The sequence below is a fragment of the Thermobia domestica genome, chromosome 1, assembly GCF_964235325.1.
Source record: "Thermobia domestica chromosome 1, izTheDome1.hap1.1, whole genome shotgun sequence".
Classification (NCBI taxonomy): Eukaryota; Metazoa; Arthropoda; class Insecta; order Zygentoma; family Lepismatidae; genus Thermobia; species Thermobia domestica.
The window spans coordinates 390,558,383-390,702,561 of NC_137454.1; the positions used below are offsets into that span (position 1 = coordinate 390,558,383).

The 144,179-nt window shown below is 35.8% G+C and overlaps 3 protein-coding genes across 5 annotated transcripts; 2 read left to right on the forward strand and 1 right to left on the reverse strand.

The window, feature by feature from the left end:
* The first annotated feature begins 22,349 nt into the window (after positions 1-22,349).
* On the forward strand, positions 22,350-43,946 carry LOC145665218 (uncharacterized). Of its 3 annotated transcripts, none has more exons than XM_081732510.1 (3): positions 22,350-22,446; positions 27,984-28,570; positions 40,859-43,946. In XM_081732510.1, the coding sequence occupies exons 2-3, from the start codon at positions 28,134-28,136 to the stop codon at positions 41,865-41,867; spliced, it is 1,446 nt and encodes a 481-aa protein (XP_081588636.1). In that variant the 5' UTR covers positions 22,350-22,446; positions 27,984-28,133; the 3' UTR covers positions 41,868-43,946. The 3 variants fall into 3 exon arrangements, with proteins under 3 accessions (XP_081588636.1, XP_081588630.1, XP_081588633.1); XM_081732504.1 differs by having other exon boundaries at positions 22,396-22,498; XM_081732507.1 differs by having other exon boundaries at positions 22,416-22,550.
* Positions 43,947-65,805: 21,859 nt separating this feature from the next.
* LOC145682915 (uncharacterized) lies at positions 65,806-108,183 on the forward strand. Its single transcript, XM_081754278.1, has 9 exons — positions 65,806-66,014; positions 71,498-71,588; positions 81,314-81,432; positions 82,544-82,680; positions 83,472-83,538; positions 86,697-86,862; positions 87,377-87,567; positions 89,212-89,377; positions 108,167-108,183. Exons 1-9 carry the CDS (start codon positions 65,895-65,897, stop codon positions 108,181-108,183), a joined length of 1,074 nt encoding a protein of 357 aa, XP_081610404.1. The 5' UTR covers positions 65,806-65,894.
* Positions 108,184-121,580: 13,397 nt separating this feature from the next.
* Positions 121,581-122,051, reverse strand: LOC145682919 (uncharacterized). The gene has a single exon (XM_081754280.1). The coding sequence runs from the start codon at positions 122,049-122,051 to the stop codon at positions 121,581-121,583; it is 471 nt and encodes a 156-aa protein (XP_081610406.1).
* Positions 122,052-144,179: the final 22,128 nt, after the last annotated feature.

The following is a 144,179-nucleotide window of genomic DNA, read 5'->3' on the forward strand; positions in this document are numbered from 1 at the left end:
ATATTTTCATTCTCTAATCATCATTCCCACTTGTTATTTTAGTTAATTTTTCGTTAGAAAATACTTAAGAGTTAGCTGATTACGGAAAACACTTTTTTTTTTCACTCATAGCTTGATTCTAACTAGTCCAAATTTGCGAATGAATTTCCATATGTTACTCTGCGCCGAAAAGAATGACATCATACGTATGACAAGGTAGGTTACCGGGGTGTAACATACCTATTGTGATACGTTTGCACAAACGTACAGAACATCGAAAAAGAAGCGACCCTTATTATTTTATCGGCCAATGCGCATGGAAAGTGTCAAATAGGAACATTAAAATGGGGTAAAAATGAGATTATGTGGAATATACGGAGAACGAGAAGAGACATGGGAAAAGATTAAATGAACGACATAGTCGACACAAGGCAATGAGGTAGAACACACCCATGCAAATCAAGCATTACATCCGGAAATGGACCAATCACGTGTACAACATTGTCGTAATGTGTTACGGAAATGACCGAAGAGGGTGGCAAGGTGCAGGAAGAGAGAAGAAACGAAAACATGAAATATGTGTTTTGCTTTGGGTGCATACGTCGCCCGTATGCGAAAGGGACGAAGATTCATATCAACGCACGAAGATGGGTGAACACGCAGAAAGGATGCAAAAGTCCTTCGTATAGGCAGCTCGCGAGGCAGTGCTGTACATTGGGTTGCGTATATCTCGTAATGAAAAAAAATGAGTACCACAATTGAATGTAATAACAGTGGTCCACGTATGTAAGATAAACAGGAACAATAATATCAGTACCACGCATGATTACCAACATTACATTACTGCGAAAATGCACATACAATATAACAGTGATGGCTACATTTTTCTTTATGTGTTACTACTGCATACACAGATTTTCATTTCCAACATACATCTCTTCGTTGTTCCCATTACGCGATGTATGAAACCCACTGCGCAAGACTGTCTTGCTGGCTGTCTATATGAACGGCGTGTGCATCATTCCTGCTTGTCTCCCCATCTTCGTGCATTGAAATTAATCTGCGTCTCTTTCGCATACGGGAGTCGTATGCACCCAAAGAAAAACATATTTTATGTTCCCGTTTCTTCTTTCTTCCTGAACCTTGCCATCTTCTTTGGTCATTTCCATAACAAATTTCATTCCAAAACAAGTTTTAGTTCTGAGAACCATATAGTTGATTTTTTTAAAGTTTTTAAACATTGCGAATTTTCGAAAAAGTTTTATTTTCAACATCAAATATCTGAAGAAGGATTAAAGTGAAAAATCCGAAATTTGCACAAAATAAACAATAGTTGTGCAGTAATACGTGGGTAAAATTACATTACTGAGACTTAAGTAGTTATCAGTTATAAGTTGTTGCAATTACGTGAAATTTGCCATTTTAACAGCAGAAGAGATGTTCAGGTTTTGTGTTAATAGTGCCTGAGACATACAATTTTTTAACGTTTCATCAGCGGAAGTGCAGTCAAACAGCAAGAAATTCGAGATTTGATATTTGTAAAATAATTATCAGTAACATAACATATCATAGATTTGTACTTCTAACACAAACAAAACTCAGATGTTATGAATACTCACAACCAGATGAATTTACTGATTGCAGTACTTAAGTACTTCCAGAACATAGCATGTAGTGATTTGCACCTAATGGTACCGTAGCCTGTATTTACACCAAGAAATGATGGATTCGGAGAATTGAAGACATCAGTCAGGAAAATAACGATCGTTTTATTCACTTTTTCCATCTCCATGTAAAAAAAAAACGCTTTTAAACTACCTACGAATGACAAGGTGTGAGTGCCTATTACTAAGGTTCTCCGGAAACTCTCACCCACAGAGTTCACAATTCTTACAGGTCGTAATCTCAATATCAGTGCCAAAATATGTACACAAATTAGTAAACTGTTTACCTCATTGATGTCTTAACAGCAGCGCTATAGGCAAAAAATAAAGGACAGACGCGTTTCGTTTTTTATTATATGTTTATTTTTGTATAAGATATGATTCATAAATTGTGCACACTTTGCCCATTTAACATTACTGTCGTGATATTTTGACTTTCGCTACAAAGTTTACATCCAAGTCTTATGACGCATCATGATATTAAGTCACAGAGAAGAAAAAAACCAGAAAGTACACAAGTCTCAGTGATGCAATTTTACTCGCTTGTTACTGCAAAACTATAGTCTATTTTATGAAAATTTGAGATTTTTCACTTGCGTCCTTCCTGAGATATTTGATAGTGAAAATACACAATTTTTGAAAATTAGAAATGTTTAAAAATTCCTGAGAAGTCAACTATATGGTTCTGAGATCTGAAACTTGTTTGGGACGTTGTCTATTATCGAAAATTTACATTCCAAAATGGCAATTTTTAGGTTTCCAATCTCAATGTTCAGAGCTCTTTCTTCTACGTTCTAAAGTACGTCTCAATGTCCACAGAACACAGAATGTTGGCCATGTCATTATATTTCATATGGTTTTGGTTTGAACACATTATCTTTAAAACGTAAAAAATTACAGAGTTTAATGGAATCCTGTGAAAAGTTCAAAATACAAAGGAACATATACAAAGTGGCCGTTACGACAAAACCTACTCTGTTAAAAAATAAATGACTAACCGTTTTCAACTTTCTGAACATGGAAAGAAATTAGATAAAAAATTAATCAGAAACTAAATTTTGTCAGCAACCATCATTGGCCGATTTCATTTTGATTACAACCCCCACCCCTTTCAATGCGCTTGTTGGCCGATATATTTAAATTATGTGTCGCTCTTTTTCGATGTTCTCTATGTCTGTGCAATCTTATCTCAATTGGCGTGTTACACCGTGGTGCCCTGCCTTGTGAGTAAATTTATCCATGAGAAAACATTTTCACAAGTAAAAACAATATAAATTTCGTAATGAATGTAATAGTACTCGTAGCACGCACAAACTTAAAATAACAACAGGTGCTCACCCAGAAATTTTGGTTGGAAGGTGTCCAACGTTCCGGCGGAAGGGGGGGGGGGGTCAAATACAACATCTATGTAGTATTAAACCGTTGATATGATGTACCCAAAAAGACAATAAATAATGTAAATGCTGCCACTGTATTCTACTGTTCTATTATTTTCTGTGTTTCGGATTCCACGTTAATCAGTAGGTCGACGTATCATATAGCCTCGCTGCTGAACGGGACGTTAAACTGAAACTCAACTAAACTCTATGTACGTGTATTGTTTTATAAGAAAAGAATGAAAACAGATAAAGTGACATTATATATATGTTAATATGATAAAGACAGTAATTCGTGTGAGGTTGTTGAAAAATCTGCTAATATTCATCCCCTTTAGCCTTGAAGAATCCTGGGCGTCAGGTAATTATGGTCAAGGGTGCGGATCCTGAGGAGGCCCTTCCATGGCTGGCATTGGGGTCAGCTTTCATGAGAAAATATTTTTATTGTTATTTGTATTTTTTATGAATAGCTCCCCTCCCCCAAATTACGGAGTAACCGGCGCGGAGTTGATTATGGTGAGCGAAAATACAAGTCTTGCGCCTACACAATATAAATCCACAATATCAATTGTACTTGAGAACTGGGGTCTAATTCGAGCACGGTTCTTATTCATGATGCTCTTTCAGCTATCTAACCATCTGTACTAGTAGTAAGCCTCTATTTGCTTTTTTTTTTTTTTTTTTTTTTGAATGCATTTTCTATATGGAAATGTAGTAAAACAGTAAAGACGCTATATAATCCATTTCCAATGGGATAAAACCCTATAGCGCGCCATAGACGCACGCACTTGCATTACCAACATGTATGAAAGGTTTCTTTCATCATGCATCGTGAAAGAATTTTTTGACCACACACGTACCAACGTGCTGTCCAACATACTGAAAGTAGTTTGAGAAATGTGGAGGACGAGGAAAGGCGTGCTTTTTCTTTCTGCAACTGCACGACCTTGGCATGCGACGGAGGAGAGACTCACGTGATTTCTTCCGCTGTCGTGATTGGCGGACCAAAATATAAAACAGCCACCTTGCATGAACGAGCCCATACACGGTAAACATGCATGCAGAACGGCAAAAACATCAAACATGTTTTCAGATTTTGAAAACTTTCAACATGAATGAACGAGGCCATACACGATCAACTTGCCTGTGGTTTTATCATTTTTCAAGGAGTGAAATTATGCAACAAGACAAAATCAATTTCAAAAATGAAATTTATGAGTTTTATGAAACCTGCATTGAATATCTAAGGAAATCGTTGTCTACGTTTTCAATATTGAAATGGATGCTGTTGAAGGACACTCCTAATTCGGGACAGCTTGAAGGTAGTGTTGCTAACTTCAAGGAGAAAGGTATTGAAATAAATGATTCTTTGCTTTTCGATCAAATGGCTTCGTTGCAGGATTTTGGTAGTAATGATATAAAAGAGTGAAGTGAGGAAGATAAAAGAACACTAATGTCACGAGAAGTGGGTTTGTTTTTTGAAAACCCATACTAGGTCTGAACAGCACTCTGAATTTTTAAAGATATGCCAATATGTGTTTGCGATCTCTGCTCATAATGGTAAAACTAAAAGAATATTTTCGCTCATGAACATTCAATGAACAGACTAAAGAAACAGAATGGGAGTGGTGACCCTTTCTGCAATTCTTCAAGTACTATACAATTTTAAAATGAACTGTGGTAACTATTATAACTTCGTATATATAAAAAAAAGAAGAAGTTTCAAAGTGGAACAACAGCTAAGTATTCTCATGAATCGACCTCATGAAATGAGCTCATGTGTTGCATTACATTATTCTCATGAATATACCTCATGTTTTTTATTATTATTTTAATAATTGATAAATGTTTCATATATTTTTAGTAATGTTTTCAAATATTTCATTATTTTTCTTTTTCATTTTTTGTTAGCTGCTGATAGTTACTTCTTATTTAATTAATTCCACAATCTTTTCAAAAGGTTTTAAAATGCAAAAATGTAAATTTGCCCTTTTTTGTGAAAGATACAAAGAGAGAGAGAGAGAGAGAACAGAGAGGCTAAAAAATATATTTATGGGAGCAACCTATCCAAAAATAAAAGGTGTCCCGTTTTTTCTAGTTGACGATTTGGTCACCCTATGCTAGACCCATACCAGTGTGCGAATTGAAAAATTTTCCCAGGGGGGGATGAATTTCACCCATATGCGCACCCAGTCCTCACACACACACACACGCACACACACACACACACACACATATATATATATATATATATATATATATATATATATATATATATATATATATATATGCTAACAAGTACAAAACAGTTGAGATGTGAGATCTTTCATAAATTTTCACTCAAGTAATATTTAGGTTAGCTACGCAAAGTAAGAATTGTTCCCTTTTTCTATCTTATCTTTATGTCCATTTAAAAATACTCCAGAGGGGGAAAAAGTTATCCCTGCCAGGGATAAAATTTTTCTTCTCCAGGGTGGGAAAGATTTTTGTCAGGGGGGGAAATCCCTGGCATCCCCCCCGCCAATTCGCACCCTGACCCATACACTAATTTAATATAAACTAACCTAACAAAAACGAACCGGACCTAACCCAAACTAACCTAACCTACCCTAAACTAACGTAATGTGAACAGAAATTAGCAGAATTGTAACATTTTTTAGAGAAAAGAGCTGTAGCCCTTCTGCTAAGCATAGGCCGAAAAAAAATTTCAAACATGGGAAATTAACTTTTTTTTTTTTTTTTTTTTTGAAGACTTTACTTCGAAAACGTGGTAACATATCGCGTATGATCATGTAGATGCTTCCAAAAGACTGAAATGATCATAATACCATTTACGTATAACAATTGTTATTTCAAACCGTTTTAGAGCTACAAACTACAAGGGTAGTGATTGTTATATTGCTTAAAATGACGTAGTTGTATTAAATTTTTATAATGATTGTTGCTTTCCTTTGCATCTAGCATTACAAGAATAGTTTTTTAGTGGTTTTAAATTACAACAAATCGCAGTTTTACATTATTGTAAGCAGTGTTCCCCACTTAAATAAATTGCTACATATTATTCTAAATATAGAAAAATAGTACAAATAACGTAGGTAAACTGCAAAATATTTTAAAATTACTCGTAAATTGTTTTAGGATGCAAAAATGTTTTGACGTCAAAAATCCTTACACCGCGATATTCCTCAACATGGCAACACTAATATTGTCCATCGTGTTATGCACACATCGTGTTGTGCACACATATGATACCGCACATCTTGTTATATGAAACGAATTTTTTAGTTACATAGTGTCATTATTATCAATGATACAAATAATAATAATAATAATAATAACAATAATAATAATAATAATAATAATAATAATAATAATAATAATAGAACAACATGTATAAAAATATCTGAATACTAAAAATTATATAATTTGTTTATTGATTCACTGTCGACCTCGGTCGTCTAGAAGTCTTCAAGAGGTAAGGACATCGTTCACGAGGTTATGGTTTGAGTTCCGGACGAGCAAGTATTCAGGATCGAGCCAAAAATTGTTAGTCATAGGTCGCGGGCTAAATATGTTCAAAACTGCTCGGCCGGGGTTTAGGGTTGTCAACGGCTCAGCTCACAGCTCATTCACTATCGAGCCGAACAGACAAGTGAGCTGAGCCAACAGCTCACTCATCCGACCCGACTAGAGCCCTCAAAATTTCTCTCAAAAGCTTTTAATGTGCGTTCATACATTAACGTAAAAGACAAAAGACAGGCAAAATAATTGTTTTATAATTCTAGTCGTTAAATTCTTAGAGTGTCTTGATTTGTTAATACTTTAAGTATACATAAGGTATTCCAATGACAATTAACACAAATTTTCTTTATAAGCAGTTAACGTACGCGCATTTGGCGTAGGAAAACTGGGTTCGATGTCGGCGGAGGCTGCTGTGGTTCGGATTCCACGTTAATCAGTAGATCCACGTCTCATATAGTCTCGCTGCTGAACGGGACGTTAAAATCAACTCAACTCAACTCACATTTTCTTTATTGTTATTGGATTTGACTGTTGGAAATATCAGTAAAAGTGTTTAATCATTATCAATTTGGACACCAGCGACATGCTGAGTTTCTCTCAGCTTTCAAAGTGTACGCGCGAAGATGCATAAATTAGCAGAAATGAATTTTATTAAAACGTAGGCCAATCTTTTGACTATAAAAATGGGGTAAGTTTGAATAATATGGGCACATTAAAAGCAAAATGAAAAAAAATATTTTATTGATATCAAAAGATAATTTGACAGAAACATGAAATGTCTTGTCTAAAGTGATTTCAATATTGATTAAGTTACTTTTAAATTCCAAAGCATTACCTTGCATCAAGTTTGTCTATTCTCAGCAAGTTTGTTGCCTCGGTTCCAACAAACGGTATGCGCAGAAAGAGATCATTTAGAACACTAATGTCATACCCAAAGGAGGCGCAAGGGACCCATGATCCCACCCACCTAAACCAATGGAAGCTACTAAACACAGCTTCAATCCATAAATTCATCAAGATAGATATACAGGAAATTTATCAAGTTGGAAATTTATACCTGACTGTACAAGAACTTAGATTCGTAATAGTCTTCTTCACAGCCGAATCAAGGATTTCTTTAAACTAGACCCCAGATACAAGAAGACCCATTGAGCCGAATATACAGTCACTTCCATAAAAGCCACATCTGACCTGTAGCGAACCAACTCGAACATTTGATCAGGTTAAATGACTTAAGCCTACTTTACCTACTCTAATGGTGCAATTGGTTTAAATGGGTCGACTCACGGCTTGTTCACCACAGAGCCAAGCTCAGAAGGACCGCTCACATGTCACGTCTACCGAGTTGGCCGGATCGAGCCGATGGCTCACTTGAGCAGAACCGAACCGAGCTAATGACTCATCCCAACAGAGCCGGCTCGAGCCATTGGCTGCTGAGTTGAGCCAGGTCGAACCAGGGGCGGATCTAGGGGGGGGATCGCCCCCCAGAAGAGGAAACTTTATTATTTTATATATATAAACAAAGCCCATCTCAAAGTTTGGAGCCTTTAAAAGTAGCAGTATGACAACCCATCGTCCCCCCAGAAGTAGGTCCTGGATCCGCCCCTGGGTCGAACAGAGCCGATTGACTCGCTCCTACCGAGCCAGTGCTAATCCTAACCAAACCGGCTCAAGCTGTTCACTCACTTGCACCGAGCCGAGCCGGTTGACATCACTATCCGGGTTCTTCTTCTAATTGGGCTAAAAAATTCAACCAGAGCTCCTTCGTGGCTAAGCGGGTTCGATTCTCGACGGGAACTCTTGTGGTTAGGACTCCACGCTAATCAGTAGGTCCCGTCTCATATAGCCTCGCTGCTGAAAGGGACGTTAAAATCAAAATACACTCAATTCAAAAATTCGACCGTGCAAGTCTCAGCCTAGATGTTAAGAACTACAGTAATTATATATTTATTCGAGTCGAGTTTTAGCTCGACTCGTGCCCGTCCCTAGTTTTCATATTAGTGGTACTTGAAGTTTTATCTGATACAGGCACCATGTCTTGGCGGCCATTTTGAAAACGGTGACTGATATGAAAAATCTTTTGCAACAGTGCTCTTTAGTTTTTAAAAAACTAACGAACGAGATATTACTGGATATATATTTACATTTAAATTTTTAAAGTTGGGCCCTGAGCCCCCATGAAGAGCGACCCTGGGCGGTACAGCGACAATACCATTCGACGTACGGTACCTTATGGGATTTCCAATTTTAGTTGGACCCCATATATAGGCCTATATATATATATATATATATATATATATATATATATATATATATATATATATATATAACTCTTTTAAAGTAAAATTTGTAACTAACAAATAAAATAACGTCTACATACGAAATATTCGATTCCCGGTGGAAAATATTGACATTTGAACCCACTACAGTGGTTCGAATTCCAAGTTAAATGGTCTCTCTGTATTTTATATAGCTTCGGTGATGAGAAAGGCCTATCTAACCTACCTACTTGAAGATATGTTAGTGAACTTAGATTTAACCGATTACACCAGCCTATCAGCATTCGAAAAATGTTTCCAATAAAATTTACGTATCGAATCATCAATTAAAATGACGGGGTTTGTAAACAGTTTTTCAGTTTCGCCGTACACCTCTAAGGCGGAAGGGAATTTTAGAATAGAGAAATTTCTGCCTGCAAAATATAAATTTTATTTCGTACATTTTTTCGTCTGATGCTTTTTTTTTCGAGATATTTTGCAGTATGGAATAACAAAATTCACCCTATGTGTACATTTTCATCCCTCATTTTAATGAACCTACTCCATATTTTAAGTCCTTTAAAAACAAGGTCAGTGGTAGAGCGTTTATCTCTGGTGCAAGGAGTAAATGGTTCGATCACAGATTGCGCCATGTGAGCTTATTTAGTGATGGGCAGTGGGAATATTCCCGGTGGGAAGGAATTTAAAAAATGGGAATATTCCCAGGTTTTTCCCTGGCCTATAAATTCCCGGGAAGGAATATATTTCCATTTCTTTACTTCATCTTCCAAATTATAAGAACCGTACGACTAATTACATTATTTTAATATTTTATGATTTACTTCTAGGTTTTAAAGAATTTGAAGGTTAAAAAATTTAAAATTCTTTGACAGTACTTTATATAAGTAATAATATGGTTTTTTAAGTTCAATTTCCATTTGCACTAAAAAGTAAAGTAATTGTTTAGTATTGGGGGGCAAAAAATAGCCGAAAGTAGGATGATTTACTGAAGAAATGAGTTGAAAGTAGTGTTCAAGTAGTCAAGAAAGTATCGAACACATTTTTTTTTTTTTTAGGGCAATAGGGGATTTGTACAAACCGTAAAGGTAAGTCGAAGTGAATATAGAAAACAACGTGCCCTGCGGGGCTATAATCCGCCTTCACTCGCTATCGCTTGCTCGGCAATGCTCTCTAAATTTAATGTTGGTAACGTAATTTAACGTATGAAACCATAAAACAACATCGGAATAGAATATCGCACAAAACTAGGAGCAAAATTTAGGCAGCCAGAATTTAGGGGGGGCTAGACCCCCTGAATACGGGCCTGGAGACAACTGTAATAATATAGCTACTGTGATTTAAAAAAAAAAAACGAACTTTGAAACCATAATATAGTAATAGTAAAACTTAAAGATTTCATTTCATTTTCATTTACAGAATTATTAATATATTAAAATAAGTTTGCTGATTATTTGAAATCAGACGCTTTTCTAAAATGAACATTATGACTATCTATTCCGTGTCAATACTATAAATTATTAAGCTTTATAAAAGTAAAGGGAAAAAGGAAACCAATCTAGCATATTTTACAGCTAACTTTTTATTTATTTATTTATTTTTTAATCGAAGTCTGTGCAAACCATTGAAACATTTCCAAATTACAAATGAAATTATTATTTATATACAGACAAGGTGACAAGAATTTTCACTTGCGAAAACGGGACGCATACGAATCGGCTACGGGGGGGGGGGGAATCTGACTTCCAGATTGTATTTTGGGACTCAGCAGTGTTCTCAATTTACAAAATACACAAGTAAGAGTGATAACACACCGTTTCTAACTTTACGTATACCACACAACAAATAATAGTGTTCCCGATTGCAAATTCTGCCCAACAATTCTTTTAATTAGTTGAACACTCAGAATTCCCACTTGAGCCACGAACACACAACTCCCATTTGAAAATTCAGAAGTTCTAGACACGGCTGAACCTTGGCAACGAGAGTTGGTACGGAAGAGAGTAGAATTTGCATTGACGATTTGTTACGGTTCTGGGTTCAAGCAGCATAATGCTGCATAGTGCACACCGTCCTCAACCGGCCTCCGCGGAGAACTCCCTACTCCTTGCCCTCAAATAATACAGCTTTGTACCGTTTTATTTGTGGGTTTGGAAAGTTTATTCCCGCGACGATCGCTTGAGAAAGGCGCAATACTCTTCACCGTTACGGTCCAAGTTCGGACGAACCATCTGAGCGATGACCTAAGGCGTATTACGAAAATAGACGAGAGTATCCCCTACTTTCATAAGTTTAACACAAGTTATCCAACAGTCACGTTCTCATCATGTCATGCAATCTGTGAAGGAAAAAACTAATAAAGTTATATATTACAGCGCCATTTATTAATATGAACTAACACTGAAACTGAAATATATAAACTCTCTTTACATTAGTAGCCCCATTCGTGTAGCGAATTCGTAAGTATACTTTTTATTACTCACTTCAACGTTTCTGTCCGCCATGGCTCAATGATGAATATGATCACATTTTTAAGTTAAACACTGAACATCCGTCGAATCCATTCACAAATATCGTCCTTTCTTCCAATTCGAGGGATTTAGTAGACAGTCATTCCAGGCGAATCCAAAGGCAGCGTTATTTTGTGGTTACTAATGAAATATTGACTTGTTTTGATAAAATTTAGTATTAGTTGCTGATTACATGTCCGTTGACTTCAAGAACAACCTGCCAAGTCCTTTTGTTTTTTACTTAATCTCTATACCACCACCTTGTTGCTATCCAATATTACTTAGGATCAATTAACTTTAATAATGTCTTATTTCAAAACTATCAAAACGTCAACATCAACAGCACTATTTTTGATGGATGATTATGCGAATTCACGAATATCAGAGTTTTCTTAATAAAGAATATTACTATTCGTATATTTCAAAACGTTTTGGGTTCAGGATTTAGTATTATTCTAGAAATTTTTGCTGAATCATGTATAACGCCCACACACTCCAACACACACACCAAGAAAACTAAAAGTTGCTTCTCTTTACTTTCCTCTTCTTCTTCTTCTATACTGTCTTTTAGCACCACTAGGCGGCAGCACGATCAACAAGAAGCATACGCCGCACAAAGTGCACAAATTCAGACGAACGTCACATGACGCACCAACGCAGAATTTGCGTTTATATGGAAAGTATTTTAAGCAAAATTTTGGTACAGTTACATTGGCGGTCGAAAGGAATGTACGTGCACCATTGAATAATGGTAAACGTTCAAGAACCCTGACTGTAGTTTCACTTCAACAATCACCACTGTTCCAAAGTGAAGACGAGCACTAGTTCACAAGGAAGTTTATAAGAACTTTCGTCGAGTTACACCTCATCAGATGAAAAAGTTTCATTAAGTTTCGTTTAACGTAGAGAAACGACAAACGCGTGGGGCATTTATACACTTACATAAAAGTTCTATGGGGCTATTATATATATAAAGTTTTTAAAGTCTCTTTTTTTTTATATATATATATATATTCGGCACTGTTACTAAGTTAAACATTTATAAGTGCATGACTCACAATTGATATACAAATAATTCTCATGATATACTTTTGATATTTGTATTACAATGTTGCTATATTCGCTCTTACCATTAAAATTAACACAAACATTATATGAAATCATGGCATTATTTAGAAGTAAAATATTCACATTACTTACTTTACGATATTATGCAAAAACTATAGAACATGAACAAATAATTATCATGAACAACTCAACTTTTCAACAAATAGATAAAACAAATATTATTTGAATAATATATTTCAATATTCCACAAGAGGAAATAAACAAACTTATTCTACACACATTATACTTAAATTGCATAAATGACAAAGCATACTTGCATTTCTCATGCTATTCTGACAAAGAAGTTACGAAAACAAAATTGTTGTTCACAAATACAAGAATTATACATTATTTAAACATAGTAGTTACATGAAATAAATTTATTACCACTCTTTCGTACTGTAACAAAAAGAGTGAGGCCGGATAGAAGTAAGTCTGCCACACTTTTACGCTTATAAGCGCCTATCCACTTACATTTTAAGTCTCCCTTCCCCATTACGTTTATCTTATCATCCCACCCCTTTGGAATGGCAACAAGACCTTCTAGTGAGGTAGGAATATAAAACAATATAGAAAAATGAACCCAAAGGTTAAAAATAAATGAGGGGGGGGGTTGCCATTCATAATTCAACACTCGTGTCACAGTGTTCCACTGACACATAAAAACTTACTCTCACTCTGACTACATCAGAGCATATCATCGTTTACATTCTTAATAGCACATGAATGCTATACAATTCACTTCGTACATTTGGTGGTTTAAGATCTTACAGTTAGTCTTGATAACTTATCGCAAAGCATCAACAAGACAATACAATTATTCATGTAAACGAGTTTTTTATCTAATGTTTCCTTTACATATGATTACTAATGAACAAGATTCTCATACATATTAGCATTTAAGAAATAATCATATCAGTGCCTTTTTTTTTTTTACACGTCACGTCGGTTTAGCTTAGGATTCAGCAAATGATTTAAGGCTAACATAAGAGTACGATACCGACAATCTAATTTGTCGTTTAAATATTGCAAATATGTATCACATTTCAATAACTCTTTCAATAACAACTGAACATTGAACTTATTACTTTCGCTCTGGTTGAATACAGACAAACTAACTTTCGTTATACTCAAAGAATTTACATTTACTGAAGTTTCTGGTTCACAAGAATCAGTTTTTTCACTATTTTCTCTCACAAAATCAAATTCTCTTTCATGTATATATTTCTTAGCTAATTCTAACCAGATGTTCCTAGTTTTTTGAGTGGGTCTCTACACTCTCATACGATCAATAGAATGTACACCACAAGATTCTCCAGTTAAAGGGTCTACAAGTTCAAAAACTTTGTCTGAAATTTTATTTTTACAAAATAGCGGACCTTTGTAAAGCATGAAAAATTTGCGGATCTTTTTGTCTACAGCCGAACTCAAATGTGATTGCAACAAAAATACCAAATCATTTTCTTTTATTTTATATTTTCTTTCTTGGGACGCATTATATTTCTCGTTTCTTTTCCTAACTTTTTCACTTCTGCGGTAGTCAGCCATTATGAGTTTATTTTCCCAATTTACAGGTTCACTTTCATCATAGCTTTCGTTCGTTACAATGCCAAAATGCTTCAGAACAGAATAATTCGCTTTTACATTCAAATGAAGACTAGCAGGGCTGACACCTAAACTACTACACACAGAATAGTTCAACAAAATGACAATCTGAGGTATGTACCTTTCCCAAGAAGTATGTTCTTCGTTACACAACAATTTGAACAACCTATTCGTCTCCCTATGAATACGTTCTACAATCGAGCTCTTTGGATGGTAGGGAGTTACATAATGAATTTTAATACCATACTCTTCCATTTTAGATTTAAATTTTGCCGATACAAAACATCCACCATTGTCCACTAGTATGGATTTTGGAATTCCCATGGTTACAAAATAGTAATATTCTAAACATCTCAAAACACATTTGGTCGTTGCATTTCTGATTGGGAACATCGTGTAATATCTACTGAATACATCCAAAATTGACAATGCAAATTTATTTCCAGTATGAGAAGGTGGATAAGGTGCTAACAAATCGATCGAAACCATGTCTCTTACATTCTTTACAGCCACAGTTTGTAAAGGTCTAGCTGGTGGCGAAGTTTCAACTTTCGTACGTTTACAGACAACACAGTCACGCAAATAACTGCTGATATCTCTACGCATGGACTTCCAATAACAACAATCACTTACAAAACCTAAAACCTTTTCAAAACCAAAATGACCTTGTTCATGATAATTTTGAATTACATCGTTCACAAGTGAAGGAGGAATACAAATTTTCCACTGATTAGGAAAATGGTAACTACGATTCAACAAAATTCCATTTTCGATTTTGTAAAATTCACCGATATTTCGATTCTTAACTTTGACATAAGGATCGTTGGGATTCTCTAAGTACTTCATGATATTTTCATACTCCGGATGTTCTCTTTGCTTGCTAATTAAATCTTGTACAGTCAAATTTTTAAAACAAGATGGCAACACTTCGTACTTATTAACTTCATACTTTCCAACTTCAGGAAACAAAATGATACGTGACAATGCATCGCTAGCTTGATTATCTTGACCTTTAATATATACAATTTGTACATTAAATCCCTGAATTTGTAAGCTCCAACGAGCAAGTCTAGAATTCCACTGTCTCATTTTATGCAAGTATACCAATGAGTTATGATCTGTGTAAATTTTTACATGTCTTCCATACAACAATTGAGACCAACGTTTGAGCGCGACTACAATTGAAAGACACTCACGTTCAGTCACAGTGTAATGCTTCTCAGCAGGTTTTAGCGTTCTACTATAAAACCCTAAAATATGTTTCTTACCATCTACTTCTTGAAAAAGAATGTTTCCTAAAGCAACCGAACTACAGTCTGTAATTAAACAAAAATCATGATTTAACAAAGGATGTGCAAGCATTACCTCTTGAACTAAATCACTTTTCAATTGGTTAAAACTATCTTCACAAGATTGATCCCAGATCCAATTTTTATTTTTCTTTAACAAACCAAATAAAGGTTCAGATTTTTGAGCGAAATTTTCAACAAATTTGGCACACCACTGGAACAAACCTAAAACTCTTTGTAATTCTTTCAAATTTCTAGGCCTTGGTAGGTCTTTGATACACTGTACGTAAGAAGGATTTTTTGTTATGCCTTGCGGACTGATGTCAAACCCGAAAAAACTAAATTTCGTGTTACAAAAAGTACACTTCTGTAGATTTAATGTCATGCCAGCCTCGTAAACTTTCTGAAATATTTGATCCAAAAATTGTAACTGTTCTTCAAAAGTCATAGAAATTACAGAAACATCATCGATGTACGAGACTACTTTTTCATATAAACCTGCCCCAAGGACAGCTTGCAAACACAACATAAAAGCAGCTCCTCCATTTATGTAACCGAACAGAACTCGAGTATACTGATACATTTTACCATTCCAACAAAAGGCTGTGTATTGTTTACTTTCTTTACTTAAACATACTTGTAAATAACTTCCCACAAAATCTAAACAAGACACGAATTGGATTCCTTGAAATTTGATAAGAAGGTCATCGATCTTATTGACTTTTAACTGCTTTAATTTCACAAATTTGTTCAATTGAGTTAAATCTACGACAGTACGAAGTTTACTAGTGTTTTTCTTAGCTACACACAACAAAGGATGACAATGCACAGAAACACATTCTTCCACTACGTTACATTCTAGCCATTCAGCTATTTGCTGTTCAATATTTTCTTTGTACTTAAAAGGCAATGGGTACTGACGTTTTACAATCGGTTGGTCTGTTTCAACTTCGATGGTGTATTCAAATTTATTACATTTACCTGGCAAATCGCTAAAAACCAATCTATGTTTCAACAATAAATCATACAGTTGCTGTTTTTGAACATTAGACAAATTTTCAATTTCAAGGACTTTTGTTCTAATTTCAGTAACAGAAGGAAAGTGACTTTGGGAATTACGAGTAATTTTGCTTACATTACAAACATCCTGATTTGTTTTTACATTATTATGAGACTTTTGAATTTCCTCATCCAATTTATAAATTTGTTCCCCATAAAAATGATACAAAAAATTTACTTCAGCAGCTTCGTTCAAACGTGCTTGTTTTATTTGCTCTATGTTTAAATTATTATTGATATTACACCTTTCTACATGTTCAAATGCTTTACTGTTTTCTATCAAACTATCTATCCATTCCTGTGTCAGCTGTTTCTTATGAATTTCTAACTTCTGAACTACCGGACACTCTAGCACAGGTTCGACTACATCTTCGTTTTCGCTTTCAATAGCAGAATTAGTGTCAACACTAATCACATTATTTAAATGAAAACCAACCTTATTAACACTCTCTCTCTTAAGTATTGTTACTTTACCTTTACTTTCATTACTCAGAAGGGGGTCACTACCAAATCCGTGCTCATACTCTTTCATTGGTACCTTACAAGTGTTAGGGTCGTAACCTACAGTAACGGATTTCTCGCCAAAGTCTAATTTCGCATTAGCCAGCGATAAGAAATCTCTGCCTAGCAGACAATTACAATTAAGGTCACTGACAACAATAAATCTAACATCACAAGTTACAGGTCCAATTTCTACACAGAGGGTAACCTCGCCCTTAACTGATTTTGTTCTTTTTCCACTATAGTCTACTAGAACAATTTGAGGAGCGGGTTGTAATACAGCGTTCGACACAATATTAGATATTTTCTTCCACGCATTGTAGCTTAACAAACTAGCCGAAGAACCTGAATCGCACAGAGCGTACAAATTTTCATTCATGATTTTGACAAGAATTTCAGCAGTTGCACATAAATTTACCTTAGTTTTACAAAAATCTTTAGTTTCCTCTTCGTCAGATGAGAAAACATCATCCCACTGTACTAAGTTTATTAAATTTTTATCTAGCTTTACAAAAACAGTCTGACTATTTGGAAGGAGTGCATTATTTAACTCACTACTACACGTTTGAATTAATTCCCTGCTATGAGCACTCTTCAGGCAGGGTGCTTCTAGTTTGGGGGAGGAAATCTATTTTGAAATCCAAAATTACCTGTAGCAACGTTCGTAAAATTCGGTCTTGGTGGCCTAAAGCCAGTAGGATTACCAAAATTTGAAGGATTTACAAAATTTCCATTGCTGTAACCATTCTGAGGTGAATTTCTCGTTTGGGAATTACCATTCGCCGACCTATTAGTCACATCACTAGTGGCTTCATTCTGATTTACATTACCATTGCCATTACTTACATTTGGACCATGATTACAATAACATACACTTTCTTCATGCCTATCGGAACTACTATTATTATTCCATTTTTTCTTTTTGTTTCTACGAAAGGAGTTTTTTTCTTTTTCGATTACCTCTGTTGTTTGAATTTTCGTTCGATTGTACCTGATCTGATTCATCACAATCATTAACGTTATTCTGATTACTTTCACGCTTACCATTCTTATTAACGGACACTTGGTTGACTTTCAGAAACCTATGATTGTTGCTGTTGTTACGATTATCAGACCTAGGAATGGCTTCTAATCTTTGTATAACGGACAATACAGAAGACAAATTCATAGTAGACAAAGTTGTTAACTGACGCCGGTAGTAAGGTGGAATCAAATTAAGAATCATACTGATAGCTAACGATTCTTTTATGTCGGGATTGATTTCTTGAATCTTATTACATCTATATGACACGAAATTGTACACACTTCCGTCAACTTTTGCATCATATGGTTTGTATTGCAATACCATTAACTTGTTAGCGCGAACCTGTTCATTCTCAAACTCTAATTTGAACAATTCGGCAAAACGATCGTAAGAAGTGAAAAACCCACAATTGTTTATGTACCAATTTTGTGCAGAACCAGTCAACAAAAATTTGATAATTTCTAAATATTGACTACGAGAAATTGACATAAGCGAAGCTTGATCTTCAAACTTACGTAAAAATGCAGTAGCAGTCAATTCATTTTCGTGACCAGAGAATTTCTCAAAAGATTCTAAATCTCGTAATTTTAAAGCTACTTTTCTTTCTCGCCTTTTTCTCCGTTTGATTGTTTTTACCCCAACAAAGCTATTCTCACTGTAAGAATCCGAAGAATCATTTTCACTTAACACCGGACTAACATCATAGTCAAGAAAAGGGTTGGTATTTTTACGTACACTGGTATCAACTTTTTCTTCTTTAATTTCTACCTCGGGCTTTACATTTTCCACGTGCGTTGATGACCTAATTTGACTTTCAATCATACTCACGCGCAGATTTCTGACCTCTCGATTCACTATCTCGAATTTACTTTCTACTTCACCCTTAACATCATCTATTATCGTTTGAGTATGGTGAGCTATTTCTCGTGTTGCAATACTTACGTCATAAATCTCACGAACACTTTGATCTAATTTCATGATTCTACTTTCGTGTTCTCCCACTTTTTCCTGCGCTCGCTCAGCTTTTTCATTCACTAAATCAACATCGGAACTTAAATCCTTAACTTTATTCCCAATCATTATAATACGTTCCTCAGTGTCTCTGACTTGATCTCCTAACTGATTAGCTTTAGCATTGACAAAACGTATTTTGTCTTCGTTATTTTTCACGTCAAGTTTAACTTCATCAACTTTTGTTTCTTGTACATTTAATTTCTCTTGAAACTGTGCTGACAGTTTTTCAAAGTTATCCGCACAAGTACGACTAACCCTGTCTATTTCATTTCTCATTTGCACTAACTCAGTCGACAGTGTCTGAATTTGCCCATCCATCCTACATTCTAACATTTCTAATTTACCTGTAAGATCGTTAGAAAACTTTTCTATCTGAGCTTGGGTTTCATTCACAGCACCATTAAGTGATTGCTTAGTGTCATTTACACTGTCATTAATTTTATTAATAGCTTCAAGCAAAGTTTGCAAACTCAAATTTTCACTTTCTGCCATGATTGCAAATTACAAATATACAAACACAACAAACACCAATAATATCTTCAAGTTAGCGCATATAGCATACCATGAGAAATAAAACCTGTCAAATATTACGCTTAGATCCTCTCCCAGATGCCACATTCGTTACGAATCAATTAATAAAAACGTGAATTATTATTAATTGACACGTCCCTGGAGGGAAACGCCATTCTGTTACGGTTCTGGGTTCAAGCAGCATAATGCTGCATAGTGCACACCGTCCTCAACCGGCCTCCGCGGAGAACTCCCTACTCCTTGCCCTCAAATAATACAGCTTTGTACCGTTTTATTTGTGGGTTTGGAAAGTTTATTCCCGCGACGATCGCTTGAGAAAGGCGCAATACTCTTCACCGTTACGGTCCAAGTTCGGACGAACCATCTGAGCGATGACCTAAGGCGTATTACGAAAATAGACGAGAGTATCCCCTACTTTCATAAGTTTAACACAAGTTATCCAACAGTCACGATCTCACCATGTCATGCAATCTGTGAAGGAAAAAACTAATAAAGTTATATATTACAGCGCCATTTATTAATATGAACTAACACTGAAACTGAAATATATAAACTCTCTTTACATTAGTAGCCCCATTCGTGTAGCGAATTCGTAAGTATACTTTTTATTACTCACTTCAACGTTTCTGTCCGCCATGGCTCAATGATGAATATGATCACATTTTTAAGTTAAACACTGAACATCCGTCGAATCCATTCACAAATATCGTCCTTTCTTCCAATTCGAGGGATTTAGTAGACAGTCATTCCAGGCGAATCCAAAGGCAGCGTTATTTTGTGGTTACTAATGAAATATTGACTTGTTTTGATAAAATTTAGTATTAGTTGCTGATTACATGTCCGTTGACTTCAAGAACAACCTGCCAAGTCCTTTTGTTTTTTACTTAATCTCTATACCACCACCTTGTTGCTATCCAATATTACTTAGGATCAATTAACTTTAATAATGCCTTATTTCAAAACTATCAAAACGTCAACATCAACAGCACTATTTTTGATGGATGATTATGCGAATTCACGAATATCAGAGTTTTTTTAATAAAGAATATTACTATTCGTATATTTCAAAACGTTTTGGGTTCAGGATTTAGTATTATTCTAGAAATTTTTGCTGAATCATGTATAACGCCCACACACTCCAACACACACACCAAGAAAACTAAAAGTTGCTTCTCTTTACTTTCCTCTTCTTCTTCTTCTATACTGTCTTTTAGCACCACTAGGCGGCAGCACGATCAACAAGAAGCATACGCCGCACAAAGTGCACAAATTCAGACGAACGTCACATGACGCACCAACGCAGAATTTGCGTTTATATGGAAAGTATTTTAAGCAAAATTTTGGTACAGTTACAGATTTATATTTTGAATAATAATTACGGGACACCTAGACCATTTTTATTTAAAAATGGGACATTTAGGCGTCCCGTTCGATAATCAGAAAAAAACGGGACAACTGTTGGGAAAAAGGGACTGTCCCGGCTAAAACGGGACATCTGGTCACCTTGTATACAGAATAAATTAAACAAACGATGGGGCAACTTATGGTTTAATCGAATATGATGGTGGTTGCTACGATTTAGAAGAAAGCAATTTTCTGTTGGCACTGGCATCGAAACTATTTGTGTACAAACAAGAATTTCGCATAAGCATTTACTTGACTTGTTATTATAGTTTACTAATAATTAAACAATTATATATTCGTGTAGAAGGAGTTCCGGTCGACCTTTGGAAAAAAATCACCTCACATATCTATCTAGTTCAATTGCACATACGCGTATGCTGATGAACTAAATAACTGAACGTGTTTCAAACACTGAAGTAGCAACACTGAAGGCAAAAATTATGGAATAGAGGCCATGGCGACATCTCATGAGAAGTAGGTAAACTAGAACTGGGACTGTGTAAGTCTAGCTGAGTCGCGTTATATGTGGATGGTAGCGACATCCAACGTACATACATTCCCTTGTTTTTATACTCTTTTTTCATTTTATACTTCCTACTTACCCTTAACTTTTTGCCCTGTTCACCTTGGCTTTCAGTCCTCTTTCATTGCCTGAACTTCTTTCCCAATTTTGACCTTTTCCTGACTGACTATTTTCCCGACTTGTGTCTTTTCTTTCCGATTTTGTCCTGTATTTTATTCTATTTTGATTTTGAATCATAAATCCTCTGTTTGAGGTACACATGTGACCGTTTTGCAATTGTAGCACATCTGCATAGTGAGCTGGTGCACTGATAATAGTCATTAGACAAGACAAGACAAACAGTGTTGTCAGATGGCGGGAAATTTCCCGCAAAATGGGAAATTCTTAGCATTGGCGGGAATGCGGGAAATTCTGGTTGAAAATGGGAAATTCTGCCAACTTTTATTCCTTTCCATGTCGTCTCTTTCTGACTCCTTATCTTCATCTCTTTGTATGTACATGGAATAAAACAAGGATTAGAAGCGTTTTTGAAGGTCAAAATAACCAGAACAGCAAGAGAGGTTTACAAACCGAACCTTATGGAACTGATTGTTAATCGTGTTAATATCCATTTTGTGCGAGAAGAAAGAAGGGAGGGAAGGTTTATGGCCCTTTGCTTACTATATTTTTTTTACGGTCAATCATTCACGGAATTTCAGGGTAAAGTGAAGAGGAGAATATAATATTTGGAAGTAGCATACACACACCCAAGGACACAAATATGTATATTTATCTCTATACCAAATAAATACAGATAGAAAATAGAAGGATTGTCCTATACTAGATTTCTCCTTCTGCAGGAAAAGATATACTGTTGATTGATTGTTCATAGCTATTTGATTTTAATTTGAAGTTATTAATATAATGATTAATTAATTAATTAATTAGTGATATTCTTTCTTGACGGGAAATTTTGCAACCGATCGGGAAATTTCAGGGCTTAGAGCGGGAAGTCTGTTATTCTGAATCTGACAACACTGAGACAAGACGACAAAAGAGTTTGTACTAGTGAACTCTGAATAGGTACTCAAACTTTTCTTACAAGAGAATTAACGCATGAAATTTCGAGAAACGGGTAGGAAGAAAGGTCGTTTGTATCAATGTTACGTGGAAAATTATAAAAATAAGTTAGTATCTAGCAATTATTGTGGACATAAATATTCCTGCAATTTTACTAGAACGATCCAAGTACAAGTAATTGTAGAATTAGAAGGAGGAGTAAGGGAAGCAGTAGGGGTAGAAACGGGTTAAAAGCCCCGCAGGGGTCGTTAAGTTCTACCCTCGACATAAAATGGGCAAATTAAAGATTTCCGTAAAGTTTTCAGAACCTTGTACAAAATGTGGATCCGTATAGTAAAACTGCACCTAAATATGTATGCGTAAATATTGCCAAAATGGTGAGACGTGTTTTTTCTAGCAGTTCCCCAAACTGCTAGAAAACATGTCTCACCGTTTTGGCAACATTTGCGCATACATATTTAGGTGCAGTTTTACTATACGGATTCAAATTTTGTACAAGGCCCTGAATACTAATGCTTTAACTTCATTTTTGTAGGTTGGAAACTGGAGGGGCAACTCTAAACTTAAGGCGTTAACCAGACTAACTTGTTTATAACATTCTAAAAAAAAAAAAAAAAAAAAAAAAAATAGTGTGTTTCTAATATCAGTAGTACGGTCGAGTTTAGAATATCTATTAACATGTAAATTTAAACTGTTTAGCGATGTAACAGTATCCGGACTCCCTATACCAAATGTCTTTTTCGAACATAGGCCTATTTATTGTAATAAAACATATTGTAAGAAAATATACATTTTTGCGTACTCTCTAAATATAACAAAATATTATTAAAATGACATAATGTTGTTCAGAATTAATATTTTAAAGAATCATCTAGAGACAACGGTAATAAATATACTGTAATAGGAAAACGAATTTAACCTTGAAATTATACTATAGTAATATAATGCAGTTTTATTTGTATTTGTACATAAATTGCAAGAATATTCCCATTTTTGAGAATGCCCGGGTATATTCCCGAAAAATATCTTTCCGGGAATTTGCCCATCACTATGTGTCATGCAGATTTCGTACTCCTAACGGTCCTAATTGTCCTCCAGAATATTTATCGCTAACTTAATAATATGCTATTTAGCATAGATGGAATTCACGGGATCTACCAGAAATATTCTTTTAACTAAATTTGTCATGAATGGGTGTTAATACCTAAAAAAAAAAAGGGCTACAATGAGAAATACAAACGAACTTGTGGAACGTAGATACAGAACTTCTGCAGAAAAGAGCACGAATGCTGTGTAACTAAATTTAAGCAGCGCGAATAAGGTGGAGGAGGAGCGTTGAGTATGCGTCTGTAGAAACAGAGGCATCAGTGGCTGTATTTACGCATAAATGGCAATAGTGTAAACTCGAAGGAGGTACTCCTAAGGTTTTTTTTTTTTTCTTAGGTTGATGTTTAGTTAATGGAGACCAAGTATCGAAAAAAATTATAATATCGATATTTTTTGTTAATATTAATTTAGGTTAGATTCTAAACATTTGTCCCCTTTACATAAACTCATAACTTATTCTATATTAAAATTCTCTGCATTATAACAGACGTCGAAATCTAGAAATTGAAAAAAGTACCGTATATCGCTGGGAAGTTAAACGTTTCCCTTTCATTTTCGTTTGCGAAATTTGCAATTGAAGAGTATGGCAATTTTCGTGAGTGCATTACATATTGGATAAAATATACCAACAACGAAAGGTTATGGAGGCATACATGAGAGAAGGAAGCACCGTGCACTAGATATTTTTTAATTTATTTATATTATTGTGACTTTCACTCCACTACGTTGTATTGATTGATAATGTGAACTCTTTATACAAGTAAAGGAAACCGATACTAGCTTTTTTTAATTAGTATTTACAGAGTGCAACTTTTGTGCTTGAAATTTTGTGTAAAATGTGTTTCTGTGAGATCACTCTAGTAATTTCATATTTCTCAAAGATTCCTACATGTGTGCCTTCCTTTTTACAATCAACCACTTCCAAATAATTTTCATAAATTCAAAGGCGATAATTTCCTGCTGGTATTTTTGTTGTGTAAATGCAATTCTTTCTTCAAGAACATTGAGTCTTATGAAATGCCTCTGCAACAAAAAGATGACCGTGACTTTCACTAAATTCCTTTTCCAAATTTAGGGTACAATATAATCAGATAAATTTTCTCGCTATTTTTGTCGTAACACAACATGAATATCGCCATCATTTAAGAATACCAACAGTACAGAATGAACCATTTGCGCATCATCTAGTAACTAAGTTACAATTTATGAAATCCAGGATATAATTCAATATTGTTAACTTCGTACAAGTATAAAGGAAAACAAAACAACTTTTTATTTGAAACTAGTTTTTATACGTGCATGCAGTTCCTGTATACTCCGCTACTCCGAATATAGCGGGTGTAATAATAGTAGTATATCAAAATTACAATATCTCCTATATAAACTCTTGTGATCTAAATTTTATATGTGTCTTGCTCTCCAGCATTCACTGAAGATGTTAATTTGTGGAGTACACATTCAATCTGATTCTACTGTAACAACATATGATTCTTTTTATGAATTTGCTGAGAGTAATGTTCCAATAGAAAGCACCGTTCTTTTCATACCTGACTTAATATAAATCAAATAACATGTTCTAATTTCTAAGTCCAACTTTCAACAAATTAATGTAAAGACTTAGATAACTTCGTGTCACTGTATGACTTAATGTTCCATAATGACATTGAAAATACCAATGGCCGAACCCTAGATGTAGTACTCTCAAATCTTAATGACATTTCTGCAATAAAAGAGCCTTCTCTTATTACTAATGAAAGTAGGCATCTCCCAGCTTTACTTATTTCTTTCCTATATAAACTCCTGTGGAAACATAAGAAAAAACAAATTTTGCATTAACAATCTTCTATCAAATGATTAGCAACATAATTTCTGCATATGTTCCATTTAAAGGACATATCAGCGCAAGTTAAGCACCTTGGTTTATTTATAATATAATTTTAAAAAATAAACCCAAGACATACCACCATAACAAGCGCAAAAAGGGATAAAAAAAAATGTACTTTATCATCGCGTTTAAATTGAGAGACTGACATAAAATTATACTACAGAACCTTTAAACAGAATGCTCTGTCGAAAAACACCCAAGCCAGATCTAGAGCTTTATTAAACGTAAAACATAGCATTTGTCATCAAGCACTCTTACATACAATGGCTATGATATCCAACATGCGAACGAAATAGCACAGGATTTTGCACATTATTTGCGTTCAGTTTATAACAATGTACCCGACACATACAACTTTTAGTCTCTGCTTGCCAAACGGACCGAAAGTAATATATAAGACAACTTTCAATTAGATGAAATAAAACTCGAAGAAATAGAAAATGCTATACGAGCGTTAAACCTAAAGCATGTTATGGTTTTGATAATATTCCTCCTTGTGTTTGAAAGGTTGCCAGATAACACTTGCCAAGATAAAGGGAAGAAATTTTTTGTTCGTTACCAAAATCTAGAAACAAGAATAAAATACAAAGTTTCAGGCCAATAGCTATTCTGTCGCCATTTGCAATAATTCTTAAAAATAAATTATATGCACGAATATTAAAGCTTGTAAAACTTTTTCTTTTTGTACTTATCAACAAAGCCTCTTACGTAATAAGTATATTTCGACAAATTTATCAACTTTAAAGAACTAAATAGCTATAGAAGTAGAAATAGGCGGTCGAGTAGATGTCGTAGGTAATGATTTTAGCAAGGCATTTGACGACGTTGATCATGATGTCTTGCTACTATAAGTATAATCTTTGAATTTTTCGAAGCAAGCAATGGAGTATCTTGTATCATACTTGCGTTACCGAAAACGATACCCTTCATACAAAGAGTTCTTTACAGAAAGGTTCAATATCGGCAGTCTCTCAAGGGTCTAGTCTAGGTGCCTTGTGGTTACTTCTTGTTATTAATGAGGTTCATTTATGTATTAAAACTTCCCAAGTTGTTCTTTTCGGCGGCGATCTCGAATTATGATCCAAAGTAAAGTCTACTGATGACTATCTGAAACGTCAACACGATCTAGAGAGAGGATAAATGGTGTGATAAGAATAAATTAGTCCTGAATATATCAACATATAAAACTTATCTTTCTCGAGGAAAGAAAAATCCAATTAACTTTACCTGTACAATAAGTGGTATTTCATGGTCTACTCCAAATACAACCATAAAATTAGCAGTTATATTTGGTAGCAAATTAAACTTTGCTTAACAAATGGACACGAGAACGAGTATTGCATATGGAAACATAGACATAATTTACAAGATAGAACAAGATTCCTTCAAAGATTAAAAATTTTTAAGGTTATATGTTTCATACGTGAGTTTGAAATTAAAATCCTTCTGTACTGTTTCGACATTAAATGTCACTAAATAGTCTGATGCAATAGAAAATATTCAGTTTAATTTGTTAAAAATCCTTGCATACAAGAAAACCGTTTTCTACCCAAAATATATCCCCTTAAAAACTTAGTAACCAATTTTATTTTTCAAAGATTACAAGACAGGAGGTGAATTTTTGATTGTTGTTCTTACATAAGTTATCAAACGGTAAAATTGATTGTCCAGAATTAATTAAAGAAGTATTTCTACATGTCCCAACAATTAAGACTAAAACAGCAAACATTGGGACATTCTATTTTAAAAGAGCAAGAAGTTAAATGTTACATAAGTCTCCTCTGTGGAGAATGTATGCTTCATATTACGAAATGATTAATTTCATGCAGTAGATGTGTTTAGTATGTCCAAAAGCAACTTCAAAACAATTGTAAGGCAATAACTTCTGGATAACTAAACAATGTATATTTGTGTATGTATAATACTGTATGTTAAATAATTACATACCCGACACAATAACTGGGCATTAAGCCAGTTCTGTTGTCCTTATGAAATAAGTAAATTAATTAATATAGCATTGCTGTCATGATTTATTTAACAAGAGTAAGCTAGTAATATAGTAGAAGATATTTCAGTTTTGGCGTTTTAAGTACTTTTGCAACACTGATGGTACGTTGAGTCTTGGTAGATTTATTTCAAAAGAAATGACAAAACGCAAGCTTCATATTTCGATAAAATGTACTTATGTGTGATTAAAGCATAATAAAATAGAAGAAAGATAATATGGGCCAATAATATATTCTTATGTAAAAAAGAAGAAAAATATGTTTGTTTTTCTTTAAGAAAGGAGAAAAGAAAGAAGAAGGCAGATATTTATCAGTATTTCGATATTTCAGCTTCGTTTTACATTTTTTGTATTTAAGTATATCGATATGTTTGTGTTAATTGTAGCAAACTTTCGAATATTTAAAATTACTTGTACTACTTTTCACATCCCTACTTTTATCCAAACCATTCCACTCAATTTCACCTGAAGTGGGACTCACCGTTGTCCATTTCCGGCCCGCTCTTAATTTTGTTAAAACAACTTTTGTTTTTTTGCTTTCAGATCTGTTTGTTTTTCCTGAACATTAAATACTGAAGGTTTCAAGTCTCCAACTTCAACAGTTTTTGTGTGAGTAAAGTGCTTTTCCATAATTTCAGTTTTGCCTGTAACAAGATTGAATTGGAAACAGAAAACGTTCATATTAGAGTTGAAATGAAAACAGAAAACGTTCCTATTAAAGTTGAAGTGAAAACTGAAAATGGGTCATCTGAAGAATGTAATTATGAACTGTGTAGTAGTAATATTAATGATCATAAAGATCCTCTTGCAACACGTTGTGATTGTAAGGAACAAACAAGTGCAGCGGAAGGAGAAAATATCCCTTCAGAAGTGATTGAGCTTGATAGAATATCAGATTGGAAACTAACTTCGAAAGCGATATGTTTGGTCGAGCGTTTACCAACTGATAATGTATTTGTTAATGCCGAATGTTTCAAGAGTAACATCAGGGGAAGATCCTCCGATTTTACGCATATCACGGAAGAGAGGAGCATTCACATATCTGCTACTATTGGAGACAAAAGCGACCAGGAAGAGGATGTTCAGGAAAAAGATAATCGAGGAATTGGTAGCATTGCTCAGACCCGAAGGTACGTTTAAACGTGTTTATTTCATCAGAAGTACGTTTTGCATAAATATTTTTTTAACATTTGCGATACTTCGTTAAATATTCATTTTTTTCCTTTACCTTAAACTAAGTTAATGGAATCAGAAACATTTCGACAAAAAAAATAAATAAATAAAAATAAAAATAAATAAATAAAATAAAGTAAATAAATAAATAAAATAAAAATGAAACTTACTGCGTAGCTTTGTAAGAGATGAAATAGTTTGGCACTGAAATAAGTATGTAAAGATAACGGTAAAATGTTATAAGCACCGCCTTCCACCAAGCTTTAAGTATGAGGATTCTCAGTAATGTCAATATTCGCTTTATGATTTCTCTTAGAGGGAGCAGTCCTCACTGGATTATCCCTGTATATCTCTTCCATCTCACTCAAAATATGTTCATGAGAAGAAAGCTCTCATTTTTGTATTCTTTTCTTTCTCGGTTCTGAAATTGTAACACAACTTTATATGCTGAACACCTCAGTAAAAAAGAATGCCAAATACGGATCTTACGAAGGAATTATCGAATTTCCAAAAGAAAAGTTGATAACGTTACATATCCCTTTCACATATTGTGATTGCTCTAAATTTAATGTATGTTATATCACCAATTAATCCTTACTTGATCAACCAAAAATTTAACTTTTCGTCATTTGTAAGTAGTTTACTTTAATATATGGCTTCTCAAACTTCACTAGTAAAAGTTTCTGTCTCAGAAGATTATATGTTGAATGTCTTGTCATATGAACTTGTACCGTGAGCAATGTTTATAGATAAAAGGGCTTGGTACTTCTGTTTGACAATTGCGGCAAAATAATATTTTCTCTAAACGAACGCTTTCGTTTCTCTTACTATACTGACCTTGCTATGCTGTCTTGTTTTCTAACTTGTACAGTGATGAGGCCCTTCATAGAAACCAGTGGTTCTGTCCCAAATCACGACAGTTTGCTTGGGTTTCTTGAAATTCTGACTTGCCACAAACTTTTTGCATTCCATCATTGCCATTCGTATCATTCTCTCCCTTAACCATGGAATGTTATGCTTAAAGATGGCCATTTTACAATTAAATATTGGCAAGTAATGTGCTCAAAGAAAGAGAATCTAAAATAATTAAAATTCGGTTAAAATGGACAAGATTCGATAGCATTAGATAGAAAAGGAAGTTATTAATAACTAACTATTCTCTTTCGATTTTTTCAAACGAATGCACTGTTTCCATTCTTCATCTTACTTAAGCAGAGATAGCAATACTTGGTCTGTAACAAGATATTGTCAAGTTATAACTGGGGATTTTTCTTTCTGTTTAATAATATTTAGTTGCATAACCGTTTAATGATAAATTTTGGAAACGGTTATTCGTAATTGTTTATTGAAATGGCAGACAAACATTCTATTAAAATAGTGTGTTTTTTGGTCCGCTTATTAAATAATTAGGCATTAAATTCTTTTAATGATTAGTAGTAATAGATTGATTAACTCAAAATTTTGAGGTGATCAACTAAGGAATTCAATTGTATTTTAAAAATGTTTGTTCAATACCTGTACCTTGGGAGTAATTTATATCGTTATTTATTAGAAATAGATTAATGCATAATTAAATAACGGAATGATTGTATTCCTTTTCACACTAGTAGAATTTCAGTTCTCTGTGGGTCAAAATCATAAGAGAAGAATGGAGATTATAAGCAGACATTTTTCGTGGCAAAGCTTACAACTAAGAAAAATATTTGAGACCTATGTCTAGAATGGGCATAAAATAGAAGTATTTTGATATAAATTGCAACATACAAAAAGAGAACGAAGAAGAATTAAAATATCTAAGACTATGATCTACAGTGACTGACTTGTGTATAAATTGAATTCTTCATTTAACATCACTAGAACTTTGCTTCAGGCAGATTTGTCTCTCTTGCGTTTAAGCGAGCTATTACCAACATTCAACCCTGCTTATATCATAATGGTGTGATCTGCTGATAATGTGGATCAAGGGGGCGTCTTAGTAATTAACCATACAGATTGAAACCCTGATTAGTAACGAAATGACGTCTTCCCTCTCACCACGTAAAATTTACAGCTCAATCTTATATTAATGTAAATAAATGAAACACAAGTAATTTTAATATATAATCCTCTTTTTCATCAACTGTTGCCTAGAAATCAAACATAGTAGGTTACGGTTGATCAGAGTGGTTGCGAAGAGTGGTATGTGATAATACTTCATTGAGCGTTGATGTAAATAGTGAAGATAGTGGATCGTGGTGTCAACTGGTGAGTGTTACTCGGTTGAAGGTTTTATTGTTAAACGATTATCGCATACACACGTCACCTTTATAAATATGGATTATGTTTGTCAATTTTCTAATATTTTCTTTATGTCCGATTAAAGTATTCAACAGAAATACAATACTAACCTTACTTGTTCTAGTCGTGATGTGTAATGTCTAATTTTAATTTTCTCACCGACATTTCAGGTGGAAATCTCTAACTTGTTACGTTGAGATATTTTAAGCTCTTTAAAGGTGTTGGTTATTGGCATTTTATAGATGGCGCTTCGGTGGATTCATTTGTGGCTGATTCTACTTGTCATCTACCTTAACTTAACACAGTACTAACCCTATTCGTTCCAGCCCTGATGACTCATCATTGATAAGAGTAGATAGTAAACTTAACGAGTGAAATTCCTACGGTTGGATATTATATATTCCGCCTTTTCAGCAGTCCTACAGCGAATGAGGTTTTTATTTTTTTTTCTTCTACTCTTCTCGATTTTTAGCTTTCTCTTATAACTCTCAATGTTATAATTTTAAATAAACAAACAGTTATATTCTTGTTCTTTCTATTCCTCGCTTTTCTTCCATCTTTCCTTGTATGGTAGTATGAAAAGGAAAATTTCTGTTCAACATGTGCCCAATTCAATTGGCTTTCCGGGGGCGCGGGGGCTCAGTGGTAGAGCGTTCACCTCCGGTGCTTGGGGTCCCTGGTTCGATCCCAGCTCGCGCCGTGTGGACTTTGTGGTGGACAAACACCGTGCTCGTGGGTTTCCTCGGGGTTCTCCCGTTTCCTCCCACTTTCTTCATTCCACCATTTCACTCATGTCTCATCTTCACCGTCTCCTTTAGCCTAACCGGCATAACCGTGGGACGTAAAACTTAAAGATTTCACTTCATTTTTTTTCAATTGGCCTTCCTACGTGGGATGCCGGCTAATTATGCTAAATTTAGAATATGTTTTCTCCATTCATTTGGTGTTGATTTTATTCATAGCAGAAATTGTTTAGAATTGAAAATTTTACTTGTTCTGCAATTTTATATACAAGACTCGCACTTTAGACAGGAATGCTACAAATTGTTGTGTAGTGTCTATTTCCTGGACTATCAATTCTAATAAAATACGTATTACATAAGAATTATGAGTTTTCAAATGTTTCATTTCTACAATATTAATTTTTACTATAAAAACTCCTGTAAATATTACTACGCGCATTTTTCTCCATTGGTCAAACTCTTCTTTTTCATTTCATTTATTCTAGTCGTGTGTCAAAGATTTTATCTTACTCAACTCCCCTATATTATTATTATCACTAAAAGTAATAATAATATTATTGAAATCGACATTTATGATGATACTGGTCTGAAGTCGTTACCATTTACTTATTGTACACGTCTGTTATGACATCTCTACTTAACAACAGAAAAAAGTATCTGACTTTTTTGAGACACTTTTACACCTGGTGGTAGCACGTGGTCATAAGTACAAAAAATTCTTTGTTATTGATCAGTAAACGGAGAAACGAAAGTTAGTAAACACAGCTTTTTCTTATTGGTAAGATAGGGAACGAAAGGCAAATACACGATGGCTTTGATCTCCAGTTGAGCAAAAGAAATGTGCTATAAGATATATGACTGAGTTTGTGGCATTTTTTCCTGAACTTGTTATTGATGTCTACAACAAGAGAGTCAGAATAATTTGAAGCGTCTCTGAGTAAGACACACACTATCTGCTCCCTATTCTGACCAAAATTTCCCTCACAAATGCTTGAACTATCTAGCTCTGAAGTACATAACAGTTGTTGTATAATTGTTCACCAGTAGTTTGCCTACGGACAACAATATAGATAAAGTGTGAATGTGTGTTGGAATACTGGCTAATAGACAACTGGTGATGAATTTTTCTTCCATTGTTTTTTTTATTTGTAATTCTCCACCTGAATTCCACACTTGTGCTGGGAGTAATTGCACAGCATCCTTCGCACGAAACGGAGTAGTACATAATTTTAAACTGTTTGAAAAGGACGCTAACCTTTCAAAAGTATTTTCATTTCTAAAGAATTCTTCATTTGTTTTCGAGGAGGTCAAAATTGCTTTGCAGATATTCGTGTTTAATATATGAAAAACAAATATGATAATTTTAGCCAAACAAATTTGACCATCTATTACGTATATACACCTGGAAATAAATAAAAACCATTCGAAAACATAAAAGCAGCTCAAGTACTGTTATTTCTTTAATACGGATCAAATTCTGGAACATTACTTTCTGGTTTAATTATTTTGTACATATGTCGAAAAATGCAATGAATCCGGATCCAGTAAACCACTTTCTCTTTGAGTGCTGTTGTATTAAGCTTAATGAAACAGTCCAACATATATTGTCAACTGAACAAAACTGTCCAAATGCCATAGACGCACATTGGGCGTAACGAGGATTTGATTTGATTAATTTGAGTTAGAGTTCGGTTGAGCACAAGGTATATACGACGTTGATGTACAACTTAACCTGGTACACGAACCTCATAACATACCGCCGGGAATCAAACCTGGGTCTTCCACGACAATGTCGCTTACACTTTTTAAGTGTTAGCTGGTAAAGCAAAACCAGAATGAATTCGTTCGGTATAACTCTTCTTCAAATGTAACAAAAATATAATAAAGTAATCTGTTTCTGTGGTTCGAAACCAATGACGTGTGTTTAAATTTTTCTATCAGTTTTACGAACTGCCTTCGGGTATAATTTTCGTCTATGCTAAACAGTGCTATGGAACATTATTATAGTCGTCTTAGATAAATGCATTCGTTAAGTACTAGTATTCTTTCACGTCGTCTGGTCTTGTTTCGTATAGTTTTAATCAGTTTTTTTATATCCTTTCCCGATATTAAACAAAAATACAACAGTGGCGTATTTTGTGGGCGACCGAGGCTACCGTCTGTAGCCAGCTACATTAATAAAGAAAGTTAATATAATGCGTATAAAATAATTCAAAATAATTCGTTTACAAATTATTATCTTCTTTTCGTGGTACTGGTTTCTCAATATTTTCGCAAACGTGAATATGTAGAAACTTATAAGGCAGCCGTTAACGCTTAGAATGCAACGCAATTCCTCTTGCTTTCGTAGACACTGATGATTTGGCAACCTCGGGGATACCGTTCTTATACTACTGCCAGCAGAGAGGAACGTGTAACTGCTTGTGCGCCCACGTATGTTACACCACAGCAGTGAGGTAGCCAGTCGCGGCTGGCAACCGAGCAGGTAATCTCTCTGTGGATCGGTTTCTGTAGGCAGAGTGAGTAAATTGAAGTTAGGAACGGCATAGCAGACATTTTAGGGCTATCGGAGAATTTCGGGGCATCATTTAGTAGCGACTTGTATTAACGCAATGGAATGTTTGTGTTTTACTTTGCGATTCTTGCTGTAGATATAATTGCTCATTACGTTATTTGCACTGAGTTGAATCCGTTGATTTTGCACCAACCGTTACGAACTGAGGCCCGGAAACAGTATTGTAGATTGGAGGATAGGTTAACTTCCATTACTGTGGTGAGCATTGTGAATAAAAATTCAAACAAAACACACCAACCGTGTTTTGTTCTTGTCGTGCAAATTTTGTATATGATTATTATTATTATTATTTTTATTAGAACGTTACTGGTAGCCCATACATTCAAACCAGTATACGTCGCTGAAGTACAAACATCACATGTACTCGTAGAGAAATAAATGGGTACTAAAACAGTTATTAAAAGTTCTATAGGACTATTAGTTTGGGTTGGATATGATTCATATCAACAAGAAATGATTCTGTGAAAAGTATGCTACAAGATAGAATTTTCTGTTTTCTTGTTTTTCGAAACCACGAATATTTTTAAGGAGGGTTGTATATGTCTGGTAAACATCAATTTTCCTTTCATTTCGTTGTAACAACTATATTAAAATATTAGTAAAGTTAGTTTTTTATATCAAGTTCCAATGCCTATAATTATCTAATAATTTCAATGCATGACTAATGAATATTTTCTCTGGTGAGATTGGTTACGGATGAATTCTTGTATGTGTTTAAGAATAACTTTATTTTAGTATTTCTGGCATACATCAGAAAAACGATTTAAATATACGTACGTACCAGGTTTAATGTTGCTTATTTTGTGTTAACTGTATACCGAAACGAAACATATTCATAACATTTTTAGTGGAATAGATTCCTCATATATTCTTGTATGTTAATGCCCATTTTTGTAGTAATTCATTTTGAAATGCACTTATTGAACAATCTTCCGTTATTTTCTGTTCTTTAATAGCACTGCTCACGCACTTTCTTTTAAAAAAAACATTTATGGTATGTGCGGACGAATTGTCGTAAGTTATATTTGACTCGTTGCGTAAATTCGCGTTTCTTCCTATTCTTTTCATTTTAATTGTAATTTATAACTACAATTAGTACAGCATTTAATCTTTAGGATGGTGCACACATCCTTGTAAATTTTGGTCAAATGCAGGTTACAAAGACGCGTCTTATTCAGATATGCCTCTAGTTATTTTGTATTACTTGTTACTGTAATGATTAACAATAATTTGCACATCTACACTGATGCTTAAAAATTAAGGGTAATTGGAGATTGTGGCACTACACAAAACTGGCGCTAATAGCATAGGCACATTGTGAAGACAACATACGAACAAACGAAACAAATCGGTACCACGGTATTGATGATGTCCACGGTATCCACGGTATTGGTGATAAGTTGAGAAACACATGTGCTACACAACGCCACTGTTCTCTGCGCATGTACCCCGACATCAATATGGGATATGATCACCATGCACACGTACACAGGCCGCACAACGAGTTGGCATACTCTGGATCAGGTGGTCGAGCAGCTGCTGGGGTATAGCCTCCCATTCTTGCACCAGTGCATGTCGTGGTTCCTGAAGTGTCCTAGGGATTTGAAGACCTGCAGCGATACGTCGACCGAGAGCATCCCAGACATGCTCGATGGGGTTTAGGTCTGGAGAACAGGCAGGCCACTCCATTCGCCTGATATCTTCTGTTTCATGGTACTCCTCCACGATGGCAACTCGGTAGGGCCGTGCGTTATCATCCATCAGGAGGAAGGTGGAACCCACTCACCCCTGAAAAGGCGAACATACTGATGCAAAATGACGTTCCGATTACATCTGACCTGTGACAGTTCCTCTGTCAAAGACATGCAGGGGTGTACGTGAACCAATCATAATCCCACCCACACCATCAAACCACTACTTCCATACTGGTCCCTTTCAAGGACATTATGGAGTTGCTATCTGGTTCCTGGTTCACACCAAATGATAGCCCGGCGAGAGTCACTGTTCTGACTATACCTGGACTCGTCCGTGAACATAACCTGGGACCACTTTTCCATTGACCATGTACTGTGTTCTTGACACCAAGCTTTACGGGCTCTCCTGTGAACAGGGGTCAGTAGAATGCACCTTGCAGGTCTCCGTTCAAATAAAACATGTCTGTTCAGTCGTGTATAAACTGTGGGTCGGGAGACAACTGTTCCAGTGGCTGTTGCAAGGTCCCGAGCAAGGCTACCTGCTGTACTCCTTGGCCGTCTCCGGGCACTGATGATGATATATCGGTCTTCTTGTGGTGTTCTATACTGTGGACGCCCCGTACTGTAGCGCCTGGACACGTTTCCTGTCTGCTGGAATCGTTGCCATAATCTTGAGATCACACTTTGTGGTAGACGGAGGGCCCGTGCTACGACCTGCTGTGTTTGACCAGCCTCCAGTCACCCTATTATTCTACCCCTCATAACGTCACCAATATGTGTTCTATGAGCCATTTTCAACACACAGTCACCATTAGCACGTCTGACAACATCTGCACACTTACGCGCTTCACCGTACTCTGACATGTACCAACACACCTCTGCGTATTTGTACTGCTGCTAGCGCCACCGTGCGACGACCGCACCGCATGCAGCGCACCGAATGGTCAAATTCACTGTATGGTCATACCTCGAGGTGATTTCCAACCGAAAACCGCCCACCAGAGCGTTGTTTCACCATGTATCCGCATTATCCTTAATTTATGAGCACGAATGTAGTTACTTATGCCTAGTCATATACCTTGTGATATGACTTTTTGCTGAGTTCGGAATCAAAAATCGCCATTTCACTCGTTAAAGCTTTCTACTGATCAATAACACATTTTTTTCATATTTTCGTTTATCCGCTTACTGCTGGATATCGGATTTTTATTGGGGCCGCGGTGGCTCAGTGGTAGAGCATTCACTTCTCGTGCTTGGTGTCCCGGGTTCGATCCCAACCCCCGCCAAGTGAACTTTGTGGTGAACAAACACCGTGCGCGTATGTTTTCTCGGGATTGTCCCGTTTCCTCCCACTTTCTTCATTCCACCATTTCATTCATTACTCATCATCACCGTCTCCCTTAGCCTAACCGGCATAACCGTGGGACGTAAAACTCAAAGCTTTCATTTCATTTTTTCGGATTTTTATTATACGTAGACGATAGAACTTTCGAATTTCTGTTTTATATATCATCCATTAGGGAATTAGATCATTTCTGTTTTATCATTTAATGGATTGATTACTTTTGTTTATACAACAACGAGGTTTTAAGGACGATACAATCGGCTGTTTTCGTGGGCTCCGAACCACACTGCAATTACAGACTTGTGAACGATTATTGAGAAACTGCTATTCACTTTACTGAACATGTGACGGACGGTGTATAATAATTTATGTAGGTGATATTCCTTGCTGTAATCATGCCAGTAAAAATGGTTATTATGATAGGCCTATAACGCATCCGCATTTGTATTTTTTAACGCAAGAGCTATCAGTAATCCTTGCCATCGAGTAGGAAGGAGAAACTCCTTTGACTAAATTCTCAAGATATTCAAATTCAAGACCACGTTGAAAAAAGCATAACTTTTTCATCTATGTGGTCTTCAGTTAAGTCAGATTACAGTACATAGTGATACCATCAGTCTATTTTATTACGTAATTGGTTATTAACACACACGGGGGGATATAGGCACATTTTGAAAACAAAGTTTTCGGTAAGTTATTTAGCGTGACGTGAATTGAAAGAAAATTTAAATTTCTAATAAGCATAGTTGATGTTCAGAACAAGAAGAGTTCATATATTGTTACACAAATAATGAAATTGAAATATGTATGATATGTGGGTCACATCGCTTAAGTCAGTAATACGCATGAGCATTGCAAAAATTCTTTTTAAAGAAAAAGCTATATAGGTATTTGTATAAATTGATAAACGAGAAGATGTTATACAAGATCTCATGAAAGCGGGTAATATGACTACAGAATGATTTTTTTTTTCGGGATGATATACATTAGAAAAGTTATATTTCTGAGGCTCATAAAAATTCCGTTTCAATGAATTATACAGTGAATGGTTTTCGTAAATTACCGAATGTGTACTAAAGTTTAACGGTCTTCTTGGTTTTGCACTTGGTGCTAAAGTTGCCTAATGTAAATTATTGTCAGGCCTTCAAATGAAGGTCAGGGCTGTTGCAAATACTTAACTCTTTTCGGTCTTCGTTCATACTTTCGCGAACATACGAACTACGAATAATTTATCCGCTCTTAGCCACGAAAACGCACACCTCGTTACGAAGGTGCATCTTGTACAATAAGAATATCAAGAAAAGCAAAACATATCTTCAGATTTTCAATTTCACAAATCATTTTGTACATAAAATCTGGGTAAGTTATGCATGCTATCCTTGCTTCAGAACTTGTGCAGGTTTTCGATCATGTTACCTAAATGAATATTGAATAGTTCGTTTACACAAAAGAAAGCGGAGAAATCTTAACTCAGATAATATAAAAGAAATGTGTATTTTTTCGCTGAATAAGTTGATAAAGTAGGAGACACAAGATACATTCTAAAATGTTATATTAAATGTTAGTTCCTTTTCTATTCTAGTCCTTATAAGGGTTTATAAACGTATTCATCAGAACTTTTGGTATATTCTATCATTTATCTTTTACTACTTCAAGCGTTTGTTCTAAAAAGTTACATCGTGAATGGACATCAGAAGATATACATGGACATCACAATAAAGTACATAGATATATTTGGTGTAGAAAATTGACAAAATCTTTTCCCGTTAACAAGGTAGTGTAGTAACTCGTGAATGAAATATGTCATATGAGATGGAATTACGGTGAGAGAAATTGTGATTATTAGACATGTCTTTCTTGAAAACTACAATACTCCACATATGTAAGGGGATACGTCAGAAACCGGAAAATGACTTCATTTAGAAGAAACATAACAAAAATACTCTTTTTGCCTGAAGACATCTCTGAAGTCTTATGCCACAAGAGCCTCTGCAGTGTAAGACATTGCAAATGTTAAAATATCGAAACAAGACTGTATATTATGTTTAACATACAAGGGTTCACTGCTGAATATCACTTTATGAGAGCAACTTGAAACCTAGTTTAAAAAAAAATGCATGCTGGCGAAACTGACCTCTATACTTTATTGGATCATGTATGATCGATGTCTGTACATAATATGATGATTTTATATCATATGGTATTTTGATATATATTGAGAGAACTACGCAACTGTCCCTCTTTGAGCCCTTAAAGCGTACATTATTTGCCCATTTGCTTTTGGCAAAAATACTTTATGGCAAATTTCACCATCCTGACGTAACCCACTCGTTAAATACCATAGTTTTTGCGTACAATTTATACATGTTCTGTTAAACATAGCATCCTTATTCAATTGGGAAACTTTGTTAACTGCAGTATAAAATATAAGTTTAAATGATTCAGTCTGAGGTAACGAAAGACAAGTTAGCTACCGAAAAGTAATACACAGAAATCTTTTTTCTTAGGAATACAGTATTTCCCAAAACACTAGTGTACGAGTTTTTTTTTTTTTCATAATAAGCATGTGTACCTTAAGATGACAATTTTTACGTACATTTCTAATTCTGTTCTTTTTTATGTGTATATCAATAAAAGTAACACGATAGAAATCGAGCTGAAGGCTCACACTCATGGTGTTAGAAAATTATTCTAAAGCTCAGCTGCCTTAGCTTTATAATGTAAAGGCTAACATGCAGATTGGACCATTTATCTTGACACGCTCTCTTAACTTTTAAACTACTAAACATTAAACAAGGAGATTTTTCGTGACGATCTTAGCACACGTGAGACGTTGTTTGACATACCCTGCAATATTTGTGTTGGAACCCCAGTACAGAATGTTTTGTTTTCCTCCAATGGAATTACATCAGGTTATTATAACTTTAAATTCTAGTTGTTAACAGAAATGTAGAATAGAAGATCTTTTTCTGTGTTCCTACCCAAGCACTTTACGGCTTGAGAACCTACGAAACTCTAAAAGCTTCTAACACTGATAACTCAATTGAGAGGAACGGGGAAATGCATATCCTCATTATCTTGGCGTCGAATTCTAAAATCATGATCAGATTTCTTGTAAATACGTGAAAAGTTACAAGGAATTGAAAGCTCGACGTGTCTCAAAATATTTTATTTCAAAAATCTTCATTGAATTCGTTCTTCCATTTTCACCTATAACACAATCTTAATTCTGTAATATAGGATGTCTAGCTTCCTATGAATTTGAATTAAATATGATATCGAATTTTTAATCTAAACAACAATTCAGATATTAAACACAAGGGACATTATCGTCTTTCGAGAATAGAAATTGTACAGATACCGCTTAATTGTTGTAAATTCCTTATTTCTGTAAAATTTAATAACGTTAGATATGACGTGTGTTATTCCAGAAATATCACTTGTGAGTGCTTTGGTACCCGTTATATTTTAGATGCAATAACAAAGAGAGTAGAAACTAAGGATCTTCACAGAAGTGCTATACTTTCTATACCAGAATTGCATTTTATTGATTTAATATTATTTATTACTATTTATGTCTTTCTTGAACAGACCATATATCCATTTTCCAGAACACACATGTATATACCTGTACGTGAAAAAGCTCAGACTCGCCAGGAGCGTGGAAGGGGATTCAATCAATGCTCAAAATTAGAAAGGCACGTGTTATTAGATAAATGTGTAAAATCACACACATGCGTAGAATGTGGAAAGAGATTCGCCTACCGTTCAAAATTGACAACGCACATGTTCACACATACAGGTGAAAAACCTCACAAATGTCAAGAGTGTGGAAAGAGATTTAGTCAAAGTTCATCTTTGGCAACGCACATGATAATTCATACCGGTGACAAACCACACATCTGTGAACAATGTGGAAAGAGATTCAACCGACGTTCAAATTTGGCTGCACACATGTTCACGCATACAGCTAAAAAACCTCACAAATGCCAACAGTGTGGGAAGGGTTTTTATAAAAGTTGCCGCTTAGCAACACATATGTTAATACATACAGGTGAGAAACCACACACATATTCAGGTGAGAAACCATACTTGTGCGAAGAATGTGGGAACAGATACAATGAACGTTCAAGTTTAGCGGCGCACAAGTTCAAACATACAGGTGAAAAACCTCATACATGTCAAAAGTGTGGAAGAGGATTTAATTTTCGCTCAAGTTTGACTCTACATATGTTCACACATACGGGTGAAAAACTTCTCAAGTGCCAACACTGCAAAAAGGGATTCAGTCGACGTACAAGTTTGGCTAGACATATGTTAAGACATACTGGTATGAAAGAATTCAAATGCCTGGAGTGCGGAAATGGATTTGTTACAAAATGTGATTTGAGAAAACACGTTTCCATACATTCAGGTGAGAAACTTCACAGATGCCAACAGTGTGGAGACGGATTTGTTAAAAAATCTGATTTGGCAAAACATATTTTTACACATTCAGGTAAAAAATATCTCAGGTGCCAGGAATGTAGCAAGAGGTGTACTACAAAGTCAGCTTTGGCAAGACACATGTTGATTCATACAGGTAAAAGTCCTCAAAAAATTGGAAAGTGTGGAAAATAATTTAATAAACCTAAAATTTGGACACACATCTTGATGCATAGAAGTGCAACACCTCAGATGTGCCAATAGTGTGGTAAGGGATGTCTTAAACTTCCACATTGGCAAAACAAATGCGCTTATATATAGCTGTTAAGCCTGCAAGTGTTAAAATTGTTTTAATTTGTTAAAAAATCATGTTCATATAAATAGGTGAAAATCACCACTCATGCTTAAAGTGTAGAAGACCTTTGAATTTTAAAAATTGCCGAAGTCATATTTTGTATAGTAGTAAGGGGCCCTATTAAGTATTAATAAATTCTGGTGATTTTCACCATATTATGTTATAATAAATCCACTTCTTTCTCTTTCATGAGCAGAAAATTGCCAAAAATTAGCAAGACCACGTGTTTGCTTATTGACCTGAATTATCCTCTATAATGAGGTCTTGTTACTTCATATATTTATATTTGTATGTACAGAAGTCTGTTTCTTTCCGTAAGGCACAGTGAAGTGAACTTTGTGGTGGACAAGCACCGTGTACGTGGGTTTTCAAGGGGTTCTTCCGTTTCCTCCCATGTTCTTCAATCCACCATTTCATTCATCACTCATCATCACCGTCTCGTTTAGCCTAACCGGCATAGCCGTGGGACGTAAAACTCAAATATTTCATTTCATTTTACTTCCATAAAATATGTTCACCTCATGAAGTTCGGGAGTGGTATTTTGCCTAGCTCCCAAAGTGTTTCAGACATTCTAAATTTAAAAATGTTTACACAAGAGTAGGATCATGGTATGTACTTTTGTAAGTTTATTTAGTCAATATAGTTCCGTCTCATGGGTTAAAAATTGCTAAAATATAATCGTAACCAATACGTAACACGTAAAAGGTGTTCGAATAACAATTTTTCTTGGATAATTTCTTTTTATCGTAGATGCGAGTGCAGTGTTTCGTATCGTTTCAAACAGCAGGGGTACATGTATGCTTACCGTGGAAAGGTTACCTACGAACATTCCTTTCAATTTGGAAATTGTCCAAACAAAAATTTGGTAAGGTGGTTTGGTATTTAACCTTGTGTGTCGAATATTAGTACGGTCACGTATTCGATGACTTGGCTCTGATGAGTTTTTATTTCCATCGGCGATTAGGGTATCCAATCTCTTTGATAGACCAGGGTACAATTTGTAAATTGTAACCACCCCTGGTCATAAAGTAATAATTGATTAATATTGTCAATGCCATTAGTTACGAGTCAGGTGAAAAATTCGAACAACGTTCATCACCAGAGTTCTTGGTTTATATTGCACACTTCTTAAGGAGAATAATACTTTAAATCTGATAACGTTGAAACTATCTTCCTTCATGTACCGTACGGATGGTATATATTTGAATAAAAAACAAATTAAAAACTCTTGGAAAAACATCAATTGTATTTTCATTTTTTCAGGTTTCTTCTTTATGGTACGCTAAGCTATTAACAATGTTTGTAGTAATAGTTGATGCTGTTTCATTACAGATACACATTTGTATGTTGGTTCGCTCTTTATTAGATCTCCTCTTCTTGACTCTGATGATTTCTTTACATTTGTAGCATAGCATTGGTTTGCAAAGTTTCGTATTGTGAGTTCTGTAAGGGAAACGAGGGAAAAATATAATGGAAACAGATGATCATAAAAACGAAATATCTAAACGTGAACTCTCAATGATAAATATCATAAAATTATCTTGAAGGTATATTGAAGCTGTCTTCGTGTATTAACCGAGGGTACAGTTGTGAAGAAGTATTGAATTACGCGCAGAGGATTTCCTTGGGCTTACAGTATATATAAAAATTTATATAATGACCATATACGGTAGATCCAAACTTTGCATTTGATTATTACTGTTTATAATACATACTATAAAGTTTTAAGAAAATAACGCATTGCGGTACGTAAGGAAGAAGACCGTAGCTGTGAAATATTCTCCATAACACGATAACCAAAATAATTTGCTACTCAATGTCTTCTCAGTTTTCTCGATGGATCTGTATTCACAGTGATTGCCAGAGGGAGTGAATTACGTGACAGCAACTGATTGCTGTCAAACACACCGGTAGAATGATTTCTGAATAATGGACTACCGTTTAAGACACTAACTAAGTGTTGTGTATTCAACATCATGAATTGAAATGGTAAATAACCTAAACGTACCTTGTTGTTTAATAGTCCAGAATAATTTTGCGCTGGTGGTCGATTTCTACGAGTGATGAAAACTCCACATACACAATGCTGTTGGCAGGTGCTGGAAATTAATTTTTCTAGGAAATGCGCTTTCAATCAAGTTCCTGCATGTCGCAAATTCCAATAGCAACAAACTCCAACAGAAGAATCAGGAGTTAGCTCAAATACAAACACTGTATATCCATTCTTGTATTCGATTCTTGAAATTGTATTGTCAGTTTTGGTAAAATGTATTTCTGAGCCTGAGAACAATGTATGGTACGGTGAAATGTACATATTCTCTTCAAATCAGGGTTGCAATGATTTTCAAGGCACAGCTTTTCCATCCACGTATAATGTAAAAAAATTAATGTTTAGTTGCTGAAATTCAAACAAATTGCTGGCTAAGCCGTTAGTGTACGCGCCTTTGGCGCGGCAGATCCGGGTTCCATTCCCGGCGGGAGCTGATGTGGTTCGGATTTCACGTTAATCAGTAGGTTCACGTCTCATATAGCCTCGCTGGTGAACGGGACGCTAAATTAAAATCAAATCAAATAGATTGCTATAATATTTCCACAGGATGCTTCGTTCGATGTAAATCCTGCAATAGTACGATTCGACAATGTTCCCAATAACAGGCTGTCAAACGTTTTGGATTATACATCTTTCGGAATGGTAAGTGATTTCATTTGAACTCTTGTGAGAGGATACTTTGCCGATGCGGATTGTAAAATTTTGTTATATGCCAGTTTGACACTAGGGATACTGCTGACTCTCGTTTAGCGATGAATCTAGGATATTGATTTTTGCATTGACCTCACTTTCGCTCGCACTAAGACAAAAGTTTGGTTTTGTATGAATAAGTTTCACACGCAGTTCCACTCCATGAGTTTTAAAATTAACCTTTTTAACAAAATGTCACTTTAAATCCCAATCATATCGTATTTCATGCTTTGTTTTGTCAGTTCATAGCTCTGTTGAAATCCTTTGTTCTTACTGGTTGTTGCGTTCATATGGTCATCTATATCTTGCTGTTTGTAAATGTGTATTTTTACCTCCATCACTATAATTGAGCAGTTTTTCCAGGTACGAACGATATGGAAATGAAATCAGTTTATTGTTGAAGTAGATTTGTACATCACTAAACATGGCATTTAGAAAATCATTAACAAGTGCAATTGGTTTATCCGTTTCAGTGAATATTTAACCATCTGATTTCACAATTTGTGCTTGGATGTACAATAAGGTTTGTGGCAAATCAACATATTCATCGCTGCTATCACTCATTACAAATTCTATTGGTGAATTTTCAGCTATTGAACTTATTAGTTTGCAGGCAAGAATACGATTGTCCAAAACACTGGTTTGTGTGGGTAACGTTGAAAAAATGTCCAATTCACTTTTTACACATTCACACCAACCCCGAACTTCATCTACGTGGAAAATTTGATCGAGATCGGTCTGGTGGTTCAAGAGATTAAGTAATGACTATAGTTACTTTTAATTTTGTAATATCGATTAGTTCATCTATCATCGTGTGTGTGTATGTGTTTGTGTGTGTCCAAGTGGATAGTGCATATTGTGTCGGTTTCATTCTCCGTAAGTACTTCCCGTGGATACAAACCCAAGTAGTGGCTGGGATCAGTGTCGTCTGACATACCGTCGATGCTGGAAAGGTATTTTAAAATCGAATAAAACCATCCCGTTATTTTAATATTGTTTATATTGTTTATTTCATCCTTTGTGGGACATACTGTAAGATCCGAGTAAGAATTTAAATCTTACTGACTTGTATTCTAAACTCGGGAGGTTTGAGACAACGGAGGGATGAGACAATGGTTATAATTATGTTCACTTGGCAACACTAAAGTTGTTCTTCCTGCGTAAGATAAGGGCCGTAGATAGTCATTTGCTGAGTTGGAATCAAAAGAGGTGAACGGTACAATTTAGAGCGGAGAGTGAAAAAACTGTTTTAGGTAGGTCGAGTAAATGTAGACTACTACTTATTGAATATATTTAATTAGTATTCAACTGAATTGTGTTTAATTACTATATGTACATTGAACGACACGAATTCCAATGTTCTTTCCAAACACTCGGAATGTAATTTGGAAGGAAGTAATTTACACGAAAAAGGAAAAACTGAAATGGCGGGAAAGAAAGAGTTGAGACACCTTTAGGAGGGAGAATTGAGACATCTCAAACCTCCCTACCAATGACATTCTCAATCCTCCCATCGTTTTTTGATTGATATGTCTGTTTTTATATTATTTTGCTAGTAAGATAATATTGAATTTAATGCAATCCTAGTAAACAGGGAGAGAAAATAAGAATGTGAGTCTTGGTTAATAAGCATTTATTTAAAAAGTTTCCGTTAGATAGGGAACTATAGTTAATTTTCATGAATTGAAAATAATTCTTCGTTTTATCATTTTCATAGGTCACCGAGAGACAGACAACGAACCACCAAACACCCGGAGGTCAAAAATTCCAGTTAGGTTATGTTGGCTTAAAGTAGGGAAGGGAAGGGAGTGGAAGGTTAGGTCAAGATAGATTCGCTTAGAAATATAAAGTTCGCCTTGTCAGTGTTTTCCTTGTCGGGGTTTCACTGACTGCCTTTTGAGTGTTTTTGGTTGTAGATGTTTTAATCAGGACCTGAGATATTTCCTTTATTCACCGAAAGTTGAGTTTTAGTCAAAATTTTGCGTTAATGTAAGTAGACTAATATAAAATGACAACTTTGTTTACAGGGCATAACTAGCATACATGTGAAAGCAATTAACAAATTGTGATTTGATGTATTGAAACTGGGTGATTGGGATTGAAAATCAAGGATCTTTGCCCCATACTGTGCCCAGCACTTACTCATTCATATTATTGTAATATTAAAATTAAAGTCTTAAGTCTCTAATAGTATTGTTCCAATCTAAAAGTTACAGGAGGGATCCTCAGGAAATTAAAATGATTTGTTTTATTGTCACAAGTTTAGAGGGGAACTGGGAAGATATTTTATTCACCTTACTCGTAAGTCGTTCTCCAGATAGGCTAAAACATTAGTTTTAAAAATAGTTCTCCATACAGGCTAAAACAGTTGTTTAAATTAGTCCTTTAGCCTAAAATCAAAGATTTTGACACAATTTTCTCATTACGGGTAACGGTGTTAGAAACCTACTACAATGCCTTTTCGATGGAAGAAACGAACTGATCGCGTCACAGTCCCAAGACATGTCATGGAAGCTACTGTGCGTGAAGTAATTAATGGCAGGGGTCTACGATCAACCGTAAGAAGATTTGCAATAGATAAGCAAACTTTTTCTCGTTATGTGAAGAAAGCAAAAGAAAGTGCTCCCGACGAATCTATATCTTATGTTCTGAACAGGAAGTGTTCCCAGATTTTTTCTGATAGAGAAGAAGCACTTCTAGAAGAATAAGCTGCAGCAAAGAACCATTACGGAATTTTGATATTGGCTATGCGTGAGCTGACTTACGAATATGCTTTAGCTAATCAGAAGAAAATGCCACCTCAATAGGAAGAGAGACGAAGAGCAGGTTATGATTAGTATTTAGGGCTCATGCATAGACATCCCAATATATCGCTTTGAACTCCTTAAGCCACACGCCTATCTCGAGCTACTAGCTTCAACAAAGCTAGTGTTTCATCCTTTACGAATCAGAGCAAGTGTTGATGAGAGAAAAGATTAAGCCTCATCAAATATGGAATGTTGATGAAACTGCAGTTACACTATGTCACAAACCTCCAAAAGTAATTGCAAAAAAGGAGCTAAAGAAGTTAGTAAATCAACATATGCTAAAAGAGGTTCATTAGTCACAATGGGCCTTATGCAGAGTTGTTTTGACGTCTGATTAATGCCTTACTATAGGTTTGATTAACAGATGGTTATCAAAAGTGTATTAAGAGTCTCTCATTAGGACGTAGTAAACAACGGAGTTCATCACATGTGACTAATTAATGTAGAGCAGAGGGTACCCTTTTAGCCACGGTTTAGCTTGTGCGACACATTTCGTATTTCACGTATTTCCATTTTTACAAACTACGCATGCGCATATCTCTTTTCCGTAGTTGCGACATTTATTTTTCTCACCTGATGCATTGGGGTTATATTAGTTAATCATACTCAAATCAACTTTTAAGTTGTACTCAAAGTAGACTCTGAATACCAAAAAGTACCCCTTCCTTAGTGAAGAGCTAGTATGCCACTAACTAGTCGGTGACTAAAAATTGATTAACGAATTCTCTCTGAATACCGCCCAATGTCTTGCGCAGTGAACGCAACAGAAAACAGCATTCCCGCCTTTTTTGTTTCGTTTTTCATCGCGTTCACTTTAAACAACATATATTGTGTGGTTCTCAAGCTGGAAGTTCAGGCCCCGCTCACGTATCTGGTTAGATGACGAAGGATTTTTTTTTTTACATATCTTTGATCATTTCGTTAAACATTCAGGCTGTTCTCACGAAAGAAAAGTTCTGCTACTATTACGTAACCACAAGAGTCATATATCTATAGCTTCCATCCAGAAAGCGAAGGATAATGGTATAATATTGCTAACGATTCCTCCACACACAAGTCACAGTCTTCAGCCACTGGATGTGTCAGTGTTCTTTTCCTTCAAATCATTCTACAACAAAAAGGCAGACGAATGGCTGATGTCTCACCCTGAAAGTACGATTTCAATCTACGAAATTCCTAATTTAGTGGGAGCTGCATTTCCTGTAACATGTAAGCCTCAAACCAAATAATATTGTTAATGGTTTTAGTAAAACAGGAATATTTCCTTTCCATAGAGATGTGTTTGATGAATCGGATTTTCTTCCTTTCACTGTAACAAATTGTCCTGAATCGCCTCTCATTACTGCATATTATGAAAAAGCATCTACAGAACAACAACCAAACACATTTGTTTCCAATGCGATTCAGGTAGATCTTAGCGAGCAAGTAGCACCTTCCAGTACAACCATCAATAAAGATTTTATTATCAGTGGGCCTAGTGATTCGGCTATCGGAGCCGAAGACTCTCAATCTGTCAGTTTACAAATAATATTAAATGACGTAGAACCTTCTACAAGTTGTGAGAAAAAACGCAAGGAATTATTATTGTCAAACAATGATACCGGTAGCGTAAGTAAAGTGTGATATTTTCTCCAAGAGCATTTAGACCCCCTTCCAAACGCTACACCAAGAAAAAATATTCTAACAAGCGAAAATAAGTTCCAAAATCCTAACCGAAACTCCAGTGAAGGAACAAATAGAAGCAGTTGTACTTCTCTGGGAATCTCGGCAGAAAGAAACATTGTAAGTCTCAAAGAAAACGGTTGGTTCCAGCAGAAAAGAAAAGAAAACTTAGCAGAGTTACTCCGAACGATCATACTTCATCTAGTGAAAATCTTTCGTTTGATGATTCAAGTGATGAAATAGAATCAGAGGATAGTGGTGAACACAACTATGGTATGAAAGTGAAATGTATGGATGATATTGAAGTTGCTGACTTCCTTGTCGTAAACTAAGGACACGTGCATTCATTATGTTGGACATGTGCAAAGTGTTTCCCATGGTTATCAAAAATGTGAAATAAGTTTCTTACGACATAGGGACACAAGCAAATTCTATTACCCTGATGTGCCAAATGTGCCCTTGTATGACATTTTGTACAAGCTGCCACCTCCCTTGTGTTACGGAGAAACTAAGAGAATAAAGAAATATGCCATTTTCTCAATTTCTTTCGCAAAGGTTAATTTGTGATAATGAACGTTAAAGACGCACTTTTATAAATAAATCCTTGTACAGCAAGTAAGGTTCGCCTTCTTTTGTAGAATTGAGAATATTTGCGTTTGTTTTTGTGAACGCGTACAGATGGTCCCACTTGTGGAAATCATATCGATCCTTATAACCCGACGGGGTTCGATTCTCGTCCGTTCCAGTTCGGGATGGCATTCTTATAACCCGATTGGGTTTGACTCTTATGTGTCCCTGTTCGGGACTAGCCATTTTTATAACCGGACGGGTTCGGATTCCCATGTTCGGAGTATTGATTTTGTATTTAAAGCGGACTTAGTAGTTACAACGAACAAGTACTTCACCCTGCAGGTGGTAGTGGTTAAAGTATAAATCATGCGTGGCTCTTAATTAAATCACAAACCAAACTAAACTCATGCTGAGGTTGCACTCGCGCGTACCCACCATCCTTGACGTGTCAATCTTTTATGCTTGCAGAGTATACATAAATACCTGTACATAATACTAAGAATTCTTGTGGTGATTCATGTAAGAAATGTGGAAAAGATAACTGAAAACAAAACAAATGCATAGGATAAATTTTATTTGATCAAAAAAAGTAATTCACATGTTATATTTACTTACGTGCACCTTTTATCAAAATATTTCTATTGATAAATCTATTTCGATATATTTTCAAACCTTCTAGCCCATTTTGATATGTAATTTAAAAAAATGAAGGATTAATTTAAAATGGTATGATATATTATTGCCGGCTTATTTTAACATTGGTGATACACGACCACTTAGCACACGGTGGTTCACTGAACAAAGCACTGCACTATACACCAATTACCGGGGATTTAGGGGGGGGGGACTCAGAGTATTTCCATGTAGAAGAATTCCTTGCAGCTTCTTCTTATTCCGACGATGATGAATTTAAGTCTCCATCTGGATTACATTATTTTACGCTTCCTGTTTGCAGAATTTAATGTGAAATTACTTGATATACCATAAATTCAGAGTAACACTAATAAATTTGTATTTTTACAAAGCTTTTACTATGTTTTCATTAATATTGGGGCAATTTACTACTAGGATTTCTTTTGTTAATTGAACCGACTAGTACGTAATAGATATTCACGATGTATAATCACTGAGTTGTGCTTTTATCACATATCTTTTTTAATTTTCACTAAAATATTAAATCCGTATCTGCACTAAGTCGAGAAACTGTTTATACAATATATTTCACTACAGCGTGAAGGATTATAAACATTGTCACGGATTTTCTTCAGAATCGCTCTACACGCTTGCTTATTTATTTCATGATGGCGCCCCAGTGCTAATCTTCGCGCCTTCAGCACAAAACGTCTGTCTTCCTACGCCTATTAATGACAATGAGAAACCTTAAAATATTATTGGAAAACATTATTTTGTAGGTAACATGCACACTAATGAGTTTTATACTTGTTTGTCATTAAAATAACGGAATCAAAGTACCAAAAACAATAGAAACAAACGTCGATGACGATAAGTTTTATTAAACTATTTTTGTATAACATCATAACCACTTCACGTCTGTTAAATTTTGAGCACGTAATGCAAGTCACCACGGCAAAGCATTGTCAACACATTGAGAAAGACAGCACCATAATATAAGGTTTGCGTCAACGTATTGTGCAGAGAGCCTTATTCCACTTCAGATGAGGCTGACTGGGGAATTTAAACAAATGGAATGAGAGTGAGGGAGGACACACGCTCACAAATGGCGCGCGAGAGGGACGATGATCTTCATCGAAGATTATCAGAATCCTGGAATCTTGAGATATTCCTCTTAACATATTTTTCTGATGATAATTCCTCTTCTTTCTCGCAATATTAATTCTTGATATATTATAGTTTATTAAATGGACTATTTATTTTTATGAGCTATTCATTTTAAATGCTTTTTTTTGTGTAAAATAATATCTTTGGTCATACCACAGTATTTTAACACAAATTGAATAACATATTGATTATATATTATGTTTTCCTTTTGTATAACTTATATATACTTTTCATATATTCATATTGAATGACCTATATATCTCGTACACCATTATATAGATCATAAAATTTCAACCTTTTTTTTTGTATATGCAAGTGTCTGACTCGTGTTATTATATCTTAAACTAAACATTTTCATTATATTACACTAAGTATATTGAATTTTCAACATTTTGAAGGAAATGTAACATACAAACTATATATTTTAATGTGCCTATGTACTTATTCATACCTAATTTTCAAAATAGCTTTTAATAAAATATTCTTTTCATTATTCAAACGACATTTAAACGACATAATATCAACTTATTGGTTAACTCCAAACATTATACAATAACACAGTAACGTGAAAATACGAAATAAATTTTATTAGTAAATAAATTATCAAAACACATTACATACTTTATTTTCAACATAATATTGAATAATATACTTTTGTCGAGATTTAATAAAAAATCATCGGCGTATTCAAGATCCACAGCTAAATTTTTACAATGTAATAATTCAGTTGTGCTTTTTTTTTTGTATATGTATAATTCTTGAACTCGCTCGTTCAATGACAGGTAAGGATTTACTAAATTTACCAACGCAAATTCCAATACATCGGATGAACATAGATTTTTACAGTTCAAAAAATTCAAGTATTTGTCAACATCCAATATTTTTTCTAGAATTTCGTTTATCCGCTTATTATCACTTCTAGACTTAACCTTTTGAGACAAACATACAGGCACTGTGGTTAGTGCATTGCAAAGAACAGTTTCAACGCTGCTTTTTAAATCTGAATTTTTAAACTTACTTGAGATTACATCGTGATACTTTTCAAAACTGTGTTTTACAGCTAAATCTAACCAGAATTTTTAATTAATGAATCAAACAAGTTAATAACTTTGTCGAGTTCTTATGGGGTTCAAAAACAATTTTTTTTATAATTTATATATAATTTTCGAAAATTTTATACATCGCTAAGGTCAAATTTCCAAAATGTACACAGTCCGTTTTTTTTTTTTTTTTTTTGCAAACATATATTTTTATCCTATTCCCATTCTTGGTTTCTCGAGCGCAACAAGAATTTTGAATTTCATTCTAAAACATGTAATAAACATGTCTTCGCAATTAACTGTATGGTTTCTGCAACACATATTTACTTTGATAAACACTGACTTTACGTACGCATATGATTTTTATTCATCGACAATGACGACACCGAATTGTATAGTGGCAGAAACTTCAACTTTTGACTTACCACTTTACTTCACTAACTTACGATTTCCACTTTTTTGGTAATTTTGTTCACTGCACTTATTTCCTTTCAAAGTTTTATTGCGGCAAATTTTCTGCCTGATTTTGAATGAAACACTGAATTCACTTTTCCTGATCAAACTGGTTTTTCACTTACCCTGTATGGTTACACACTGGTACTGTAACCATATGTCTGAACTATCTAGCACAAGTTCGTTAGACTAACCTAACTGGTTTTCCTGCCACATTTGTTCTGAATATTCAACGCTTTCTACAACATGCTTTTTTCACCTGATTATTACATCTTTCACGCGAACTATCGTGGTTTTTAACGACTAATTTCAGCATGTAGTTTCCTTCCCTTAAAAGTTAACTTTTAACTTTTTGAACAACTTACGACCCTTACTAAATTTTGACTTTTTACTTTGCTTTTCACTTACCTTTTCTGACCGTGGTTTCTTTGGGATGATTACACTTACCTTTTCATTAATGCTTGCCACCATGCGATTGCATTTGCGCTGACATTGGCTTTTCTTAAAATTCCTGCGAACACATCTTGAGATTTTTTTTAAAATATCGCAATATTCTGTGCATGTTCCTTATTTTTCTTTTTAGGTTACACAACTTTTGTTTTTTACATTACTTATGTTTACCGCGCCGTGACCAATATTTGTACAGGGTGCGGCACGTAAAACCGGCCCGTCGTAATATTCTGGTATATTGTGCTTTTGGCAACACTTAAATAATCTACCTTCCTACCAAGAGATGGCGTGTCGAAGTCGGGTCGACTTACGTGACCTGCAGCAGTCACGTGCAGCCGCAGCCAGTGAAACTTGTCGAAACCAGTTGAGAAAAAGGCCTCGTTGTGTTAAGCCGGGTGAGTGTCAGTGTGTGATAATGGCGTATTCGAAACGCGAGCGTGTTGCCATTGTTGAAGGGTTCATTCTCACTGGATCTTTTGTGAAAACAAAGAATATGTTTCGGGAGAAATTTCCAGGACGTTCTGTGCAAGCAAAAAGCACCATTCAGGAATTGATTGAAAAATGGCGGCGTACAGGATCGGTTCAAAATGCTCCCAGGAACAGACGACCATCTGTCTGCACACCTGAATTAAAGATGCAGGTGGAGGAGATAATGACAAGAAGTCCTGGAAAGTCAACCAGGAGATTGAGTCAACAGGTTCATGCGAGTGAGAGAAGTTGCAGACGTGTTTAATGGGGCTGAAGTTAAAACCGTACCGGATAAGTGTTGTGCAAGAACTAAAGGAGCCTGACCTGCAGAAGAGGGTGCATTTCTGTTCATGCCTGTTGAGCAATGTTGCCAGTGGTTTCTTGGATCCAATAATGCTCATCATGAGTGACGAGGCGTGGTTCCACCTGTCTTAGTACGTAAATTTCCAAAACAACCGGTATTGGTCGACAGAAAGTCCACACGCAATCCACCAGGTACCCTTGCATGATGAGAAGATTGGTGTTTGGGTGCCATTTCCGCTACACGCGTTATTGGGCCCATATTCTTTGAGACGACAGTGAACAGTGACGTGTATATGGGAATCCTGGAGGAGTTTTGTACACACTTGACCGAAGAGGAGCGTCAGTTATATTACTTTCAGCAGGACGGTGCAACATGCCACACATCAGTTGCATAATTGTCCCTTATGCATGAGATGTTTACACCAGAGAGGACAATCATCAAAGGCTTGTGGCCTCCTCGGTCACCAGACTGTCCACGTGTGACTTTTACTTATGGGGACTGTTAAAGGGAAGAGTATACGAAACAAATCCACGCACAATTGAAGAACTCAAGACCAGGATTCAGGATGTCACCAATAGCATTACAACACAAGAACTGACAAGGGTATATATGGATCTCCTCAATCGTGCTCACATGTGTGTTGAAGTGGGCGGAGGACACTTTCAGCACCTGCTGTGAAGGTGAGTAATCATATTCAATACATTACATTTCGTTTATGTGTTGTAGTTAATCATATTCAATACATTACATTTCATTTTGTGTTCACTTTACGGGCCGTTTTTACGTGCCGCACCCTGTACTTAACCCTTAGTTGGTAATATCCGTCTCCCAGGAGAATACACGATATTTTTTTTCAGAGTTGGTACGCATATTCACGGTCTGATCTGATAGTTCACCTATGCTTTAGTTGTGGGTTGACTATGATATCTTGTGCCGGTGGTCTCGTGTCTAGCTCATTGTTGCAAACTTCGAAGTGTATAAAGTTATTGTACGCCGTCTCGCAAGCGGATATTACTGTAAAGGTAATATATTTTGTCCGTCTAAGTGACGGATATTACTTTATACTGACAACTATTAATATTTGTTTTTTCTTTCGTTTCGAAAATCAATATTTTAAGATGTCAAGTAGAAAGGGTATACCACAAAGGAGTAGGCTATACTACAACTGGCTATAGAACAATTACAGATGGCTGTAATCAGAAACTGATTATGATTACAGATCCGATTATTCGTATGTTCCTGAACAAAATCATCTATCCACAACAGGTCATATCAGCAATCCAGAAATAGATTTTAATTACGTCACGCTAACTTTTTTAAAGGCAGTGCTGAAAACTTCGTGTCACTTTTTTCAACTGACTGCACTGGACTTCATTCTTTTCGTGCAATTATCTCTGAAAAGATGTAAAGTTTTGCTGGCGGCTCTTAGGTTTGATGATACAGCTACTCGTGAGCGAAGGAAATGAAAGAATTCTCCAGCATCAGTGTGTTTGTTTTAATGAGATTATTTCTAATTGTCAGAAGGCATATTTTATTGAGATGCAAATATGTGTTGATAAAATTGTACAAGATATATGCTTAGAAATAGTTTCTCAGCGGTGATGCATGTTGTATTGAAGTCATTGGTACATACACAAGTGAATTAGGACGTGCTTCACTATTCAGTTAATGCATTTTGTTATGTAAAATGAATTCTCTGGGTGTAACTAAACCTTATTGGAAACTGACTTACACCACTTTGGCTTCAAACCTCTCAGTTGTGTGTGTCCGTCTCTGAGGCGGATATTACAGTTATAGCTTATTTTTTTGGATGTTACCAACTAAGGGTTAATAACAAATTTATTCAAAGTGTATTCCAGCCTACCAAAACTATTTTGACAGATTTCAATTTGTATGTTTCACCAACATTATTCTCATTAATGCTACATGTGCCTGAACTGATTTCGTCATTCATTACACATACTTAGGAACATAGAAAACAATAAAAGGTTATGCACTTGAAGTTCGTATCTCTCACATTCGTCAGGGGTGCCCACAAGGGGGGGCTATGACGCAAACTACGTCATTGAAATATTTGGGGGGGGTTAAAAATCTATATAAATATGTTTGAGAGGGTGTAAAGATTATCGAAAAGTTTTTTTTCATGGAAGAACACCTACCGATAGGCAATTGAGGGGGGTGCGTCATGGACATGAGGGGGGTGGGCACCACTGCATTCGTTAGTACCAAGTTAGAACTATTACCGCTATTTTGCCTATGGTTTATCTGAACCATAACTATGTTCACGAAGTACGAACAAATGTCATTACTTGGAATACATACTAACCTATCTGTTAGTAACGTGCTCGGGACGCATTCTAGCTCCATTAAATTCAAAATATGACTAATGAGAAAGGAGCGCACTTTCTTGCCTACATTAATTAATATTACTACATTAGTACAACTGCACGCACAAAACCTACCAGTGCATTTTTTCCATGACATGACAAATACTTTATTTTCAAAACATCTATCTGCTGTTTAGATTTAGAACGAACATTAGGCCTACATGACATAACAGTTTGGCTAACTGAACGTTTACCTTTGTCTGACACTAGCTGATTACTCATTTGTTTAACAGTGCAAGCGTTAGCAACAATTGAATCATGTACAAATTCTTGGCACCCTTGTTCTACATCTGCACGAATAAACTTTTCAATTGGCGCTTCGATCGATTCATTTTTTCGTCATTAGGTATTCGTTCATATTTACCCCCAAATTATTTCCTTACTAATTCTAATTGTGCCTCGAGTTTATCGTCAATTTGTTTTCTTGTTGCTTCAGAGATTTCTAACATTTTATTTTCTAAAGATTCACTTACCTTAGTTTGTTCACTAACTTCAACTATTTTGTTTTCCAAAGATTCGCATAACACTTGCATTTCATCTTTATTTGCTTTAAATGCGTCCAACACTAACTTAACCCTGGAATACACAGGGGGTGCTGGAGCATCCCAGATGTTATACTCATCGCCATTGTGGCTCTGTTCTCAACCACATTGGTTGGTGCTTCCGTGTATTCTTATTTTGGAGCATGACATTTATGGTGGTGGGTCTGAAGCAAATTGTCTCGTTTTAGAAGAGAATATATTCAAGGAGTGGGCTTCTCTAGCACCCCACCTGTGTATTTACGTATGTGAAATTCAAATTTTACGAAATTGTTTTTAGATACTTTGCGTGCATATTTGTTTAATTGCATCATGGCGAAAGTGTGTGCAGGTTCAAGCAAGTTTACAGACTTTGTAGTGAACACATTAGAAGATTATGATTCTGAAGGTAATTTCAGTGATTCCGATGACAATATTGAAGTATAATCGGAAGTCGATGATGAAATTAGTGGAAGTGACACGGCTGACAGTGAGGGTAACATCGAAAATGATTCAGCTATAAGTGGAGCCTCTATATTAGTAAGAAACGGTCATAAATGGAATTCTCAACCATCCGTTGAAAGTTTCTAAAAAAAACTAGGGTTGCAGTTACCCTACATGCTGGAGCGCTTCAAGAAGAATCTTCCAACTAATTTGTCTATTGGTATCAGAAATATCCTTGGAATTCAAAAAGAACTGTCACCTGTAATTGATTCAACATGTCTGCCAGAGCAAGCATGACATCGAATGTGCCCTAGGAATAAGGACAGAAAAACTAAATCTTTGTTGTTCCAGATGCAAAGAGACTGTTTGTGCTGAGCACAGAAAGGAAGTCTGCATTTCGTGCAGTAAGGAAAATTTGTGTCTGTTTAAAAATACATACAAACTCCTATTGTGTATTCTTGTAACTGCTAAAGTAAAATGAATATATTTAAGTTCATGTATTATAATTTTAGTAGCGTTTAATTTTATGGGGTGCGCTGGCACCCCACCTGTGTATTCACGTAAGCTTTTTTGTCTGTGTATTCCAGGGTTAACATTACTTTCACCCATTTTCCACGAATAAAGAAAAAATTCTAAACACCAGTCAGACTTATCGTTTACCTTTAGGTTTCTAAACATAAATCACTGCTTTCAATTTAACGATTCAGGAATTCTGTCTTTGTTCGGTGCGCTTTTCCCAACAAGGTTTGATTCTCGTCCGTTCCTGATCGGGATGGCATTCTTATAACCCGATTGGGTTTGACTCTTATGTGTCCCTGTTCAGGATAAGCTATTTTTATAACCGAACTGCTTCGGATTCTCAGGTTTTGGGTATTGATTTTGTACTTAAGGCGGACTTAGTAGATGGAAGGAACAAGTACTTCACTCTGCAGGTGGTAGTGGTTAAAGTATAAATCATGCGTGGCTCTTAATAAAATCACAAACCAAAAGAAACTTATGCTGAGGTTGCACTCGCGCGTACCCACCATCCTTGACGTGTCAATCTTTTATGCTCGCAGAGTATACATAAATATCTGTACATAATACTAAGAATTCTTTGGTGATTCATGTAAGAAACGTGGAAAAGATAACTGAAAACAAAACAAATGCATAGGATAAATTTTATTTGATCAAAAAAGGTAATTCACATGTTATATTTACTTACGTGCACCTTTTATCAAAATATTTCTATTGATAAATCTGTTTCGATATATTTTCAAACCTTCTAGCCCATTTTGATATGTAATTAAAAAAATGACGAAGGTTTAATTTAAAATGGTATGATATATTATTGCCGGCTTATTTTAAGATTGGTGATACACGACCACTTAGCACACGGTGGTTCACTGAACAAAACACTGCACTATACACCAATTACCGGGGATTTAGGGGGGGACTCAGAGTATTTCCATGTAGAAGAATTTCTTGCAGCTTCTTCTTATTCCGACGATGATGAATTTAAGCCTCCATCTGGATTGCATTATTTTACGCTTCCTCTTTGCAGAATTTAATGTTAAATTACTTGAAATACCATAAATTCAGAGTAACACTAATAAATTTGTATTTACACAAATCTTTTACTGTTTTCATTAATATTGGGGTAATTTACTACTAAGATTTCTTTTGTTAGTTGAACGGACTAGTACGTAATAGATATTCACGATGTATAATCACTGAGTGCTGCTTTTATCACATATCTTCTTTAATTTTCACTAAAATATTAAATCCGTGAATCTGCACTAACTCAAGAAACTGTTTATACAATGTATTTCACTACAGCGTGAAAGATTATAAACCTTGTCAGGGATTTTCTTCAGAGTCGCTCTACACGCTTGCTTATTTATATCATGATGGCGCTCCAATGCTAATCTTCGCGCCTTCAGCACAAAGCGTCTGTCTTCCTACGCCTATTAATGACAATGAGAAACATTAAAATTTTATTGGAAAACATTCCTTTATAGGTAATATGCACACTAATGAGTTTTATACTTGTTTGCCATTAAAATAACGGAATCAAAGTACCAAAAACAATAGAAACAAACGTCGATGACGATAAGTTTCATTAAACTATTTTTTATAACATCATAACCACTTCACGTCTGTTAATTTTTGAGCACGTAATGCAAGGCACTACGGCAAAGCATTGCGAACACGCTGAAAAATACAGCACCATAATATAAGGTTTGTGTCAACGTAATGTACAGAGAGCCTTATTCCACTTCAGATGGGGCTGACTGTTGAATTTAAACAAATGGAATGGGAGTGAGGGAGGACACACGCTCACATCCTATAGCTTTTGCCAGTTTTCGACTATTTCTTAAACAGGAAAAGAACCTAACTGGAAATCGGAGCCTCATTTACGTTTCACATATGGGCTACAAGATTTCTTTTTTTATCGTTTTTATAGAATTTTTAATCATACATATAAAGTATATAACCATACGAACATTTTAATTTTGCTTTTTCTCTCTCTCACCATCAACATTCTCTCACTGAACGTGGCCACATAGTTAATTTTGCATGTACCGGTATATATGTCTAAATTACAACGATAATATATATAAATATAATCACTGGTTCTTCGTTTTGATTTTATATTTGAGCCATTAAATAATACACACTTCGTCCCTTATATTGATTCCGTTTATTTATATTATATATATGGTTGCCCCTGACAACTAAACACCAAAAATCCTATTATTTTAAAACATATCAATATCTTCTTAAAATCGATATTATTTCTAACTAATCTTTTCTTCTTTTTCAAAAATAATCTAGTTTATTACATATATAAAATACTTTATCCCCACTTTACAAGTTTAGAAGTATTAAAAAATATAAAAATATACAACGTACCGTTGTATATAATGGCGCCAGACGGACTTTTCTTTTCTTTATTTATTTAATAAAAAGAAAAAATCTGGAATGTTTACTTTTACATATTCATCATTTGAATTTTCGAAAGCACCTCGTATACTTGAAAATTACAATTCACATATATATACATATATATCATATTTAATTTTATAACAAATATTATTATCATAGTTATCATCATATTTATTTTAAACTTTATCATCATCTTCAATTATTTCTACGATTCAACAATGATAAGGCACATTCGAAATTTGATTTACAAGCTATTTGATTTTAAGTCTTTTTGGGCCCATTTCAATGCTTGTTATAATCTAATATTTATTTACTTGGGCATCATGAAGGTTTTGAAAAAGATGATTGTGATATTCATATAGTTGTTCACCAAACATAAAATGATCAGATGTAAGACATAGTTAAACAAAATATAAATTAAGATTGTATTACGGTACAGCTTAGCGCACCCCGGTACGCACCATCTTTAGACGATTACCGTAGAGAACTCACAACTCTTAACCTCCAAATAATATAGCTTTGCACTATATTACTTGTAGGTTCAGAAAGTTCGTCCCTTCGACAATCGTCTAAAAGTCCAGGAGGGCACTATTCACCTTACCGTAACGGTTCAGATTCAGACGGAATCACCTGAGAGGAGACCTGAGGCGTGATGAAGAAAATAGGTGAGAGCATCACCCACTTTCACAGATCGATTAGAAGTAATTCAACTATCACGTTTTCACCTTGTCATGCAGCCTGAAAAAGGAACAAACAAAACTAAATACTTTCAGTGTCATTTATTATGAGTAATTGAACGTACCTGTAACATAGTTTAGATTACAATTTGCTTGCACCAATTTCGTAGTTGGTTCGTAAAAATACTTTGAAATCACTCACAAGAACAAGGTCTTAGTCCGTCAAACCACATTATTGTTCCAGATTGCAAATCTAAAGTCTTCCCATTTTATATCTGATTAATCTTCTTGCAATAATTGCCCATTATTTCACTTTTAAAGATTTACTGAGCTGGCTTCCCCGGTGAACGTGATGACTGCATTATATTGTGAGTTCAGTTGAAGAAATTGGCTTAATCAATAATCCTTTATATTAATCGGTGTTTAGACGTCAATTCATATCGTAGATGTAGCATAGTAGTTTATTTCAATAGGTATGTATTTGTCATTACTACGTGTTTTATATATTTGTACCCTTGACGAGTCTTATTCATACGCACGTAATCGTGCAATATGTATGACTAAAAAGACGAAATAAATGAATGAATGAATGAATGAATGAATTCTGTTAAGGTACACCTTGCCGAGTCCTTTTTTCAACTTACTGTCTCGTTCACAACCCCCTCTTTTACAAAGTACTATAAGGGGTAGATTTACTTTAATAAAATTTTACGAGATATTTGTCAAAACACTAATATTTGCATTACTATTTTTACAGATTATTTATAGGCAAAACTTTTGGATACACTTATAGATTTTCTAAAGCACAGCGCAATTCATATACTTTTAAAATGAATCTGGCGTTGAGGCTCGACTTCGTTCGAAAATTTTTTGTCGAGTCATTCTTCGCACACACAGATTTACACACCAAACTTCAGCTTTTTTGCGTCTGGAGTTCTATCTACTTTCTTCCTCCTTTTCTTCTCCTCCTCCTTTTCTCTAGTTTAGTGAGGTTGTTTGGGAAAGTGAAAAATCCTCCCTTGTTATTTATATGGAGATACCTTCTACAGCCCAAAATTATTAAAAATTATTAAGTTAAATGATGTAGCCCGAAGGTTAGAGTGATGCAGTTTGGCATGTTTGTAGCCTTCTGGAAGTAACTCACAAAAAAAATATCAAAAGTAAATATTTTTAGTTTTTAGGGTAATTCTAAAATAAAAAGAAATATTTCCGGTGCTATTTAAATGCATGTTTGTTTTGGACATAAAATCTCATGTTTTAGGTAATTGAAATTGGAACAAAAGCTTGAAATTCGGTATGCTTGCAAGCTTTTGATAGCGATATGCAAGTTATTGACCAAAAATAATATCTAATTATAGAGGGATTTTTAAATTTTTTATTTTTATTTATTTATATATTATTTAATTTAGAAAACTGAAAACTCACAGTTATTTAATATCATATCTTCTATATCTCAAAATGCTTAGACTTTTCCTGAACTTCTGCGGATGAAATTTGGCATACTTGTGGGTTTATAAGGTGCGAGACCGTAGTCGGAGTAAACGGTGATCTAGGTGCGAGACCTCCAGCTAGCCGAAGGCTAGTCTTCAGTAACACGCACAGCTGCTGCACATGTTGGAATTGGAAGTCATCGATTGCGAGGAAAACAGAGCTAGTTGACATTTGCCTTCGAGTTTGACCGGGTTACTGTTTTTTCTTGAGGTTGAAATCGAGCTCAATAGTACCAGTACCCTCAAATTACTTTATTCCTTTTTTAAAAAAAATAGTAGGGGTCATCGTTATTCCACTTTAAACTTTATTTGTTGAGATTATATATTAATGAAAATGTCTGGCCATATATCCTTATTCAACAGTGAGGTTATGAAGGACGGGAAATACAGTTTAAGGTTGGACCTGAATCACTACTCGGTTTACATCCAAGAGAAATTGTTCTTCACCTGGACTTGAACTCGGGATCCCTTGATTAGGAAGGCGATGAGTTTATAGACTAAACCTTAGGACACGTGATAGAGATATGTTTAACCGATTTGCATACTTGTGCATATTTTGCATCACTTCAGGACAAAAACATACACAACTGCATAAGTGAAATCACTTTACAGACTTATAATTGAAATAAGGGGCCACGGTGGCTCAGTGGTAGAGCGTTCACCTCTGGTGCGTGGGGTCCCTCGTTCGATCCCAGCTCGCGCCAGTGGGCCGTCTGTCGGACAACACCGTGCGCGTAGGTTTTTTCGGGGTTCTCCCATTTCCTCCTACTTTCTCCATTCCACCATTTCAGTCATTACTCATCATCACTGTCTCTCTTAGCTTCGGTGTATAAACGTGGCACGTTAAACTAAATATTTCATTTCATAATTGAAATAAATGGACAATTTCAAAAGATTATACAGATTACAGAAGATTACTTTAATTCAAGTAGTTCACTGCATCCGAAGTACAGCGTCCTAATTTAAATTGCTTAGAAGTAAATAAAGATACTAATAATTTGTGTTCACTCTGGCTGTGAACCATTTATTTTATATTTTTGGCTTAAACCAATTGGATTTTTTAAAAATTTAAACCATCTTGGTTTACACCAACCAACTCTGATAGATAATAATCAAAAATACACACAGCTAGTTTTGTGACTGCTTCCTTGAGTTAGTTACGTTTTAATTATATTCGTTTCGTGCCTATTCATTATTGAGGGACTTACATATCCAGATAGTTTTGTGACCTCTGGTGTAGGGTATTTACGGTTAGGTTATGCTCGTATTGGGCTACCAGATAGAGATTTCACTTCCGAACCATAGTGCAGTCCAACTCTAAACGCAGTAAGATGTATTATTTCTACACTGCTCTTGTATACAGATCTTGAACAATCTTCCTGTACTTTACTGGAGTTCCATTTTCCTTTCATATACCTCCAAATTTCCTGACTTGGTACTCTGTCTTACGTCTTTGCCCATTCAGTAAATACTGCATCCTTATTGCTTTCCCTGACGCTTTTCCATTGTTTGCTTTAATAAGATTGCATCTACGGGCGTCGTTAGCGTGACGGGGACATGCCCCCCCCCCAATAATTTTCTGTGTCGTGTATAAAGTTTCCACCTGGCCAGTATTTTATTTATTTTTTTATTATTATTTGCACTGCATTAGTTACGGTATATCATTAATTTATTTCGATAAAATTAAACCAAATCATAGTATGTAATTAGAAAATAACTTGCACATGTGAGATATATCATGTGTCCCCCACCCCTAATATTTAAGAGCTAATGACGCCACTGATTGTATCAATTGTACTCATCTGTGGCATGGATTCAACTGTTGTTTTTCTATTTAATTTCCTTTCTAAATCTTCATCGTCCAAGTGTTTATTGTATGTGGCATCAGCTTGATTCCTCGGTAATTTTCACAATTTTGTACATCTTCCTTCTCTTTGTATATAGATACAGTACTACTCTCTCTCCACTGACTTGGCATTTTTCCTTTGTCTGTAAACTGTTTTCATTAGATCCCATAGTAGGCCTATGCGGTAGGACAACTTCTGGTCCTAAGCACAAATGTTTTAGCTTGTAGTTGCTTTCCCTGTCTTCATTTTCTTTAAAGCATGTTCTACCTCTTCTCAGCTTATTTCTGAGATCACAATACCTGTAACTCCCAAGATTTGGTGTTCCATTACAAAAGACCTGTCTTTGGTTTTCTTACTTTAGCAGCTGTTTCTTTGTTGATTCTTCTCCATCAACATACAGGCCATAACTGCGGTACATGAAGCTAGATTTTTATACTTCATTCCTGGTTACTCAATTAAAGATATTTTTGCAATAGTAATTATGCTTTCCTCATTAGCATTGACAGATCCTTCATTCCATTCACATATTGAAGTCTTCAAAAGTAAGATTTTCCGAAAGACCAAACAAATGAAGAAATAATATCAAGAAAAAAGGCACAGAACAGTACCTCCTTAGTTCTAGTTAGCTCTAATACAGACAGACCTTCAGTTATTTGTATCCCAACTTCCAAGTAGGATAAATACTTTTTGTACATGCAATCACTAAGCTGTATTTCCGAAGACTTTTTTTTTAAGAGCCATTTGGCTGAAAGAAGCTGACCCACAACTGAAAGATAGGAATATGGGAAAGATGTCGCTCAGGACCTATATTTTAAGATGCTAACCGGTTTGAATGACATTGAAGAAAATAGCTAAGATGTGACAAAAAGTTGAACATATTTGTATAATCTGCCTAATTTTATCATGTCGTTTTATAAAATTAAATTGAAAGAATGAAGAGTTGCAGGATTCAATTTTTTCTTATTTCAGGGAAGTTTTATTCATATTTCTTTATTTCCTTAGAGCTTCTTCACATCCAGTTTGTTTTGCCTAGCGCTTGTGGTGTGAGGAGTGACGGATTCGATTCCCGAAAGCAGCTCAAAATTTATGTTCACCCAGCTTCGTGTACCATAAATTCCGACATAATCTTTATATTGTTCGTTAAATAGGAGCTTTGTGCAATCTGTATATTTCATTGAATAAACATTTGTTATTATTTCAGAGGAAGAAATCGATGATGAGGCATTCGAAAATTTAACTGTGGATGCAATAAAGGAATTAATTCCTAAAGTTGGACCACGAATGAAATTTATATCAAAATATAAATTGTACAAGGAACAGAAGATGAAATCTCCTACTTCTTCATCCCCTGTGTCTTTCCTGTCACACAGCTCAGAAGGCAGTACCTTTAGTGATAGCGAGGTAGAAATAACTGATATCTTATTATTTTTCTCAAATATAATCGTACTTTGTTATCATTGTACCTGTAATACCGTATTCATAGGTGTATTGTCAACCGTATTACGATTTTAATCGGTACAGAAAGTGTTGGGTATAATACTCACTATTTTTTTCAGCAAAGTGTTTTACTTGTAAATATAAACACCTTACAGTGCCCAAATTAAAATATACTCGCCTTTGGCGTGGGAGACCGGGGTTCGATTCCCGGCGGGAGCTCATGAGGTTCGGATTCCTCGTTAATCAGTAGGTCCACTTCTCATATAGCCTCGCTGCTGAACGGGACGTTAAACTCAAATTAACCCAAATTAAAGTATCTTGGTAACAGTTTCAATGTACTTCTGACACCATCCTCAAATAGAGGAATAGAATGAGAAAAGGCTACCACTATTTTCCCATTCTATTCCCTCTCTGAAGATGGTGTCAGGAATATACCGAAACTGCCAGGGAAGATGTAATTTTAATTATTACAATTTAATGTTTTAAAATTTGTCTTTTGCGTTCAGTTACTTATTGTACTTGCATTCTGTAAGGATTAGTCCGTGTCAATGTGTAAGTGTAAAAGTTGATGCTTCGCAAAAGAAAGAAAAAAAATGAAAACAATTTTGTACGTTTAATTCACTCGTAAAAAATATTAGCAAGTTTTTTCCAAACCCAGTCATACTATTACTAACTCAGAACAAAACAAGGAAACTAATGATTTAAATCTTTTCTTTGTTACCCTCCTAGTTTTTTCAAACTCGAGTGCACATACGAGGTCTTCAGTGCTTGTGTGGATAGTGACGCGCCTTTGGCGCGATAGACCCGGGTTTCATTCCCGGCGGAAGCTCATGTTCCGATCCGATATTAAGCTGTAAGTTCACGTCTCATATAGCCTCGCTACTGAACGAGACGGTAAACTTAAACCAAGAAATCGAATGCACATGCTTTCTTCACCGGCAGTAAATTAATATTCTGAACGAAACGTTAAATTGTAATCCATTTCAGATGATTCCAGGGAAAAAAAATCCGTAAAAGAGACAATGTTTAAAAATATAATAATTATCCATGTAATAATGTTTGCAATTTAATACTTAAATTATAGCGCACAGTGCAGCAGTTTTACATGTATTTAAAGATAGCAGAAAAATGTAAATGTAAACTTAATTGTAAGTTTGGTAAATGAAGGAGATACAAGAACTTACGAGTACGAATATCATATTGAGAGCCCTAAATGTAGCGAAAGTTCCGAAATGACGGTTTGATTTGATTCTCTAACAGGTTCTTCTAGTCTTAATAAATATATCTCTGTTTCACCAAGGTATGTCTCTGTCCTTAACTGCATTCGACTTGATAGATACCAGATTGTTTCAGAGGGTCAATCCTCTGAGAAATATATTATGTTTTCTGAAAGAATATCGGAAGCGTCGATGAAATACCTTCTGAGAATAATTTTTATTTGGTTAGATAATATTGGAAAATATGGAATACCTATCAAATTTCTAGTTAGTTTAGTTTCATTTTTACAATAACGCAAAGATTGAACAAGTTAATACAGCCAGTTTTTTCAAGGTGCGGTGATCATATCAATTTTCATGCTCGATGTTGTATTGCAGATCGTGATTTTGGGTACTTAATGTAACAGCAATCAAAATAGCCAAATGTTCCTTTTTACTAAGTTGAAAGACATAGATTTGGCCTTAGTGTAAGTTATTTAGTTAATTGTAGTTAAATGTCCCATTTTAGCATTGACGCTATATTAGACGTGAAACTACATTTTAAAGTGAAATCAGAAACACTGTAATGTGTTCGTTGCTCTTCCACTGATAATTGAACCCGAGACTGCGTGAATTATTCACGCACTCTATTCACTAACAGGCGAGGAGGGCTTCAATGTAAGTTTTGGCATGATGTTACTAAAATGTATTGTATTCCTCTATCCCCTTTTCATCATTCTCTCCATCCATTCTTTATCCCCATCTCTTCTCTTCTTTCCTACGACTTTGTTTGTTACAAATATTACTACTTGCATCGACATGGTATGCAAATTCTGTCGGTAGTGAATACAGTGTGAAATGACCTAATAGCTATTTTTCCATCGTCCAGAAACCAAGAAAGTTATCTACGTAAAAATGTATTTCTAATTATATGAAAACGTATTCTTTCCACTGGTTATGGTTCCAATTTGGTGTGGTTTGGCAACATAACCATTTTGAGATACGAAGAGCATTCATTTTTGACATCTTGTACTTTTCCTTTTTATAAGATCGCATGTCCCTAAAACAATCTGTGCTTCAGATTTGAGGTTTTCTTTATTCTATAGTACATCTACCATTTTTATTTATTTCAAGTATCAGTCTACTAAATTGACTTCATACACCGTTGTCACTCATTACACTTGCACACACACACATACACTTTGTTTTATGCAAACTTTGTGAATTTTATGTACAAATTCTGCTCATTCATGGGAATTGATGACTAAGTCTCTCTCTCAGGTAGCAAGTTTTGAAGTTTGTTAAACCTTTCAGTGAACAATGACAAGCACTTAAAAAAAGTACTTATTGTTGCTGTTACAAGGGTTATTTTGAGATAGCCGGACTACAAAGGACTAATCTTCATTTTTGTCAGGTGACATTGGAGCAAAAGTTTAAACAAATTATAGATAGTGGAGTGGGGACCATTGGTTCACTTAACATGAAATGCCACAAACTGAACTAAAATGCATTAATAAAATTGACATGAAACTGGTTATGATCAGCACACGTTCAAGAAAAGGCATCTTGAAGTTGTTGAATCTGTGCGTTGTAATAAGATAACAAATAAAAGTAACAGCAATGAACAGTTGTTAACACTTTAAGGGAAATTACGCGCGTACGCAGTTGTGCTATGTAATTATATGCATTTATATTTTTTAATCATTGTATTTAACAGTAGCGGCTCGTAGTCTGTACAAGCACCGGTTGCAATGTTGCAATATCAAAGGTATGTAGGTACGCGCAAGTGTTCCCCTCCCCCAGCATTCTTGAGTCCTATCCAAGAAATATTCAGGAAATATGAAGAGGAAAGTCTTTTAAGCTCTATTTGTATATTATTGATTAAATTATTTCTCGAATATTAATTTAATATATAAGCTATTTCCTTTTTTTCAAACAACCACTATCAATGTACGTTTATACACTATTTATATACAAAACCTCTGCACTCATGTTATTGGACACGAGATAAATCGAATATATAGTATGTGCTGTAAGCCATGAATGATGGCGTTAATCCGAAAAGAAGAAAAAAAAAGCAAGAAAATTGCATGCACGCAGTTAAACAAAATTATTTAATTATATAAACTATGCATTATTTTAGAATGGAAGGTCTTTCTTCGATCTTTCGGGCTTCAAATTTTTCTATGACTTTATTGAAATCTGAAATGCTGTTCGCCAAGTTTCTCTGAATAGAAAGCATCGCTACCGCAAATATTTTCCGCTTTATTTTCTTTGGGGTTCAGAAACACCTCTCTCCTCCGACAATACGCATTTTGTTAGCATTTCTTTGTACAGTGGAGTCTCGTTAATTCGAACTTGGTTAATTCGAAATATTGGATAATTCGAACAGAAGTCCATTCCCCTTGAAAACTGTATTGAAAACAATATTAAAAATTCGTGGATAAATCGAACTTTTGAACCTATGTTTTGGATAAATCGAAGTAAATACAGTTGAAATTTTTTAATGTTGGACATGTAAACAGAGAAATACAGTTTTAATGTGTTTCCAGTTATCCAGATGCAGCCATAGGGAAGAATAACATAAAAGATAAATAGAAAATATTATGTAATAAATGAAGGTGAATTGGAGAGAAGTGTGCCAATCTCATCTTGTTTCAGAATTGATTGAAAATTTTAGATGAATTATTGATAAAGTCAACCAAATGTTATTGATATCGTATTCCACGCGATACATGAAATTCAAGATTTATTGACCGTACAAAAACAATCAAATTTAAGCAAATGAGGTTTACGATTTCTTAAAAGGAGAACAGACTATTCAAATTGTTACTGGTGTTTAACTGTTTGGGCTATTCAACGTATGTCGTAGTGTTGTACGTAAATATATTTTCCATTGTCAGTGGCGTATTTAGGGGGGCTTCCGGGCTTAAGCCCCCCCGAAATCTTACTTACTATAGTAAAGTATATGAAATATCTTGCTGAATTTTCACATTTTCAGGCAAAGCCCCCCCGAAAGTTAGCAAAGCGCCTCCCGAAACAAAATCGTAAATACACCACTGTCCATTGTACACGTAGTTTGAATTATGTGGAGTCAAAGTCGTTTGTTAGTTTGCGGTATTCGATCACGCAAATAATAAGCTGCTTTAAAGGTAAAATCTTCACCATATAAATATGTTTTAGATGCACAGTACCTTGGTTCGTTCGTTGTTATATAAGTGAAAGTGAATGTTGTTGGATAATTCGAATTTTGGATAATTCGAAGTTTTTTCGTGTCCCCTTGGACTTCGAATTAAAAAGAGTCCACTGTATAAATATACGGAACAAAAAGTCCATTTTCAGGAACCACGTATTTTTTGTCTGTAAAGAAGCATGAAATCTAAGATGTTTTCCTTTGAAAATTAAAAAAAAAAAAATAGTTTAACATTCCAGCAAATTAGGCTAAAGAAGACAGATGAGTATTGGAAGTGAATGATTTGATATTAATTTATGCTCTCCGCCGGAAATCGAACACGGAATCATGTGCACGAAGGACACAGAGCTAGGAATTAGACCCGTAGTAAGACATTTTCTTCTTGGAGACTCGATTGACCCCCCTTCCCCCCCAGAATAGGATTTTTTTAAAAAAATAAATCTTATCCCAAGAATTTTCACCTTTGTATTATAAATGTTAAATAAAATCTATTGACTTCGAACGACCGCCCCCCAAACTTTCAGCCTGGATCCGTCCCTGCTACCACCAGACTTATATTTGTTCTTTGCGAGTTTATGTTTTGTGAATAACTTCTTTCTTCCACGCGTCTGTATCTTTCTCACCCTATCAACTGAGTCAAGCGCTGCTAAGCGGAGGAATTCGTAACTATTACAGAAGCTGACCAGTTGCGGAAAAAATGCAACCGTAAGGGACCAATACGGGAAGATAGGAGCGTTGCAAGAATAAATCCACTTCCCCATGTTAAGAGATAGGAGCTCGCTGCCATATGCTCAATGTTACTGCTTCCAGTGGCAACGTTCGCTGCCACTGGAAAGGTAAATCTCTCTCTTTCTTTCCGTTTTTTAATTGACTTTTTTCAGAAATGCATCAATACTGTTTTGCGCTCAAGAGCAAAGGTTTATTTTTTACTGATACACTACTTTAACACTTAAAAATATTTTTAGTATTTAAAAAAATATCCGGTTGCACAACCATGCAACATATAGTACCAGCCGCCACTGGTATTTAATGAAGCTAATAATAAACTTTTATTCCAGGTGACAACTATTTCCTTTTTCCCTAGTGTTGGTGGTGGAGATAGGATAAGCAATGCAAATGGAAGCACATTGTATTGTTACGAGGAACCTTGTGAGTAGATTGTAATTCTATCTCAATGACTTACGTAGAAAAGTATTTTTAATTAGACACATCCAACTAACACCGCTAGAAAACATGTTTAAACATTTATTTTCGGATTAATATTTATCTGCTTTATTGCATGAAAATCAAGAATGAGCAGGGAAAAATGTAATACTTAAAGATAAGCATTTTGTGTGCTATTGCAGTTAGTAATTAACCGAGCGAGCGTGGGTGAGTGGTTAGCGTATGCAGAGGTCCCTGGTTCGAATCCTGAGGCAGGCCATCGTAACAATTGTTTTCCAGGGTTTTTCTAAGTTTCATTAGGCATATGTCTGGATGGTACCTTGAATATATGACCCGCCTCGCCGACTTCGAAACTCCTTTCCTTCCTTTGTTGTTATTTGTTTCAATGTGAAATGCCTTTCGGCTCTATTTGGAATGTTGTTAATAAATATGTAAGATAATTAAAGGGTAAGTGTCCCAGTCGCTCGTATAAATTGAAATTGCCCTTATTTCGAGAACTTTCCTACCGTCCTCCCGCATATGAGAAACTTATTATAAAATGCAAGTGACTTTTAACTGAATTTTTTTAAGAAAAAAGGAAGAAAAGAAACAATATATACTATTTTTCTTTCTTTAAACAGATTCCATGATCAAATAATGAGGTTGCTGAGATACTTTTCCTCAAATTGTTAAAAAAAATGGTGTAAGACACAGTGAAGCGATGAGCATTCACAAGTGAGTTCAATTGTGTCTTCAAATGAATATATAAATATTGTTAATTTCTTCCTTACTTCTTATTTCTTACCTTGAGTTGAACATCTCTCGCATTTTATAACATGTTATTAATACACAGAAGATTCGCATGAACATGCCAGTCGAAAAGCTCTTGAAATATTACACTATTATTATATATATTAGCAATTAGGACAGTGGTAAGTTGCGTATTCATATTTTATGATTTTAAACTTTTAATTATATATTCCAGTAGAGAAAATTATCGTTTTTCGGATGTATACATTATGTGAGTTCCCTTGAATTTTATTTATGGCCCTCTGACTGGGACAGAGGTGTAGTGACCTGGAAATATTTCAGTTCTTGCTACCATTATCCTAGTACGACTAAGGAAAACCTCCATCAGAATGGCAGTCCGAGCAGGCCACTTTTGTTTCAATTCACTTTTATGGCCCTCTGACTGGGACAGAGGTGTAGTGACCTGGAAATATTTCAGTTCTTGCTACCATTATCCTAGTACGACTAAGGAAAACCTCCATCAGAATGGCAGTCCGAGCAGGCCACTTTTGTTTCAATTCACTTTTATGGCCCTCTGACTGGGACAGAGGTGTAGTGACCTGGAAATATTTCAGTTCTTGCTACCATTATCCTGGTACGACTAAGGAAAACCTCCATCAGAATGGCAGTCCGAGCAGGCCACTTTTGTTTCAATTCACTTTTATGGCCCTCTGACTGGGACAGAGGTGTAGTGACCTGGAAATATTTCAGTTCTTGCTACCATTATCCTGGTACGACTAAGGAAAACCTCCATCAGAATGGCAGTCCGAGCAGGCCACTTTTGTTTCAATTCACTTTTATGGCCCTCTGACTGGGACAGAGGTGTAGTGACCTGGAAATATTTCAGTTCTTGCTACCATTATCCTGGTACGACTAAGGAAAACCTCCATCAGAATGGCAGTCCGAGCAGGCCACTTTTGTTTCAATTCACTTTTATGGCCCTCTGACTGGGACAGAGGTGTAGTGACCTGGAAATATTTCAGTTCTTGCTACCATTATCCTGGTACGACTAAGGAAAACCTCCATCAGAATGGCAGTCCGAGCAGGCCACTTTTGTTTCAATTTACTTTTATGGCCCTCTGACTGGGACAGAGGTGTAGTGACCTGGAAATATTTCAGTTCTTGCTACCATTATCCTGGTACGACTAAGGAAAACCTCCATCAGAATGGCAGTCCGAGCAGGCCACTTTTGTTTCAATTCACTTTTATGGCCCTCTGACTGGGACAGAGGTGTAGTGACCTGGAAATATTTCAGTTCTTGCTACCATTATCCTGGTACGACTAAGGAAAACCTCCATCAGAATGGCAGTCCGAGCAGGCCACTTTTGTTTCAATTCACTTTTATGGCCCTCTGACTGGGACAGAGGTGTAGTGACCTGGAAATATTTCAGTTCTTGCTACCATTATCCTGGTACGACTAAGGAAAACCTCCATCAGAATGGCAGTCCGAGCAGGCCACTTTTGTTTCAATTCACTTTTATGGCCCTCTGACTGGGACAGAGGTGTAGTGACCTGGAAATATTTCAGTTCTTGCTACCATTATCCTGGTACGACTAAGGAAAACCTCCATCAGAATGGCAGTCCGAGCAGGCCACTTTTGTTTCAATTCACTTTTATGGCCCTCTGACTGGGACAGAGGTGTAGTGACCTGGAAATATTTCAGTTCTTGCTACCATTATCCTGGTACGACTAAGGAAAACCTCCATCAGAATGGCAGTCCGAGCAGGCCACTTTTGTTTCAATTCACTTTTATGGCCCTCTGACTGGGACAGAGGTGTAGTGACCTGGAAATATTTCAGTTCTTGCTACCATTATCCTAGTACGACTAAGGAAAACCTCCATCAGAATGGCAGTCCGAGCAGGCCACTTTTGTTTCAATTCACTTTTATGGCCCTCTGACTGGGACAGAGGTGTAGTGACCTGGAAATATTTCAGTTCTTGCTACCATTATCCTGGTACGACTAAGGAAAACCTCCATCAGAATGGCAGTCCGAGCAGGCCACTTTTGTTTCAATTCACTTTTATGGCCCTCTGACTGGGACAGAGGTGTAGTGACCTGGAAATATTTCAGTTCTTGCTACCATTATCCTAGTACGACTAAGGAAAACCTCCATCAGAATGGCAGTCCGAGCAGGCCACTTTTGTTTCAATTCACTTTTATGGCCCTCTGACTGGGACAGAGGTGTAGTGACCTGGAAATATTTCAGTTCTTGCTACCATTATCCTGGTACGACTAAGGAAAACCTCCATCAGAATAGCAGTCCGAGCAGGCCACTTTTGTTTCAATTCACTTTTATGGCCCTCTGACTGGGACAGAGGTGTAGTGACCTGGAAATATTTCAGTTCTTGCTACCATTATCCTGGTACGACTAAGGAAAACCTCCATCAGAATAGCAGTCCGAGCAGGCCACTTTTGTTTCAATTCACTTTTATGGCCCTCTGACTGGGACAGAGGTGTAGTGACCTGGAAATATTTCAGTTCTTGCTACCATTATCCTGGTACGACTAAGGAAAACCTCCATCAGAATAGCAGTCCGAGCAGGCCACTTTTGTTTCAATTCACTTTTATGGCCCTCTGACTGGGACAGAGGTGTAGTGACCTGGAAATATTTCAGTTCTTGCTACCATTATCCTGGTACGACTAAGGAAAACCTCCATCAGAATGGCAGTCCGAGCAGGCCACTTTTGTTTCAATTCACTTTTATGGCCCTCTGACTGGACAGAGGTGTAGTGACCTGGAAATATTTCAGTTCTTGCTACCATTATCCTGGTACGACTAAGGAAAACCTCCATCAGAATGGCAGTCCGAGCAGGCCACTTTTGTTTCAATTCACTTTTATGGCCCTCTGACTGGGACAGAGGTGTAGTGACCTGGAAATATTTCAGTTCTTGCTACCATTATCCTGGTACGACTAAGGAAAACCTCCACAGAATGGCAGTCCGAGCAGGCCACTTTTGTTTCAATTCACTTTTATGGCCCTCTGACTGGGACAGAGGTGTAGTGACCTGGAAATATTTCAGTTCTTGCTACCATTATCCTGGTACGACTAAGGAAAACCTCCATCAGAATGGCAGTCCGAGCAGGCACTTTTGTTTCAATTCACTTTTATGGCCCTCTGACTGGGACAGAGGTGTAGTGACCTGGAAATATTTCAGTTCTTGCTACCATTATCCTGGTACGACTGGAAAACCTCCATCAGAATGGCAGTCCGAGCAGGCCACTTTTGTTTCAATTCACTTTTATGGCCCTCTGACTGGGACAGAGGTGTAGTGACCTGGAAATATTTCAGTTCTTGCTACCATTATCCTGGTACGACTAAGGAAAACCTCCATCAGAATGGCAGTCCGAGCAGGCCACTTTTGTTTCAATTCACTTTTATGGCCCTCTGACTGGGGACAGAGGTGTAGTGACCTGGAAATATTTCAGTTCTTGCTACCATTATCCTAGTACGACTAAGGAAAACCTCCATCAGAATGGCAGTCCGAGCAGGCCACTTTTGTTTCAATTCACTTTTATGGCCCTCTGACTGGGACAGAGGTGTAGTGACCTGGAAATATTTCAGTTCTTGCTACCATTATCCTGGTACGACTAAGGAAAACCTCCATCAGAATGGCAGTCCGAGCAGGCCACTTTTGTTTCAATTCACTTTTATGGCCCTCTGACTGGGACAGAGGTGTAGTGACCTGGAAATATTTCAGTTCTTGCTACCATTATCCTAGTACGACTAAGGAAAACCTCCATCAGAATGGCAGTCCGAGCAGGCCACTTTTGTTTCAATTCACTTTTATGGCCCTCTGACTGGGACAGAGGTGTAGTGACCTGGAAATATTTCAGTTCTTGCTACCATTATCCTGGTACGACTAAGGAAAACCTCCATCAGAATAGGCAGTCCGAGCAGGCCACTTTTGTTTCAATTCACTTTTATGGCCCTCTGACTGGGACAGAGGTGTAGTGACCTGGAAATATTTCAGTTCTTGCTACCATTATCCTGGTACGACTAAGGAAAACCTCCATCAGAATAGGCAGTCCGAGCAGGCCACTTTTGTTTCAATTCACTTTTATGGCCCTCTGACTGGGACAGAGGTGTAGTGACCTGGAAATATTTCAGTTCTTGCTACCATTATCCTGGTACGACTAAGGAAAACCTCCATCAGAATAGCAGTCCGAGCAGGCCACTTTTGTTTCAATTCACTTTTATGGCCCTCTGACTGGGACAGAGGTGTAGTGACCTGGAAATATTTCAGTTCTTGCTACCATTATCCTGGTACAACTAAGGAAAACCTCCATCAGAATGGCAGTCCGAGCAGGCCACTTTTGTTTCAATTCACTTTTATGGCCCTCTGACTGGGACAGAGGTGTAGTGACCTGGAAATATTTCAGTTCTTGCTACCATTATCCTGGTACGACTAAGGAAAACCTCCATCAGAATGGCAGTCCGAGCAGGCCACTTTTGTTTCAATTCACTTTTATGGCCCTCTGACTGGGACAGAGGTGTAGTGACCTGGAAATATTTCAGTTCTTGCTACCATTATCCTGGTACGACTAAGGAAAACCTCCATCAGAATAGCAGTCCGAGCAGGCCACTTTTGTTTCAATTCACTTTTATGGCCCTCTGACTGGGACAGAGGTGTAGTGACCTGGAAATATTTCAGTTCTTGCTACCATTATCCTGGTACGACTAAGGAAAACCTCCATCAGAATGGCAGTCCGAGCAGGCCACTTTTGTTTCAATTCACTTTTATGGCCCTCTGACTGGGACAGAGGTGTAGTGACCTGGAAATATTTCAGTTCTTGCTACCATTATCCTGGTACGACTAAGGAAAACCTCCATCAGAATGGCAGTCCGAGCAGGCCACTTTTGTTTCAATTCACTTTTATGCCCCTCTGACTGGGACAGAGGTGTAGTGACCTGGAAATATTTCAGTTCTTGCTACCATTATCCTGGTACGACTAAGGAAAACCTCCAATCAGAATGGCAGTCCGAGCAGGCCACTTTTGTTTCAATTCACTTTTATGGCCCTCTGACTGGGACAGAGGTGTAGTGACCTGGAAATATTTCAGTTCTTGCTACCATTATCCTGGTACGACTAAGGAAAACCTCCATCAGAATGGCAGTCCGAGCAGGCCACTTTTGTTTCAATTCACTTTTATGGCCCTCTGACTGGGACAGAGGTGTAGTGACCTGGAAATATTTCAGTTCTTGCTACCATTATCCTGGTACGACTAAGGAAAACCTCCATCAGAATGGCAGTCCGAGCAGGCCACTTTTGTTTCAATTCACTTTTATGGCCCTCTGACTGGGACAGAGGTGTAGTGACCTGGAAATATTTCAGTTCTTGCTACCATTATCCTGGTACGACTAAGGAAAACCTCCATCAGAATGGCAGTCCGAGCAGGCCACTTTTGTTTCAATTCACTTTTATGGCCCTCTGACTGGGACAGAGGTGTAGTGACCTGGAAATATTTCAGTTCTTGCTACCATTATCCTGGTACGACTAAGGAAAACCTCCATCAGAATGGCAGTCCGAGCAGGCCACTTTTGTTTCAATTCACTTTTATGGCCCTCTGACTGGGACAGAGGTGTAGTGACCTGGAAATATTTCAGTTCTTGCTACCATTATCCTGGTACGACTAAGGAAAACCTCCATCAGAATGGCAGTCCGAGCAGGCCACTTTTGTTTCAATTCACTTTTATGGCCCTCTGACTGGGACAGAGGTGTAGTGACCTGGAAATATTTCAGTTCTTGCTACCATTATCCTAGTACGACTAAGGAAAACCTCCATCAGAATGGCAGTCCGAGCAGGCCACTTTTGTTTCAATTCACTTTTATGGCCCTCTGACTGGGACAGAGGTGTAGTGACCTGGAAATATTTCAGTTCTTGCTACCATTATCCTGGTACGACTAAGGAAAACCTCCATCAGAATAGCAATCCGAGCAGGCCACTTTTGTTTCAATTCACTTTTATGGCCCTCTGACTGGGACAGAGGTGTAGTGACCTGGAAATATTTCAGTTCTTGCTACCATTATCCTGGTACGACTAAGGAAAACCTCCATCAGAATGGCAGTCCGAGCAGGCCACTTTTGTTTTAATTCACTTTTATGGCCCTCTGACTGGGACAGAGGTGTAGTGACCTGGAAATATTTCAGTTCTTGCTACCATTATCCTAGTACGACTAAGGAAAACCTCCATCAGAATGGCAGTCCGAGCAGGCCACTTTTGTTTCAATTCACTTTTATGGCCCTCTGACTGGGACAGAGGTGTAGTGACCTGGAAATATTTCAGTTCTTGCTACCATTATCCTGGTACGACTAAGGAAAACCTCCATCAGAATGGCAGTCCGAGCAGGCCACTTTTGTTTCAATTCACTTTTATGGCCCTCTGACTGGGACAGAGGTGTAGTGACCTGGAAATATTTCAGTTCTTGCTACCATTATCCTGGTACGACTAAGGAAAACCTCCATCAGAATGGCAGTCCGAGCAGGCCACTTTTGTTTCAATTCACTTTTATGGCCCTCTGACTGGGACAGAGGTGTAGTGACCTGGAAATATTTCAGTTCTTGCTACCATTATCCTGGTACGACTAAGGAAAACCTCCATCAGAATGGCAGTCCGAGCAGGCCACTTTTGTTTCAATTCACTTTTATGGCCCTCTGACTGGGACAGAGGTGTAGTGACCTGGAAATATTTCAGTTCTTGCTACCATTATCCTGGTACGACTAAGGAAAACCTCCATCAGAATGGCAGTCCGAGCAGGCCACTTTTGTTTCAATTCACTTTTATGGCCCTCTGACTGGGACAGAGGTGTAGTGACCTGGAAATATTTCAGTTCTTGCTACCATTATCCTGGTACGACTAAGGAAAACCTCCATCAGAATGGCAGTCCGAGCAGGCCACTTTTGTTTCAATTCACTTTTATGGCCCTCTGACTGGGACAGAGGTGTAGTGACCTGGAAATATTTCAGTTCTTGCTACCATTATCCTGGTACGACTAAGGAAAACCTCCATCAGAATGGCAGTCCGAGCAGGCCACTTTTGTTTCAATTCACTTTTATGGCCCTCTGACTGGGACAGAGGTGTAGTGACCTGGAAATATTTCAGTTCTTGCTACCATTATCCTAGTACGACTAAGGAAAACCTCCATCAGAATGGCAGTCCGAGCAGGCCACTTTTGTTTCAATTCACTTTTATGGCCCTCTGACTGGGACAGAGGTGTAGTGACCTGGAAATATTTCAGTTCTTGCTACCATTATCCTGGTACGACTAAGGAAAACCTCCATCAGAATGGCAGTCCGAGCAGGCCACTTTTGTTTCAATTCACTTTTATGGCCCTCTGACTGGGACAGAGGTGTAGTGACCTGGAAATATTTCAGTTCTTGCTACCATTATCCTAGTACGACTAAGGAAAACCTCCATCAGAATGGCAGTCCGAGCAGGCCACTTTTGTTTCAATTCACTTTTATGGCCCTCTGACTGGGACAGAGGTGTAGTGACCTGGAAATATTTCAGTTCTTGCTACCATTATCCTGGTACGACTAAGGAAAACCTCCATCAGAATAGCAGTCCGAGCAGGCCACTTTTGTTTCAATTCACTTTTATGGCCCTCTGACTGGGACAGAGGTGTAGTGACCTGGAAATATTTCAGTTCTTGCTACCATTATTCTGGTACGACTAAGGAAAACCTCCATCAGAATAGCAGTCCGAGCAGGCCACTTTTGTTTCAATTCACTTTTATGGCCCTCTGACTGGGACAGAGGTGTAGTGACCTGGAAATATTTCAGTTCTTGCTACCATTATCCTGGTACGACTAAGGAAAACCTCCATCAGAATAGCAGTCCGAGCAGGCCACTTTTGTTTCAATTCACTTTTATGGCCCTCTGACTGGGACAGAGGTGTAGTGACCTGGAAATATTTCAGTTCTTGCTACCATTATCCTGGTACGACTAAGGAAAACCTCCATCAGAATGGCAGTCCGAGCAGGCCACTTTTGTTTCAATTCACTTTTATGGCCCTCTGACTGGGACAGAGGTGTAGTGACCTGGAAATATTTCAGTTCTTGCTACCATTATCCTGGTACGACTAAGGAAAACCTCCATCAGAATGGCAGTCCGAGCAGGCCACTTTTGTTTCAATTCACTTTTATGGCCCTCTGACTGGGACAGAGGTGTAGTGACCTGGAAATATTTCAGTTCTTGCTACCATTATCCTGGTACGACTAAGGAAAACCTCCATCAGAATAGCAGTCCGAGCAGGCCACTTTTGTTTCAATTCACTTTTATGGCCCTCTGACTGGGACAGAGGTGTAGTGACCTGGAAATATTTCAGTTCTTGCTACCATTATCCTGGTACGACTAAGGAAAACCTCCATCAGAATAGCAGTCCGAGCAGGCCACTTTTGTTTCAATTCACTTTTATGGCCCTCTGACTGGGACAGAGGTGTAGTGACCTGGAAATATTTCAGTTCTTGCTACCATTATCCTGGTACGACTAAGGAAAACCTCCATCAGAATGGCAGTCCGAGCAGGCCACTTTTGTTTCAATTCACTTTTATGGCCCTCTGACTGGGACAGAGGTGTAGTGACCTGGAAATATTTCAGTTCTTGCTACCATTATCCTGGTACGACTAAGGAAAACCTCCATCAGAATGGCAGTCCGAGCAGGCCACTTTTGTTTCAATTCACTTTTAAAGCGTGGGTGCAAGTATTACTTAAGCGCAGCCGTTACACGGGTATATACGGTCCACTCCTGGTTGTGATTTGTAAAAGAAAATATGTCAAAGTGTGAAGTCCTAACGACAGCATGCATTTCTGTTTGCTTAGGGTGATTGCTTTTACGTGTAATGAAAGTACTTCAATTAATTTATTTGAGAGAGAGAATAAGGATAGGTTAATATAGAATTCGTACAGCATTATTTTATTTATTTATTTATTGTGTATTCCAGTTGATGTAGTATGTGCTTCGGCAGGATCAAGAGATACATCCACAGATGTAGATATCTGCAAAAATAGCCCGTTGATGGAAGACCCCCAAGTGAATGAAAGTGCAGCGAAAGTGGAATTCGTAAGTTTTCACAACACATTGTTCCTGGTGTAAAATTACCTTGTATTGCACGTAAAGAGCCCATGAAATTGATGAAAATTCACATCCAAAGATATATTTTCACTTGAATGGTTCTTCACAGATGAAATAGACAAATAAAACTGATTGTAAGTGTCCGTTTATCCTCAAAGAGACTACCTATTCTTCGTATTTCCATAGAAGATTTACGTATATATAACAATGTTGGTATAGCTTGTGTAACCGTTACTGGATTTAAAGTTTAATTTTCCAGATCGTAATAATCAGTTAGTCACACATCTTTTATGACCGCAAGAGTGAGCATGTGTTTGGTAGGACGAACTCAATGTAAACATAACTCATATTCTTTATAACCTTATTTAATGTACTCATTTGATACCACATTCATTCAAATCGGCTCTTGGACTGTTATTAAACTCTTCTACGTGTACGTTATCAGGCATGGCGTGGGGGACCCGGGTTCGATTTCCAGCGGGAGCTCATGTGGTTCGGATTCCACGTTAATCAGTAGGTCCACGTCTCATATAGCCTCGCTGCTGAAAGGGACGCTAAACTAAAAATCAACTCAACGTTATCAGGCAGGACGGTCGCCCTGCAAGCAAGGCTTTAAAAAAGTAGATCGACTAGTGCTTACGCTTCTAGAATACAAAAAAATGGCATTTCGGCGTTGTTCGTTTACGAAAACTACGAAACAGATATGAATGAAATTTAAAACATTTGTTTTCTGGTAGAAAAGATTGCAAGTGACATCAAAATAAAATTTCCATGTGAAAATTTGTCAAAGTTGTGATGCGTTGAAAATGAAATTCTTTTTCAGGTAATCACCAAAGATAGAAACAAAAAAAACTGCACCCATTTCGACGAAATTGGGACATATGTGTACTTTTACACATACATGCTCATGCTAGTTTTTGTTTTTCGTAGAAAACAAGAATTTCTTTTTGTAAATTTTTGAAATAAAATCCGTCTGGTTATACATATTCACGTTTATGTGATCTTAACATAAGTGATATCAAATTATTTTATAGTTTTGCTTTTGTTGTTTAAGTTTTGTTTTATTTCAAATTCTATTATCACAAGTACCTTGTTCTAGGACTTGCAGAAGATTCTGAATAGTTCACTGCAAGGAAAAGAAGTATTATCTACGCACAAGAATTTGGGACATCTTAATAGCAGAGCTCGCAGCTTATTAACAGATGTCATCGTTCGATATATTGGCGCAGATAAAAGGTACAGACCGTTTCGTTAAATTTTGTGGTATCGTACGTTAAAGATAATGTATATGCAATAGTCTTAAATATTAAGTAATTGCTGTCCTATACATTTATCGTCTTCACTAAGAATTCCGAGTAGAATCTCGTTTTCACATGGCACATATTCGACGGTATTGATTGCGTTTATCACCGTGACAGTATTTATCACTTATGATCTATATTACAAGTATGTTTGTAGTTGTGTTTTTAGAATTCATTTGGTCTCAAAATGCATTGAAATTATCAAAGCAAAAGTTCAAACGCATTAATTCGTTAGTTGCTCATTGTGGTACACAACAATATGGATCAGTTGGAATTTGAAAATGTTCTGATGACTGCATAGCACCCTTTGGATTGATTAATAGCTGTTTGCAGTAACTTGGAACCAGGGGCGGATCAAGGGGGGGGCGATCGGGGCAATCGCCCCCCCCCCAGAAGAGGAAATTTTCTTATTTTTTATATATAAATAAAACTCATCCCAAAGTTTAGAGCCCTGAAAAGTAGCAGTATGACAACCCACCGCTCCCCCCCAGAAGTCGGTCCTGGATCCGCCCCTGCTTGGAACACGTTGAGTTGTATTAAATATTACATTTCGTTTATTTGCCTGACTTTATGAAACTAAACATTCACTTCTTTCTTTAGTGCAAGTGTTACAACATTTATAAACAAGTGTTTTTTTTTTTTCCTCCCCAATGGAGCGTCGTCTCTTAATATTTATTCAAGCTTCTATGGGAATTGCTTTGTGAAATTTCATTTTCTGTCTTACAGGACCAGTAGACAGTCATTCATTTCAATAAGTGAGGCGATTGTACGATTGTTTCCGGCTGAAAACAAGGTTTGTGTAAAATTCAGTTAGGTGAGGGAATTCTTGTATATTGCTATTTCTTCGTTTTTCTTTGCGTTCACTGGAAAAAATTTAAAAGTCGCGGAGTATTTTATGATTCTTTGAAGAGTGTTCGGAAACCATACTGACAACTTTTGGAGATAATAGCTGATGTACTTCTAAGCAAAAATGATCCCATAAGAATATGTTCAATTTTCAACGGTCTGATAGTTACAGGTTGGTAAATATTTTATACAAATTTGTTCAGGACAAAATTTTATTACTCATCCTGTATGTACTTTAGAGAGATGACGCATGGCGTATTTGAACGGCAATGGAAGTACCTTTCCACTGATGTATATATGACGATAGTGGAGTTGGAAGGGAAGTTGTGGAGGAAGAAAAAAAAACTTTCTTCATTTTAATAAAAGTAGTTCGATTGTATAATGACAATTTTATTTTTTCTTTCTGTTACTGTAGTATATATATATATATATATATATATATATATATATATATATATATATATATATATATACCGGGTGGTGCATTTAAAATTTGTCACCCTCTATATCTTTGAAACGACTGCGAATATGAGAAAAGGCAAAAACACGTCTATCATTATTTTAAAAGGCTTGAATTTTGAGCTATAAAAAGTCCACCCCAGGTACCCCCTCATGGAGGTACGTGCGTCGACTTGAAAATTTTAAATGGTAAAGGGGGTCGAGTGATATATCGTTGGAAAGGTCTCGTCAAGAAAAATATTTTGCCGAAAGTTTTAAGTCTTTATGCTGACCCTATTCTAAATGGCGAGGGTTCACATTTTGTGTCCATAAAGTCCGTTGGCACCCAGTGTATCTTCGAAACGACTGTAAATATGAGAAAACACAAAAACACGTCCATCACTATTTTAAGGAGCTTGAATTTTGAGCAATAAACGGTCCACTCCAGGTACCCCCATATGGGGGTACATGGGGTCAGCTTCAAATTTTTAAATAGCAAAGAGGGTCGAGTGATATATCGTTGGAAAGAATGTGAACCCGAGCCATTTTAGATGGAGTCAACATAGGGACTTGAAACTCTCGGTAAAATATTTCTCTTGTCGAGACCTTTCCAACGATATATCACTGGACCCCCTTTGCTATTTAAAATTTTCAAGTTGACTCCTGATACCGCTATATGGGGTGTTTAGGGGGACCTTCTATAGCTGAAAATTCAAGCCCCTTAAAATAATGATGGACGAGTTTTAGTGTTTTCTCATATTCGTAGTCGTTTCGAAGATATAGGGGTGGCAAATTTTAAATGCACCATCTTATATATATATATATATATATATATATATATATATATAAATTTTGCGACATTATTCAGCATAAAAATTGAAGTTGATGCGTAATTTTTTTCGATCATATTTGGCGACAGTATTGGCAACCGTGTTCCTTGAAGCTCTTGGAAGAAAGATATTTTGTTCTGAAAATTAGCTTCATGAGGCTCCTTCCAACGCAACTATCGTCACATGCCATATACCCTTGGAAAGGCCCAGTGGCGTATTTAGGGCGGTGGCTTCCGGGCTTAAGCCCCCCCCCCGAAATCTTACTTAGTATAGTAAAGTACATGAAATATCTTGCAGACTTTTCACATTTCCAGGCAAAGCCCCCCCCCCGAAAGTTAGAAGAGCCCCTCCCGAAACAAAATCGTAAATACGCCACTGGAAAGGCCATTCTGTCACCATTCAAATGCATCATAGATGACCTTTAGAAAAAAAAACAGGATGAGTAATACATTTTTGTTTTGGAAAAATGTACAGAATGGTTACCCACCTGTAGGTGTCAGGCCGCTGAGAATCGGATATGTGTAGAAGCTTTTTTGCTTAGAATTACATTAACTATCATCTTCCGATTTCGCCGGTGTAGTTTCTGAACACCCATTGAAAATTAGACTTAATTGTATTAATATTTATTTTATCATTGTCTTCAGAACAAGGAGAAATTTACAATTTAACTTACAAATGAACGTTTTCCATAACTTGTCAGAATACATTTTTCAATGCTCATTTTATTGAAGTACTAAAGGAATCCAGAAAAAAAAATTCCAATATGTCTAATTTACAGCATATATATACAGTGAAACTTGTATAAGACGGAACGTCAAGGAACAAATTAATTTTCCGTTGTATGCAAATTCGAAAAGTTAAGTTCTGTAACAATAACTGCTGGTAAAAATAATCTCGTAGTACTATACCTAGGTTAAAATGGTTGAGGTGAAAGATTAATTAACACAAAAATGTATTTACAACATAAACTCAATTAACAAAGTGAACTTATTTGAATAAGACAGACGCTTAAAGTACAAACTACAAGTATGTATTATTTTATTATGTATTTCCTCTCACATTCCTCTTTACATTTTCACCGCCTTTTAAGGATTGTTTTCATTTTCTGGGTTTCAGTGTTGGAAATTTGCGTTTGCAACATTTGAAATGAACTTTATATTTTACAAACATTGTCTCTTTTTTCTCTCTTCAATAATCGTATTGTGTCCTCCAAAGTAACAATAACATTTGTTTTTGCCGTATTTGTGCACAACACTGGGCACACAAACACGCCACACTGAAACCACATTTTCTGCAGCAGAAACAATGGAAATTTTCAACAACTGGTCTAAATTTCTACCATTTTTTTTTTCAAAAATGACCGAATTCTTGGAAATGCATGTGTAATGACGGAGTAGCAAGCAGTAAGTCTTTAATTTATAAAGAAAGTTTTGACAGTAGAAAAGTGATTATGTGTGTATCAACAAAAACAGGAAACAGGTAACTTAAATAACAGAAACATTATCTCCATTCTTGTTCACGGCCGAAAGATCTTAACTATTGAAAAGAGAAGTTCAGTAGTAACGCCAACGCAGAGACAGACAGACTACAGTGCCCCTACGTTTCGAGCTGGCAATCAGTTAAGAGAAAAATCTTTACCATATGGCAAATCAGACAGAGTTGCCGGGACTAAAAACTATTCATCTTCGGCAAATTTTCAGTTTATATAAGTTTCGTTTTAAACAGGTTTCCATGTATTTTGTTTCTCTGTGGAAATAATATAGTTTAATTGTAATTTTGTGTTGTGCAATAGGATATCAGGACTGTATATTATAACAGTGATTTGTTTTTCAAATAGCATACTTACTACGTCCCCTATAAAGTTGCTCAAGGGAAGAAGGTTTTGGCAAGAGGGAAACTTTGGGACAGATATTGCAACACAAGAAGGTATTTGCGGCAAAGTGGTGTTTTGCCTTTGAGAAACCGGTGTGCAGCTACAACTTCTACCGAAGTCGATTTAGATGGTGCGTTCATAGTTCTTTTTCATTTATTTACTTTCATGTTCATAAATTCTGTATTATAATTTTATCAGTAAATCACGATGCATAGTGTTTTATGCTATCTTATATTCAGACAAGGGTACAAAACTTCCTAAAAGAGATGCGTGCCGATTTTTTACAACATGGTTACACATATTCACGTATTATGGTCAATCAACAGATTCACAGTTCAAGGGCACTACCTTCATTATAAATGAACAAATTTCCGTGAATTTGTGCAATCAGTATATCTGCTGTTCATCTGTGTGTAAAACTCTATCACTGCTTTCATATATTAACGGGACGTTTTGTAAATACATGTTCCGAACACCTCATATGACAATTGTGTTCAGAAGTATAATACTGTCTGTTTCACATGTTTATTGAAATGTTATTTCTTGTACTTCTGTCCTAGAAATTAATACATATGTATTTACGTATACTGAGTATGTACGTTTCTTTCACACTGAATTATGTAGATGGTGTCCTTTATTTTCAGAGTCCACTGATGAATTTGCCAAGGAAGCTCTCACGTGGTTGAGAAATAATATAGAGCCATGGGAGAAAGTGTGTGATCTGTGGAAACAAACGACATTAAATCGGAGAGCAGATTACATTCAGTCAGAGAAGGATATCAGCTCCTACTTCAAGGAATTTCCTGCTTTAAAACAGCCTGTTGGATACACACTTGTAAGTGTAGTGATATTGCTAAGAAGTTTACATCTTTCTATTATTATTTTATGAATGTAACCGAAGAAAGAAAATACCTTTATATTATTTTATAGAAGTGTAATTCCGTATCACAGAACGAACTGTACTTAAAGGAAAATGAAAAAAAAAAAACATGTAACAAAATTTAATGAGTTAAAAAAAATCATGAACATAAGGGTCTTATGTTGATGCTATATATAAATTGCGAACACGACAGTTTTTCTTTGCAAAAAAAGCACCTAGCATGAGGCGAGAGAGTTTATAAATGTTTTTCGGTGTATGAAGTTGTACCCTGTCTTGCACTATGTTTCGGAGTTTTTCGGTTCTAATTTTTTCCTGTGAGTAAGCTGATGGACGAGATGGTGCATCTTGTAGCAGGTAGAACGTTTAGTAATTCTGAGAAAATCAACCGGATTTTCAGTACACCAAATCCTGTATAGATTCAGAAATAATGAAAATTGAGAGTTAAAAAGTGCGAGTGGGCCGAAAATAGATCTTGTGTCTTCGACGTACAATGCCAATAAGTTAACCTCTACGCTACCCAGCCCGCTCCCCGATCAGCCCCACATCCTCACTCTTGTTGATGGTGTTCCTATGAAAACATTTAATAGTTTATTTTAATTTACAAATATACCAGCATCAGCGGCAGAAGGTTCAGAATTATGTAAGCTTACGTTAAAGACACGTTTTTGTGTAATTAAAAACCAACCAATGTATAAAACAGTTACCAGAAATTAGATAAAATACACGTGCAGTACATGCGCGCAAAGATTTAAAAAAAAAAAAAAAAGCTTGTAAGAGCTTTCACCTTTTATGACTTTGTTAGGCAGGGAGAGAAAGACGAAAGTGGAAGAAGAAAGATACAGAGTAAGACGAGTTACGCCATATTTCTGGGGGGGCGCGGTGGCTCAGTGGTAAAGCGTTCACCTCCGGTGCTTGGGGTCCCGGGTTCAAACCCTGCTCCCGCCGTGTGGACTTTGTGGTGGACAAACACCGTGCTCGTGGGTTTTCTCGGGTTCTCCCACTTTCTTCATTCCACCATTTCATTCATCTCTCATCATCACCGTCTCCTTTAGCCTAACCGGCATAACCGTGAGACGTAAAACTCAAAGATTTCATTTCATTTTGCCATATTTCTGCTAGGTGCTATGGTGATCATGTGATCACGTGACTGCTGTCAAGTACTCATACGAGAAAGTAGAGAACCTTGTGGAGAAATCACTGTTGGTGTAGGTGCGGTCCTTGTGTCTTTCTCTATTTCTTATTCCACTTTCGTCTTTGCGTCCCTGTATGACGACTCCATAAATGCGAAAGCGCTTGGAAGTTTGTTTTATATTTGCGTGTATTTTATCAGTTCCACTCTAAGTAATTGTTTTTTACATGCCTACTTTGGGATTTCTTTTTCAATCAGACATAGTATTTTCTGAAAATGGATACTATAATGGGGTGAATGCCATTGCTGTTCATAACTTGATTAAAAACGCTCTGTTGAAACAAAGATTATTTAATGAACTTCAAAGAAAACTATACTACCAAACTTTTGTATAAAGAGAAGAAAGCATAGAACATTATATCATCAAACAGCGTTAGGTATATGTGACAACAATTTCTTTTACTTTTCAGATAGACATTGATTTTGGCCAGTTATATCCTGGGAAAGATATAACATTTTTTTCAACGTGGAATGCAGACTTAAAGAAGATTCAGCATATACTTACCACGACCAAACAAACAACAAATGACGGAGCCACATTAGTAGAACTTTTGCTGCAGGAGAACATCAGGGAAGGTAATTATTTTTCTTATTAAAAGAAAATATTGCACTCAGATCTACTATAACTTGAACTTCCGTATGCGAAAGGTGTATGCCGGCACCTTTATCTTCTGAAAATCTTGAAAAGAATAAATTAAACTTGTCTGCTACTGAAATGTTATTTCTCATAAGGTACTTTGGTTTGATAATGGGTGACTTAATCCCCGAGGAAAATATCAATGGAAATTTTATATTCTGCTAAGAGAAATAACAGTCATATTAACATCAAAAGTTATTCACGTAAACACTTCTGAATTACTTTGTACATTAATTGAAGAACATCATGAGATATACAAATCTTTTTTTCAGGATACATTAAAACCTAAGCATCATCATATGGTTCACTATCCACGTTTAATGCGACATATAGGACCACTTGTTTTCACATGGTGTATGAGGTATGAATCCAAACACCAACCGTCCAAGATTGCTGCCCGTATTGCATATTGTCGAAAGAATGTTCTAGAAACTATAGGTTTGAAACACCAATTGCAGATATGTTATAAGTTCTTTCAGAAAAACGGTTTTTCATATTCAACAAGAAATTGGACCTGGAGCAAAGATATACCTTTCACAAGATCAGAATTTTCCATTGTTTTCAATGTGTTTACCTCCTTCGTTGTTGAAACTTTGTCGGTCAGTAGCTTGGTGCATATACAACGGATTTGTGTTCAAGTGTTGCATGGTAGCGTTCGAAATTCATGAAGATGGTTTAAACTTTTATAATATAAAAAAAAATTGTTAGACGAAGAGTCGCACATTTTCCTTCTATGTAAGAAAATGAAAACAGTTGGCTATGACGGTCACTACTGTTCATATCATTTGTCTTTCACGCAAGAGTGGATCTGCATACCAGTAAATTTGAATTTTGCAGGGCCTCCTACGTATTATAAGATAATCGATAATGACAACATATATGTTTCTGTTTCGGTATGATTTTGTGTTGCATGTGGGGCAGTGTTTTCTAACATAATCGTAATAGGGCTCGAGCATAAGAAAATGTTTCCTAATCCATGTGATTTTCAGTCAAACAATATTATATCCACTAGCAAAGCATTTGCAATGAAGCATACATTCCTGTACTACTAGATGTTTTGCCTGCATGATTCTATGGCCACCGAAGTAGGAACTAAACTTTTAAAAAACATGGTTGGTTCTATGTAAATTTTATACAGATTTTTTGTTCGGAATAGAAAAAGGTTACATATCGAGTGTAAGGAAAAGATCGCACAGCTTGGACAGAATCTGACTCTACAGCTGAAATGAAACGAAAATGTCTTACGATATTTTGTCCTCCGAGGTTCCCTTTTGAAGTGACAGACGGGTAAAATTTGGACTATGAGGTAACACCTTGCGGTACTCTGCAGAAACACGTGATATCGGCTTTGGAGTTTAGTTTAAACTTCTCCGTTATATAAGGTTTTTCAAATCAGTTTTTTTTTTATTTTAACAACAAAATGGCTAGATTTGAAACGGCATGTTTTGTCATGATCTGGGCACAGAAAGCTTCCTTTTGTACGACATTTATTCAATTTGACATTTTAAATGTACGTTTTCATCTCTTGACATTTTCCCGCCACATTTCAGACCTTTTGCTGCATCCGATATTCCATACTTTAAAAAAAAAGAAGAAGAAAAAGAAAAATGACAAAGAGCTTTGAAGTTAGGTACCTTCGTTTGAAGTACGGCACTTTCCTCTACTCCACGATAAACACCATTCCAAAGTCGCTGCTATCAAATCTTGTTACCGACAACCCGTGCGATATTGCCATATCGACCAAACTTTACCGGTCTCTCCCTTCCAAAAGGGGGCGTTAAAAGACAACTTTATAAAGACATTTTCGTATCGTTTTAGCTGTAGAATCAAGTCTGTCTGCCTGTACTACCTTTTCCTTACACCCGATATATATAAAACCGCTTTGGAAAAGGAATCCGTGTACCCAGTCGCAAAAGTTTGTATGGGTTCTGGTTCCTTTATAAGAATGTAACTTGGATTTGCTAATGAAAAGGATTTAGTGTTACCGAAATGGGTTTAAAACAAAAGGTTAACAATATTGCGTGAAAGGAAGGTAAATCGTTGTCTGCCATCTTTAATTCTAAGTATTTTTTTTTAATTGGGAAGGATGTCATGTGACACTAAATTTAAACTACTAAAAAGATATTTATGAAAGCAGTTTTTAATGGGTTTCTGCAATTCTAATATAAATGTGTCAAAGTCAAGAACCGTATCTTGGGAAGGTGTCCGTCTTAAGAAAAAACATATGATGCCATTAAATTCCGATTAATATTATATGGAAGTATGATGTGTCGTACGTCGAAAAGAATAGCTTTTATTGATTGCAAATACATTGTTAGTGGTCATAATATTTCTTCATTCAAAATCTCACTGAATTACATAAACCATTTACTATAACTTTTACTGAGTTCAAACTATACTTTGTTCTAATTTTAGAGTTGAAAATATGCTATTGGACGTAAGATTGAATCCAGGACGTCAGCCTGACGATTCCTGTTCTGATCCTTGGTGCACTAACAAAATTTTTACTCCTTAAAATGTAGATACTTGCAGGAGCTGCCCCAATTTCTTTGTTATACATTTTGTCTCCTCATTTTATTTTAAACTTATAAAAATAAGGAAAGCTTCAAGGAGAAATCGAATACTATTAAGGAATGAAAACCACAGGCGTGACGTCGCGAAAATCAAATGCCATTAACTCTTAAAAAGAGATAGGTACGGAAACATGTAGTAAACCTATGATAGAACATGAATCAGTAGATATTCTTTCGTATTGTAACGTTTATATTATGTGTTACGAAACGTTACGCTAACGGTGGTCCCTTGTATTTAAGTATTTTATTTGTCCTTGTGCCTTTTCTTACAAGTCTTATTACTGCTTAGCAAATACTTTCGTATTATTGTTAGATGCAAATAATGCATATTGTACCAAGAAAATAATTTCAGAAAATGTAAAATAATAATAACTACTTCTAACGGAAATATTCGTCGTGAAATTGTGTCGTTTGTAATCCATTCTGTGTGGGCATCTAATGTAAATTTTTGTTTGCGTTTATCATGTTAAATAATGTCATGTGTATGATGGGGTACCCAGTTTCCGCAGTCTGTACAGTAAAATTCCGGCAGATGGCTTCTCGTGCATCACTTGGTGGTCAATGCTTAAGCGACTTTTTGCTAGAAGATCACGTTTAATTTTTGCATATATTTCCACTCGTGTGTTTCGTGATGGCAGTTTCGCTTGAGTGTTGCATACTGTTAAATCCTCGGCCTTGAAGTTGATTTCCATTCTGAAGAAGAAGAAAATGTTACACGGTGCAGAGTTGGGTAAATCCGATGGAAAGTTAGTAGTATAATTTTTTTCACAGTCTTTACAGCAAGTCTCTACACAGCCTTTACAGTAATCCTCCCATGTTCTCTTCGTGGTACAAAATCCTATGCCGATTGACGGGTATCCTGAACGGACATTATTTTCAACCGATGTTCTGTCACTTTTAACATGCTCTTACGTTTGACCATGGCCTAAAGCATCTTTTCCAAATGTTGACTTCAACATTTCATGTGTTTCTGAAGCAGATTTTCTAGCTTTACCTAGTTTCATAAATTTCGTCACCTTCAATTTCGCTGTTACTCAGCGCATAACTGGGGGAAGATACGCTTAAAAACTAAATGCGACTTCCTAGGACAAAGCCGCTTAGGGCACTGACTCACAAAGGATGTACGAGGAATTGCTTGGTGGTGTTTAATCATTCTAGCTTAAACTTCACGAGCTGCAAAACTATTCTGAAAACTTTTCAGTACTCCGTTATATACGGTACACTTTAGAAAGAAAGAAAAAAATGAGAGATTAAATGATATTAGAAATACGCACTACCAACTCCAAAAAGCTTTTTGAAAAATAAGTAATAATAAAATGATAAGGAAAATTCAGTTGACATAGCGAAACACTAATTCAGTTCAATCTTCTAAGCTTTATTTTATGCATGTTTCCGTATTATTTATCAAACGTAGGAAGAAACACATTTATTATGATGTAGGTATTGACACTAAAGAACTACATGGTAGTTACAAAATTTTCCATTTAAAAAAAAGCAGTCTTGTAACATGTTTTGTATTTTTTTCATATTATTTACAATTTTAATGGAAACGGTTACCAAGTTTCAAAAGAATTGTGTACATTTGTTAAGTCTTGACTGGAAGACCCATAGGAAAACGACCATTAGGAAGACCTAGGTGCAGATGGGAGGATAATATTAAGATGGATCTCGCAGAGATAGGAATACAAAGTAGAAACTGGATGCAGTTAGCTAAGGATAGAAGTCAGTGGAGAGCTTTTGTGAACGCGGCATTGAACCTCCGGGTTCCATAGGCCATAGAGTTAGTTAGTTAGTTAGTTTTTTTTTTTTTGTTAAGTTGTACTCATTTTTTTCTTCTTGGTTTTCTGTCTAAGATAAAACTTAGCAGTTTTGGTTGAAAAATGATTTATTGTATCAGTATTAGGAATGTGGAAAATAAATTAAAAATAAGTGCAATATGATCTTACAACAATAAAGCATTAGTGTTAAATTCATTAATAATAAAACGAATCAGCCATAAATCGTAATATAATATATTCATTGTCAGTAAAACAGTAAGTCTGCGTCTAATGGAATAATACATATATATATTTGTTTTCTTCTGATTCCTGTTCTGTGTGAATCAGTTTAAGCACAAATACTTGCCACTAAATTTTTAAGTTTGAATTTAGAATGTGAAATGAATCAGCATTTAATTTCATTTGATATTCATTTACATGCTCCTTACTAGAATCAATATATTTCTTGCTTGTATGCATACCGAAGTCGTAAGGAAATGAACTTTAGAACACTAACTCCTCTACTATGATTGACAGAGTTGATGTACCATATTCCGCTCAAGGGAGTAAAACTTTCAAATTTGAATATTTCATAATTTTGTGTTGAAACGTAACGGATATGGTGGAGGCGGATTGTCCTGCCAAGAACGTTTTTCTTTGTAGTTTTAAGGACTTTACGAGGACCAGGGTGTTCAAAATTCATTTTCCTGCGAATTCGAGTTCTGAATCACCGTGTATATATGTGTATTGTATTAAGTGAATCTTGATTCTTCAAAACTTCTAGTTTATGTAATTGGGCTAATTCTTAGTATCCAAATTAGAATTATATCTTGTCTAACAGTCTGGTTGTACACCTGACAGCATCTTCAGATAGAGAAAAATAGGATGGGAAAAGAATGGATTACAAAATTGAATGCTTCGAGTTCTTCTCAATTTCCTTACCCACTATTTGCCATCTTATTTCCTCTCTCTGAAGATGGTGTCAGATGTACACTGAAACTGTAAGATGAAAAATAATTCTAATTTGGACACATCATCAATATGTGTCTTCCGTGTTCAGTTACTTGGAATAACTGTTATTTAGTAACATCCACATTTTATAAAATACGTGTAAAAATATTAAGAAAGAAATGTAAATCAAAAGTATGTTAATATAATAATATATGTCTGGTTTACTATTTTTTTAAACCGTATATTTTCATTGCATGTATTAAAAGATTTATATACTTTCATAACTGCATTATTGTAAAGTTCCTTTTTTGGTATTACTGTGCTGCATTTCTAATTTTTCTGTAATGTATACTTGATTAAAGGAAAATAAAAGTAGTTGTTATAAATGCTGTGTAATTTCTGATCTACATTGCATACCACCTCAGTTCCATTGTTATAGAAACAACACTGCATGGTTACGATAGCTATAAACACACCACCTTGATTCTGCTTCATATCAAACTTCACAGAAGATAAGACAAAGGTATTATTAAAAACATTTCCATTAATCATTTAAAGAAGTATTGAAATGGTTACTGGAACTGTTTCTAATACCTTTGTCTTATCTTCTGTGAAGTTTAATATGAAGCAGAATCAAGGTGGTGTGTTTATGCGTGTTGTTTCTATAACAATTCCGAAATTGTTCCACACACTATGCTAGATTGTTCTGTCAACAATCTAGCATGGTAACAGCAAACATACTTTATCTTCAATATTACAATACGGCATGGCTACCATAGCAATATAATATGGTTATAGTACCTATGCAGGTTGTTCCATCTACCATCTTACATGGCTGCTTCAACAAGACGTTCTTGTTCACATAGCTGTATTGCAACTACAGCAATATAGTATGGTTACATCAAGTATAAAATTTGGTGCACCTACCCTGCTATATGGTTGTCTCAATACGACAGTATTGTTAAAATAGCCATACGGTATTGTGGGTACTGTAATTTAGTCTTGCAAATACAACAATATATAATGGTTACAATGACTATACGGTATGGTTGTCCACCTGTTGTCCAACCATCTAGTATCTTTGCAATACCTATACGGTATAGTATTCGAATGAATATGGTATTGTAGGCAGAGCTATAAAGGTATAGTTGGGATGTAGCTGTATTGTAATCTGCATGGTAATATTGACTATTAACTCCGATTATAGTTAAATTTACAATACAGAAATATGGTACTATTGCACATATGTATGGTAACAATAACCCGGATTTAATAGCCATACCTGTATGCTATTACTGGCCATAAGCATAGCTGTCCCTATGTAAGCAATACTATTCTGGTATTATTAACCATTTAATGGTTATGCCAACTATACCATTTTTTAGGGTGTACCTACTGGCGTTGCTCTTCCTCTTGTCAATTTACTTAATAAAATATGAAATACAATATACAGTATTTAAACTGAAAAAGATAGTATCCTATTAGTTATATAACCTTTCGTCAAACAAAATATTAGAAGCAAGCAGGAAAACTAACATTTATATGCAAATATTCAGATCATGTCTTGCCTCCCCACTTTTAACGTCCAACCGCCGCCACTGATTATTACTATATTATTAATATTATTATTATTATTATTATTCATAGTGAACATACAATTTGGCTCGATGTAGCTCTACTTAACAGTATTAAATGAAATTATAAAATAATATTCTTACTTTCTTCATTCTGAGAATTCCGTTGCATTCGCTCCCAGTCTGGAACAAATATCGCAGCCACTTCTCTCCACATTTTTATTTTTAAATCACGATTCATGAAGTTCGGAACTCTTAAATCATATAGGCATGCGCTTTTTTGTATTTCGATTATAAACGCTTCTGTGTTAAACACACTAACCATGATTGGAGATGTACACAGGACACGTTTTCAAACACAACTGAAAATGTCTCTGTGATTACACTTGTGGTCAACTGCTTCGGGGGTGAGTTCGAGCTTCAGAGATAGGAGCTCAAATTAAAGTTATTTCGTTGTTTCATCTTTTGCCTAAAGCCAAATATTTTGCTTATAGATTACCATGGCACCATTTAACTATCAATCAGGTGTAACACGAGAAATAACCCTATTGTGTTACACGGATTTTTCTCTGATTAGCTAATTTTTCGGAATTTCCTTGTATTTTTGTGAATTTTCTTTTGTTATACAGACACACATACTTCATAATAGCAGAGTTGCAATCTATGCACAAATCGTCTTCCAAGCAGCTGTGTTTTGCTACAATCCCCTTGCCTGTCAACACATCTTTCCTTTTTGTCCTTCCTTTTGAAATCTTTTAAACAGCAGGCGGTCTATTGTTCCGAAATGCACCAAATACGCTCGAGTTGACGTTTTCTCCGCGTTTTTATTGCTTTCGCGTTTGAGATTAGCCACCTACATTTAAATAAATGGTCAGCGTATTCCAAGCGTACGCATGAGCAATAAATACGCTTTGCGATCGCCTTAAGTAGCCGGGTTCTAAAGTTCGGAAGTTTTATAGAACGACTTTCTCCGTCCGTTTGTCTGCCGTTATGTTTCAGAGAAACACCGGTAAGAAATATCGAGCTGAGGTCAGGGGCGGATCTAGGACGGACTTCTGGTGGGGGGGGCGGTGGGTTGTATAGTGCTACTTAGAGCTACTTTTAAGACCTCCAAACCCTGAGATGGGTTTAGTTATATTTAAAATAGGCAAGTTTCCTCTTCTGGGGGATGGCGACGCCCCGATCTCCCCGGTGGATCCGCCCCTGGATGAGGTATTTTACAGTCGATTAAGCGTCCCAAAACAGGTTAGCCCAGCATTCTCCATTAACTTTCTGTCCAAGCAGAAATGCATTCTCCATTAACATGACTGGTTTGAATATTTATCAATTATATTATAGAACAAAACTGATAATAGATAGCGACAAACATTTTTCTGCAGTTGATTCTGGGCAGTGTTGGGTACGTTACTTGTAAAAATGAAATGCATTACAGATTACTTTATTTTCCCTTAAAATATAACGCGTTACTTGCTCCCAAAAAGTAATTGTTACCCTACTTCAAAAGTAACGCGTTACTCTTACATCCGAAACTTTGAGTATGTGAAAAAAAATCTTACTACTTAAATTTTCTGTGTTATTACTACTACCACCACCACCATTATTATTATTATTATTATTATTATTATTATTATTATTATTATTATTATTATTATTATTATTATTATTATTATTATTATTATTATTATTATTATTGCACATTCTAAATCACTTTATGCAAATGCAAGAACAAGTTCTTACTTGAGAGCTACATGAACATTTTCATATAGGCTAATGTAAAACTGACTAAAATCCCACACTGCGTTACTTTTAGGGATTAGCAGCACGAGCGAGCTTTCTTCGAAACCCGAGCTCGACTCGAATTCGGGTTGAATTTCGTGTCGAGTCGAGCCAAATCCATTGTGTAGTTCCAAATACTCTCTTCAAGTAGCCTACATTGACAATATAGTTATTAGCAATGATACTACTACTAGAATTTATTATTATTATTTACTATAACAACACTGTGTATAAACATAAAAGATAGGCAGATCGTATCTGAATACTAAGAAACTAGTTGATTGCTAACCTCGGCAGTTGTAAAGTCTAGGAGTCAAGAACATTGTTCACGAGCTTCTGAATTTGTGTTAGGGTCTAGGTTGAATATTCGAGCTCGAGCCAAACATTGTTCAAAGTTAGAGGGCACTGACCAAACATGTTCAAAACTGCTCGACCCCGGTTTAGAATTGTCAACGACTCTAACAGCTCGGCTCACAGCTCATTCACTATCGAGCCGTACCGAGAAGTGAGCCGCGCCAACAGCTCACCCAACCGAGACGGCTATAGCTGTCTGCTCAGTTGAGCCGAACCGAGCAGATGGCTCATCGCAACCAAGCCGGCTCAGTTAAGCCGAGCCGAACTAAGCTCATTATACAAATCTCTTGTGGTCTCGTTATCGAGACGAGACGAGATGCAAACAGTGTCCCCTCTAGGAGCAACACTAAAAGTATTCCATATTACTGCTTATATTTCTTATAGCTTTCGCTTTTCAGTGTAATTAGGCGATGATTTCAAAACGAGTTAAAACGAGCTGAACGAACGAGCCAATTATCAAACTCAACTCGACGTCAAGAACAGTAAATCGGCTCGGAACTCAACTCGTGCCCGTTCCTACGCATAGGAAAAATGCCTATTTATTATTATTCTCCTAACTAATTAGGGTATATATAATAATAACTAGGGCAAGGAAGTTAAGGAAAAATCCTCTCTTTTACGAGTGCCCAAAGACGAGACTTAACATATGTTCATTTTGCGTCATTGCAGGCCAGAAAACGGCTTGATTTTATTTGTCCTTTTTTGACTTTTCCGGCTTTTTTTGTTTTTTGTTTTTTTTTAAGCTTTTCCTAGGTCTTAACGTCCTTTCTGCCCTTCATCTTTCGACAATAAATTTACTGGCCATGAACTCGAATCACCACCACATCTTAAACAACTTTCCTTTAGTAAAGAAAATTCAAAAGATAAGACATTCTTCAACGACTGGACTGATAAGACCAGATCTGCAACAATCACAAGTTAGATAAGGAGGCGTAACTATGTCCTCTAACAGGGGGCGAGGGGGGAGTTCTCTTATTTTAGTTTGAACTTCAGTTTGTGGAACTTCAGTTTCATTACATGTTACCATGCGTTAAATTAATCCTAGTAACACTTCCTTTTTGTGTCACTTGTGTCTGAATTTATGTAATGTGTTGAATGGAATATAGGCCTATATAGATAAATACTGTATTTCCCGCTGGGGCACTTCGAACACTTTACTTGTAAATTCTGTCTACCACCATCCTCAGCTTTTAAGAAAAAAGTATTCTTTCAGATGTTCGAAGTGTAAAATATTTTAGTTCTCCATCTTTATAAAAACAACACCAATCAAAGTAAAATAGACTACCAGCACCATTGCACTCGTAGTTCACTCACTGAATGTACAGATTTGTAGCTGTCAAAATCTAACAAAATCTTCCAGGTGCTTCTAATCAGTACATGTGATTTCCCTGACAAGTAAACGGTCCAAATGGATGAATCGAGTTGCGGATGAGACATAGTGCGCCTGATACAGGATGTGAAAATATGTGTATGTGGAAAGTTATAGCGGCTGAGCACCATAAGAAGCGGAGGGGGAGGGGGTTAAAGTGTGCATAAGAAGGGCTATGCTATGTTATTGAATTACATCAAATAAACTGTTGAATCGTGAAAATAATGAAAAATACAGAACGCAACCGGTGGTAGTTTCACATATTGGCAAAAAAGAATTGGAGAGTAGATCACGAACCTCCGCCGCCATCTTGAGATCCGTCATTTTGAAATATGTGATTCAGAGCCAGCACGTTCTTAAAAACTCTATTATGTACTTAAGTGATCATTAACTGTACTTATTTGACAGATTTAAGATCATCTTTATAGTTATTTCCGAAAATTTAGGAGACTGATACTCATATGCTGAAAGTTTGGATTATCACAAAAACATATGTAAGTTGAACATATCTACAAGCCAAGAAAATTTACAGTGAAATTTGATATACAAGTTGTGTATTATTACATAATTATTTATGACATTATTCCAATTTGCTTCATATAGAGCCGAAGAGAATTGTTACGGTCTGGAAGAACCACTTCCGCTTGACTTTTTTATTTTTGTTTTGTTTCATTTCGTTTCTTGCACTTTTCGCCGAAAACAATGTGAAATTTATATATCTTTTGTTAAATGACATGTTTACAAATATAGACCATAACACAATAAAATCTGATAGATTGGAATGCAATTATTACGTACTGTACGTAAACCACACAGAGAGAAATCCGTTCTCCGGACAGCGGTATATTGTACAAATATACGGTATCTTCTTGCTTGCTACATAAATCAGTACGGAGCATACGTTATCCGTATTCTACATAGGCACTGCTCTTAGATGTTACATCATGATGTTGCAGGATGTCTGATATCTAACAGTTTTCCGTATATCGCATGCATATACTTATGTTACCTTCGTCAGCTACATGTTGTATACGCTCATTTGTATGTAAGATCCTGACAGCCTACATTGTTTCATACGGAAAGTACGTATAGATGGAACACTTATACACAGAAAGTATTATAAAACATGCGTTTTCAGTTATACGTCTGCTGTACGTTGTCCAGAAACTACAGGAATTACACATGTAATCTTCTTTTTAAGTACGCCATTTACATTTTTTTCTCAGTGCACATTAGTTTTTACCACTTGCTATAGTTTTCACTCAACTTTCTTTGTCCACCTTCGTAAGCAATGGAAACCTAGGATGAGTGTAACATGTGATACCTAAATTAAAAGTGGACTACTGCAGTCGAATATAACAATGAAGTTGTAGCGGAAAATAAGTTATCGGGTGAGGTGGCTTTCTCGAGTGTCTGTCCTGTCGCATTATGTTTGATCGATTTGTTTGAAATATGAAGCCTTCGATTATTGTGACAATGTTAGCACAGGACACGATTATTAAGGGAGCCGAACCGAGAAGTAGGGATGCGCACGAGTCAAGACAAACTTGTTTCTCGACTCAAATTTTTCAGTCGAGACACGAGTCGAATCGAGACTGCTCGTAAAAATCTTGATTCGACTCGAATCTCTCGACAATCTTTGCTTATGTTTAAAATTATTTCGAAGTAACTAATCACACACACAGCAAAAAATGAGGTGTTGAAATAACACAAAATGACTACCACTTTAGCATGTTACTTGTGTGTCAATTCAACACCACCCACATCGTCTTCAGAGCATATCAGAAATACCTCGTTACTGGCTGTAAGTATTTGCATTGTTTTTATTGTTTGGTATGAGCAAAGCTTTGCGAAACATATTTCGCATTTATGGCAAGTAACTAATAACATTCTATTGTTACGATACTATACGTCGGAGGTCCCTGGTTCGAGTCCATCGACAGACTTTTGAATTTACGACATCTACTTCGCTGGATTATTTTATTTTTTCCCTCGGAAAATACAATTATGTAGTCTTAAGCTTCCTAGAAGCATTTTTGTATACCTTTGTGTTTTATTAAAACATAAGTGCAATAGCAGATTCCTTTAACCTGATATAAAGTCAATACCCTTGTTTTTTCCTACCTTTGTGCAACTTATCAACTTTCTACTTGTGTCTGGCTACGTTTCCATTTATTGGCAGTGTCACTAGTCTGCGTTTGAGGACATTGCTCACATTCAACTTATTTGTAAATATTTCGAGCGCCCAGTTAGCTCTTCTCTAGCTAACTCAATGGACTGTACAACGGAAATTATATATCTATTATTATTAGATAATATTAGCAGCAAGTCTTTTATAAGATATCAAAAGCTTACACTTCTTTTATTATGAAAGATGTCTACAAGTATCCACTACATCACAAAATATTTGTCGAATATATATATATATATATATATATATCTTCGTGTCATCAACTATCTATCTTCATGACAATCATACCTTCTTGACAACCTCCTCAACAACTAATCAACAAACCTTTTCTTTTTCAATATACATATTTCTGTTCAATTATTGCGCCTCTGATCATATACCTAAAACAGGTACAGATTGATAATATTACTTACATCGTTATATAAATTGTCGCTCGAACGGGAATTACGTAACAGTAATACTGTGAAGGAAAGAACCATGGATTAAATGTTTCCAACTATTGACCTTTTGAATAGCCCTCGCATGAATTTAAAATTGCATTAATACAACTATTTTTCTTATCTTTTCCTTATATATATATATATATATTCATATTACAATATTATATTCTTTTATATGTATTCTTAATCATATATTCATATATTAATAACGTCAATAAAATATCGTCGATAGGAGGACTATTCAGTTGGCTATTCCTTCCCGTATTAAATAATATAATATTATCTTTATCTACATTTAACATATTTATCCATGTCTCAGCAACGTTGTTTATGAATAACGATTATCATCTTATTATATGTTAACAAGATCAGAAGGGAATATAATATGCAAAGATTCTAGCAATCACAACACATAAAACAGGTACAGATTGTATAATAGCGAATTATGATCTGCAATTAATATAAAATTGTAACAAATATTTTAATTAGGATAAGACAAATAGAATTCGTTTACGTTAACTTTCGCCTTCTTATATGTTAGTATAACTTACGAAATTAACAAAACAACAACAAAAGAAAATATTCGTACTATCAACACAAAACAAATAAAATAGATTTTGATTTAAGATTAATGTCATGAACTTCAACTAAGCATACTCTATGTTCTTTTTGGAACATAAATTAACAACAACAAAAAATATGTAAGTCAATATGTACATTACATAATCATTTCATAATGAATTATTTATAGATGAGTTATTAAAGAAATAAATAAATTATTTCTAATTACTACCGAACACAATCACATAAAAGAATTAAATTATACATGTACTTTTAATTGCTCCTTTCTTCTTATGAAGATAAATTTCTTCTGATATTAGCTAATTTACGTTAGCTTTGGTTATGATCTCTTATAGAACCAAAGTTTTGACAATATTCATCCATCGTTTGTTTGTACCTTCAGTAGGTTGCCATAATTTAATCTCATCGACATTTCGTAATTCCAAAATTTTTCCAGTCTTTATATCCATAAGCTCGAACACCTTTGGATTTATCTGTTTCGTACATAGATAAGGACCAGCGTATAAATCACAAAATTTATAAATTCTTTTTAATGACAAGTCACTTTGTGGGTGTAACCTTACAAATACTAGAAATGAAACTTCTGAACCCTTCGAAAATGCACCATTCCAAAAAGATGTGAATAATCTATTTCCTTATTGACTCGTATTGAGTTTCATTTTAATTAAAATTAATATTTACATCGAATGTTTAAGGTTAGTTACATATTCAGAAAAAAATATTTTGGTATATTTGATGTTGACGTGGTTTTGAGCACCTCCACATCGGTCATAACTAGTTCAAATTACGGCTACCAATACTTTCCATTAAGTCGCATTGTATCCCGCACTCTTGTGTACTGTCTTGCCTTTCATAGGATGATACCACATTTTGATTTCTGTTCACGGAATTCCTGCCATCTAGGAACGCACTTCTTGAGAAAGTATCACGATTTTGCGCAAAAGGACGATAATTATTATTTCTGTTATTTGAGCGTTGATTTTGCGTGAAAGTACGTTGACTGCCATTTCTATAATTTCTATTGAAATTTCGTTCGTTACTCCTAAAGTTTCTAGAACTGTTTCTACAATTAGGTGTTGCCTGATCACCGATACTACTTTGATTAATAACCCTATCACCAAATTGTCGATTATTGTGTTGGATATCTACGTTATGGATTGATGCATAATTAACGTGAGTGCGAGTCAGATAGTTTTGCTTGTCCGGCCATCTATTATTATTTTTCATCGAAGATTGACTTTCGAAATTTTGTACGATCATAAGGAGATGGTTGAAATTAACACATTGTGCTGTCATCAACGATTGCTGCAACCGAAAAGGCAAAAGTATACGGATAGAAGCAATGATACGAGCTTCGGGATGGAACGGATTGATAGATTTCAATTCATTATATGTAGCCACCACGAAATCAGTAATACTTTTATGAATCCTCGGATTATAATGCCTTGATCGGATTAACGCATCCCAGTTGGCTAGAACAAAATCGTTCTCATAATTTGACAACAATGCATTTCTGAAATCGGAATACTTACGTAAACTACCTGTGATAGTCTTAAACCAAATAAGACATGGCGGCAATAACACATGAGGCAAAACTTTTAAAAATTGAGATTCCTCGACTCCCATTAAATTACATTCATCCTCGAATTTTTCCAGAAATGCGCTCGCTGATATGTCTTCGGATAACCCACTGAATTTGAAAGATATCTAATCTCACTAAAACGTAGACATTTACCCTTTTTCTTGCGTTTCGAGGTACCAACGCCTGTAAACACTGCCTTCTGATGATGAGGTAAACCATTATGTATTCCTTCCTTATCTGAACTGCCTCCACTGTAGCCAGATGATTCCAAATCACCGTTTACATTTTCCGGTATATTGGAAGACTGTTGTATACTGGGTAATGGAATTTCTTGAGTGTTCTCTGATTCGGTAAATTTAGAACGACGACACCCTTCTTGTAAAAGATTGAAGTCCTTCTGTAAGGTTTTAATCTTATTCGAATGTTCCGTTACAACGTTTTCAAGTATCTCTACTGTATTTTGTATTCCAGTAACTTCATGTCATATTCGTCCTACATTTTGGTCAGTTAATTCGAATTTTGCATTAAACTGTTAGTTCATTAGGTCTAACTTAGAATCAATTCGCTGCGTCAGTTGTTGAGTGATTTTTGAGACATCAACTGTATTTGATGACTTGTGTTAAGTTTCATTTCTTCGACTTTCGCTGTAAGTTGTTGACTTGTGTTAAGTTTCATTTCTTCGACTGTCGTTGTAAGTTGTTGCTTCAATTGCATCAACATATCCAAGATTGGGTTAGTATTTACCATTTGCGACACGGTTTCTTCTGTGTTATCAGTCGTTGACCTACCATCATTATGTATGTTGGCCATATTAGTCTTGCGCTCAATTTTTCTTCCACTACGTAAACAAGTATAATTTATGTTCATAAGTCCCTTGATATTAAAATTGAACCCTGTCTTTACTATTCTTCAAGACTTTTACAGGGTCCCCGGGATCCGGCACCATATACAACGGGAATTATATATCAATTATTATTATATAATATTAGCAACAAGACTTTTATAAGATATCAAAAGCTTACACTTCTTTTATTATGAAAGATGGCTACAAGTATCCACTACATCACAAAATATTTGTCGAATATATATATCTTCGTGTCATCAACTATCTATCTTCATAACAATCATACCTTCTTGACAACCTCATCAACAACTAATCAACAAACCTTTTCTTTTTCAATATACATATTTCTGTTCAATTATTGCGCCTCTGATCATATACCTAAAACAGGTACAGATTGATAATATTATTTACATCGTTATAATTGCCTCAAGTAAAAGTTATTGTCTGGTAACTACGTCGACGATTATTAAGTGTGTATTTTGTATTTTCTACTTTTCGCTGAGGTTTAGCTTCGCACTTGGAATTCCTCAGAAAGTACAATTCAGGATTTGAAGGTGAATTCCCCAGAGTGTGAGGTCTTCAACTTTCAAACGTTTTCACTCATGTGACGTCACTAATACGGTGTTAGGAGGAGTTGAGTTTTGGTGTGACCATATTTGGTATTGACAGGCACGTAGCCAAGGGGGGGGTCCAGGGGGTCCGGACCCCCCCCTTCGAGACAACAAATAAAAAAATAAGGAAGGACGAAACAAAATGAAATGAGAAAAAGAAGGAGCAGCGTTAAAAAAAACTATACGAAGCTTTTGGTTACTTTCTCTTATGAGATTTGTATTACTTGCAATACGTGGTGGCGAGGTGAGCATAATATCCTGGAAGAGCCAGGGAATTTGAAATTTCTAGAAATGTTACTTAATTCTCAGAATTTCTGCTACTAGGCAGGAAGATTTCAAGCTTCCGAAAACATAGTGCCGTTGTATAACAGTGTGGACATTTTTTATCATAATTTTTCGTCATCGCATCCTTGCAGTGTCAAACATGATATTTCAAAGCAATTTTCTACTGCTCCTTTAGCCTGTCATTTGGAACAGACACTAGTTGACGGAATAATGAAAACAAAAATTTATATGGAAAGAAAGTTCTGTTAACATTTGATTGAACAGAGAAAGGAACGCAGATTTGTAAAATATTTTAGAAGACATTATTAAGTATGTACTTTTTATAATAGTGAATATGTACTTTTTATAATAGTTGAGGTCATAATGAAAGGAAAATTGTTATATTTGAATAAACAGAAGAAGAACGTAAATACATTATAAAATCTTTTTCAATAATTTTTTTTTTAATTATTATTTTACTCGAGATTTCTTCATAGTTTGTTCTTAAAATACTTACCAACATATCCTCTTTTTATTGCCCTAACAAACCAATGTATGTTGATAGTAAAGTAGTTTAGACTGATCGAGTTCCTGGACCTTCAGAATTTCGTCACTTCCTCCCCCCCCCCCCCCCCGGTACGAAATCCTGGCTAAACGAACCAATATATGTTCCAGTAAAATAGTTTTCAATGGTCGAGTCCCTGGTGTGATGACCACAGTATTTCATGATTCGGACCCCCCCCCTTCAGAAAATCCTGGCTACGTGCCTGGTATTGAGGAAATGAGGAGATGTGGTTTGAGGCCTCAGTCCGGGAAACAAAACTAGATGGTGAGTGTTTCTCGGTACTTCGTTTGGAGTTGTAAGAACAGCAACCATCGAGAGAGGGAGAATGGAATTACAACAATTGAAGAAGGTATAGTTAATTACGTCGAAACAATAAGTGCCTACGCCAGACTTATTACTAATATACTAATTTTTCCTTTCCTTATCTTGTAACTGTACCAAAATTTTGCTTAAAATATTTTCCGTATAAACGCAAATTCTGCGTTGGTGCATTATGTGACGTTCATCTGAATTCGTACACTTTGTGTTGTACATGTTTCTCACTGATTGTGCTGCCGCCTAGTGGTGCTAAAAGACAGGGTAGAAGAAGAGGAAGAGGAAAGTAATGAAAAACAACAACTAATTTTTCAGTGTGTTGGTGTGTGTGTTTTATGCATGACTCAGCTAAAATTTGAGAATAATGCTAAATCGTGGACCCAAAACATTTTGAAGAATATAAATGGTAATATTCTTTTTTAAGAAAACTTTGATATTCGTGAATTCGCGTAATCATCCATTAAAAACAGTGCTGTTGATGTGGACGTTTTGGTAGTTTTGAAATAAGACATTATTAAAGTAAATCGACCCTAAATAATATTTCATAACGACGAGGTTATGGGATAGAGATTAGGTGTGGAAACAAGAACTTAGCAGGTTGCTCTTGATGATAATGGACGTACAATGACAGACTAAACCAAAAAACGTCCAAACTACTTGCTTCATCCAACGGTAGCTGTTGTATAATGCTATTGTAAGATCGACGAGGAGTGATCGTCGCCTAAATATATAAAATCGGAAGAAAGGACAATTTCTATACGTGGATTATTTTAGATTTGGTGAGTGAGCAGCAAAATGTGATAATGATGTCTGGCGCCATGACGAATTAGACTATTATCGTGGACGATTTTAACGCGTTTTTACGAATTACTACGAAAGAGGGGCTAAATATTCTAAATAATCAGTGTATCACAGGTATGTTTATCCATTGAATAAATGGCACAGTAATGTTTAAATTTGTTTGTTTTCTCTTATTCTAGATTGCATGACGAAGTAAGACTATGGTCATTGTGTCGCTTGTAAGAAATCTATGAGAGTAGGTGATGTTATCATCTATATTTCATAATCCGCTTTAGATCTTCACCCAGGTGGTTCCGTCCGGATCTGGACCGTAACGGTAAGGTGTGTCGCGCCTTCCTTAAGCGATAATCGTGGGGACGAAGTTTCTGAACCCTCAAATAAAATAGTGTAGAACTATATTATTTGAGGGCGAAGAGTAGAGAGAGTTCTCTGCGGAGGCCGGTTAAGGATGGTGTGCACCGCGCAGCCCTATGCTGCACCGTAATAGAATGGCTAAGCCCTTCACAGGGACTAAAATCTCTATCAGGAAGGTACGCGGATCGAGCCCGGATACCATATTAGAATGGCTTTGCCAATCAGGAACAGACAAGAATCGAACCCAGGTGCGTAATAGAAAGCTGCGCGAACCCAATACCGTAATAGAATGGCGTTTCCCTCCAGGGACGGATCAATTAATGATTATTCACGTTTTTATTAATTGATTCGTAACGGATGTGACATCTGGGAGAAGATCTAGGTGTTGTAATATTTGACAGGTTTTATTTCTCATGATATGCTATATGCGCTAAATTGGTATTTGTTGTGTTTGTATACTTGTAACTTGCAATCATGGCAGAAAGTGAAAATTTGAGTTTGCAAACTTTGCTTGAAGCTATTAACGACATTAAGCAATCACTTAATGATGCTGTTAACGATACTAAAGAACAAATGCAATCACTTAATGGTAGCGTAAATGACATAAAGCAATCACTTAATGGTGCTGTGAATGAAACCCGAGCTCAGATAGAAAAATGTCATAATAAAACCAAACAACAGTTAGAAAAATGTTTTGACGGTATTACAATTGGAGTATCAACATTACGGGAATCCTCTGTTGAATTGAAAAAGAGCTTAGAAAGAAGTGTAGACGAAATTAATCGTGCAGGGTCTGATAGTGTAAAACGACTCTCGACGCAGTTAAATGATAAGTTTGAGTCACAAGAGAAAGAAAGTAATCAAGTAAATAGTGTTGAAGTTACTAGTACTTGTACAGGTAAAGAATATGCGAACACTCCTAGTCTAGCTATTGACGAAAGTTCTTGTTGTCAGATTGCTGTAGCAGACACACCTAGTCTGAAAGTAGTTAAAAAGCGACAGGTAAGAGAAAATTGCGTGTTATGTGAAGGGTTGAATAACATTCACGAGCTGTGTGCATACCGTTTGGCGAAGAACAGCACTAATGTCGTCGTTTATTGTAATGAAATACGAGGCAAAGAGACCTCAATGCGCGTTGGTAGCTTGTTATCGCGAATACTTGAAAGTGTGTTGGGTAATGTACCGCTTAGTAAATTAGAATGTATCCCCGTCCGCACTAGTTGCTTTTACTTTGTTAATGTAACGATGGTCAAACTAGGTCATGTTGAAAGTAATCTGCACTGTTGTGAGTTAGTAGTCAGTCAAGTACAAGTTATGGAAATCAAACGAATAACTTTCTTTGTACTCATATGCACGATGTCTGTACATTCAAAAATCAAAGATAATGGTTCTGTGTTCAGTAAGCTTCCCAATTGTAGTAATAACTTTGTCTCATGGAAAGAAAAAAGCCTAGTTTGTTGTGAAATTTTCAGTAGCGTAAAGCATATGTGTAGCAAACTTGTCAAAAAGCGCATTCATTTATTAGCTTATAGTAAAAAGAATGAGAAAAACAAACGAAAGTTGCATAAAGTTCGTAAGAAAGTGAAGAAATTATTCCGCTTGTTGCATAACTTTCATAAATTTTCAAACAAGGTCCTGCGTTCCAATCTTAAAAGTAGATTTGAATACCATCGTAGTGTAATGATAGAGCATGGTACATGCAAAAATGATTCTGCTTATGTTTCTGAATTGTCTTCCAAAAGTTGTGGCACGAATGACAGTAATTTGAAATGTAGCGATCATAGTAGATCATTAAGTATTGAATCAGCTGTTGTATTAGGTGCAGACCGCAGATCTTTTGTAAATGGTAAGAAACGTAAAGTTTTTCAAAAAACGTCCGTCAGGCTATTAAGTAAATCACACGCACTGGTAAGAACCAAAAGTAAATGTGAATGCAAAACGAAAAGTAGGTCAAAAATGCTTGTCAATGAAAAACCGTATGTTAATCGCGTCAGTACAATGAAAAAACCCAAACATGCAGGTGCGTCAAAAAACCGATCTAAAATGAAAAGTAAAATTAGTGATCGATCAAAATTTCGAAAAATGCTAGTAAAGCGTGTTGAAAGTCTTCAAAAAAATAGAAAAAATTGTGAAGATTGTGGTACAGTTCAAAAGTTAGTGAATCAATCTTCTAGCATGAATCAGTGTTTTACTTCACAACTTGGTATGCGATCCGAGTATCGATGCAGTGTTGCTATAATGCATAAAAAATTAAAAGATGCGAAATTTCATGCTAATAAAGTGAAAATCAAGCAGTTTAGTGCGTTAAAATGCAAAAGAAAGAGCAATATTTTATGCAATGTTGTCATCTGTAGCGTTGAAAAACAAAGTGCATGTATAAATATTGTGTGTTCCAAAAGTATAGCCATGATGAGAAACCACTTAATCATTTGCGATTTTACGTATATGATGTTTTGGCAAATGAAGCCGTACAAAATTACTTCTGAGTTAGAGAAACCAAAAATAGGCGTAGGTTAAATACATTGTTACCTTCTGCCGGATCGTTTATTTGTAATATATGATATTTGCAATGATTTTGGAACTGTCGGAATTTTAAAAATTGTTTTTAATGGTCCTGTTTTGTAAAAATAAAATTTCAGACAAAGTCTTTAAACTTGTAGATCCTTTAACTGGAGAATCTTGTGGCGTACATTCTATTGATCGTATGAGAGTGTGGAGACCCACTCAAAAAACTAGGAACATCTGGTTAGAATTAGCTAAGAAACATATTCATGAAAAAGAATTTGATTCTGTAAAAGAAAATAGTGAAAATACCGATTCTTGTGAGCCAGAAACTTTAGTAAATGTAAATTTTTTGAATATAATAAAAGTTAGTTTGTCTGCTTTCAACAAGAGCGAAAGTAATAAGTTCAATGTTCAGTTGTTATTGAAAGAGCTATTGAAATGTGATACATATTTGCAATATTTAAACGATGAGCTAGATTGTCGGTATCGTACTCTTGTGTTAGCTTTAAATCATTTGCTGAATCCTAAGCTAAACCGACGTGACGTGTAAAAAAAAAAAAAAAGTCACTGATATGTTTATTTCTTAAATGCTAATATGTATGAGAATGTTGTTCATTAGTAATCATATGTAAAGGAAACATAAAAAAAAAACTCGTTTACATGAATAATTGTGTTGTCTTGTTGATGCTTTGCGATAAGTTATCAAGACTAACTGTAAGATTTTAAAACACCTAATGTACGAGGTGAATTGTATAGCATTCATGTGTTATTAAGAATGTAAACGATGATATGCTCTGATGTAGTCAGAGTGAGAGTAAGTTTTTATGTGTCAGTGGAACACTGTGACACGAATATTGAATTATGAATGGCAACCCCCCCCTCATTTATTTTTAACCTTTGGGTTCATTTTTTCTATGTTGTTTTGTATTCCTACCTTACTAGAAGGTCTTGTTGCCATTCCAAAGGGGTGGGATGATAAGATAAATGTAATGGGGAAGGGAGACTTAAAAATTTAAGTGGATAGGCGCTTATCAGCGTAAAAGTGTGGCAGACTTACTTCTATCCGGCCCCACTCTTATTGTTCCAGTACAAAAGAGTGGTAATAAACTTGTTTCATGTAGTTATAATGTTTAAATAATATGTAATCCTTGTATGTGTGAATAACAATTTTGTTTTCGTAATCTCTTTGTCAGAATAGCATGAGAAGTGCAAGTATGCTTCGTCATTTATGCAATTTAAGTATAATGTGTGTAGAATAAGTTTGTTCATTTCCTTTTGTGGAATATGAAAATATATTTTTCAAATAATATTTGTTTTATCTATGTGTCGAAAAGTTGAGTTACTCATGATAATGATTTGTTCATGTTCTATAGTTTTTCATACAATATTATAAAGTAAGTAATGTGAATATTTTACGTCTAAATAATGCCATGATTACGTATAATGTTTGAATTATTTTAACAATAAGAGCGCATATAGTAATATTGTAATTCAAATATCAAAAGTATATCATGAGAATTTTTGTATATTAATTGTGAGTCATGCACTTATAAATGTTTAACTTAGCGACAGTGCCGAATGAAAAAAAAAAAAAAAAAAAAAAAAGAACTCTAAAGACTACGTGTAAAAGCTCCATAGAACTCTTACGTAAGTGTATAAATGCCCCACGCGTTTGTCGTTTTTCTACGTTAAATGAAACTTAATTAAACTTTTTCATTTGATGAGGTGTAATTCGACGAAAGTACTTATAAGCTTCCTTGTGAACTAGTGCTCGTCTTCACTTTGGAACAGTGGTGATTGTTGAAGTGAAACTACAGTCAGGGTTCTTGAACGTTTACCATTATCCAATGGTGCACGTACATTCCTTTCGACCGCCAATGTAACTGTACCAAAATTTTGCTTAAAATATTTTCCGTATAAACGCAAATTCTGCGTTGGTGCATTATGTGACGTTCATCTGAATTCGTACACTTTGTGTTGTACATGTTTCTCACTGATTGTGCTGCCGCCTAGTGGTGCTAAAAGACAGGGTAGAAGAAGAGGAAGAGGAAAGTAATGAAAAACAACAACTAATTTTTCAGTGTGTTGGTGTGTGTGTTTTATGCATGACTCAGCTAAAATTTGAGAATAATGCTAAATCGTGGACCCAAAACATTTTGAAGAATATAAATGGTAATATTCTTTTTTAAGAAAACTTTGATATTCGTGAATTCGCGTAATCATCCATTAAAAACAGTGCTGTTGATGTGGACGTTTTGGTAGTTTTGAAATAAGACATTATTAAAGTAAATCGACCCTAAATAATATTTCATAACGACGAGGTTATGGGATAGAGATTAGGTGTGAAAACAAGAACTTAGCAGGTTGCTCTTGATGATAATGGACGTACAATGACAGACTAAACCAAAAAACGTCCAAACTACTTGCTTCATCCAACGGTAGCTGTTGTATAATGCTATTGTAAGATCGACGAGGAGTGATCGTCGCCTAAATATATAAAATCGGAAGAAAGGACAATTTCTATACGTGGATTATTTTAGATTTGGTGAGTGAGCAGCAAAATGTGATAATGATGTCTGGCGCCATGACGAATTAGACTATTATCGTGGACGATTTTAACGCGTTTTTACGAATTACTACGAAAGAGGGGCTAAATATTCTAAATAATCAGTGTATCACAGGTATGTTTATCCATTGAATAAATGGCACAGTAATGTTTAAATTTGTTTGTTTTCTCTTATTCTAGATTGCATGACGAAGTAAGACTATGGTCATTGTGTCGCTTGTAAGAAATCTATGAGAGTAGGTGATGTTATCATCTATATTTCATAATCCGCTTTAGATCTTCACCCAGGTGGTTCCGTCCGGATCTGGACCGTAACGGTAAGGTGTGTCGCGCCTTCCTTAAGCGATAATCGTGGGGACGAAGTTTCTGAACCCTCAAATAAAATAGTGTAGAACTATATTATTTGAGGGCGAAGAGTAGAGAGAGTTCTCTGCGGAGGCCGGTTAAGGATGGTGTGCACCGCGCAGCCCTATGCTGCACCGTAATAATCTGCTGCACTTTTAAAAATGTAAATTTGAGTATAAGTTATGATTTCTAAATACCATGAGCTACATTTACCACATGCTTTAGTTGTGGAGTTATCTTTCAGATGATATTTACTTACATGTCCCAGTATAAATTGCTGGTGGTGAGAAGGTACTCTAAAATCTAGTCATCTATCGGTCACATAATGATCAAAGGGATAGATGAAATCAAGCTAAACATAACTGATATTCAGTCATGTTTCACTATGTTTTCTGTAATCGGTCACAATAATATTGTTATAAAACTGTGAATCATCTGACAATAGTTACACAGATAGCTGTGTTTCATCTGTTTTATCTGTTATTCTTGTGTCTTAGCATATATGAATATAAGATGGCAGAACTGTTGCCTATGTAACTGTTGTCAGACGATTCACAGGTTTACAACAATATTACTGTGACCGATTACAGAAAACATAGAACATTATTCGTTACTTGCAATAAGTGCCAAAGATATTTCTCAAAGCTTTGCTCATATTAAACGATAAATACGAATGCAAATTCTCTCAGGTAGTAACTAGTTATTTCCGATATGTTCGGAAGGAGATGTCCTGGTGCTGAATTAACACACAAGTAACACGCTAAAGTGGTAGTCATTTTGTCTTGTTTCAACATCTCATTTTTTATAATACAGAAACAGCTATTTGCCTTGAAACCAATACCGTACCAGCATTTATTACTGTGAAAGGTACAGTTATTTTTAAAGTTAATAAGGTAAACGCGCCTGAATTCGACAGGCACCCGAATTCGACATACCTGTGCTTAAATGTTGTGAAATAAGCGTAAGATGTCATCCCTGCGATCGTGAATAGAAGTGGCAACATTATGGGAGTGTCTTTTCTCGTGTCAAAAGTGCGGTTACAGTAGATGAGTCATACATATGGAGAAAAGAAGTACATTGTTGTGTGTGTGATACACTCTTCGAGAATCTTAAGGAAATCATAAGACGGCAAGTTATTTTCGTAAGACTTTTATTAAAGTTAGGTTTGCTTCAAGCAAATAGTGGTACTTTAATGTTGTAAAGGGGTTTCAATCAGTGCGTTTTGTTTTCTTCTGTGAGGACAAAGGTTGGGATGTAACATGAACGGAGGGTTGTCGAAAACACGAGCCTTTATTTGTAACGTGAACCGGATTTCGACAAGGTTGTCGAATTCATGCTCAGTAGTGCAAATATAATTTTAACTGAATATCTAAACGTACAAGTATGTTCAAAGTCTTTCATAAAGCTATTTCTTGCATAATTCTCCAATAGTTATAACCTCAGTTCGATACGGAATGTCGAAATCAGGTTCCTGCATGTCGAATTGAGGATCATCGAAGTAACTACTCAGTTCAGAAAATTTAAGTTGTGTTCTTTTGCCCGTCTGATAATTTCTGCTAAATAATAAACAATATTTGAAGCTGAGAAGAGATTACTACTACTAATAATGCCGACTTAATGTTTTAAATGGTTATAATTGAAGGTGTCGAATTCAGGTACCGCAACTGTCGAAACCAGGTGAAGTGTGTCGAATTCGGGTTCCATTGGCGAGTTCCACTTTCATAAAAAATTTTAACATTAGCATTTGAGCCTTGGAGTGACTTTTAGTATTATTAGAGACTGTACATTTCAAGGAAAAAAATGGGCCAACACCGACGAATATTATGGCCACAATAGGCAATTGATTTTGAAAAAGGTCCTTAACCTGTCGAAATCCGGCTCGTTTACTTAGTTAACCTTTCGCCAGTAAGCTTTAATATTCTTCTCATTTCAGTTCATTAAAACTAATAATTATGTCATGATATTTGATAGTACTTTAACTGTGCCAACAATAGTTAAGTATCTATCCAGATATCTATCTAATTTGTATAAAACTGTTGCGTTAAAGTGAACTTCATAAATTGTCTGAGTGAGTAATTGGCAGTCTATAATAATTTATTGGACTTAGGAAGAAGTTAGTCAAGTGCTATATCTGAAGCATTGGATTCATTCTGGTTTAATCTGGAGCATTGGATTAATTCTGATAAATCATTTTGATTTAATCACGATTTAAATCACTTGATTTTATTAACAATCAAGTGGTTATTTAAATCAAATTCCGAAATAAATTAATTTGAAGTGAAAATAAGTAAAATCCCGTTTCTGTTTTGTTATTTCGATTATGGAAGATAATAATCATAATACAATGAGACTCAAATGTATGTACAGCACAGTATGAAAACGAGTGTTATGCGGAGCATGCTTAGGGAAAATCCCATTTTGAACGGGTAACAGGGCAATCCTGCTTTCCTCTCTTCGTAGCAAAGTGCTTGTAAATCGTAAACTATTCCAATGGGAAAATCACCATTCGAATTTAAGACAAGAATTCCTTTATGTGCATGTTTGTTCCCAGATTTTTTTTTTTTTTTTTGTTTGTTTGTTTTTAGATTTTATAATTATAGGCGAAATTTATGGATTTTATATGTACCGGTATTTCGTGCCGCAAGGTAGTTCTGATCTTTTCTAAATACGCCCTACCAAGTATCAGTAGCTTTTGTGAAAAAAATGCAATGTTGATAAACGTTGCTGTACATTTTCCGTAATGCTTAAGAAACTTTGTTTCGGATTGAAATAGGTTAACGATTGGAGACTAATTTAAAATTGAACTCCGATACTTTCACTTAAATGGCATAATTAACATTTAATATTAATTCCTAATGTTTTTTTTTTCAGTTCGCGACTTGTAGTATAGGAGGAGAAATATTTGGTTTAAATAAAAAATATCGATTAAACCCGCGATCGGTCCGGCCGTTAGAAAAAGATCTAACAAAAATACATTTTTAGCTACAACTTTTTCTTTTTTTTTTACTTCAGTTATTTTTAAAATACCTCTCCTACTCCTACATTGTTGTATCAGTGCAATCGGTAGGGTGGGGTAGCTATACGTGAATGGATTTCTTGTTTGCATTAAAGATAAAATGGTGTGTTAGAAAAATCTATACACGCGACCGGTGACGTTATTCCATAAGGCGCGACTGACCGCGGGTTAAATAAAAAAATCAACAAAAATGATTTTTTCTATCCTGCAAAATTCACACGCATTTAGCATCTTGCATCTTGACTTTAGCATCTAGTCCAGATCTAGCATAATTTCATTCTCCCCTCTGGAAACGAAAAAGAACGAAAAATTAGATAGTTCAACAACCGGCGGGAATTATTCCTTTTCAGTATTTCCGTTCATGTATTGTTGAATTCACAGAAATGTTAAAAAATAAAAAAAACGTGATTCTACAAAAGACTGTTTACTACTTACCCATAGTTTCATTACTGTCAGCTGAAACCTGAGTGTGTGGTTATCTGGAATTTTCTGTCCCTTTTCAATTTACAACTTGAGAGGGGAAGGGTAAGAGCGTATGGGGAAAGCAAGTAATACACCGCTAAAAGAAATGCTTCAGGGCTATGTCGGAAGCGGCATGTTTTGTATATATTTCTTAAAATGTTATCCATTCATAAAATATAAATTCGCCCCTTCCTCTTTCCAATACATGGAACCGACTCTTTTGCTGAAGAAAGATGTTCGGAGAAAAATGAAACGCTTGTTTCGAGCAAAAAGTTTTTAATCGGACGCAATGAACGTAATTCTTTTAGTTCCTGAATGTATTCAGCTTACAGGTTGTGACAAGTTTGAACCCTCCATGAAAATGCTAAAACAAATGGCAAGTGCAAATATATATGACAAATCTATGGGTGAATCAAATAATGCAGACGAATGGGAAAATGATTGAGCTCATTCGCGGCTATGCGGTTAGCGTACCCACCTTTGGTGTAGGAGACCCGGGTTCGATTCCCTGCGGGAGCTCATGTGGTTCGGATTTCAGGTTAATCAGTAGGTCCATGCCTCATATATCCTCGCTGCTGAACGGGGTGTTGAACTCAAAATCAGCTCAGCTCAGCAAATCGGAAAATAAGGTCCCGTTCAACAGCGATGTTATAAGAAACGTTATTGGGAAAATGAAGAAGTTTTGTTTGAAGATAACACTGCTTAATGTAGCGCTGTCTCCCACTTGTAAGATAGTCTTGAAGTATTGATATTTGGTATGCGTGTATGTGTGTGAATACACTTGTTTCTGAGTATTTGTATACACTCGTGTCTTACAATTGTTATATTAATATTCACTGGATTAAGTGAAATATAAAACGGATTTGATGCCAGTCAAATTTACGTTATTTTGGTAAGCCATTAAAAAATTGGTAATATTAAATTATATTATAGTTTAGTGTCCCGTTCAGGAGCAAACCTGTATAAGACATCAGCCTACAGCTTAACGTGTGATTTGAACCACATGAGCTCCTACCGTGAATCAAACCGCGGATTCCCGGGCCGAAGAAGCGTACGCTAACCACATAGCCACGTGGAGGCTCAATATTTAGTAATATCTATTAAATTGTAAAATTGCATTTGCATAATTTTCATTAAAATAATCTTCACAATCTAAAGTCTCAGCTAGCACATTATCTTGTTTAAAATTAGAAAGCACATCTTTTGTGGTTCAGTCTTGGGTTGGACTGTAGGATTATAGAAATCCGAATGAGATACTTCTATTCTATTTTGTACAATACGTCCGTTCCTTGATAATCTCCGTGTTTGATAAGAATAGGTACGAATTGAAATTTAAGTCACATTCAAATGTATCAAACTATTCGATTAATCTGGGAATGTTAAGAAATTAAGTGCGTCTGCAGGTAGACTATTTCGCAATTCAGTGGATACAATGTGAATGTATTAAAAGTTTACTGATTCACCCATCAAATTTAAATCTTGAAAAAATATTCTCTGTGAATACTAAACAGGATATTTTTAAATCGATTTTTATGTCTTTATATACTGCTCACTAGGTCTCTATAAACTTTCTGTATGAAAACTTTGAAGTTCGCACCCAGGCTCTTATAAGGCAGGTTTTTTGAGAAAGGAATTCTAAAGGGGATAATTCCTGAGCGTTATTTAGGGGTAATTCCTGAGTTTGATATGTATAGATATATATATATAGTGCTATTTATCAATTTATTTTATTATCTTCGTGACAGCGTCATATTACCTTTGTACATGAATACAGTTAAAACACTTCATTAAAGTAATGAAGATAAGTAGGAGAGGTCTTTAAAATTAGTTTAGGAATATAATTTGAAAATCTGGCATAATTCAGGCCCATGTTTGGCATATTCGCAAGTGTCAAGTGTGGCAACCCTGATCTTTCCTTTTCGCTTTTCATTTGAAGTGCTGATATACCGGATGCCCATTTACGTCTCTTGTAAAAAACCAGCATACTATACTGGCAAGATTTCTCCTTCCGAAACGCCACAAAGCTAACTCGAAAAGCATCCTGACCAAAGCTACCCCCCCCCCCCCAAAAAAATGACAGAATGACTCTCTTTGTGTGTGTATGTTTGAAGAAAGAACAGCCAATGTTGTTTTCCTGAGCCTAATTGTTCAATTTGTCGCTGTGGTAAAACTCTCATTTCGCTAAACTTGACAAATAATGTAATAATATATAATGCTTTTCCAACAATGAGCACGGATTGCAGAGAAAAGCAGTAAACTCTAAAGTACCCCTATAGGCTCTCCCCAAAATTAAATGCATAGATCTATTATTTCCAATTAGAAGTCATTTTCGCTTCTAGGTTACTAGTGACGGAATTCTGCTTCTTTGTATCTTTGTAGTCAAGAAAATAATGATAATAATAAATTCATAGAAGGAATCCAATAAATACGAAATCACAACTTCCGTCATAATGAATGGAATTGTCAAATACTTTCGTATTTATTGGACTTCCTTTATGAATATATAATTACTCATTATAACGCATAAAATGCCCTACAAAATTTACAAATTGCGATAAAAATTGAAATTTGTATCTGCAATTTGCTACGTAATATGTAACTTATTTAAAAAGACGCTTATAGGGTCTATATATGGTATGTAAAGTTTATATATATATAACCTCGATCAGCGTCTTCTCGAGACGAGTCGAAACAGTCTTAAATCTCGCCTCGCCTCGTGTGCACCCCTACCGAGAAATGAGCCGAGACAACAGTTCAGCCCAACCAAGCCGGCTCGAGCCAATGGCTCATCCCAATCAAGACGGCTTGAGTCGGTGGCTCACCTGAGCGGAACCGAACTGAGTTGATGGCTTACCCCAACCGAGCCCACTGGAGCCATCGGCTCAGTTGAGCCGAGTCAAGCCGAACCGATGGACTCGTTTCAATGGAGCCCCCTCGAGCCGAAGGCTCACGTGAGCAGAGTCAAACTGAGTCGGTGGATCATCCAAACCTAACCGGCTCGAGCTATCGGCTTACTTGAGTCAAGTCGATGGCTCATCCCAACCGTACCATCTGAAGCCGTCGTCTAAATTGATCCGAGTCGATGGCTTATCCCAACCGTGCCGGCTCGAGCTGTTCGCTCAGTTGAACCGAGTCGAGACGGTTGACATCACTACCCGGGTTGGGCTTCTGCTTGGACTCAAAATTTCGACCGTGCAGGTCAGACTTGATGGTAAGAACTATAGTATATAGGCCCTACTTGTATTGATGCTCAAGATTTTTGAGGCTGTCTCGTTATAAAAATCTATTCGTCTCGTTATCGAGACGTGACGAGATTTGAACAATGTCCCCTCTCGTGAGCAACACTAAAAGTATTCCACATGAGTGCTTACATTTCTTATAGCTTTGGCTCTCCAGTCTAATAACTCAATCAGGCCATGATTTCAAAACGAGCTGAACGAGCGAGCCATTTATCAAAATCGACTCGACTCGTAACTCGAACTCAAAACAGCGACTCGGCTCGGAACTAGACTCGAGAAAATTACCATTGGCTCGAATCGTGCCCATCCCTATGTAAAAGTTTTAACCTGACCGAGATTAGAACCCGTGTCCGCCGAATAGAAGTTCAATACGCTAACCACTTACCTACAGTTTTTATTGTTCATGTGCTTGTCTTTATACAAAAAGTGTACAAGAACCGGACTGACTCCTAGTGTAATACAATACAATAGTTCATACATACAAGAAAAGGAAAAATGTAATGTACAATAATAATCCCTAAAAATAAAAGTAAAAACGAAACGATAAAACTACATCACGAGTTGTGAACAGGTCTTCTCGGGCTAGCAGCCAGGTAAATACTATTATATCTTGCGACGTTTTGAGGGCTGACATCGTCCTCATCTTCAGGCGAATATGAAGGTACATAAGAGTGTATGGAATATCTATACTCATGTATGTATGATTGGACTCTTCTGATTGGGGGTTGAAATGGCGGCTTCTAATTGATGCTTGAAATGGCGGAATATGTTTGGTGTTCATGTTTTACTCAGTTGGAATCCTGTGTCTCCGTTAAGGTTCATTTTTTCCTGTGTGATTGCAACGGCTTCTTTTGTCCTCCTGTCCCAAACTCTTGAGCATTTTGCTATTATTTCGGCATCTGTGAATAAAATCTTATGTTACTGTTTGATGCTATGTTCAGCCAGTCCGGATTTTTGTGGTTGGTTTAGTCTGATGTAACTGTTGTGTTCTTTGCATCTGGCTTCAATGGTTCGTCCTGTTTTTCCAATATATGACTTACCACATTCACATGGAATGCGGTAAACTCCAGGAGTTCGGAGGCCCAGGTTGTCTCTAGTTGGTCGTATTAAGTTCTTTTTATTTTTGCTGGAGGTTTGTGTATTGTCCTGATGTTGTACCTTTCAAATAGTCTGCTCAGCTTTCCTGAAGTGTTCCCGGTGTATGGGAGGCAGATTGTGTTTTTCCATTCTCCATTGACAGTTTCTCCTGCACTTTTGTCCTTGTTGTCAGTGTCCTTAGTTCTGGTCCTTTTCAGGGTCACATTTATTTCTCGCATTGAGTATTCATTCTGTGGTATGGCGCTGCGAAGGTGATTAGGTTCCTCTATTAAACAATCCTTGTCGGAGATGGAGAATACTCTATGTGCTAAAGTGTTGAGAACTCCAAGCCGTTGAGCTTTGTGATGGAAACTGTTTGCGTTCAGATATAAATCTGTACGTGTTGGTTTTCTGTATACCCTATGGCCTAGGCTGCCATCCGGTCTTCTGTATATCATGATGTCAAGAAATGGTAGACGTCCTTCTTGTTCAACTTCCATCGTGAATTTAATATTCGGATGCTAGTTATTGAGATGCTGCAGGAATTCCTGTAAGGAGTTGCGTCCATGTGGCGAGACGATGAACGTGTCATCAACATATCTATAGAAATGTGTGGGTGTAAGTGGTGCTTTCTTCAGTGCTTCATGTTCAAAGTGCTCCTTATAAAAATTGGCTACTGCAGGTGAGAGTGGAGAACCCATGGCGACGTCGTCTGATTGTTCATAGTACTGACCACGGTATAGGAAGAAGGTTGAAGGGAGAACATGTTGAAAGAGATCCACTATCATGAGTTGTTACTCTTTTCTTTTACGAGAAGGAAGGAGAATACTGCAACACAACTTCTAAAAACCTACTAAAATACTGCCTGTCCAACTCAGGGGAAAGAGCTTTCGGCGAGTGCGTTTTAAAAAATCCAAGTAGGTGCGAGCATCCAGCAAAAGGCACATGGCGATGGATATAAACAAGTGTACACGTCACTAGAAAAAGCGCAGCTTTGTGTTTGGTCTGTGGAAAATAACGAAAATCCGGAAACAAAATGTAGGATACTGTGAAGTGATGTGGAGGTCGTCGACAAATTCGTCCTAAGTGCGTTTGCACACGCCAACAATATCGGTGGAAGCGCCGATAATGTCGGCGGTGAAATCGACTTCAATGTACTCAAATCGTAGCTTGCACACGCCACCGATATTATCGGCCGATCCTCCGACACTCAGATGCTGTCGGCCAAGCTCCAGATACTGTCAGCGATATCGCCGACGCCGATTTTGTCGGGGGCAATATTTTCTTATGATTGGATGCAAACACGACCGATAATGTCGGCCGGCCAGTGGGTTAAATGAAGAGAGTGAGTGGCAAGGCGCTGTGTATTCTTGTTTCGTTTCTTGTCTTTGGAATTTTGTTGTTTTCATATTTTCAATTACAATTTTATATTATTATTATTATCTTGTCCTATAAACAAACTTCGGAACAGCTTATTATTTTTTTACAGTCTCTGTTTTGGAGTAGCTAATTCCCTTTATTAAATAGGTATAAAATGTGGGAAGTCGGAAGAGTACTGGTTTCCCTCTAAATAGCTATTACCAAATAGAATATAAGAAATTTAGATAATCAATTTCTTGATTATTTTCTACTCCTTTTTTATTTTTGTTCCTTCTCTCTCTCACATACACACTCTTTGATGGTATATATGTTAATCTATTAATGCATTTAAATTTTAGTACATTCTGGAAATTCATTTAAGCGTAATTTTCAAAGTTTGATAAACTGTGAACATAAGCATATGGAAAAAAACTGATTATTATTATTTCCTTTTATTTTCATCAGATTTGTGTGCAGATCGCTTTTCCTGGTCCCACTCAATAAGCAATGATTGAATAGAATATTTGTTGACAAGTCAAAGTAGAATTATTATTATTTTGAAACGAAACCAGCAAAATCATACACTCTTTGCAAAGCTCCAAGGACAAGTGACCCATTTGGCAGCTTCTTGATTGTGATCTCAACAACAGGGATGTGACTTCATGCAGATTTTTTTCTCTCATTTCCAAAACCATCCCAAATCCTCCATTTTTTAAAAGAATTTGTGGAATGGCAATTGAAAACAAAGACCAAAGCTATGTATCCAAGTTTCCCCTCTCATCTTTGCACCGGGATCGACCCCCTGATAGAGACTTGATGAAAAGGTTGTGTATTATTTCATTCTTACCTTTCTAGTTTTGCTTAGATTTTTAGAGATGGCAAGAATTTTTCCATTCGATATTTTAACCCTTATTAAACTTGTGGAATGTAGACCTTGCATATGGGATAAGATAACAGACTCTTTCAAAGACAGAAATGAAAAGCCAAAAGCATGGCGAGAAGTTTATGCAAGCCTTGCATAGGATTTTGAGTTCATTGACAAAAATAAACGAGAAACGACAGATATGTATGCAACAGCGCAAATCTGTCTTCAACATTGAGGAGACAGGTAAGATCGTTCCCATATTATATATAGCGATATTCAATATTTTTCTGTAGTCGAGAAACAATGCTGTGGAGAATCAGGGGAGCAGAGTTGTCTTCAACATTGGGAGGCGGGCAGATTTGAGGATTATTCTGAGTGGACATTAATTTCATCTCACTTTCCTTTCTGGCGACCGGACACAAATAATCAAATTTCTCCCCCAAAAAACACATTTCAAATCGGATTATTGGGGAGAAAGTAGTAATGGCCTGACCTAAGGATAACTTTTGGCCCCTGGGTCCCTGCCTCAGGACCCATGGTTCCTGGCCCGGGATCAATAACCTAGAGGTACCTAGTACCACCCCCTCTAGATTTTGGCAGGGGTACCATAGCCCACCCCCTAAATTTTGGCAGGGGTACATAGGACCACCCCCCTTAAATTTTGGAAATTGCCAAATCTAAAATATTGGTGTGGTAGCCTTGGACCATAGTATGTACCTCTATCAGTATTGGGGGTCTATGTCGTTCCCTTTCATGGGTAAAAATTGCCAAAAATTCAAATTTCGGAGGTTTTTGACCTAATTTATCCCCTTTGATGAGAAGTTATTACCTTATATGGTTATATGGGTGTATACAGGGGTCCATTACCTTTTATAAGACATATTAATGCACCCTTGAAAATTTTGGGAGGGGTACCTTGGCCCACCCCTTAAATTTTGGAAATTGCCCAATTCAAACATTTGGTATTATAGTACGGGACCCTAACATCTATTATGATAAATTTGGGTGGTCCACCTCGTTCCCTTCTAAGGGTACAAAATTGCCAAAATATAAACGTAAGCAATACGTTGTACCACGTGTTTGGTCTTTTGGCCCAATTTATCCTCTTGGATGAGGTCCTATTACCTTTTATGGTTATATGGTTATGTATAGGGGTCTATTCCCTATCATAAGACATAGGTACATTTGTGCACTTTAAAAATTTGGGAGGGGTACCTTCGCCCACCCCTTAAATTTTAGAAATTGTCCAATTTAAACATTTGGTATAATAGTATAGGACCCTAATGTATATTATTATAAATTTGGGTGTTCCACCTCGTTCCCTTTTAGGGGCACAAAATTACCAAATTTTACTACAACTACGTGTTTGGTATTTTGGCTCATTTTATCACCTTGGATGTGGTCCTATTACCTTATATAGTTATATGGGCGTATATGGGTGTCCATTTCCTATCATAAGACATACGTACATTTGTGCATCCTTTAAAAATTTGGGAGGGGTACTTTGGCCCACCCCTTAACACTACACTGCTCGCGCGGATTACTATTGTAGTCCAGTGGGTTTCAGTTTTCTGGTATCTGAGGGTTGGCAACACTTGTGACCTGTAGCGGTCGTCTACCTTCCTCCCCCATTTCTAGAACACCATTAGTCGAGTGATAGCACCCAAAGTCAACGCATTGATGTTATACAGATTGTTATTTTCTCATGGACTACTATTGTAATCCGTGCGAGTACTGACGTGATAGTTTGTTTCCTGTCTAACGTTTTAACTGTTCTTGTTTTGAATGTATTATTTCACATTATTCGCTCAAATATATGTGATATATGTTAGTTCAAAATGTCAGAGCAAGAACAGATACGACAGTGGCTAACAGAAACTGAAAGTGACGACGAAAGTGTTTTGAGCATAGAAGACTAAGATGAAATAGAGGAAGATGTTGTCGAGTAGTGGCTCTGAAGAAAGTGGTAGTGACGATTTGGAAGAAATAGAAGATGACGAAAGGAACGGTGTTATCCAGGAAGACAGGTTTCAGGGAGAATTTTGCATTGGAAGGGACAGAAATACCAAATGGTATATTGATCTAGTGCATCCAAGAAATACGCGAACACAGTGTCATAACATCATACCTATACTCCATAGTTATTAAGATAGAACAACACTAAATTTGGAGTTGACATATTGGACAAATTGTGTCGCCAGTGTGATACAGCCAGGAATTCGCAAAGATGGCTAATCACTCTCTTCTTGCACGTGTTAAACGTTGGTGGAGTAAACGCTCTCATTGTTTTCAAAGCAAATAACAATGATGCTTTGATCAACCGTAGAGCTTCCTGCAATCTGTGGCTATAGAACTTATCAAACCTTTTTGTGGAATATGAAGAAACAAGGGTACCCAAAAAAGATGTTTCAGGTGCAGTAAGTGGATCTGCTCTGACCACAAGCACACTCTTTGCACTGACTCTTATGACTAACACACCCAAAATTTTGCCTACTTTTGACCTTGTTTTCAAGTGTAAAAGTTAAACTTTCAAACAATTTAACAATTTCTTCTTACTTTTATAACAGTTTTTAACACTTTAAATGCAAATTTTCTCTTTTTATTTCAATTTTTAATCAAATACTAAGAAAATAAACGAACATTTACAAAATATAGTAAATTGCATACGCATTCTAAAGTTTTGTCTTCTAATTCTTTTTGTGCATTAAAAAACAAAATGTTTGCACTGAAATGTGTTCTTCATTGCTTGTGAAAACCCACAAAAATAATGTAAAAAATACCGATTGGATAACCACTAAGATATATGTATTTATCAAATGGACTACAATCGTAATCCGCGCGACCACTCATGTTTCAACAATTTCATGCGAGTACTGTAGTGTTAAATTTTGGAAATCGCCCATTTTATATATTTGGTATTATAGTTTAGGACCCTAATATAGATTACTATAAATTTGAGTGGTTCACCTCGTTCCCTTTCATGGGTACGAAATTGCCAAATTTTAGTACAACCACGTGTTTGGTTTTGGCTCAATTTATCCCCTTGGATGAGGTCCCATATAACGTGTTAAATCCTTATCAAACGGGGTCAATAACCTCCGAAATTTGATTCTTGGTAGTTCTTTACCCATGAAAGGGAACGAGGTGGACCATCCAAATTTATAGTGATACGTATTGAAGTCCTGTACTATGATACCAAATGCTTATATTAAACAATTTCTAAAACCGAGTGGTAGAGCCAAGATACCCCTCCCAAATTTTTAAAGGGTGCATCAATGTACCCATGTCTTATGATAGGAAATGAACCCATATACATGACCATATAACCATTTAAGGTAATAGAACCACATCAAAGGGTAGAAATTGGGCCAAAAACCAAACACGTGGTACAACATATTGCTTATGTTTATATTTTGGCAATTTTTTTACCCATGAAAAGGAACAAGGTGGACCACCCAAATATATCATGATACATGTTGAGGTCCTGTACTATAATACCAAATGCTTAAACTGGAAAATTTCCGAAATTTAAAAGATTGGCCATGGTGCGCCTCCCAAAAATTTAAAGGGGTGCATCAATGTAGCTATGTCTTATGATAGAGAATGGACACCTATACATAATCATATAACCATATAAGGTAATAGGACCTCATCCAAGGGAATAAATTGGGCCAAAAACCAAACACGTGGTTGTACTAAAATTTGACAATTTTGTACCCCTAAAATGGAACGAGGTGGACCACCCGTCTCTCGCAACATCGTGTATCTAACGCAAACTTAATGGAACAAATTCATCAATGTATTCCAGTGTGTAAAGCATGCAGTGGAAGTGTGCAACAAAACAAGTATATTCCTGAAAAAGTACTATTTTGAAAAATGTCATGCATATTGTAAAACATGTATCTAGATGTAAGATTTGAAGCTTTCCTGGCGGCGTATATGATAAAGTTCTTCTCGGGCGATCAGCCAGGTGAAAACTGGTGGATAGGCCAACGTTTCGAGAGCTGTCATCGTTCTCATCATCAGGGCATCATAACTGCCCTGATAATGAGAACGATGACAGCTCTCGAAACGTTGGCCTATCCACCAGTTTTCACCTGGCTGATCGCCCGAGAAGAACTTTATCATGTATCTAGATATTGTGATGGTTGTCAACATCGTTCGTGGGTGCATACCTGTATTGATAAACAGTTTATTTGTTATCAAATGGACATTGAGTTTCCGCCTATTGACATTGCAATAGACCTTAAAAGACCAGCTGGAATTAAAATTATATGCTAAAGACAAACTAGTGCAAGAAGTTCAAAATACATTGTATCGACAATATCCAGATACTATATCTGGTATGGATGTATGTGGAGTGTAATAAAATGATCCATTTCAATGAGTTGTGTTTTTTTTCATTTCAAGTACAACCCCATGATCTGACGTGTACTATTGCATCATGATAAACAATGATGCCAGATGTTTTTCTTCTAAACAGTTCCGGTTCTTTCTAATGAGTGCACAAACTTAAAAAAATGTCAAACCAAAAATTTGAAACAAAAATTTCAAACAAAAATGTTCAAACAAAAATTCTTAAACAAAAAATTCGAACATTTTTAAACTAAAATTTCAAACAAAAAATTTTTCAGTTTTGAAACGGAAAAAATTTTAAACAAAACATTTCAAACGAAAAAATTTCAAAATTTTGAAACAAAAAAATTACAAACAAAAAATTTTCAAACAAAAAATTTTGAAAAAATTTCAAACCAAATTTTCTTCTAAACAGTTCCGGTTCTTTACTAATGAGTGCACAAACTTAAAAATTTGAAACCAAAATTTTCCAAACAAAAACTTCGAAACAAAAATGTTCAAAAACATTTTTAAACAGAAAAAATTCGAACATTTTTTTAAACTAAAATGTCAAACAAAAAATTTTTTTGAAACGAAAAAAATTTAAAAATTTTCAAACTAAAAAATTTCAAAATTTTGAAACAAAATTTACAAACAAAATATTTCAAACAAAAGTTTTTCAAACAAAAAATTTTCAAACAAAAAATTTTGAAACAATTTTTTTTTCAAACAAAAATTTCGAAACAAAAGTTTTCTAACTAAAAATTTCAAACGAAAGAATTTCAAACCAAAGTTTAAAACAAAAACTAAAAAAAAATTTCAAACGAAAAATTTCAACAAATAATTTCACGTTTCACGGTTAACCGTCAAACTTTATCCGGTTTTTTACTATTCGATTAACAAATAAACGGTTTTGATCATATTTATCAATGAGTGCACATTGTTGAACGAAACCAAGATTTTTAATTGTTAAACAAAACAAAACTGAATGCAGCAAAGATTTGAAAATCATCAACGAATCAGATTGCACGAAAGATAGTGATCAACCAATCAAATTGCATCAACAATAACTTTGCCAGTGTTGTAGCATGTATTACCTTCCGTCTATAAGTCGTAAGATTCAATAAGGTAGCTACCAGATTTCTAAAACTCAAGGTCAAATCAACAACCACTAATGATATTAGACTATGAGCTTAACTAAAGTTCAATGTATTGTTCCAAATTTCGCGCCTTATGTTAAAATTCTGTTTATCACAATTCCCAAATTTAAAGAATACTTCTCTCGATATACCAAAGTCTTAGAATTAATCATATAATTACATGTTGTAGTTAGGTCTCAATTCGGTCAATTGTTTATCTTAGCAGAACCATCTGTTGTCTAGCAACGTGTTGTTTGATAATTTCCACGAATTTTGAAAAGGAAATTAATCCCTGTACACTACCTCATCAAGGTCACTCACATGGTACATCATGTTGCTTACGTTTATATTTGGTCCATAGGCTGAAATAATCAAAACCAATGACGTAATTTCATTTGTCAATTCTCAAATTATCCTACAAAGTTTAAATGTACCAATGTCCTGAACACCTAATCCCATCATAGGTCAATAACAGATCACCTGATCATACTAACATTGACAATGATTTACCCAAAGAAACAGGTACCACCCAATTCTAAGAACAATTACCAATTATTGATATGATAATAAGAAATGTAGCCTTCCCAAAATTTGATTGGTACACAAATACACCTGTGTCTTACGAAAAAGTAATAAATCCTGTACTCATTCAATTATATAGCCGTATCAAAAAATATAGGTCAATAAACTTCAAAATTTGAGTATTTGGCTATAAGAGGAACACCAACATTTACAATGGGTCCTAGAAAAACGTTTACCGAATTTTGTTATTTGATAATTCCCAAATTTAAAAGGGAACATAAAGATATAAAGGCAATAAACCTCTGTACATATCCATATAACGTGCTAAATCCTTATCAAAGGGGGTCAATAACCTCCGAAATTTGATTTTTTGGTAGTTCTTTACCCATGAAAGGGAATGATGTGGACCATCCAAATTTATAGTGGTACATATTGAAGACCTGTACGAAGATACTAAATGCTTGTATTAAACAATTTCTAAAACTGAGTGGATAAGCCAAGATACCCCTCCCAAATTTTAAAGTGTGCATCAATATACCCATATCTTATGATAGGAAATGAACCTATATGACCGTATAATCATATAAGATAATAGGATCTCATCAAAGGGGATAACTTAGGTCAAAACCAAACACGTGGTACAACATATAGCTTTATTTATATTTTGGCAATTCTGTCGAGGAATTTGAACCTTAAAATATATAAAAACGATAATCATGCCTGTTGTTCTGTATGTTTGCGAAATATGGTCGCTTACTCTGAGGGAAGAACATAGACTGAAAGTATTTAAGAACAAGATCCTCAGACGAATATTCGGACCCAAGAGGAACGGGAATGGGGAATGGCGGAAACTTCACAACAAGGAACTACGTAATTTATACGGATCAACAAATATTGTTAGGGTTATCAAGTCTAGGAGGCTTAGGTGGGCAGGTCACGTAGCTAGGATGGAAGAAAGTAGAAACTTTTTCAACGTCTTGACTGGAAGACCAATCGGAAAACGACCATTAGGTAGACCAAGGCGCAGATGGAAGGACAATATTAAGATGGATCTCTCAGAAATAGGAATACAAAGTAGAAACTGGATGCAGTTGACTAGAGATAGAAGTCAATGGAGAGCTTTTGTGAACGCGGCATTGATCCTCCGGGCTCCATAGGCCATAGAGGTAGTTAGCTTACGAAACATGAGCAGATACCTAGGCTGATACTACAAATAGATGAAATGCGCATTTACTGAAAGCATGGGTTCTACTGACATTGGGTATGCTAGGGCCTAGGGGAGAGGAGGAGATAAGATTTTACATGAGGTTACGTCATGCACAATCGCACGCCATCATTTTCATTAAAAAATGAAAAGCCAAGAGAAACTTATTTCATCTACTTTCCTTTGTGGCAGTCGGACTCAAATCATTGCACTGATCTGCAAAAAGCACTTTTCAAATCGGATTATTGGGAGAGCCTCCAGTTCCAATGTTGAGGACACATGTCCCCCCATTTCCCCGGAATTTGTGCCAGTACCTACAGCTGAGACAACTTTCCAGCATGAGGAGAGGGGCTTATCCTTCTCTGGTATTTATTTCAATTAGTGCCCAAGTATCGGAAGTGGAATTGATACATATTGATGAGAGTACTAAACGCACTACAACACGAAGTTCAGTTTGAAAGATGGAAAAGCCAAGATAAATAAATTTCATCTTATATTCCTTTGTGGCAGTAGAACACAAATAATCACACTTATCCCCCCCCCATAAAAAGCACTTTTCACGTCAGATTATTGGCGGCACAGTCGCCCCCAGGTCCAAGATTGGGGGATATGTCTCCATCGTCCCCACGGGATTTGCGCCAGTGGTTGGTAGCAGTGAGTCAGGTCTTTATGCAAGTTAAATTGTAAGTAGATGATGCACGAAACATTTCTCCATTCTGAGATGAATCTCTATGGAAGTGAAATCTTTGAGTTTTACGTCCCACGATTATGCCGGTTAGGCTAAAGGAGACGGTGATGATGAGAAATGAATGAAATGGTAGAATGAAGAAAGTGGGAAGAAACGGGAGAACCCCAAGAAAACCCACAAGCACGGTGTTTATTCACCACAATGTCCACACTGCGCGAACTGGGATCGAACCAGGGACCCCAAGCACCGAAGGTGAACATGAATCTCTATGATTCAGACCGTGTTTTCGAATGAACACCATATATTGATCTCAATATTGCTGTGTAAGTAATGTATTATTTCATTATATACTGTACGTTCAAGAAATAAAAACACTGACCACGCATGAATCAGAAAGTGCTTGAAAGTACAGTAGGTGAAAATATCAACTCTAGAAGAATTGCTGGAAATAAGCTTGTTTATCATTGTTTCCATTGACAGAACATCTCCAATTCTTCTCAATCCAACATATTTTTCTTTCTGGAGAGGAGGTCTTGCTTGTCATGCAGAGTGTGTATTGAAATTGAGATTGAAACTTTTGAAAAAGTTTAAACCTGGCCGCTATTTGAATCCACGTCCGCCAAATTTAATTTCAATGCGCTAAACACTTAACTACCGCGTCACTTTAGCTCCCGCTTAAATTTTAGCGCGTTAAATCGTTGCATGTAGGACTAAAGTCTTTCCAGGCTCAGAACAAAGTAGATGTAAATAAAGCGAAATGTATTACTCAGCGACTCACACGTGTTTCGGCAGCGAGAGACATAAACAGCAAGATCTTCTGTTGGCTCATTGTCGTCGCATAATTTTCAAAGTGTAACGCTCTGTTGCTTTGTATATAATTAACGCACTGACACTGACTACTGTTATGTTGGAAATACATATTTTCTTAATTCGTTATATAAACGAGATTACCTCTGTTCCTGTTGTTATTTTTTGTGTTTTATAACACGAGAGGAAGGTGGATAATTGTAACACTTTTTCGCTATGGAACACTCTGCATGCTACAATTTCAAATAAGTGGGGTCGGCGCGTGAACGCATACGCATGCGCAGTAAATGCAATACGTTCAAGGACGGGTGAGGTTGAAATAAAGCTAAAATTTTGAATTAAATTGAATACATATGTGCAATAATAAATGGATTTTTCTTTACCTTTCCGCTTGATTGATTCTCCTTGATACAGAAAATGATTTTATATATGAACTGAAGAGCAAAATTTGAGAGCCAATTGTCTGAATTTCGAGGTTATATGAGATGTGCACCTACTTATTAACGTGGAACCTGAACCACCGGTAATGGAACGCCGGGTCTGCCACACCAAAGGGGAGTACGCTAACCGTTTAGCCACGGGGAACTCGTTACTTCGATTGAAATGTGTATTCTAAGGGGGGAAGGGTGGCCAACATTTTAGGAAAAAATAGTTTCTCTCGATGTAATAAAATTATAATATTTTTGGCATAAAGTTGTAATATTTGCATTGTGTATTTTGATTCGTTTAGGCAGTAATTTGCATATAGTTTTTTTTCATTTGTGATGTATTTTCACACTTATTAACAGCACTTTTATTTAGTCTAATTTGTATGTCTTTTGTATCTGAATTGCATTTTTTGGTATATTACATTTGTTAATTATACCCTATAATTGGCATTAGTCTAAAATTGTAACTTCCTATGATTTTTTAAAAGTTAAGTTTATCAATAGCAGTGTGCTTGTAATCTAAAATTGGAGTTACACCTTTTAAATGTTTTATATTCATATTCATATTCATATTCATATCGTCTTTATTGCAGAAACTTCAGAGGACATCTAAAGCATTACAATCGTCAGATCTTAAAGTTACAGATTAAAATGCATATACAATATTTACAAAAGGAAAAAATTGGATACATAATATTTACAAATATGGATACAGAAAAGAAAGAAAATATATATATATATATATATATATATATATATATATATATATATATATATATATATATATATATATATATATATATATATATATAAAGATATAACTGTAATACATATCAATTGTAATTCCAATACAAAGAATAACGATCACAACACAATACAATAGATAACTACTCGTACTATACATGTCTATTTATTTCTCTCATAGTTCTTCAATTTTTCACTTTAATTGCTTTGTAATTTCGTAAAACTATTCTATATCATATATTGGATTATCTAATAAGAGTGATTTGAGTTTACTTTTAAAAGTACCCACTTCGGTATCTCTCAGTGCTTTTGGGAGAGAGTTAAATAATTTTGCGGACGTGCCAATAAAACTCTTTTGTGTTTTGGTATAATTGTAATACACTGCCATTATATTATCTTTGTATCTTGTGTTATATGAATGATACCTGGAATGTTCAGGGAAGTTATCTCTATTCTCTTTTACATACATTAAACATTGAAAAACAAAAATAGCAGGAAGAGTCATTATTTTGAGTAGCTTGAAACTAGGTTTGCAGTGACTACGAGAAGGAAGACTACATAACAATCTGACAGCTTTCTTTTGCAGCTTTAAAAGCTTATAAATGTTACTAGATCCACCCCAAAGAATAGTACCATATGATAGAAAGCTGTGGATTTGGGCAAAGTAAACAATTCTTAAGATTTTCAAACTAACGCAACTTCTTAATTTTCTCAACATGTATATACCCTTTGTTACACTAGCTGCCGTGATTTCAATGTGATTATACCAGTTTAATTTTGAATCAAGTTCAAATCCCAAAAATTTAACTGTAGAATAGTTTTCTGTGTAATCTAGATTGTTATATGTAACATTAAGATCTTGTATTTTACTCAGGTTTAAACACAAAAAGTTTGCAGTACACCAATCCTCAACTACGGTTGTTATATTTTGGGTTAATTGTTCTCTTTCGATAGTTGATTTAGAACTTACACAGACTCCAAAGTCATCAGCGAAAAGATAGCATTTAGCGGGAATAGTAGCTACTTTGGGAAGGTCATTGATATAAATAAGGAATAAAATGGGACCCAGAACAGATCCCTGTTGTACCCCAGAACCCACTTGTAAGTATTTGGAGTTCGAATTATGGAATTCTACTTTTTGATATCTGTCTGATAAATATGATTTTATAAGGTTTAACGCATCATGTTGAAAACCGTAGTATTTTAATTTACTTAAAATAATCTTATGAGAAACCGTGTCGAACGCTTTTGACAAGTCATAAAATCTAACTTTAGTAAAGTATTTACTTTCTAAACTGTCTAAAAGATCTTTAACTAAAGAAGTTGTTGCTTTAATTGTACCTAATCCTTCTCTATACCCAAATTGGGAGCTACTAAACAATGAATTACTCTCAAAATATTTAACTATTTGATCATTGAGTAATATTTCAACAAGCTTGGCTACTACAGGGATTATAGATATAGGTCTATAGTTGTCACATTCTGAATTATTGCCCTTTTTGTGTACTGGAATTACTTTAACATATCAGGAAATATCGACTCTAATATGCAACTGTTGACAATGTGACAGGTTCAGCAATAAAATGTATGTCACTTTTAAGTATAATAGAATTAAGACCATATACATCACAGGTACTACTATTTTTCATCTTCAAAATTGCTTTTTCAACGTCCTTAACAGTTACTAATTTGAAGCTAAAAGTACAAGATGGTTGAGGAATAGAATTCAGATAATTATAAAAATTTCTACTAGGAGTTTTTGCCTTAATCTTCTTTACTATTTCATTTATTTTATTAATGAAAAAATCATTCAAATCTGTAGCGGTAATTGAAGTAGGTTCATTTTCATTTTTCCTATTTAAATTGCATTCCCTTCTTACAATATTCCACATGGCCTTACTTTTGTTTCCAGCATTATTTATTAGTGAGTCATTATTTCTTATCCTGGTCTCTTTCAATAACTTCCTAAATTGCTTTTTATATTTTATATGAAGTTCTTTAAATGACTTATCGCCAGTGCTTATGTAGAAATCATAATACATGTTACATAGATCTTTAACTCGATCTAGTTTTATGCTTTTAACTTTGTTAGCTTTAGGCATCGTCGATTTGTCTTTTAATGGCTTTAAGTTAAATGCAGTCTCAGCTGCGTAAATCAATGAATTTAACAAAAACGTAATTTTAAAATCAATTGAAGGTTCTAAATACATATTGATCTTAAAAGATGTCTGAAAGTAACTTTACTATCATCAGTGATGTTGCGTACCAGTTGCTTAGTATGAACTTGAGGAATAGAACTAGATTTTTTGTACCTGTCATTTTTGGTAACAATTAAATCTAAGCTACCTATTACTGGCCAATGGTCTGAAATCCAAGTTTTTATCACATAACAACCCATACTACTACTACTGTTAGTAACAATATTGTCTATGCAACTCCCTCCATTAGGTGGGTTAGATCTAGTCACTTGTGTTGTTGATATGCTTAGGCCGAAAGAGGATATGACATTATTTAAGTCTTGGCACTCTATACTTTCTCTTTTTCTAAAATCAACATTAAAATCAGCACACAGAAATATTCTACAATTGTATTTACAAACATATTCTAAGATGCAGCTTAACCTATCTAAAAATAAATCAAAATTCTTATTCTCTGTATTTGGTCTGTACAAGGAAATGATAATTACTTTTAAATTTACAAGGTATATAGCTGTTACTTCAAATTCCATCTCAACTGAAAATCCCGTGACACCATCTAATTCTTTATAATCTATACCATTTTTTACATAAATTAAACAGCCACCATGTTGTCGTGAGGGTCTACAGTAATAGTTTGCAATGTTGTAGCCGTTAATATTGTGAAGTTTAATCTCGTCATAATCAAGCCAGTGTTCTACCATACATATCACATCTAAACTTATATCCAAATCTTGTATAAAACTGGCTGCTGAGTGAAATTTATTGGAGAGACCTTGTACATTCCAATGCAAGATGCTAAACTTATTATTAAGTTCTATTTCATGCTCATTTAATTTTTTCTTGTCAAGATCTAATTGTTTGAGGTTCTTACTCTTTGTCTTTACTGACCGATCAGAGTTAAAACAAGCTGAGCCTATTTGATCGGTCATACAAGTTAGTTTTTTTGTAAGTTTACTGAAGCTCGCTCATCTAAAGATTCTTTAGGCCAACCAATTGGAATAATGTTAGAAACAGTAGACATATTTGAAGTTATTGATTTGTTTACAATATCAATGATCTTGTTAGTTACATACATTTTGCCTAATCTATTAAGATGGAGGCCATGTGAAGTATGATACCTTTTTCCTAATCTACTTATATCTACAAATGTAACATTATTGAAATATTTACAAAGTTTGCGCATTTCTTCATTCGTTTTCTGCACTTCCAAGTTAACACAAGACCAAGTGGTCAAATCATGTCGATGAGGAACAGACACAACAATAACATTTGAGCCTCGTAGCTCATTAAGTTTTCTCCGTAGTGCTGTCATTAGATCCCTCTGTTCATTTCTTCCAATGTCGTTGGTACCAGCTATAAATACAGAGAAGTCATTCTTACCTGAGGGTAGCTTACAGTCTGTTGTTACATCTTGAAATTTGGCGGATGGTTTAATTACGCTTCGTACGGAGTAAACACTTTTCTCTTCGATATACTGTCGTAAATTTCTACCGTGACTATCACAGAACAAGTTAATCTGCGTTTTTTTCATTGATTTTATGTTCACTGTGTTAAAGAGTACACTTATTCATTTCCTTGTCGTTTCTGGTACAGAATTTGGGCTCTTTGAGTCTTGAATAGATGAGAACGTGTCCTCTTCAGTTAATACACTGAACCTATTACTAACACACACTGAATATAAATCACCTTCACTAGCGGTATACGTGGTCATTCTTTTGCCTTGCACTGCAGTTTTACAGGTTCTGTTGGACATTTAGGGGTTGAACGAGATAATGAAAGTACTTGTTTGTCATTGTTTTTTGCATATTCTACTTTTTTCTGTCGTTTCACATTCACTTGGGGATTGAGATTTCCACATGTTTCCTGTTGTAAACGAGGAGGAATTTTATTATTTACAACTGCATATAATGCATTTGGTCTGATAATACAATTTTAGTTTTTAACTTCCCCACTCTCCCCGTTGTAAAAAAATATAAGTGCGTCACTGAGCCGTTCAAATTAACCGATTCATATTAGTGAGCGAACTATTGAGCGGCGATCTCCGAGGTGAATCGGTTTTCCCATCACTATATCACCACCTAATTTAGTTACCCGATAAGGATTTACACTTGCGCTTGTGCATCGCAAAGTAGTAAATATTAGTGTAGATCAAGTGACCTTCTCATGTTGACTATCTACGTTTATATGAATAATTTTCATCAGATGTGTGTTTTTATTAAAATTTATATTGGAATGGAGTCACGGCGAGTAATTGCGCTGATTTCTCTGTAACTTTAGGGGCATTTATATGTGTGTTTGGTTGCAGACAAGGGTTTAAGAAGGCATACATGAGGTTTCTATGACAAATTGAATTCAAGGTATGTAAACAATTGTATATTCATAAAAATACATATTCATAAAAACACGTGGGATCCACATGAGCATTTGAGAACCCAGGACCCTAAGAATCGGCGAACTTGACGGCGAGTCACGGTAAATTTTGATGCTATTGACATCGAACGGTTTAATTGGGTTTTGATGCAGTATTATTATTAAATTAGATTGAACGATGCATTAACACTAATTTAACACAAGTATAACAATTTTCAATTTGTTATTGTTAACTTTAGTATTATTACTAAGTTGACCGGTTGCACTAATCACACGTCATGAATAGTAATAAGAAATATTCATGACAACTGAAGACGATAGGCCTTATGCAGAGTCGTTCTGACGTGTGATTAGTGCAATATAGGGATGGTATCGAGACGAGACGAGACGAGACGAGACTTTGTACAGTCTCGGTCTCGTCTCGGATGATAAATAACGGTCTGGGTCTCGGTCTCGTCTCGAGTAAAAAATCACCGTCTCGGTCTCGGTCTCGTCTCGGTCAACAGATGCTTGTCTCGATCTCGGTCTCGGTCTCGAGTACCAAGTCTCGGTCTCGTCTCGAAAGTCTCGAAATAAATAGTGTGAAACTAAAATAGTGAAATTATTATTCTCGTACAGTGTGTCGTTTCCTCTTATTTTTTCCTTTCATTTTGACTTAGAATTATGATATGGTGTACCTCTTCATAGCTAATTTGCTAGTGCTAATGCTTTCCATGCGCGTATTCCAGGTTCAATGATCAGTGGGTATATCACCCTAAAACCCTAATAAAACCCATATTTCACTTTCAGCAATAGATTTTGTCTCATATAGCCTCAGAACTGCCTATACAATTAAACTCTATTAAATTAACTCCAGTACTATACAGTAATTTATTTCCTTCCTTTGAATCAGAATTGTTCAATACCTCCTAACGGATAACGTAACACATAGCAGCACGAATGTATTTAATCGTACCGAAATTGAAACTTTACAATTTCTCATTTATTATTCAATACATTCTGCTTTGACTGTCATTTTAAAAACAGAATATAACGTTCATTATCTTAACAAATAGGGTAAATTATTACTACAATATACGTATTTTGTTTGAAATTGATGAAATGCTTTATTACCATTTCACATCTCCGTGTTTAATTGACACTTTATAACACGAACGTCCTGAACCTTGTGGTGGGAGCTATTACACTCATCTTTGCTATGTGAGGTCTCGAGTTGGATCACAAAACAAGTTAGATTCAAACTCCGATGTTTCGCATAATTCGCGTCTCATTTTAAGTGCATTCTGTTTATTATACAAGTTCATAAGGTCGTAATGCATTACGTAAGCATATATCCAGTGCCGTAACATAGAATAATCTTATTCCTGAGCTCTCAACGGTGCATGCAATCTTTATTCGAGAAAACTAATCTTGCTTTCCTTAAGTTGAAATTTTACATTGATTAAAAATTACTTGCGAAACATGGACATACATATTATATAAGTATATAGATAATTCGAGTTATCTGTATCTATTTTTTTCTCACTCGCAAAAACAAGTGATTCTTAACTTTCTAGTTTTCTTTTGTGTTAATTTTCGTAGTTTTGCTGCAACATGATGGATTGAATAGTCAAAAATACTTTTTCGTTCTACGACTTTCATTAAATTTTGGATCCATTTTTACCCTACCTTACCTAGTAAAAGTTATGTATATAGTCTTAGTTAAAGAACCAGTTTTTCGCTTCTGTAAAATTACAAAATTATGACTTGGTTTAGTTTACCTCCGAGGTTTAGATATAATAAAATCATCACCACCATCATAATCAACCATTGTCAATCCATTGCTGGATGAAGGTCTTTCCAAGTCTTCACAACTATCTAACTTGGGCAATTCTTTTCCAGGTTACTCCTCAGTGGCTCTTGATTTCGTCACACCTTCTTGTATGCGGGGGTTTCCTAGGCTGTTTTTGTCTTGTGGTGTCCAGTCTAGAATTGTTTTCGTCCGTCAATCATAATTTCTTCTTGCAATACGTCCAGCACATTTTCCAGCTCATATTAAATTATTTCATTAGCATCATCAGTATTCATTTCTATATATTTGGGCTACAAATAGTTCGAATTCGCTACTTTCGGAGTACAGACACGCTACTTTTTAATCTTTGAATCTGGCAACACTGACTGAATGATTTAAATCAACATAATGTGAGAACCCCCATTTGGTCTAGCGGCTAGCACTCTTGATTTCGGTTCGCGTGGTCTCGAGTTCGATTTCCGGTAGGGGTAAAGTTGAACGACCGAAGTGGTTCGGATTCCACTTATAATCATTAGCTCCACGTCTCCTTTAGCCGCCCTAGCATAACTGTGGGACGTTAAACTAAAACAAAACAAAACAAATGTGAACACTGTGTATTACTAACTGTAAGTCCTTGAATAATTGCATATAGCTATGTGGTATGGGTCGAGTTTGATGTGATCGGTGGTCAAACTAAAGCAAGTGAAATGTAATTAGTGTGTAATTAGAAGTTTTAATTAAACACGGTCTTAATCTGAAGTGTACACCAGGCCTAAGGCTTAGGGGGAACAACTAGTGTTACTGAAAATGTATCAGTTACATTTAATTTCAGTTACAATTTGCATTTACATGTATTGCTGGAACGAAGACTTAAACATTAACATTATAAGTAGCCCAAAGACTATGAAAAACGTCTTCTCTTGAAAGCATTCTTGCACCATAAAACAAACTACGAGTAATTTTAAAATATCTTGCAGTTCATCTATGTTATTTGCACATATTTAGAATAATATTTAGCAATTTATTTAAGTGGGCAACGCTGCTTAAAATAATGTAACTGCGACTTGTTGTAATTAAAACCACCAAAAACTATTGTTGTAATGTTATAGAAGTAAAGGAAAGCAATAATCATTATAAAAATTTAATACGTCATTTTAAGCAGTATAAAATCACTACCAATATGTTTGGTATCTCTGAAACGATGTGAAATAACAGTTGTTGTAAATGGCGTTATAAGCATTTAAGTCTTTTGGAAGCATCTGCATGATGAGACGTGATATGTCAGCTCGTTTTCGAAGTAAAGTCTTTAGAAACATTTAAATTTTTCGTTTCTTGTAACTTTGTTCCCTCATTCATTCGAAATATATTATACCATGATCACAGTATTTGAAGCTAAGATACAGTTGATGCGCATTGCACCGTCCATGCCATTTGAGTTATTGGGCAATTCCATCGTCACGGGCAGGACATTTACACTACATTTTTGATGCTTCAAAGTTGTATATTTCTAAAAGTACAACATAAATTCTACTAATTGTATGATATATGAGCAGTACAGACTTTGGAGTATATGTAGCTGATGTTTTCAGTATTTTTTTCTGCTTAGAGTAGAAAATATTAATCCCTAAACGTCTTCACGGGCGGGGACAAAAAAGAGAAGTGACTTTCGACACACCAAGTGAATGTTACAAAACTCTGTGAATTCTTAGCTCAAAATGTTTTTATTTAAACGGAAATGTATAAATAATGAAATTTTTAAACAAACTGCACATAAGAGAAATTTGCCAAATATTTATATTGATAAATAAACTAAACTTTACTGTGTCACGGGCAGGACACATCGTTGTCACGGGCAGGACACCGTGTGAATCAATACACAAAATCTCAATAAGAATGATTTCAAAAATGAAATAAAATCGAAAATAAGTCAATTTCTGCTGTTCTGTTATAGCGTTGTACACAAATAATTCTATTTACTTTACTTGAGGCTCGCTTTTATCACATAAAAATAACAATATGTCGTACACTTATTTCTCACCACCTACACTTTAGGAAATGGCTTTATTTGCCCATTTACACCCACCTTGTACGGAAATTCGTACAAAACACTGTCTAACAGTATATAAAATAGGTGCTGGTATCCAGTGCCCGTACCGTGGGAAATCAGCGCCCGGGGCGAGAGTATACGACGCGTCGTGACGGCGCCCCGTAAATATGAGTGAGGTCGACAGACCAGTTGCAACGCGTCACCATGGTTGGCGCGACGCGTAAGAAAATTTTCAAAAATAAACCCTGCTTTTCCTTGATTTTGAGCACTTTTTAATACTTTTTTCCTTCCATTTTATATATATTTTTTATTTTTTCCTCCTGAAATTTGCGCCCCCTTACTTTGACGCCCGGGGCCGTCACCCCGCTCGCCCCTTCCCCCACGACACGGCACTGCTGGTATCACATGTATTATTTGATCGAAATGCGCGTAAGACACATCTTCAACAGTCTTGAAAATTTTTACTGCAATCGCTTACGGTCTTCATACGAATTTCCTTGACTTCTTCGTCTTCTTCCACTGGGCTTTGTGCGATAGTTGCATGTCTATGTTTCCTTTCTCTGTCCACTAGAGGAAAATTCCATCAACAAACATGTTCCTTGTGTTATATGTTCAACAGCTGGTCTAACACAAGCCTTGTTAACATGCACACCTAAGTCGTCCCTCAGGATAGCTTCATATCTTTCGGAATCATCATTTTCAGAATCTGAATAAAAGTCTGTTAGAAATTTAAAGATTTTACACGGATGAAGCTCTGATTTAAAAGTTAGACGAACCACCAAATTTTCGCTTTCAAATTACAGGGAAAACACTGTTTTGATTGGAGATATTCAATTGACAAGAGCATTTTCCCGTCTTTTATTCAAAGCGTCTTTTTCTTTTTTTTTTCAATTTCTGTTGATAAATTTATTTTTTAGTAGTAAAACAAATATATTTTGAAACGAAGAGCTTAAAGCTACTACGAAATCAGCAGCACATTCTAAAATTACTTTCTTTTGTTTCACAAAGTTCCATACTGGCCTTTTTGTACGTACTCCAATCCCATCCACTTCTCCCTTGAAACGAACAAAAAGGTGACGCTAATGATAATATTTATATGACACTTATTTTAAGTTAAAACATCATAATGACAGTAATAGATATTCCTCTATTTAAGTAAATAGTGTTCATGTAAATAGTGTTTATTTTAGTGCACATGGAATCATTTTCTATCATGAATAACCAATGTACACAAACTATCCCACCAGTGGCATGCCCACTGTCACGGGCAGGACAAGTTTTCAAATTTAAATAAATCGAAATACATTATTAGCATTGGTCTAAAATTTGGTAAGTGTGAAGTACACGTGCAAATTGTTACTTCTACTAAGTACGAACCACATTCTCAAATTTAGTAATTCAGTACAATAACTTTTGGTAGTTTTCTGTCACGGGCAGGACACTCAAGTTGACGTTTATATCTTTAATGATATTATAAACAATTTTTATTCTATAAACACTTTTTCAACTGCAGCTTGTAGCAAAAAGAAGCATCTTGAATAGCTCGAAGTTACTTCAGCCAAACAGGCACAATATATCGTAAAATGTTGCTGATTACAAGAATAAAAAATTTCCTCGCAGCTGACATGTTACAAATTCACAACTTAGACTTAAAATTTTACGTGAACTCTAAGTATAAATAAGTTTTTCTTTGTAAAAAAGTAAATTTCGTTCTATTTACTTCATATATATGTAAAAATTCATTGGTTTTGACAGTTTTCGAAAATTTGGGTTCAGGCTCACTTTCGCGTGGAATGGCCCTAAGATTTCCAAAATGTTGATGTTAATGATACTGTGTTGTCCTTTGTTACACTAAATAATGTATGGGCTATTGTGGTTTTGTTAAATAACTAAATTAGAAATATGTAATACTTTACTTAGCGCAATTTGAGAAAATACAACTTTATTTTGCTTTTAGCAACATTGTTTATCTAGTGATATTGCAGAGTATCTAGAAGAATTTCCCAACTTGGTACAAAATTTCAGCATTTTTAATATATATATATATATATATATATATATATATATATATATATATATATATATATATATATATATATATATATATATATATATTTCGCAGATCATACGGGAGGGTTATAGGGACTATAG

Excerpts from the sequence above, each read along its gene's own strand:
- LOC145682915 (XM_081754278.1), top strand. The coding sequence starts at position 65,895 with ATGAAATTTATATCAAAATATAAATTGTACAAGGAACAGAAGATGAAA. Across the intron at positions 71,589-81,313 it reads GTATTGTTACGAGGAACCTT|TTGATGTAGTATGTGCTTCG; the intron begins GTGAGTAGATTG and ends TGTGTATTCCAG. Across the intron at positions 81,433-82,543 it reads GTGCAGCGAAAGTGGAATTC|GACTTGCAGAAGATTCTGAA; the intron begins GTAAGTTTTCAC and ends ACCTTGTTCTAG.
- LOC145665218 (XM_081732510.1), top strand. The coding sequence starts at position 28,134 with ATGAAAACAGAAAACGTTCCTATTAAAGTTGAAGTGAAAACTGAAAAT. Across the intron at positions 28,571-40,858 it reads AGCATTGCTCAGACCCGAAG|AACACACATGTATATACCTG; the intron begins GTACGTTTAAAC and ends TCCATTTTCCAG.
- LOC145682919 (XM_081754280.1), bottom strand. The coding sequence starts at position 122,051 with ATGGAAGTTGAACAAGAAGGACGTCTACCATTTCTTGACATCATGATA.